We start from the raw sequence: 130,386 nt of genomic DNA, 5'->3' as shown, positions 1-130,386 counted from the left end.
CTGTGTACCAGGTTATTGTCAGATAACATTGATTAGAGCCGTGTTTTGCAGCAGCAAATTAGCTGCCGGGCTAAATCACTGTGTCTGCAGCTACTGACAATGGTCCACTCATTTCAATGCGGTTTTCTCAGGTGCACTATTTACCCCATTGAAATTAATGGGCACAATGAAATGAACATAAAAAAACTCAGTCTATGGAGGTTTCTCATTTCTAGCCAAAGCAGAAAACTTGCCCAGTTGGACACCATGTGGGGTCGGATGTATTCCAATTGATCCGGCACTTTTTTCCCTTTACGGGGGCGGGGGGGGGGGGGTGCCTCAGCAGCATCAATGAGCCCTCCCCACCCCCTCTCCTCAGACAATAGAGCATTGAAAGTAGTTAGTTTTGTGGTTAATTTGTTATCACATTGAAAATGCTCAGTATTGACATTTACTACTACTGCAGTGGGAGTTGTCAATATTATGCAATTGCACAGTGTGAATTGCTACTGATGTGATATATATTAATATCTATATTAAATTATTTGGAGCGGCTACGAGATTTATAGCTGGCGAATATATCTTTTCTAACTGGCTGAAATTCTCTAGAAATTGCAGCGTCACAGATCAGAGTGTTGGGCCAATGGATTCCTATTTTCAAGGTGATTTTTAGCGAGTTGGATAGATTTAAAAACAGTGAAAAAAATAAAATAAATAGAATGAGTACTATGTCCTCCTCACCACCATAGTCACCAAAAATGTGTTAAGTAGCACAGTGGTATCTTGTTCTGGTGTGTTGGTGGATCTGTGAGGTACGAGGAATATTATAAATAAGGGGCTTACCTTTTAGATCTATTATACCTGGGTATCTTTGTTTCTCTGTGGTGTGTGTGACTTCAGTGGTGAGTTCCGGGGGTTGGTGGGACTGATGATTGTTCCATCCAGTTCTCCTTGTAGTCTGCACCCGTTATCCCGGGCTGTAAAGAGGGTTAATAGAATTGGGATAGGAGAGAAGGGGATATAAAAAAGCTAACCAAGAGTTTAATGGATCAGGGTGTAAGGGTGGAGAACAGTGTGGGTGGAAGAGGGGAAGGAATAGAGAGGGAATGGATAGGATGAAGTCAGGATAGGTAGGGGGATAGAATGTGACACAGAAGTGAAAAAGGAGGAGGGGCATTTATAGTAAAGGTTCGCGTTGCAGTGTAGAAGGGGGGTATATGGTAGTAGAAAAGTGGCCACCAGGAACGGTTAACTATGGTGTCCCTGCTTTCACCAAAACCACTTATTAATGTTTCGCACTTAAATCATATACAGATGTAGCATGAGCCTCACTTGGCTTCGTAAACTCACGAAGAATCGCGAAGAATAAGATCGATTAAATGTATTTAATCTGAAAAATGTTTCCAAGGCTTAAGTACAAATAAGTTGATAACAAGACATACAAAATAAGTTTCACAAATAATCTTCAGAAATAAAATAGGAAATAAAACCAGAGTCACTAACTTACTAGTTTAAGACTTGGGGCTAGATTTACTAAGCTGTGGGTTTGAAAAAGTGGGGATGTTGCCTATAGCAACCAATCAGATTCTAGCTGTCATTTGGTAGAAGGTTCTAAATAAATGAAACCTAGAATCTGATTGGTTGCTATAGGCAACATCCTCACTTTTTCAAACCCGCAGCTTAGTAAATCTAGCCCTTGGTGTGAGAGTACACTTTGGAAAAGATGGCACACTCCAACCTAGGCAGGTCTCCCCATAGAAAGAACAATATTACTGGGTAGGCTGCTGATTTTTAACCTTCTCACACTGCTCCCACCCCCACCTTTGGAAATTAGCTCTCCAAAGGTCAGGGCAGACTGGTTTCCATAATGACACAAGGCTTTTGAAATGAGTTATCTATTTCCTGAAAAATAGGTCTGGTATCTCAAAGGACAGGATTCCTCACCTCTGTAAAGCCTCAGAGATGTTTATCTGTCCCAGGGCCTGGTTACTTTCAAAAGACTCTTGACACTTGCACAGGTCAATATCATGTCATTCAGCAAAGCACACCTTGAAATTATCTTACAAGGTTACATACAAAATACACACGGGCATACATGAATATTCAGGGGAAAAGTAACAATCAGTGATTAGTTGCAATACATAATCGCCACACTTATGTATATGTTGACACAGTTATTTAAAGACTGTTCGCTTTAGAGTGTCGGACTGTCTTTTATTTTCATATACACTGTGGTATGAGCTGTCCTGGCAGCAATGAAAGGCTTGTATTCACTTGTACACATATTTCATTAGTCTAAAAGAGCGCACCTTAGTTTCACCGATTTCTATAATTTATAGAATAGGTCAGTGGACAATGACAAACAAGACCAGAAAATAGCAGATGGCCACCTTGGTGAATTCTGCATATATACAGCCATAGTTATTAACTTTAGAATGTGGAAAAATATGTCAGAGGTTCTAAACTGTGCTAGAAAAATAACAGCTATAATCTGGTTGCTATGGGTTACAATACAGATATTCAAACTGTACCTTATTCTTAAATAAGGCTCAAGGTGTGGAAAACAATTGGTGACAAATCACTATCTGTATAATCTCTTCTACGCACTGTGGAAGGTGCTAGGTTCTTATATAATAGACAAATGCTATTTTATATAGAGCTCCAGAAATAAATATCTGTATAATGGCGAGTTGTGATGTCATTGCTTATAATCATTGAGTTCAGATTTCACCATCTGAGAAAATTTGAACAAGGAATTATGCATCCCCCTCTGTAAATGATGGCGGCTGTTTGAAGTCACCATGAGACAAGTATTAAAGCACTGGACTTGTTGCTTCATGTTTCGTGGTCCCACAACTACTTGGTGACTTCTAATACGCATCTGATTTGCAGTAAGAGATAAATTAGCTCAGATCTAATGGCAACATGTTGCTTTGTCTCTTTCCAGATGACAGGAACATATGAGCTGTCTCTCCTCCTCTTCCTTCTTCTGGGATCCAGCTACGGCTTGCAAGAAAGCATGGAGGAACTGGATCCTTGGGAGAGAAACCGCTTATGGAAGCTATTGACGGACGGGAATGAAGACATTGCCGGGTCTCTTCTACATCTCGGAAGCCCAAGAGATAGGAAGTCCACGGACCCAGCGTCGTTGTTTAGCGTGGCCAAAGAGCTGCAGGGTTTTGGGAAAGAGAGGGCCGGCTTCAGATTCAGGTTCGGGAGAAGAGAAGAAGAGAACGAGGTGAAAGACTTTGAACCACAAATAGATAAGCGCGGGGCCACTGCCCTCGGATCACTGGCTGAAGAGCTGAACGGATACAACAGAAAGAAAGGCGGCTTCAGCTTCCGATTCGGAAGGCGATAGACTGAAGGGAATGCACCGGTGGTGTTAAGTGGAAATATCTTTAATCATCTTATATCCCCTGTTCCCCCGAGTACCTAGTATAATATTCACAGGCTCGGCTTCCTCTGAGCTGGTGAAAGTGCTATATAAATATATGCTTGATTCTGTAGCAGAAGCCTAAAACATAAAGGCAAACATTGGCAGAATCTATTATCAAACAAGTCAATGACATTTCCTGCTGTAGGAAAGAATAACAAATCAATTTAATCTAAGACTCTTACAAACTCAGTGCTCTTTTTTTTTCTTCCCTGACCGGGTACTGAAAATTATTGAAAGTTTAAAGGGCTGAGAATCACTTTTTTTCTTTATACCCTTTGTGAAAAGGATACGAATGGTAGTCGAGCCACTGAAATATCGATCATTATTAAAAATCTCATTGGGAAAATCTGTTCCGCAGTCTGTAGAAATGTTATTTCATTACATACAGCGCTTCACCTCCTAAACTGCACTTAGAGCTATTGCGCACCTAGGAGAAGAGATCAACAATGTGTCATCAATGGAATCCGAATTTATTCGATACATAAACAGAAAACAAAATTGTTTTCATATGGTGTACATATAAATATATAGTAGTGTCTGTTACAACAAAGCAAAAAAAAAATGTGTCAAGTTAATTTTTTCCTGAGATGTTTGGATTTGGTATTGATGTGTGAGAAAATCCCCCTTGTATGTCTTTCAACTAGTTAGCCAAGAAATGTGCTCTAATTAGTAAAAACTGGGCTCATTAAAGCAGCAATACCATGAAAATAATTAGGTGTGCTTTTCAACATAAATCACTGGCAGGCTATACAATGTTGGTATTTACCATTTTCCCTTGCTTTTTCCCCCCTTCATTCTGCTATTAATGATTTCTCCTTCTGGACTGCCATGGCAACCACAGACACATGACCAGAGAGGCTCAAAAACACCCCTCTGAGCTCTGCCTGCACAGTGACATCCTCCTCATTCCGCCATCACGACATGCTGAGAGCCTGTGACTGTGTAGCAGAATGACTCTATGTCAGACATTTTTGTTTGCCAACCAGAGAGCTTTTGAAAAGGAGATAATGATTTGTAGGAGGATAGCAAATAATATTTACAGATTGTCAGACGCATCCATTAAAAGCTACTTCACTTGCTATTTAAAAGTAAAAAAATCTTATGTCGAATTACTGCTTCATGACTTAGACTAGCAAATAATTTGAATATTGACAAAATTTGAGCCTTCGCTGTTGTATATTACACAATTCTGTTTCTATTACTGTAAACTTTGAACATCCCATTGTTCCAATTGGCTCCATATCTATCTTGCTCTACAAATGAACGAGGTGATTGGCTACATGTTGATCTTACCCTACAAACATGTTACTTATATGATGAACAAGCAGTTGTTACTAGACTTGCAAGAATGCTTTGATTTTGATGAACATTGTGGCTGTTTTAGACGTAACTGGACCACAAATTGCAGCATTCGTGGGCAGCAAGCAGTTGTCGATCTCGATCAAGACTTGATCTGGAAAATTCGGTCTGTTATCTCACCGTAGGTGTGGTCATATGACTAAGTGTCAGAGCACTGTATGGCTGAATCTATCCAATTTGCCCAAATTGGAAGCCGATCCACCTGCTTGGGACATGTGGCCAGATCTGATCACCTCTCTACGAGCACCTTACCCCACAGATGGTGCCGAGAAATGTCAATACAACCTAAAAAGCATTGTTCTTTTAAGGGTTTGAAAGCAATTGCGTGACTATTGGAGAACTGGTGGCTTTAGGGCTATATAACAAGCTGCAGCAGCCCATACAATTACTGTGGTCCGTGGTTTCACAGGAGAAAGAAGCCAGTTGTATTTTTCTCATAAAACTGCAAACAATATAAATATACATTTTTTTTTAATGTAATTGCATGCTAATGTAAAGTTTCAGCAGTGCACAGCACTGCTATACAGAATGACTTTTGCCACGTGCAGTTCGCTATATAGAATTTTCTGCCCTAACGGCATGCAAATTTAGCTGTTTGGCTGTAATTTAATACATTAATTTCTCGGCATGCAGCGCCAAAGTAATAATTTTGCGGTACCCTTCTAATTCTACCTCTTACATTGATTTGTCCATAACAATCTCACTGAAAAAAAAAAGAAAAGAAATAAATTCAAGTTGGCAGGTCTGATGTCAGGACGCGAGGCCTTTCACGTGGATAACAGAATGACTTCTACATTAGAAAGCCAATTGTCAGCCACTTTCTCTCCTGAAGACCTTAACGACACTGCAGCAGAAACCACAAGCGTTAATTAGAGGAGGTTAACTGCATTCATATGTGAATTGATAAGTACAGCCCAGCTTGCTCTGTGAATATGACAGAAGTGCATTAGAGGTAGGAGGATGTGGAGTGCGGTGAGGACTCTGAATAAGCCCGTATCGCGGGAGTCAGAGGTTATAGACGGCAGCTTCCTTTGTAGTGCACAAAGGCTTCTGCGGTTTACAGACAAATTCACCTGAGCATAATGCGCTTGATACTGTTACCATTATAACTTGCTATTGAATTGTGTCATTCAAACAAATAAGAACCCACAGAGATAATATTTTTTTTTCCCCTGTTCTCTTACCATGTAACACCAGCTGGAGATACTGCTAAATTATATTATAGACGCTTCATGTTGCGGTGGAAATGTTGATACCAATAAAAAAGGTTAGAAAATTAAATGAATTGTGCTCCATTTAAAGGCAAATGAGCTTTACATAATATACACATACATAACCTATACACTGATCAGCTACTACACCGATAGGTGAATTGTATAACATTATCTCGCTACAATGGCACCTGTCAATGGGTGAGATATATCAGGCAGCAAGTGATTAGTCAGTTCTTGAAGTTGATGTGTTGGAAGCAGGAAAAATAGGCAAGCGTGAGGATCTGAGCTACATTGACAAGAGCCAAATTGTGATGACTGGGTCAGAGCGTCTCCAAAACAGCAGGTCTTGTGGGGTGTTCCAGCGCTCAGTACCTACAGGATAAATATGCAGGAACTGAAAAAGAAGGATACTAGTCTCAGAGCAATTATCTGATCATTAAATTGTTTACATAAATTAGCTATGCAAATTGTGCCACTAAGTTCTAGTCCACTATAAAAGTTTCCTTCTGTTGTTCTCAGATATCAATTTTCTGTGTTTTGATTTTTCTATTAATAATGAAGCGAACAACTTATTTTAAATATTAAGGATAAACGGCATGTAGGTAGATGTGGCTCAACATAAACAGTGTAAGATACCTGTCTGGAGTTTTCTTGGCATTCCAGGTTGGTTACGGCCTTGCGCGTGCCGTGCCTGGGATCACCGACACCTGTAATAGGTTTATCTTCCTGACCCACATGCTATTGTCTTATTGGATTACCACTGCCGTCCTTCGTTACATTTCTGATCATGGATTCTTACTGCCTGCCCTGACCTTAGTGCCCTGCCCTGACCTTACTGCCTGCCCTGACCTTAGTGCCCTGCCCTGACCTTACTGCCTGTTTTTACATGGACTCTTTTGTCCACGTTTATGATTCTCCCTATCAGACCTCTCACTCTCTTTTGTTGTTCGCATTTTGCATGTTTGTTAGTCTCAGTTATATTGGTCAACAGGTATAATTATGTGTATACGACGTGACAACAATCGAGTACCGTTGAACATACTGAGCTCTATGGGAAGGCTTAAAAGATTTACTAAACTGCCGGTTTGAAAGAAAGGAGATGTTGCCTATAGCAACCAGATTCTAGCTGTCATTTTGGAGAATGTACTAAATAAATGACAACTAGAATCCGATTGGTTGCTACAGGCAACATCTCCACTTTTTCAAACCCACAGTTTAGTAAATATACCCCCAAGACAGCAACTAGCCTGGCCAAAGTGGCCGAACTACCGGCCTTACTAATAACCGCTACATGAAAATATAATTTCATGAGGCTAGGTCTGGAGCACCGAAATGTCAGAATATCCCATTCTTGTATCTGTTTGTTAAATGCCAACTGTACAATAAAACAAACCTGTCCTATGTCTGAAGACAATGTTAAAGGCCATGTCGGCAGTGTTTTATTACCCACTCACGTCATGTGTAACAAAGCCATTTGTAAACTCCACTGAATGGTCTCGTTTGGAGGGCAGTAAGACACTGCAGCGCACCTTGGGGAAGTGTTCAAAGTTCAAGAACTGTACCGACAAGGTCCTAAAATTCTCCTTATACTCTCTGCTGCACCAATGATGCAATATATTAAACACAACATAGTGTTCATGCTGTGAAAGCAGAAATAATAGTACATGTATAAATTAGTAAAAGCATAGTGGAAGTAAGTAATTTGTAACATTTTGTTTTATCTGTGGCCAAAATCAGGATAGTAAAATACATTTTTTAGCAATTTGCCAACTGGGGAATTAATTCCGAGTTAAGACTGTTGCTTTGTGTCTGCGTCCAAGTATGATTGATAGATTGATGATATTTTTAGTACCTAAAATTGGCAGAATATCATAATGATCATACAATGCAAACCCTCAATGTTTGGGAGCATGTTCCCTTTAAAACCTGACCAATCAGAGGCTAGTATACATATGCATTTGTGCAGTGCACAACAGCAAGATAACTACTTAATACCACTTTGAAGACTGCTATGCTGCCGATGCTAATGTACCAGTCTGGGAACTGAATCTATGGCATATTCTTACACAGCAGTGAATTACAAACCTCCATCACACAGAGCTGGGGACACGATGAGCAATGGAAGGGGAGTGAGCCTGTCACATTACTGCCCTGGTGGGAGATTACACAGTTATCTCTCTATTTTGACACCTGTCTTGCATTAACCGTTCTATCCCCAGAAGTAATAAAAGCCATAGGCCGAGAATACACTGCTAGTTCTTCCGTGGCCTTACAGGGTTAACTTTTGTTGCTGATCCGTCCATCAGCTCATCCCCTGGAGAGTGCCAATGATCTGCTAAAGACTTAAAAATGCTGCACCCGTGACTAGACCTGACAAGTGCTGACCGCATCTAGAATGAAAGAGTTAATGTAATTATACTAAATGTCAATCTTCTCTCTCTCTCTCTCCTTAGAGCCCCCCTCGCTCCCCGCTACAGCCACAGACTCATCCCCACAACATGGGAAAGTATAGATTTTGCAGGCTGATTAAGCTGTGTGAGAATGTGTTTTGTGCAAGTGCCTCATTTCAAATACCCTCACACCTACCTCCCAAAGTCAACGGACGAGGAATCAATAGTACACACAGATAAAAGTTATCCACTTTCTATTGCTCGGATGTTTGTATTTGCTAGTTTATCGGTGTATCTGCAAACAAGTAAAATGTCGATTCTTCAGCAGCAGCAGCATTTCTATACTGTGTTTTGTGATGCATTTTCCAGCATATGACAAGATTTATAATATGTCTTATTTAAGAGAATTGAACCTGGATTAGAGAGATTGCTGGGTAAAGCTGTACAAGCAAATCCATTTGTCCTTGGTCTGGTCATTTTGCATAAATCTCATGTGCAAAATGACATTTTGATCAGCAACGTCCCCTACAGATTGATCTTGTGGTTGGAAGATGACCATGCACACACACAGATAGCGGTTACCTGCTGTCATCTTCATCATCATCATTTATTTATATATAGCGCCAACATATTCTGTAGCGCTTTACAATTGGGAACAAACACAGTAAACTAATAAACAAACTGGGTAAAACAGACAAAGACATTTACCATCATGCCCAAAAGTCCCGTCCATTGTTTTTGTTCAGAATATTATCAGATATCGTGGATGGTTTTGGCTCTCGTATAATCATCATTTATTTTAATTGCCATTACTGTGTGGACTGGCCCAGAAAGGAACATAGAGAGCTGGATAAATGATCTCACCCAATGGTTTGGGGAAGAAAAAAATGAATTCGAGAATACCAGATAGTTTGTGAATGCCTTTGTTTCATTATTATGCAAAACCTTCTTGGGGAGATTAGACTTCATCCTAAAAACTGCTTTCCTGATAAATATTTTCAAATGAAATACATCACTATAAGTCAGTATAATCCTCTTGAGATTTGAACACCACCTGAGGACTACACAGAGTGGAGGAAACCATTCTGTGGCAGAACCTATATCATTCTTCCCAGTGACCAATCGAAAGGTTGGGACATATTAGGCCACACCCCCTATAACCACCTGGAATTACCCATCAAACCACCACTTCACTTAGGCACATCCCTGTAAGGGACTGTCCCTTGAATTTTGGGACATTTGGTGGTATGCCATACTCATTATAATCCTAACAACACTAAGTCACTAGGACCCACCCGCTCATGAATATTAATCAAGCCTTGCAAATATTTATCTATACTTGTCAACTTTTTACTGCTACCCTCTGGGAGGTCCCATGCATCCCACAAAATGGCTACCTTCACTTCGTAGACAATAGGAGCTCTTATTTTTACTAACAAGTACCTTAGACTGAGTGTAGTCTGTTTCTAATTAGCCAGAATGTATAATGTGTGAGTAAATAGATGGAGGATTTGGTACCACCGTACATGGAATCTTGCAGGACATGTATATTTCTTACTGAAACGATCTGTGATTGAATTCCTCCGCGTCCTGCGGTTTCACACACTTTCGAACTATCCAAAGTCAGGACCAACTACAACAGCAGCACACTCACAACGTCCTCTAAATGAAACACAAAGACCCGACACAAGTACATAAATGAGTTGTATTTTGACAAAATTGTAAAACCGACACAGAGGTGACATTACAAGAACGTAAAAGTTATGTACAGGAAGTGACATCTTTTGACACGCTAGTGACACGTGTAAGCCGAGTGGTGGACACACCCACAGATACATATATATATATATATATATATATATATATATATATATATATATATATATATATGCGCCGTACCTTGTTGCCCTCTCTTGCCGAAGGGACAGGTCACTCACTTCACATATGGTACTTAGTGCTGCATGAAGCTCACCACACTCACAAGTGTGTACTGCAGCAACGCAGGGGACTACAACGCTGGCAATCAAGAGGTTAAAAAAGAATGTGCCCTCCAAATGTTTGAAGAAAGCAACCCACCTGCTGGTATTACAAACATGCCTTTAGGTCAAAGCAGCCCGGGCCGATGTTTCTGCACAGTTGCGGGATCCGGAAAACATCTAATTATTCCTCAACAGTCAGTACAGAGCCGCCTGAGTATAACGGGGCTGTTTTCGCAAACAAGGGAAATAAAAATTAATAACTTTTCTGTATAAGCATCTATCTTTATAAATAAATATGAATCTTCTTATTGCAAAACACAGATTCCATTTAATGAACCGCATTACCCACTTGATAATGAAAAAAGGAAAGTTAACGCCTTCACTGCCAGTTACGAAGAAAACTTTGCTTTTCTGGAAATTTTATTTGCTGACAAAAATATACACGAATGTCTCTTGATGGTATTCCCTTGTTGTCTAGGCCAAAGGTACTCTCATCGCTGGCAGTAACATGTTGCCTGTCAACAAATAATTCAGGATGTACACTGGAGTGTGATTGCGCATACATCGTACAAAGACAAATGCTAGTAAAAACAAGTGAAGAGCATCACAATAGGTATATTTGTCAAATAATTAATTTAAAATGACATATAGAAAAGTTTACGTGCTTCAACCGATTATTAATAGTGTACGATTGCATTATTCGATGCTCACATTTTGGTTATATTGCAAGATGGATTAGGCAGGCAGCTACACACTGCTGAATGACCGTAAAGTGCAAAGACCATTGCAAATTCAGGATTGCTGGCAATCAAATCACTGAGTAGTGGTAATGCTAGTTTGAGGAAAACTTAAGAAATGGACTGGGATAAACCTTCCCACACCAGGTAAATGTACAAAGTGCCTATTATCAGATGTAACTCTCAGTGGAAAGGTCTCCGTTCCAGGAATGAGGCCATTTCTCAATCCATAAGGCACCAACCTAAAGTATAGACCAGGCCTGGCCCAACCTGTGGCTCTCCAGGTGTTGTGAAACTACAAGCCCCAGCATGCTTTGCCAGAAGATAGCCAGCCGACAGATGTCAGGGAATGCTGGGGCTTGTAGTTTTACAATACCTGGATAGCCACAGGTTGGGCAGACCTGGTATAAGGTAGTCACTGAAAAGGCACCGGTTAAAAACACTGGCAAACGTGGATGGCAATACACTCCCAAATAGAGGGTCTCTTCTTTTTAATAAGGGTTCAGTGATCAGTCCGGCAGATACGCCCCTCTGACACTGAAAGGTGATAAAACAATGGTGCCTGACCTGTGACCTCTCACTGCCATAGACTGTAGCTCAGCGGCCAATCTCAGCCACCACTGCATTAGAGGCACTTTCACCTCTTCAGTGCCAGGGAGAATCCTTTTAACGAAGGCATCTGTGTGTGTACATTTTATTTGGACTATTTTCCTATTTACATATATGTATAAAACTTTATATCCTTGTAAAGGAAAAAAAAATAAAATAAAAAACAGCAAACTGTAAATTTATACAGAAATATTGAAAATTACTGTAAACGTCTAAAGGAAGGGGTGGGAAGCGCTCAGTCGGCATTAGCGTAAGACAATATATAATACAAAATTTACTTAGCGAGACAAAAAGAAGAGTGTTGAGGTGGGAGGCACGGCTGGGCTCGGAGAATAAATGTGAGGTGCTGGGTAACAAGACTTCAGCCCGCGCTCTCTGCTTTCCCTGTGCCCAGGACTCTGATCACCAACACATATTTAGCTCATAAAAGGTTCTAGCTGCGATTCTACAGAATTGGCAAAGTATCGCTCACTTTCATACCAACAATTAGACCCCGCGCCTTTTTGCTTTTTGGTTTTAAAAGAACAACACAGAAGAAAAAAAAGAAAAGGGAATTGCACTTAAAATTGTGAAACAAATGAATAATACAGTCTTCATCTAGTAGTTTGTTCCGGACTGAATGTTAAACACATGGAGAAGACGCTCACTGTATAGATCATGTGCTACGATATACCAGCACGTGGGGGAACTCACTGAAGACACAGTTTAGGGTTTACCTGCGTACTGAAACATGTGACGGAATGCTACAATTATTCTCCTTTATGTGCTAAGTGTCATGTGATTTTATGCCGTTTGTTTTTGGAATGTTTTGGGGGCAGGTGCTCTCCTTAAAAGGTGGCTCTTAAAAATGTGTGCAGGGGAGCTCCCTCATTACCTGGGCTTTTATATAGGATGAGGCGTTAGCGATCGGGAATTAGCAGTGTTAGACAATGGCATTGCTTTTGCTTACAATACTGCTTGTATCAACGTCCTGTATGGGTCCCAGCATTGTAAAGCACTCTGCCAATAAAGGGTTTAAGATACCAGTAGACCGTTAAAGGTCCGTGTCACATATAACTGCAGTCTATGAAAAGAGGGGGGAGTGCGATCGTAAGGAAAGATGTGCACGTATGACCACCGTTAATGCCAAGTGGCACGTTGTGGGTCAAAATACCACCAATCCAGACTTCATATCCAAAGCACTACTCTCAGGCACCAGTATTAGAAACAACCGTGATGACCCTGCTTCCCCCCCCCCCCATCTCAAAAGGAGAGTAAGGGTTGAGGCCCGTGCAATACTGCCCTGATGTCCTCCACTCTAAATTTGGACTTAAAACCCTGAGTCTCAGATGCTACCTCTGCACTACATCACTGATCTCTTTCACAGAGGACAGCAGCTTGCTAAAGTCCTGAGGTGTGGCAGGTCCTCCACCCGTGGAGGCAGCAGTGGGGCAGATTTGTAGATCCCGGAGGCTGTTCTCCAGCTTGCTCATTGCCTCTCTGAAAGCGAATTTGTTCCTCATTTGTTGAATGGAGTCCACATAACTGGTACAAAAGGCATGCAGGTTTTTGGCAGCCTCGAGCACCGCGCTGTGGCTGGCCATTTGTTCAGAATTGCGGCTGATGGCAGCCCGTAGACATTCTGTGCTCTCCAGTACTGTGTCCTTCGTGACGGCTCCACTGAGGAACTTCTCTGGGGGTTGGCGGGTTTTGCGCAGGGAAACTCTTGTGGAGAGAAGGGGAATGAAAGCTGTGGACGATGAGGAAGAAGGGGCCGATTGCTGTGGCTTATCTACGCCTCCTCCGACCACCGTCTGAGTCCCGGTCCGCTTTTCTGTGGATTGGGGCTTGGTGTTAGACAGCATTTTCTTGGCACTGTCCATCACAGCCGGGTTTGTTCTCGAGTGGTCCTCGCTCTGGTTTGTTGACTTGTGCTTTGACTCATTTGTGCTAGAATCATGGTTTGAGCTTTGGGAGGAAAGTTTTGTCGATTTTCCCGAGGTGCTGGTGGAAGACGTAGAGGTTGGGGTGGAAAGTGGCAGAGGTGGGCTCAGTTTGACCTTTAATGCTTTCAATTTGTCCTTGGTGGCTGTTTCTGATGGTTTGAGTCTCCTGAGACGAAGGTCTGCTTCGGCTTTTCCAGGACCTGAAGTTTGCTTGGCAGAGAAAGAGTCAGAGTTACTTCTGGTGTTCCCCATCTCCTCTTTTTGTAAGGGAGAGGATGAAGAAAGGCCTCCTGGTTTCCTGTGTGGCAACTTGGGTGTCAAACTGGGTGAACTGGATGCTGGACTGGGATCCGTGTCCTTAAACACTTCATCTGTTGGCTCCTCGCTTTTCTTAGGTAGACGGGGAGGTGGTGTGACAGCCCCTCTGGAACCGGAGGAGTCTGGTTTGCCTTCATTGCCCCGCTTACGAGGCAGAGCTGGTATTTCTGCCTTTTGCCCACTTCCAGAACTAGACATGTCCAACATATACCTGGTGGACGGCATTTCCCTGGGAAGGGTGACCGACTTCCAATCCATGTCCTTGGACCCGTGAGGCATGCATGAAGCAGAAGAGGACCTCTGGAAACGTTTACCTGTGTTGCCGTTACCGACGTCTTCCCCCTGAGGTGCTTGCCGGCCTACATGTGCGCTGGACTTCTTCCAGTGCGGGGATAGAAATCCAGTACTTCCTTGGACTGAGCCGTTGGTCATGGCAGCTCCATTATTTGGGAATTTTATGGAATCCATATCACCCCCATCGTTAGCATCTCTATTCTCTCCTTCCAAGAACCTTTGTTCGTCACGAAAAGAGCTGCTACGTTTGGGTGGTGTAGGGGCAACCTTCTTCTTCCTCTTGATCAGAGTGCTGAATAGATTGGCTTTTTTACTGTTGGGCAGCAGGCGTTCCTCCTCTGGAAATCCACCATCTGCTGATCCCACCTTCTCTTTGCGAGGTAGGAGAGGAGACACGGCTGGTTCAAGTTCCAAAACATCTACAAAAAGAGAGAAGACCGATTAAATGCACCGAAGAGAGAATTATATGTGGTTTATTAAAAATGTGGCAGAAAAGTTGGGTTAGTGTAGCTACTGTGATGTGCACCAAGACTTATATCCATACTAGGTTTAAAAGAAAAGTCCGGTGTTGTGGGCTGTTTTTTTTTAAGGGAATAAAAGTACAAAATAGACCCCAAAAGGTCTTATTTATAAATATAGCCGCTATACTACAAGTAATAATTAACAAGGTGCTGTCGACCACAGTCGTAGGCTGGCAAGCTCTGGCAGGGGAAGACTTATCAACCACACACGTAAACGTTTCAAAACGTGTCTGCGCCCAGTGTCCTCATCACTTCATCAGGCCAATGGCAGCAGTTTGAACATAGCCGTGCAAAAAAACAAACAAAAAACTATTCATGCTCAGTTCAAACCCAATAACACCAGATTTATGACTGGTTGGCGGGAGCTGAGTTTAGACCGCATAAGAGCTCCCAGTCTTCTCCCCCCATGCAGTGTCTGCAGAAATTATACATATGCTGGGAGTAAGCTAGAGCGTGTACTTAGCTAATAATTAGATGCAGAATAGACCTGGATGGGTGCATATGACAGCTGATGTAAGCCTGGCGTATATATGCTAATGGGGGTAAATATGTTATTTTACTTTTACAGCTTCTTAGAGTCCATTTAGTACAGTTAACCCTATAGAAGAAAAAGAAGTCCGAAAGAGTTGACTTTAGAACCATCTGAATACACTTATATAATGCTATATAGATTACACTACCTAGGTCACCCGCTCCTCTGCTATGCAAAGCGTCCGCGTTATCGTCTTTATTCTCAGCCACTCTTCGCGTCGTCCTGGTTTTGGTTGGAAGCTGAGGGGCTTGCAAGGGATTGCTCATGAAGACCTTAAGGCCTTTCTTCCCCAGTTCTTTCTCCACCTCTGAAACACAGAATATTACAAAGTTACAATTACAATGTTTATACTGGTATCAGCTGTCAATATTCTGTGGCCACACAATTTTGGACGGGTGGCTAAATCCAATTGACCTAATTTGTGATACATTATTTTATTTTTTTAGCCCATTTTTGGAATACAGCCCTAAATAGGACATGATCCATAGCAATGAATTTTTTTAAAGCCGTCTGTGCATGGTGTGAATTGGTCAACCAAATTTGGTCAACAACGCACCGTGGCCAAGTGATCACAAATTATTATTGCGCATGATCTTGTGGCTGTCAACAGGCCTGATTTCTGGATCTTAAAGAAGACAGGACTTAATCATTTAGGAGTGGAACCTCACGGATCTAGGGCATGGTCTTCATGAGGCGTAGTAGAATACCCAGCCTCCCAAGTCAGAAATGTTGGGAGGTCGCAAAATATACGTGTTCAGCTAGGGTCACTACCAAATGGGCTATATCTGTAGGTGGTGAAATCTGACACATCAGGGCTGAGCGACTGGATCCCAGCAAGGCTGGCGGATGACCTCGCACGCAAAAGGTCGCTAGCTATCATCTCCTCACTGTGCCCGAAAATGATCTGAGAAATACTGATTGGATCTTTCTTGGGTAATGCCGATATTGTTGTGAGAACACCAGGATCTAATGTCCAATCAGGCCATACGTATATGTCAGATGGCACAGGCTGTTGAGGACCACACACACTTTTCTGTAGCGGCTATCATCTGAATCTGGGGTTTGTGTCAGACACACATAAACAACAACTTCTGGCCAATTGTATCTATAAATGACTAAACTGTCCGTCTGAAATGTTGCATGTGTTGACAACTGAACTTACTATCATTAAACTTATCTGAGATGTATTATTCTTACTAATTAGCGAAGATAACGTAAATAACTCTGGAGGGATCATCTGAGTGCCAGAGAAAGCTAATGACAGAACAATACACACCAATATAGATCAATAAAGAGGCCGGGGAACAAACAAAATAAATGCTGTTTGCACTAATTTAGTAAACGAATGCCCCCGATGAAACAGTAACCATTGAGAAACTCTTAGTAACGACCATACTGCAACTTATGTTTTTGGTTTATTCAATAATATGAAGATAAATCCACCTTTGGGGTATAAACGTTCTCCTAGGCAGCCAGCTTGGTGAGGTTCAGGCAATGCAGCAGCTCCACACTCCTATGTGTGTTCAATACGCTCTTACCGCTACCGTTGATGAACAATGATCCTGGACAACTAACAAAGGAATTAAATAGATTCTTACCGTCAGAGATACTCGACTCCTGGAACATTGTTTCAAAGGCTTGATGGATTTCAGCAAATGATGGTCTGTCTGGAGGGTTCCACTTCCAACCTAAGATAAAAACAGACACATAAAAGGGATTTGTAGTATTAAACCAATGAGCTTTACCTTACAATCCCTTGATATGTCCAATGACATAACCCATCTGACTCCTAGTTATCCCATGTAATAACCCCCCACCTCGTCACCCCCTACAATGATTCCAGTCATGTGATCCCCCCTCTTCTATTACAGTCAGTGTAGTGCAGTAACCCATCCATCTCCTGTGGTTGGTCCATAACACCTGAGCACTAAATCTGCAGCCCCCTCCCCCAGTCACCTGTATAGCAGACATAGGCTTGAGTCAGTCTGTCCATAGCTCAAAACAGAGTTCAATGAGACACTCCCATAGAGCTGTATTGTGGAGTTATGAACAGTGTGTAATGCAGCCATTTGTCCTGCGGTGACTGTGCAGCATTACACACAGTATGACGTCCGGCTTAAGGTAACAGTATTTGGACAACTCCCTTAATTCAGTGTAGTAGGCTTTATCCCACTATCTTCCTTTGTATCCTTGAGTTTGCAGGATGATGCAATTCTTCCCATTTCACTACAGTTAGCAGAGCCACAATCCCTTCTTTCTTCCCAGCAGTTTACCCAGTGCTATAACTCTTCCTTTTATCTTCAATCTGTTCAGTATAATAAGCAGATCATGTTTCCTACAGTGCCGCAAGCCCCTATGTTCTACAGTCGGCCCAGAGCCGCAAGGCTCCCTCTTCTACAGTCAGCCAATAGCCGCAAGCCTCTCTCTTCTACGGTCGCCCCAGAGCCGCAAGCCTCTCTCTTCTACGGTCGCCCCAGAGCCGCAAGCCTCTCTCTTCTACAGTCGCCCCAGAGCCGCAAGCCCCTATATTCTACAGTCGGCCCAGAGCCGCAAGCCTCCCTCTTCTAGTCGGCCCAGTGCCGCAAGCCTCCCTCTTCTACAGTCAGCCAAGAGCCTCAAGCCTCTCTCTTCTACAGTCGCCCCAGAGCCGCAAGCCTCCCTCTTCTACAGTCGGCCCAGAGCCGCAAGCCTCTCTCTTCCACAGTCGTCCCAGAGCCGCAAGCCTCCCTCGTAGCCTATAGTTGATACAGAGCTGCAGATAACTGTGCTGCAAACTCCCATGTCTATTATAATTATTCCAATGCTGAAATACCCCAATGATCCCGTTATTTCCATGCACAATGAAACGTACACGCTCTCATGAGTTCATAAACTTTTTCTGGGCAGCCTTCAGGACGCTCCATGCGATAATCCTTTTCTAGCAGCTCGTACACCTGTGACAGATCGATGCCCGGGTACGGGGACAACCCATAGGTGGCAATTTCCCATAGTAAAACACCAAAGGCTGCGGAGCAAAAAATGTGATCAGTAAAGGAACCCAACAATCACAGGGAACGCCATAAAAATGGGAGTACAATAGGGGAGACAAGCCAAAAGCAAAACATGAGTATTTCAAAACATGTATGTGTAAAACTCAGTATGTGCCCTACATGCAATTTCAATATTGATTTAATTTTAAACCATTACATTACAGAGAGTTACAAAACATTCTATTTGTCTGATGAGTCTTGTGTAGGACAAGGTGACATCTAAGAACAATGCAACTGAATGTTTGGTGGATGAAAGAAATAAAAAACTAAAATAAACAGCTGGACAAGAGATGGTTCCCATAACTGTGCCCTAATTATTGTGTTATACAGCTCAGGATGGAACACTGACAGAGAATGATGTCATGTAAGTGGGAGTGGCCTATTGGACAGGCCGATATGACGGATGTATTCCTAGTCTTTCATTTAACCCCCTCCCCCCCATAATATTGTTTACTTACCCCAAACATCTGATTTGATGGAGAACTTGTTATAAGCCAGGCTTTCCGGGGCCGTCCACTTGATAGGAAATTTGGCCCCGGCATGGGCAGTGTATGTGTCCCCCGTCATCAACCGGCTGAGACCAAAATCGGCCACTTTCACAAAGTGGTTTTCCCCAACGAGGCAGTTTCTGGCTGCAAGGTCCCTAAGTATAATAAAAAGAGGGATCACAGACTGTATAGCACATCTTCATTATGCACTAAAACACCAAAAATATACACAATAACACAGTAATACAAAAGATAAAAAATGTATTCATCATTTGAAATTGATAAATGGCAGCACGGTGGCTCAGTGGTTACCACTTCTGCCTCACAGCACTGGGGTCATGAGTTTGATTCCTGACCATGGCCTTATCTGTGAGGAGTTTATATGTTCACCCCGTGTTTGCGTGGGTATCCTCTGGGTGATCCGGTTTCCCCCCACTCTCCAAAAACATACTGGTAGGTTAATTGGCTGCTATCAAATTGACCTAAGTCTCTCTCTCTTTGTGTTAGGGAGTTAGACTGTAAGCTCCATGGGTCAGGGACTGATGTGAGTGAGTTCTCTGTACAGCGCTGCGGAAATTAGTGGCGCTATATAAATGGCTGATGAAGATAAATGGATATTTTATGCTGCATTATATGAGCTGTACAATATCTGCTTTTACAAACTGGGAGCAGCTATGATGACCCGCAACAAAGTCAGAAGAAGCGCACAGATTTGCATGCCAAGATGGCGGTGCCTGGGGTGTGCATAATTTTGCATTTTTCAATGGGAGCAGATCTGTGGATCGGAAATGCCCTTTGCAGAGTGCAGGCTAAACGCACGAACGAGCCTTGTTGTGAGATCTGGTTTTGTGGGAGGTTTATTATACAAGTTGGATATTCGCAGAAATATGGCAGTGGTCTGTGCACAACTGCAAAATGCTGCAATGAGAAAACAAGGCTGTTTGTGCTATTAGCCATTCTCCTGAACAGCAAAAGCCCTTTTCTATAGCCTATCAAAAATGTTTGCTGGTTTAGTTCTGCTTCAATTATATTTTATATGCAAATCGTGTAACGTTTAATACTCGAGGACCTCTGACTGATCAGATTCTGGAGAGCTCCTTAATTAAGCCACAATTAACTTTGTCCTCTAAATCACATAGCAGAAGCTTTAGTGTATCTCATGAACACCTGTCCAGGCAGAGACACGGGAATATACCTGAGAACCAATGAAGAGTCAGAAGTTTTAATCCACCAATTGCTGATTTCTGAATTATACACAACTGATTGACACTCAGAACTAGATGCCACAGCCTGAATGTTTGCTATATACATAATAACTGTTCCGCTAGTGTGATTCCATGTAATAATATCTTTCCCGTTACATACCCATTACAGAATCTTCGTTTCTATGGCATTAGATGCATAATGATGGCTTAAATTTGCAGTTCTGAGGAACGCATACAAGAAGGAGACGCAGCCTTTTGGGGCTCCTGCTGGAATTAGTATTGGGGCCAGTGTCTCTCATTACATTGCTAGGAGCTGCAATCTCAATGTCCGGAATGTGCAAGGGCGGCAGCTAATTGCCGGCCAGTTAAAGGTCACAAGCTGGAGTGTTTCATGTGTGAGGAAGATACAATCGCTCCAGACAATAGAGAATTAAAAACTGCAACCAAGCAAGGAGGAAGAAATACAAGGAAGCCTCTCAAATAGTGTATTTGTACAGAAATCACGTGTACGGTCACAAAGTCTTTTATGGCTTGGGAACAAAGGGAAGAAAAACCACACCATGAACTTAGTCACCCTGTTGTGGCTTAAAAAATATAATTATATAGTACACTGCAGTAGGCAAGCAATGCATTTAAAGTGCAGGTACTGCAACCCCCAAAGAATGATAAGATGGGAGCTTCGCCAATTGCCAGACCCCAAACATTGCAAGAAGAGAGCTTAGCCAATTGCCAGACCCCAAACATTGCAAGAAGGGAGCTTCGCCAATTGTCAGACCCTGAACATTGCAAGAAGGGAGCTTCGCCAATTGTCAGACCCTGAACATTGCAAGAAGAGAGCTTAGCCAATTGCCAGACCCCAAACATTGCAAGAAGGGAGCTTCGCCAATTGTCAGACCCTGAACATTGCAAGAAGAGAGCTTCGCCAATTGTCAGACCCTGAACATTGCAAGAAGAGAGCTTCGCCAATTGCAAGACCCCAAACATTGCAAGAAGAGAGCTTAGCCAATTGCCAGACCCCAAACATTGCAAGAAGAGAGCTTAGCCAATTGCCAGACCCCAAACATTGCAAGAAGAGAGCTTCACCAATTGTCAGACCCTGAACATTGCAAGGAGAGAGCTTCGCCAATTGTCAGACCCTTAACATTGCAAGAAGAGAGCTTCGCCAATTGTCAGACCCTGAACATTGCAAGAAGAGAGCTTAGCCAATTGCAAGACCCCAAACATTGCAAGAAGAGAGCTTAGCCAATTGCCAGACCCCAAACATTGCAAGAAGAGAGCTTCGCCAATTGTCAGACCCTGAACATTGCAAGGAGAGAGCTTCGCCAATTGTCAGACCCTGAACATTGCAAGAAGAGAGCTTAGCCAATTGCCAGACCCCAAACATTGCAAGAAGAGAGCTTCGCCAATTGTCAGACCCTGAACATTGCAAGAAGAGAGCTTAGCCAATTGCCAGACCCCAAACATTGCAAGAAGGGAGCTTCGCCAATTGTCAGACCCTGAACATTGCAAGAAGAGAGCTTCGCCAATTGTCAGACCCTGAACATTGCAAGAAGAGAGCTTAGCCAATTGCCAGACCCCAAACATTGCAAGAAGGGAGCTTCGCCAATTGTCAGACCCTGAACATTGCAAGAAGGGAGCTTCGCCAATTGTCAGACCCTGAACATTGCAAGAAGAGAGCTTAGCCAATTGCCAGACCCCAAACATTGCAAGAAGGGAGCTTCGCCAATTGTCAGACCCTGAACATTGCAAGAAGAGAGCTTCGCCAATTGTCAGACCCTGAACATTGCAAGAAGAGAGCTTAGCCAATTGCCAGACCCCAAACATTGCAAGAAGGGAGCTTCGCCAATTGTCAGACCCTGAACATTGCAAGAAGGGAGCTTCGCCAATTGTCAGACCCTGAACATTGCAAGAAGAGAGCTTAGCCAATTGTCAGACCCTTAACATTGCAAGAAGAGAGCTTAGCCAATTGCCAGACCCCAAACATTGCAAGAAGGGAGCTTCGCCAATTGTCAGACCCTGAACATTGCAAGAAGAGAGCTTAGCCAATTGTCAGACCCTGAACATTGCAAGAAGAGAGCTTCGCCAATTGTCAGACCCTGAACATTGCAAGAAGAGAGCTTAGCCAATTGTCAGACCCTGAACATTGCAAGAAGAGAGCTTCGCCAATTGTCAGACCCTGAACATTGCAAGAAGAGAGCTTCGCCAATTGCCAGACCCCAAACATTGCAAGAAGAGAGCTTAGCCAATTGCCAGACCCCAAACATTGCAAGAAGAGAGCTTCGCCAATTGTCAGACCCTGAACATTGCAAGAAGAGAGCTTAGCCAATTGCCAGACCCCAAACATTGCAAGAAGGGAGCTTCGCCAATTGTCAGACCCTGAACATTGCAAGAAGAGAGCTTAGCCAATTGTCAGACCCTGAACATTGCAAGAAGAGAGCTTCGCCAATTGTCAGACCCTGAACATTGCAAGAAGAGAGCTTCGCCAATTGCCAGACCCCAAACATTGCAAGAAGAGAGCTTAGCCAATTGCCAGACCCCAAACATTGCAAGAAGAGAGCTTCGCCAATTGTCAGACCCTGAACATTGCAAGAAGAGAGCTTAGCCAATTGCCAGACCCCAAACATTGCAAGAAGGGAGCTTCGCCAATTGTCAGACCCTGAACATTGCAAGAAGAGAGCTTCGCCAATTGTCAGACCCTGAACATTGCAAGAAGAGAGCTTCGCCAATTGCAAGACCCCAAACATTGCAAGAAGAGAGCTTAGCCAATTGCCAGACCCCAAACATTGCAAGAAGAGAGCTTAGCCAATTGCCAGACCCCAAACATTGCAAGAAGAGAGCTTCACCAATTGTCAGACCCTGAACATTGCAAGGAGAGAGCTTCGCCAATTGTCAGACCCTTAACATTGCAAGAAGAGAGCTTCGCCAATTGTCAGACCCTGAACATTGCAAGAAGAGAGCTTAGCCAATTGCAAGACCCCAAACATTGCAAGAAGAGAGCTTAGCCAATTGCCAGACCCCAAACATTGCAAGAAGAGAGCTTCGCCAATTGTCAGACCCTGAACATTGCAAGGAGAGAGCTTCGCCAATTGTCAGACCCTGAACATTGCAAGAAGAGAGCTTAGCCAATTGCCAGACCCCAAACATTGCAAGAAGAGAGCTTCGCCAATTGTCAGACCCTGAACATTGCAAGAAGAGAGCTTAGCCAATTGCCAGACCCCAAACATTGCAAGAAGGGAGCTTCGCCAATTGTCAGACCCTGAACATTGCAAGAAGAGAGCTTCGCCAATTGTCAGACCCTGAACATTGCAAGAAGAGAGCTTAGCCAATTGCCAGACCCCAAACATTGCAAGAAGGGAGCTTCGCCAATTGTCAGACCCTGAACATTGCAAGAAGGGAGCTTCGCCAATTGTCAGACCCTGAACATTGCAAGAAGAGAGCTTAGCCAATTGCCAGACCCCAAACATTGCAAGAAGGGAGCTTCGCCAATTGTCAGACCCTGAACATTGCAAGAAGAGAGCTTCGCCAATTGTCAGACCCTGAACATTGCAAGAAGAGAGCTTAGCCAATTGCCAGACCCCAAACATTGCAAGAAGGGAGCTTCGCCAATTGTCAGACCCTGAACATTGCAAGAAGGGAGCTTCGCCAATTGTCAGACCCTGAACATTGCAAGAAGAGAGCTTAGCCAATTGTCAGACCCTTAACATTGCAAGAAGAGAGCTTAGCCAATTGCCAGACCCCAAACATTGCAAGAAGGGAGCTTCGCCAATTGTCAGACCCTGAACATTGCAAGAAGAGAGCTTAGCCAATTGTCAGACCCTGAACATTGCAAGAAGAGAGCTTAGCCAATTGTCAGACCCTTAACATTGCAAGAAGAGAGCTTAGCCAATTGTCAGACCCTGAACATTGCAAGAAGAGAGCTTAGCCAATTGCCAGACCCCAAACATTGCAAGAAGGGAGCTTCGCCAATTGTCAGACCCTGAACATTGCAAGAAGAGAGCTTAGCCAATTGTCAGACCCTGAACATTGCAAGAAGAGAGCTTCGCCAATTGTCAGACCCTGAACATTGCAAGAAGAGAGCTTAGCCAATTGTCAGACCCTGAACATTGCAAGAAGGGAGCTTCGCCAATTGTCAGACCCTGAACATTGCAAGAAGGGAGCTTCGCCAATTGCCAGACCCCAAACATTGCAAGAAGGGAGCTTCGCCAATTGTCAGACCCTGAACATTGCAAGAAGAGAGCTTCGCCAATTGTCAGACCCTGAACATTGCAAGAAGAGAGCTTCGCCAATTGTCAGACCCTGAACATTGCAAGAAGAGAGCTTAGCCAATTGCCAGACCCCCAAACATTGCAAGAAGAGAGCTTCGCCAATTGCCAGACCCCAAACATTGCAAGAAGAGAGCTTAGACAATTGCCAGACCCCAAACATTGCAAGCAGAGAGCTTCGCCAATTGCCAGACCCCAAACATTGCAAGAGAGCTTAGACAATTGCCAGACCCCAAACATTGCAAGAAGAGAGCTTCGCCAATTGTCAGACCCTGAACATTGCAAGAAGAGAGCTTCGCCAATTGTCAGACCCTGAACATTGCAAGAAGAGAGCTTCGCCAATTGTCAGACCCTGAACATTGCAAGAAGAGAGCTTCGCCAATTGTCAGACCCATAAAAATTGCAAGAAGAGAGCTTTGCCAATTGCCACACCCCAAACATTGCAAGGAGAGCGTCGCCAATTGCCAGACCCCAAACATTGCAAGGAGAGAGCTTCGGCAATTGCCAATTCCCCAAAAACTGCAAAAAGAGAGCTTCGCAATTGCCAGACCCCAAAATAATTGCAAAAACGGGGGTCTTCAGAAGAGTACCCACAAACTATGTTAGATTACTCATCAGACTGCTCACATGTCTACCACCCTAGTCATAAGAAAGGCCAACCCCCCCCCCCCAAAAAAAACCCAAAAAACTAATGAAAAATAAAAACATTACATTGTGGTAATACTTCTACTTTAAGGGTTCTCTAAACCCTTAACGGTCTGTAAATAACATATCCTTGCCACCCATCAACCCCTCGTCATAAGACCAACTGGGGTATCAGCTGGTCGGCTCCTTCACCCACATGACCTACCAGCTGAAGATGGGCTCCCTGTTTCAATGGAATGACAATGCTAGCTATGCAGGGCTTACTAAAACCCTGCACAAAATGAGGGAGAGGAGGTCAGATTAGACATATTGTTACTGCTCCTTTAACCTGTTTTGCCCTCAACAGCGCCCTATTCCCCAGCATTCATGGGGTTAATAACATGCCCCTGCTACGCAAGGCACCTACTGATAGCAAGTACCGCACAAGTACAATGTGGAATTTCACGGCAGCTCTGACATTTAATAAACTCCCAATTTCACAGAGAACAGACAAGAAATGCCATCATGACACGTGTCTGCGCCTCGCTCCTGGCTTTCTCTTAAAATGAAAAGGTCTCTCTGTAAGAACAAGCCTGCTGTGTGTCAGCGATCAGCTATGCCAGGTCTAACTTTTGTTCCACACTAATCAACATGGCAAATGGTTTCAGCACTTAAGCCTATGTACAGCAGTATTAATACAGTTTGGGGGGAACGCACACAGTGACAGTGTAATTACACCTTCTGAAAGACAAATTCTTATTTTCCCTGTTAGTTCCTGACTTTAAACGTAATCCTAATGGACCTGGCTGGGTCCTGCTAAACAGCCACTAGCACACATTATTACTGTTTACTTTCCTGCTGTATTTCAGTAATTCAAATAATGCATTTACTATACCAGGGTCTTCATCTAAAGCAGCTAAAAGCTATTTTAAACATTATGTTTAATTTTGTTCATGCTGCATTTTTAGGTCGTTGTCTATTTATAACAGGTAGAGCAAACAGGGGCTTGTTTAAAGACTTCCATCCAGATGAGAAGGACTATGGCGCATATTTACTAAACTGCGGGTTTGGAAAAAGTGGAGATGTTGCCGGTAGCAACCAATCAGATTCTAGCTGTCATTTATTGAGTACATTGTACAAAATGACAGCTAGAATTTGATTGGTTGCTATAGGCAACATCTCCACTTTTTCAATCCTGCAGCTTGATAAATTTACCCCTGTGGGTTTTTATCATAACTTGGGGAATGTCGGTGATGAAAACAAAATTGCTATAATGCAGATTCTATAACTGTCTTAGTGCTGCTCAGGAAGTAAAAGCAAAAGGTGCAATGAGAGAATATGATTTAACGGACATTTCTGTCCATCATGTTATTACACGTGATCATCATATGATCTCTAATGACCTTATTTTACACACTATTCACAACATTCTCACATATCCTTCCAGAGGACATCTGAGGGCTTCTAAGTGGACAATCATCGAAGCTATAAAAGTACAACAGCACTGTGGCACAGTGGTTAGCATTGTCATCTCACAGTGCTGGCGTCATGAGTTTGATCCTGAGCGTCTGTGTGGAGTTGTATTTTATTTCCGTGTTTGTGTGGGTTAATCCGGGTACACACTGTGCACTGTGTGTGTGTCTGGGGAATTTAGATTGTAAGCTCCAACGGTGCAGAGGCCAACTACATATCCTATGTACATTGCTGCGTAATAGGATTGGTGCTATATACACAATAATAAATGATTGTGTCTTGATCACAATGTCATGTTGCAGAACCCAAAGCTTTCCTGAGAGAGATAGAGAGACTTATCAGTGATTATACAGGCGAATAAAAAAAAAGTGTTGCGTATAACACCTATCAGATGGAGCACATCACCAGCATCCTGACGGGCTCTACCGTATCCTTCTACAAAGTCTGGTCCCCATGAGCCTCATACCATAATCAACCTCTACTGCGATTCCAAACCAATTTAATACCTGTGAATGGCTCTCCAGCCCAGAATACAAATGGATCCCTGCTATATCTCGTATCACGTGAATCTCTACCTTCACTCTTAGGGGTATATTTACTAAACTGTGGTTTTGACAAAGTGGAGATGTTGCCTACAGCAACCAATCAGATTCTAGCTGTCATTTTGTAGAAGGTAATAAATAAATGATAACTAGAATCTGATTGGTTGCTATAGGCAACATCTCCACTTTGTCAAACCCGCAGTTTAGTAAATCTAGCCCTTAATATCCTTTTTTCCCTCCAACTATACATCTATACTGCTGGATCTCTGTTGAATTTCTATATTTTATTGGTAAACAATGTTGTTAATAAACAGTATTACAAAAAAAAAAAAAGTGTTATGTAATAAATGCGAAGAACACGTTGTCTGGGGAACCTACCGGTGGATAAAGTTCTTCTTCTCCAGGTACTCCATGGCGGATGAGATCTGAGTGGCCATATGGAGCAGCACCACTGCCGTCACCTCCTGCCGATTGCAGTCCCGCAGGTAATCCAGTAGGTTGCCGTACGTCATGAACTCTGTGATGATGTAAAACGGGGGCTCTCGCGTGCACACTCCTGAAAAACGAGACAGGGTCAATACACCAAATTGAGTTATTCAGTCCAAAGTACACTATTATGGAGAGGAGATATAACCTCTTATACAGATGTTGCCAGCCAGGCGCTAAACCCAATATGGATCGAGTGAGATACACCAAGGGGTAGATGTATCAAACCTTCCAAGAAAAGTGGTGGTGTTGCCCATAGCAACCAATCATATTCTAGCTATACTGTATCTAGTGCATTCTAGAATGTTATAGTTTGAATCTGATTGGTTGCTATGGACAATACCTCCACTTTTCACTCTTAGAAGTTTTACCCCCAGATGTTTTGCTTGGAGCTTATCAAGCAATCATTCATCCCAGCTCCATCTCTTGCCTTTGGTAAAACACACCTAAAAGACGCGGGATCTCAAGTCAATAAGTTTATATAAGCCTATGTTGCCTACCACAGCTTTCAAGTGGGATGTGAAGGGGTCCAGCTTCATAAAATGTATCTCTAGCTTTCCAAACAAATAGCCTTACATCCAAAATACAAAGTGAATTGTATATGCAGGTTTGGGGCGCTCCCACCTTACTAATATATGGGAGTCAGATGAATTTAAAAGGACATTATTTATAAGAGATCTCCGTGAAGGGCCAGGTACATGCTGTGCACACATTTATGAAATAGTTTCTATCCCAAAATGAATTGGAATAATCGGATACACAGGAGAAGTTCATTGCACAGAGGGTTTCAGATCTGTGCAATCTCCAGCTTCGCCCTCATGTATGTTTTATGTTCAGTATACTGTTGGGATTATACCTCCACTGTTTTAAGGAACCTTACACTGAAACATTACGAAAAAAATCCAAACATTTGTACCAGGATAAAACAGTAAAGGTAATATTTATGAAACGTTATGCACAATAGGACGGCCATTTGTAATCCCCGGCCCTATGCCCAGGATCCCAGCGGTGTGTGAGAAGGTCACCATCATTGGCATTGTCACGGATACTTCCCCAGGGACTGCCAGCAGGAGCCTGAAAGTAATCTCAGGGCACTGATGATTGTCAATGATGCTGATTGGTCAGCTGCTATGGCTTGTCCAATCAACTCCATGGACAGCCACCCAATGCCTGAAGCCCAGGAGAAGCGTCAGCTGTAATTCTGCCAGGGATGGATATCTCCAAACAGCGTGACTTGGACCCCATGGCTGTACGAGCTGGGGAGGAGGTTACAGGAAACAATATATATATATATATATATATATTTAAGTCGAGTTCCAGTTTAATATGATTATACTGTAGGCAAGGAAGTGGTACAGCACAGAAGCAATTTACAGAACCTTTACAGAAAATGAATTGAAGATCAGCCCCGTACAAAGGCAGGGACTACTTCCTTCAATTTACCTACCCAGTAATTGGACCAGGTTGGGGTGTTTAACCTCTTTCATCACAGCAGCTTCTTTTAAAAACTCTTCCACTTCCATTGTGTCCTCCTAGAAAGATGGGAGAGAGTGAGGGGGGCTCATGTCTGCGGCTCTAATAAAACATCACAGTCCAGGCAAAAACGCAGAACACGGACAAAAGCAGTAGAGTCTCCCTTCCAGACTAGATCCCCCCGACAGCGTTTAATCATTTACAGTGATCAAATGTAACCAGATATAGTGTCTGAACGCATAACGGGAATCGCTAGAGAGAAAACTCCCGCCGCCCACGTTTTATATACGAGCCATTCCTAGTACAACGGGTTCCAATAGAAACAAACATCAGGGACGTAATCAGTGCAGTAATTTTTTAAGTTTCTAAACGCTCTAAATAGCCTCAGCGCCCAAGGTTATCCACTAGGTGGCAATATCTTACAAGACTGCTTTGTGCTATAAATTAATGGGCTACTAGGAAAGATTTTTGCCTCCCAAGAGGTCACTGAATAACTTTTGTGGTATACCAAATTACTGGAGACATGTTAATATGCCGTGTGTGATTTACGGCAGTAGGATTCCTCACTAATTGCCTGAACCAGCACAAATACATTCTTACTAAAAACAAACATACAAACAAACATGATCACAATAAACAAAGGCCAGATGGATCTCTATGGATTCCTCAGCTAATTCCTCTCTGTCGTAGTCTGAACACCCCTTCATGGCCAACGTCTCTGCCGCTAGCTCAATGCTAGGGTACTATTGATAGAAACAATTGATAAGTAACTCACCTTTAACGTCTTCACTGCCACAGTCAAGTTATACTTCTTCCACACGCCCTCGTACACTTCTCCGTACTGACCGCCGCCCAGCTTATGCTTCATGGTGATATCCGTCCTCTCCATTTCCCACTTGTCGTAGTTGGGGGACACTCCATAGATAGTGGGCTTGTTGCGCTTGGGGGCTGGGTAGTGTAGTGTGGTGATCAGTCCGTCGGACACGGTTGAGTGGTGGTGGACTAGCTCTGCCAGTGTATTGAAGCGGCTGTCTGAGGACACGTAGAGCTGAACGCCAGAGACAAGAGATTAAAAAAGGTACAATTGGGAGTCTTTTCTTCTTTAACAACACAATAGAACCCTAAAGAATAAGCTTCCTGGAGAGTATTTAAACAGACTTAAGCTAGGTACACACTACACTGTTTTCGTCCAATAATCGGCTCAACCAGCCGACATACGACCACTCGTTCAAAAGTTGGGTCAGTGTGTGCAGTGACACGATGGTGGAAAGTCTGCCCAAATGGACGATTGTCGCCTCATTTGGTTGGTCGTACCGTTTAATATTTTCGTTCCAATCTCGTTTCCGTTGTGTAGTGTGTATAAACTTCCGACCGATCCACAACAGTGAGTACGAAATTACAGTCATTGCTCACGACAACATGTCTGTAAAAAGTCGCTAAAGGGACGTCCGCTCTTCCCTTTATCGTCCTAAACAAGGCTAGTGTGTATGCAGTCCATGGACCGAGCGATCGGAACATCAATCGCATGTAAAATCGTTCGGCATAAAAATATGGTTAAAATTTCTTTAGTGTGTACCCAGCTTAACAAAAGCAAAATCAGATTGTTATTCTAACAAGAAGGATCTAAAGGACTCCATTCAAACCTTCATGGGAGAGCTATTCTTTATACAAGTAAATAAGAGACAAGCTGTAAACTGGGGCACTATTGTATTTTGTGTGGCACCGACACTGATCGCCTATAAATGGGTTCGGCAGGGACTGCAATTAGCCTGTGTCTTCTGACACCCGGATCTAAGTAATTTGGCCGACTTTAGTGGCTCAACACCTCCAGCCAAAGCAGCAGCATTAGTCTACGTGTGGCCGGCTTGACGCTAGTCACATAAGTGCAGATTTTAATTGCGCAGTTTGGTTAATCAAGACTTAATGCATGTTCATTGTTAGCTATGTGGCTCTACCCGAAGGAGTGAAATTCAATACAGTAAGATCGCAGTTGGTCTGTCAGGGGGAGCGAGAGGCCTGAATATCTAGCTTACTACATCATTTTCTATTTCAGTAATGATACCTGTGAGCTACAACAAAATGATTTCCCCTACTGTGCGTAATAAGGATTTTTAGAAGTTACTGTGGAGTTTACAACATAAGATGCAGAAGGTCACAAAGTAAAGACCTGTTACCGTTTACAGCTTTGTGCCTTTATATGGTTACACTGTTCCGTCCCTTGTGACATGAATATAATTTACGCTAGAGGGTGCGTTGTTCCCCTATACAATCTACACAGACATGGCAGGTTATCCAAGTATAACAACACTATAGCATAAGGAGCTGCTAAGAACATACGCACGCAACTGAAGGTATTACAAGACAAGGTCGAAACCATTGTCTTCCTGCACTGCAAGTTTCCTGTCTTTAATGTTACTGCTGTACACTGCAGAGGGGAGAATGGTTGATAGCCGAGGACACAATCTTGGGAGTGAGGAGAGTATATGGTAACACACAGTACAATGCCAAACATCCAAATTTGTACATAAACATTTGTGAATGTTACAAAATGCGAAGGTTTAAGATCTAGGTTTAGTGATTTATTAATATTTATGTTTAGTGACTCGTTAATGCAGGTTATTGTTACAGACTGCTGTAAACTGGTTTACCATCAGACTAGACTAAATCACCTATATTGTCTTCCACCTTCAAATTAATTTAATTTATTGGCTTGTGTTCACCAGCCTGCAACTTTTACTAAATCCTTCACGCCTTGTGGACATCCTATAAAGTGCACAATGGAGGTGGGCATTTTGAGGGATCAACCAACATTAGAATGTAAGCTCTCCTGTCTTCTTGTACGCTCTCACCTCAGCCACCAGCGTCTTCTTGTATCACCCGGCTTGTTCTGAACTACACTTTGTGTTTATTCCATGCCTCGCTCATTATAAAATATGTGGTGCCTCATAGATAAACGTAATGATAATATTCAGCCTATCAATGGACAAGTTAACAGTTACATCACTGAGGCATGAAGCGTCTCGTGCCTCTGAGGTATCACCAAGAACTAGTGAAGTGATAGGCTGTATACTCATGAATACTGCTTTAGCCAACAAACTCGCTGCCCTCACTAGGTGTAGGTTTTCAGTACACTTTATATCCGTTTCGAAACTCCGGCTTCTCTGAAGATCCTGTCAATGACTATTGTCTAAAGTATCCGACCCTCAGTTATATTTACACATCCATTGCTCTGAAACATTTTCAGAAAAGTACCAGATGAAATAACCAAGATCTATGACAAACAACTGCTCCTAATTTATGCTACAAGGGAATGCTAACTAAATACTACTAAAAGATCAGTGAGTCATAAATCATTTAGCTGCCACCACCCATAATTCTTCAAGAATTTCAGACAATTTAGCGGTTTCAGGATGAACCGACTTTTAAACAATGCCAGTAATCCGTCAGCCAATACAACAGCCTCTGGGGAGCCAATTTGTACGGTGAAACTGGTGGACAAACCTTTACAAAACCCAGCAACGGTGACTCCTGCCTATCCCAGCTGACTCACGCCAAGGAAGGCCAGCCAGTAGAAGAGCCTGCTGGTGGGGGTGATAACTGGGACACATTGTGAAGTCTTTGCCTGTTGATGCATTTTACACTCTCCGTTATGAATGGAATTGGATAGATAGATATGTTGTTGTTTTTTTTAAATGTTACAGAAAATAAAAATCCTGGCTGCTTGTACACAACATTCTTCTGCAGAAAAGGGTGGAGGTCATATTTAAACAATGCAATTACCTGTCTGCATTTAGAAAAAGCTATCTGGAAACAGGAATAAACAAGAGTTACAGAGGTTCCTCTGGGAAAAGTGCTTCCTCCTATGTGTCGCTGTTTCATTCCTCCTAATGTGCCGCTTCCCTGGCAATTATCGGGGAGTGATGTCAGCCCGTTATTTGTTTATTTACGACAGATTGCAAAACGTTTTATGAGCGAGTGGGAGGTCTCCGTAAGTGGGATCTGATGCGTGCTGGATTAATTGCATCAGTTGCCAGAGGGGTTGCAGGCGGCTGCAAACAGCAGAGACTAAACCGCACCTCCGCCAGGCCGCATCCAATAATTCTGTATTCAAAATCTAGCAATGGCAGCCGCAACTAGCTTTATAAATCCACCAGGCTGAGTTTCCTCTAGTCGTTGCCAAGTCTTGCTCCAAATACCTGCATACTGTACGGATTTAACCTCTCCAGTGCCAGAGGTGGTTAACAAAGCTAGACCCGCGGATAAGGGACTGTAGCCTTATAAAGAGAATGCAAAATACCAGACGGCAAGCCAAATATTCTCCTACAATTATATCTTATTACCTCCATCAGCAGCTCCTAGAGCCAGGCTGATCGTGTTACAAGCTCTGTGGAACTCATTGTCCCTGAGAAGCCTGAACATGGTTCCCCAGAGCTGGTAACTTATGCACAGAATTCCAGGCATGTGGCCGGAGATCTCACAATGAATAAGAAGTATGAATGGTGTTCCAGGCACGCTGTCCTCGGGCTAACCCCCTCCTCTGGAGCCTCTGTTCCTCCAATTGTACAATCCTTGCCTTATACACAATGACTTTCCACAGTCGAAAAGCAGTCAAAGAGAATATACACTCACATTATTCCTACAAGGATAAATAGTCCCAGTTAAAGAGCCCACCACATAAAGTGATCAGGAACTTCTAACAATATAACAGAAAGTGACGAGAAACATCTAACGATATAACACAAAGTGACGAGAAACATCTAACGATATAACACAAAGTGATCAGAAACGTCTACCGATACAACACAAAGTGATCAGAAACCTCTACCGATACAACACAAAGTGATCAGAAACCTCTACCGATACAACACAAAGTGATCAGAAACCTCTACCGATACAACACAAAGTGATCAGAATCAACTACCGATATAACACAAAGTGATCAGAAACCTCTAACGATACAACACAAAGTGATCAGAAACGTCTACCGATACAACACAAAGTGATCAGAATCATCTACCGATATAACCTAAAGTGATCAGAAACCTCTACCGATATAACACAAAGTGATCAGAAACCTCTACCGATATAACACAAAGTGATCAGAAACCTCTACCGATATAACACAAAGTGATCAGAAACCTCTACCGATATAACACAAAGTGATCAGAAACCTCTACCGATATAACACAAAGTGACAAGGAACATCTAACAATATCATCTATTATTTATATAGCGCCACTAATTCCACAGCGCTGCACAGAGAACTCACTCACATCAGTCCCTTTAATAGGAGCCAATTAACCTAAAAGTATGTTTTTGGAGTTTAGGAGGAAACCGGAGCACCCGCAAACACCACACAGATAAGGCCATGGTCGGGAATCAAACTCATGACCTCAGTGCTGTGAGACAGAAGTGCTAACCACTGAGCCACTGTGCTGCCTACAATATAACAAAAAAGTGACCAGGAACTTCTACCACCAGCACAAAGTGACCAGAAACTTAAAACAACAACAAAAAGTGATCAGAAACATCTGACGATATAACACAAAGTGACCAAGAACTTCTACAACCACAAAGGGATCAGAAACATCTACCGATACAACACAAAGTGATCAGAAACTTAAAACACCCTTGAAGTACATTAGGTGTTCGGTGCTTTACATCTAAATAGGCTGCCCACTTTTGAACACTAGGCTCTTGGTTTTACCTGCCCCCAAATTCATGTAGTTACGTGTACATTTTCCAATAAACAAGACAGATTTCCATTTACCCCCAGAACTGTTGCACACAAGCTAGGAAATAAGAGCACAGAGTTATAAGACAGACGAACGCTCTATGGCTCCTTACCTTTCCATCAGAAGCAGTATTGATGCGGTAGTGGTAAACCCTGCCCTCATATCTTAGTGATATGGACCTCTGACCCGGGCTGCTCTCGCTCTCCCTCACCAGGAAGCTGCCATTGATCCCGCTGCTCAGCAAGTATTCCGCTGCATTGCGAGACACTGGTCCATGGTACCAGGAATGCTTCTCGGGGCTGTTGACCGGGGTGATGTAATTACTGGGCACCCAGCCTTGGCCATTCTTGGTCTGGGCCTCACACCATTCTCCATTATGATTGTATCCCAACACTCGGAGCTTCTCGCCTTTCAAAAGAGAGACATGGTTTGTGTAGCAGACATATTCAATAAATTAATTTAATGCACACTGTTGACTGGGGGGTTACGGCATCACAGTGAATCAAGCAAAACCGACTTTAAGGGACGTCAGATAAAACAGTAAAGTGCACATTTATAAATAAACAGGATAATAGCTGCCATCAACACTGCTAATGATTGAGGTGCTATCGCAGCTCATTCACAGCCTTTGTTAAAGCAGAATGGCTACTAAGAGCCACCCTGTTGTGAGCGGAGGACAACCTTGGCTCAGAAACTGGAAGTAAACCCAATGTTGAATACTCTAAAATCAGGCTTGAACAACCAGGTGTTGTGAAACTACAAGCCCCAGCATGCTTTGCCAGTCCCACCTGGGACTTGTAGTTTTAAGCCACAGATTGTCCAAGACCTGCTTTAAGCTCCCTGGCCCGGTTTTCCGTTATGAGAACTTCTTGCACATTAATGAAAAGTCTGACGCCACAGTTTTGTTAGTGTCTGGGGAATTCACCGCTGTTTACACAACTCCATACAAAATATTAGTACAGATACATATGTAATATATAGATATTTCATTATGCTTAATCTGGTTACTAGTAAGTAGGTAGAATCTCTGGTATTTCCTGACTCCAGAAAAATATTTGAAATAAAATCAGATTTTTCAATAACAGGAAGTTTATTGAAACAGGGATAAGGCCTAGTACAGCAAGATCAGGAACAGGACTTACCTTTAGTGATGCTGAGGGTATTGTCCCCACTCGCCACAAAGTCGTACAGTGCAACAAACAGGTTGGGGTCATTTTCACTTGGTCCAGACAGGAGGTTTTCCTTGGAATTCCAACGAGCAGCTTCGCTCAGACCTTGGGGCTCAAAATCTGAAACGATTGGTTTTTGCAAGGCTTCTGGTGAGCAAGTCCATGGAAGAGAAAGGGGGAGAAAACAGAGGGGAAAATGTGTTCAACTTCAATATAAAAGAATATCACACAAATGCATCTTACTTTACGTTTCCAACATACAGACTCAAAGAAAAAACAAATACATGTCTCAATTGATCCAATCCTAGATGTGCCACTAGGTCATGGCACACAGGAGAAAATAAAATGCCACTAATGATGTATTTTAAAGGTGTGTTCAACTAGAGCAGGCCTAGCCAACCTCCGGCTCTACAGGTGTTGCAAGGTATGCTGGCAATTGTAGTTTCAGAACAGCTGGAGAGCCACAGGTTGGCCAGGCCTGAAATAGATAAACTCCATGCTTGTATGAAGGTGTAAGTGAAAGCAAGGAGAGAAGCAGGGTCATAACCTGATGGGGGGGCGGGGCTGAGGAAAACAGGAATCCACAGACTGAGTGTTAGGTAGCGGAAGGAGCAGATTCTCCCAACAGCGGACACAGAAGACTTTTGCCAAACTAATGCAGGAAGATTGTGATTAAGCTCCTCTAAAATAAGTTTATATACCCAACTTACTGAACAGGCAGGGGTAACTGAGGCAACAGGATTCCATAACGCAATATTTCCAATGGCAGAAATGTAGAAAGGCAAATTTAAAACATGCCAATTGTCTTGCCACAAAATGATAAATTAGTGAACTCTAACTGGTTAGTAAACTTAATTATTGAAACATTAAATTGTGCACCACACTAAATAAAATGTCTTATTACTAGTAATATCTTACAGTAGGAGAAGTGATACTTATTATAGTTCAGGAGTTTTAACAGTGTTTCATAGATTGTGTATTTTAGTATTGAGCAATACCAAATCCCCTAAATCCAATCCTCAATAATAAAATATTAAATGAACGAGGTTGTCTACATTCGAGCAGTGCACGCTTTAAGCTGCAATAAGTTCTATAAAGATCCCTCTAAAGCCTCTATCGCACAAGCAGTTTTCTTCTTTTTTTTTTTTTAATATTGTATTTATTCTTCACTTCTGTATAAACACATACGTAAAAGGTTGTCTAATGTAATGCAGCAACAAATCTTCATCCCAAAGCACACAGCCATTTGGTAGCAGGGTTTATACACCACTATATTCCCTTTACTGAGGTCTTAAAAGCTCAGAGCTGTACTTTATAACCATTGCAGCAAAATGCCCATCTGACATGATGCTGCCATTATGTTGCTATATTAAAAAAAAACAAAAAAGAAAGAAAAAAAAAACTTTAAAAGGAAATGACGGTGACTTAATCTTACTTAATGTACGTTTTTAGATGATTACTATGCAATTGCTTCATGCCTCAACCCTGATTAACACAGCTGTACAGAAACATTAATATAATTTATAGGAGAGAACAATATGTACCCGACGCTTATTACAGTAAATGTTCTAATGACATTAGCCAGGTTGCATTACAGAGGGCACATTAATGTCCAGCGTGCTCACACAAGCGATCTGTGGGCTGCTTGGATGAGTGATAACCATCGCTCAGACGTTCATCACGTTGTGAAGGGGCTTGGGTCCCTGCTGTTACGGCTGTGAAACGGTCCTTAGCCCCGGCTTCACCCGCTACCTCTCCAAAGCTGTTGTTGCTCTTGATTTGAGTGTATGAAATTCTATTATGTGCAAAAAAAAATGATCTGTGTACACCTCCCCAGCCCCAAGGAGCTGCTATACGGATTTAGTGCGCCCAGCTAGATGGAGATAATATGCATTACTGTAAGCCTCACGGCGTTCAAACAGATGCCAATTTTCCACGAAATCAGGGGACATGTGGGGGCGACGGGCGATGGGTTCACAGGCCAGGATGTGGCTGGAGAACTCACCCACTCACAGCTGATTCAACAGGAAGAGAGGAAATCCAGCATTACCCCCCCTCCTCTCATGCAACCAACACTGATTTGATATTCAAGGTAGCTATGTAATTTATGCCACTAACAATGGGAATGGATAAACAACTAAGCAGGTTTAATAAACAAAGACCAACAATAGAAAAAGGTAAAAGCACAAGAGAGCAGCCCAGGCTCAAGGGAGGTACGGGACAAGGGACCATTAGCTCTCTGGATACGGTCGTCTCCCACTGAGCGGTTAGGAAATAAATGGTACCTTTGTGAAACCACACACACAATCAGGATTTTGTATACGTCAATCAGGCATGTAATAATCCGACCTGCTGCGGAGAGGCAGAGCTATTGTTAAGTGTGCAAAACCTGCCTGGCTTTAACAAAGCAAATTTCTAAAGTGGAATGTCCACGGGATTAGCAGGTCAAGTTCCTCATTAGCATAACCCACACGTGGCGGCTGACACTGCTTACATGACCCGCTGGAGAGCCTAATGGCACAGTGAAAGGAATTCCGAGCGGCTGTAATAAATAAATATAGGCCTGGAAGTACACAGCCCTCTTCAAGGTGAAGAACACTTGTCGCCCTCACAAAAGGATCCAGTGACGCCATCAATATTCATGGCAATGTAGGGCAGGAGAGGACAGGCTTATTCAGAAGACAGGGGCAAAAGTTAAAGGGCAGCAATCTTGTACCAAAAATTGCTAAAACAGGTACCAACATTTTTTTTGTTTTTAGCGATATGATAATGGGTTAACATACCATCACACCTAACAATGTAAAACCAAATATTATGCATCATCTCCACACATGGCAATCCTGTGCCCCCACTGTCACTCACTGCCAGCCTGTGACCCCGTCACCCCACGATCCCTATAGTTCCAAGGTACAGCGTTATGACACGTGCTGTGGTCAGTAGCCCGCTAGGATGGTGCTGCGCCATAGAACTATAATCCCTGGGAACCTCTTCTAATTGTTACTGGTACTTGTACTAAAGTGGGCTAAAGTTCACACCCAGCTTTAAATGTGGATGGAAGAAGGTGGGGGTGACATGATCTGGTTGCCTTGCTGAATTTGTAAGTCACCATGTCGACCAGGATTTGTCCAGTGCCCATCGATTCACTAGGTACTGGGTGACATCACTGAAGTACTCTGTAGTTGGAACCAATAGTGGCCATAACGCATCCTAGGAACCACTAGAAACCGGTGAGGCCATACTGGTATTAACATGCTGCCGCACTTAAGCTTAGCTGAAATTATCTACAACACACACACTAGGGTCCATTTTTGTCACCAGCCAATTAACCTACCAGTATGTATTTGGACTGTGGAAAGAGATGGGTGCACCCAGAGGAGACCCATGAAAACATGGGGAGAACATACAAACTGAACACAGGGCCCTGGTCGGAATCAAACCACGATCCCAGAGCTGCGAGACAGCAATGCTAACCACTGTGCTAATCTGTTGGCCAAAACAGTAGCACTTGTGGTTCCACAAAGCCATCAGACTGACAATTTTTTTTCCAATTTGCCCACAGAAGCATCAGAAACGTCTAATAACCGGATTACAGCATTTGTGGCCAGTTGTGGCTCAAAACCCCCCCCCCCCCCCCCCTACCTTGTTTCATTAATGTACCCAGAAGGCCTGCATGCAACAATCAATACCAAAAGGCAAATGACAAGGCAATTTGCATGCCGTTGTCTGCCAGCCCAAGGCACAGATATGTTGTGTGTATGCATTGATGCTGTGAAACAATCCCTTTGTGTATCTAACAAATGCTTTGCCCTGTAAAGAAGGTTCTAAGGTACACACAATCTGTGCCACATCATGACAATAAGAATGGTTAATCTCCTGCTAATGACGGCTCTGTGCTTTTATAATACGCAGTTTTTGCTTTGTGGCTTCCAAGGGGCCTGTAGTGTCCATTTCTGAAGAAGACCCTTGGGAGCAAATGTGTTTATACAAATAAAATCCCCTTCAACCTGCAGCCGGGTGAGCTGAAATAAAACGTTTTGGAAAGGATCACACTCCTATCCACACTACACAAATTAAATCTATCATGACGCTTTACTGGCCAACATTGAAGCGGTTGCTAAACTACATCCAGAGGAACAAATGCCTCCACATTTCCAAGTAAGGTAATAGATGAATGTCAAAATCTAGAACACGCTGTTATATAACTAAAAACGTTGAACAACAACTAATAAAAACATAAATATTTAAAACATCTGGGAATACTTTCACAAGCAAAAGTTATAAAACAAAACAAAAGAAGGAGTTTGCAGAAGTAAAACCAACTGAACTATCCAAAGACACAGAAGGACGGTCTAGGTATGAGTTTTATTTTCCAGTAAACTGCCTGTGGGATTATAAACCGTTGGGTTACGTCAAATCTTTTCTATTACACAACAAATCATTCCTTTTATTTTATAAAGCAATCAGGCAGGATAAATAATTTGTTACTTTTTAGCAGGGCTGTGCGATAGGGGCGCCCGCCCAGAGAGCAACACTGAAGGGGGGCGCTGTTTATGAACATTTTCGGTTGATTTGGTTCAAATTGGGAGCTAGGGGGAGCAGCATTTTTGTTTCTTGCCCCAGGCGCTAACATTTTAAATTACGTCTCAGATTTTTAGTATATAATGTATTTGCAGTCAATTACGTACAGAAAACTACTTATAGATTGTAAGCTTGAAAGCATGGCCCTCTTATCCTTGGCTGTTTGGTAAATACTGAGTCCTGTGTTCCCAGCTGTAAAGTGCTGGGGAGTATGGCGGCGTTTTATAAATAAATACCCATTAATAATAATATGTTGGAGATCTGTCCTTTGCGATTATCTACATTTAGGTAACCTGATTGAAATCAGTTAAAGTGCTCTCTTGATGCAGAGCAGTTTTGAAACACTTTGTGCACCAAGTTAACTGTACTTCACTTAAAACACAGAAAGAAAAAAAATTAAAAATGAGAAAAACTTTTGCCATGGGCCAAAACCGAGATCTGAATGCTTGTACAATGCTTGAACTACTGAAGAGGGTATCTTGTGGTTAACATGTCTGATGACTGTGCGGTTACCTGCCCGCATTCTGTGGTTACCTGATCGCTTTATTTTGACATAACCTGAGCGGTAAATTTGAATGACATCACCTTTATACCAGTTCCTATAGTTGCGGTACTATTGCTGTCATTCCGGAGGGGTTAAGCAAAAGGGCGTGTTTTGCTAAAAGTGTTGCAAAAAAAAAAAAACATTTGGGCAAATGCGTTATAATAAATTTCTGGGCAGAAACTTTTAAGGAGTACGTTCCCAAAGACTTTGCCATGTAAGGTGAGGTCAGCAAAGGACGCGGGATGTATTTACACAGTGTTAGGAAGACACAGTCACACAGGGATTCCAGCCATAGTAAAAACAAATAACTTCCTACCCACCAGTTCACAATCTGCACCGACCCCCACACCCTTCAAGCGCTGCCTGTACATTTGTCACCTATATTCCACAAAAATCTGAAGCCACTTATTTTATGCATGTAAAAAACAAGGAAATAACACAAATAAAATGGATAAATCTCTGCTTAATAATAAACGTGCAAGAGCGTGCTGCCTACTTGGCGGTGAAGGGGTTAAAGTTAAGATACTTTTGCCAACTCTCTAATGACCCCTCCTGTAGCATCACTTCTGTTCTCTTATTATTGTTTTACTTGTGGTCACAGGAAAGGGGGGGCAAGCTGCATTCGCCTAATCTGTGCTGAGGCCTAGTAAAAGGGGATTACAGATTTTGAGTACTCCAGCTGGCAGGACCTAGCGGCCAGGCCTCCCCCCTCCTCCACCACTAACACCCCCCCTTCCCCCCTTTATCTCACCTTCGAGATAGCAGCTGGAGGATGAAGACAGTCCTTTCTTGGATTTGCAACCCACCAATTTTAAACAGATTTCCAACATTTTCATCTGTTGCATACAGGACTTGTTTGGTCTTTTTTTCCTCCTGGATCGGTCGATGAATTCCCCTCCCTCCAACATACGAAAAGTGCAGTGCGGGACAGGCCGCGGGGCCTTATGTCAAATTGAAATCTTCTTGCCCCAAAAGGCTCTGCCTACTCCCAGTTTCTTTGACGCAGAAGAACTCCAACTCCAAGGAGACTCCGAACTTCATCGATCCAAGCAGGACTCCGTCAGGAAAGGAGAGGCTCAGATCCCTAGGAAGAAGGGGGAGGGTTCACATGGATCCTTTGGGGTCAATTCTCCCCCCCCTCCCCCCCCTCCCATTTTGACAATAGAAAATGATAGCTTGGAGAAAGACAATAAGTTCTGTGCTCTTTTACCTAAGTTCCTGCTGAACGATTAGGTTCCTTCTCTCAGTCCATTAGGCAGCCTGTGTTAGGCAGTGAGAGCTGCTTACGTTAGACTGCCAACAAAGGGCCCCCTTCATCCTCTGGCTGCCTCTAGTGATGACAGAGGTCTGGTAACGCCTACCCGTGCACAAAGCACTGTTAACCCTTTGCCTGACAGCTGTGCAGCTATGTGCCCTGGTTCTGCCCTTAACCTTTACAAGTTCAAGAGAGGGGGGGAAAAAAAAAGTGATGGCAAATTTGCAACATGCTGCAACACAATGACAAGTTTAAACTAAGTAATTCCTTGTACACTTAATAGTCACACAAACTTCTGAAGAGAACTGCAGCGCTTCGGAATGCTCCTAGATTTAGTCATAGGCCTCCCTAGTTTTTATATCCCTAAATAGGCTGTGAGCTGTGCAAGCACACTTCTCACTAGCAGTCGTGGAACTACAAGTCACAGCACGCCATCCTAGCCTCAACTTTATCCCAATCTAATTAGGCTGGAGGCCGACAGAGCATTCTGGGACTTGTAGTTCCACATCCACTGGAAGCTCATAAATCCCTGTGTTCTGTTATAGATTTGCAGTTGTTCAGTCTTTACTGACACTGAGTCTATGCCAGTGATGGCTAACCTGTGACACTCCAGGTGCTTGTGAAACTACAAGTCCCAGCATGCTCTGCCAGCTATCAGCTAGTTATCTACTGGCAAAGCATGCTGGGGCTTGTAGTTTCACAACATCTGGAGTGTCACAGGTTAGCCAACACTGGTCTATGCTGTGGATTACTGGTGTAACTCTACCCCATTGCTGAACTTAGGTGGTAAATCTACTGGGTCACAGATCTAAAAAGTCAATGTGGGAGGGGCGACAGTAACAACAAGAACAGTATTATAAAGCCATTATAGGATACAGAGAACGTATTTATCTATTAGAGTGCTCCCCTCTACCACCGCACCTGTTTATCACCAGGTGTAGTCTCTTAACAAAAGTACATTAGAAATGTATGAATTCCATTATATGTGACCCTCTTTATAATGTTACTCTCACTGGCAGCATAATACGTAGAACTGGACTATTTTATTTTTTTTAAACAGCAATTACTCAGAATCAGGCAGTATCTTCCATTTGAAGGTCCTGTAGGTAGAACAAATCCCCTTACTGCAGCAAAGCACTATAATTACAACCATATAACTTTTTAAATACTATTCAAATATAACTTTTCCTATTCCCCAATTTAATACATTGCAAAACTCATTTAATTTAATATTTAACTCAAGCTGCAAAGTTCTTCACAATCATTACTCCCTAAAAATATTATGATCCAGGCTGCAATATCTGCACATATGATGCCCGATAATAATTTGGATCGTTATCGGCCCTTTAGATACGCTCAGAAGATTACCACCATCGGATTACCACCCTCATTAACAGGCACCACAGTGTTCTGGAAGTAATCTGCACGGTGTGATCTCAACTGTGCCTGGCCTGTGCTTGTCTAGTGTAACAATCTTTCTGTCCTTTCACCCCTGGTATATGGTTACAGTGGCAGGAAAAGGAGATTCATAAAATATATCTGTAAATAGTAAATTACCTAACAATGCAGTGTGCTCTATAGAAGTGTTGCCTATGCAAAAAATAAATATTATGGGCAGCACGGTGGCTCAGTGGTTAGCACTTCTGCCTCACAGCACTGGGGTCATGAGTTCAATTCCCGACCATGGCTTTATCTGTGTGGAGTTTGTATGTTCTCCCCGTATTTGTGTGGGTTTCCTCTGGGTGCTCCGGTTTCCTCCCACACTCCCAAAAACATACTGGTAGGTTAATTGGCTGCTAACAAACTGAACCTAGTCTGTGCGTGTGTGTGTGTGTGTATGACAGGGGATTTAGACTGTAAGCTCCAATGGGGCAGGGACTGATGTGAGCGAGTTCTCTGTACAGCGCTGCGGAATCAGTGGTGCTATATAAATAAATGGTGATGATGAATATTATTTTTCAATGGATTTATTCAAATTTAATTTTTTAAAAATATGGTTACACAATTATCTTTTATACAAGGTAAGGTTGAAAAACAAAATCATCTCCAGGTGACTATCGAAACAATTCAGGTGAGCAGTTAGTTCATGGTCGAGGGGGGAAAGCCTGTACCAGTTTTTGGGAAGACCCTGTAGGCATCACAGAACACCCTGAATACTGAATATTCAAATATGTGCTCTCTATCTTTTATGACGAAGGGTGAACATGGGTGTAATCCACAATTTATGCATACATTACACACATTATAATTAATATATATATATATATATATATATATATATATATATATATATATATATATATATATATATAGCATGGTTGCCCAATTATACCATTATGTTATAGCCGATTCCCTCTGTAACACCACCATGTAATTGGCACCGTTATTCATGTGTTCTTTTGCAGCAGTTTTAGGTAATCTACAGTGAATTTCCCATTTCTATTTTTTATCGACACTTTCTTACTTTTCCCTTTATTACTGCACGACTGCTGCGGAATTTCAATGTATATTAAGTGCAAAAAAAAGGGGGAATTAAGCAGTAATTTTTGGGTGGTAAAAATGTGCATTAGGGCTTGCGAAAATTCATGTGGAGCGCTAATGAAATGGCTTCTTCTGCTGCATATAACAACACGGAGATACAGCAATATTGCAGAGCAGCCAAGGAGACTACAGAGGAAGAGAGAAAGAGACGACAGATCACTACTCTCTGTTAATGGGCAATCCGTATCTAATTTTAGAATGGATGCCAGTGTGTGTGACACTAAACAATTAAAGCTATAAATTACCTTCCTTGGTTCTTTGAAACTATAGAGTTACATCAATATTATACTGTAAAACACACAGTGAGAATTATGTATATTGTAAGGTGGACATAAAATCTGCTGCAGACTTCCATGCTTACCTCAGCTGTTGCAAACAACAAGGCAACACCTATATTTTTAAATCAAGATATATACAATCAATTTTGCCTATGAACATTAATTCACCATTTAAGGCGAAACATGTTTGCATATTAAACATGACAATGTTCTTTGATGTTGTTAGAACAGATATAGGTGACAAGCCTGGGAGTGCAGTATGACGGATCTAAGCGGTCAGCTTACAGCAGTATTGGGCAACCACATAGGTAGCCCTCTAGCCTTAAAAATAGCCATACAATACCCTTAATCTAAATAAGTTAAAACAATGCATTTAATCAAAGAAAGAGACACCTATCTGTAATTACATACCAGCAGGAATTTTCAACAAGTGGCACAAGCTATAACAAATTAGACAATAAAGCAGAAAGGAGCTGGGGGCCGCCAGTGACGGCTCAGGGGCCCGCATGCAACCCTAGGGCGCTCTCTTACGGGCTGGCTCTCTCTATACCCAACAGCTCTTGTTGGACAGTGTATGGGAAACTGGCCTGGAAGAAGGCATGCCACGTACACAGCGTGCTGCATTAAATGCTGTCATGGATAGATGGGGAACGGGAACCTTGTTGTGTTTAATGTTTGCTAATGACATAGTTCACAATGCACTAGTAAAGCAGCAGAGAGAACCTAGTGACAAAGCCTCTTTTACCAAGTGTCATGGACGTCACAGAGTGGCCATATAATCCTTCAATAGTAATTCTTGCTGTGCTACCGCTTTGTGGAGTGGTCCAATAGTTATAAGTACGCAGCCAATCCGTTCACTAACACATATTGGATGGATAAGCCACGAATATTGGACCAGCCCCCAAAATGTCTGCCTCCACAGACAGGTGCTATATATAGGCAATAAGTTAAATAATCACTACACTATAACTGAGACTTTCAGATACAATCCCTCCACTACAGACAACTGAAGCTCCTCCCCTCTCCCACATCTCTAGAGCAGAGCGCTGGGGTGGATCACAAACCTGGGGTAAAACCACACCCCTTTCAGGAACCAATCAGGTTAGCCTCTACTCTCCAAGGTTTCAAGTGTGCCCATAAGTCTCAATCCTTTATTCAAGCCCACCAGCCTTCCCCGCCACTCCTCCAATCGATACCACCTTATTTGTGTCTTCCCCTTTCCTTTAGGATGCAGGCTCTCATGAGTAAGGCCCTCTTCCCTTGTGTTGTCCTTCTACTATTACTACGCCTAAAATTATTTAATAATGAATATATTCAAGCTTTCTAAGGGACACTTATTTCATCCCAAGCCAACCCGCTCTGCACTTCCTGCTAAGAGAGGAAGCGAACAGCAGAGACACTTTCCACTCCAAGTAGAATTTAATTTTGGAGCCCAGTGTGCACAACCTGGCATTCTAGAAATCTGAGGCTTCAAACGCTATGCAGTGTCCACACAGCAGGGAGGTCATTCCACTCCCTGTTGTGATACAGACCACATCGAGGTATATATATTTATAGGAAGAAACCCAGAGATTGCAAGAGACTGACAGAGAGAATAGACACAGAGATGAGAAGAGACAGAGACACAGGGGAGAGACAGACAGAGACACAGGGGAGAGACAGACAGAGACACAGGGGAGAGACAGACAGAGACACAGGGGAGAGACAGACAGAGACACAGGGGAGAGACAGACAGAGACACAGGGGAGAGACAGACAGAGACACAGGGGAGAGACAGACAGAGACACAGGGGAGAGACAGACAGAGACACAGGGGAGAGACAGACAGAGACACAGGGGAGAGACAGACAGAGACACAGAGGTGAGACAGACAGAGACACAGAGGTGAGACAGACAGAGACACAGAGGTGAGACAGACAGAGACACAGAGGTGAGACAGACACAGAGGAGAGACAAGAAGAGACAGAGAGAAAGAGACAGAGAAGTGATGGAGACAAAGAGAGACAGAGACACAGAGAGAGTGGATGAATTAATGAATATACCGATCCGCTTTGAAGGACGGACGTTGAGGTGAATTTGATTATCCCACAGATCCCGCACATATCCGTAAATGCAATTCCTTCAAATAAACAACCTGTTTATTGAACTCCTCTTTAACAGTGGCCATTGAAACAGCGATATAAGCACCTTTTTTTTATGGTAACAGCAATTTACGCTAAACTTTTAACCTCATTTCCACTCTCGCTCGCCGATGGCCAAACCACATAATCCATGATTACCCCATAAAAAATGTGAGATAAGAAATATAAAAAAAAAATATGAGGTTTTTTAAATAACACACATAATCTGCCCTGGTTTAAATACACAGTTAAGTGAGCAAAATATATGTATTTCCACAACAGCCTCATACTGTGTATAAGTGTGGAGGAAAGAACAGCAGGGTACACAGGGTGGAACATGACAAGACGTCAAGGCTCCGCAGACACATTTATATTTGTCGTGGGGTCATTTTATTAGCACTCAGTTTTATGGGTTCTCCAAGCAACCTCCTGTAAAAGTCATACTGTCTGAGCTGAAGTTATAATTGGACACTTAAGGTTTGGAGCTACAGGCACTTGATGGAATACAGCCCCTTAAAATACTGTATGTGGCTCTAGGCATTTTAAGGACAGCACCCCTCCAAGTAGACATCACTTGTCTCATCTACTTAAGGTGAAATTCACCACTTTTCCCCTACAGGAATACAATTAAACGCTGCATCCCTATACGAACGGGTTACACACATGGATGGTATAAAAAAATATATAATTAATAGTAAAAATCCTCTGTTACGGATATCATGTAATTAAATGCTGACTTTGGATGTTCTCCTTATTCTCTTGTTGCTCAATATGTGCTGTCTAATAATATATAACAACAACAACAACATTTTAAGAAAACAAATGTCCCTTGTTCCAAACCTTAAATGTAAAAGAAATTAAGCTATTCCAAGTTGTAAGATAAACAATGGTACAAGATTTAGTTAGTACACGTTACTGCCCAAAGTAAGTTTTAGAACATCGGAGTAAAAAAATAAATAAAACTTAGAACATTAAATTTTCTTCAATTGCACTACCAGATTTATCCATTGACTATAGATTGTTGTTTAAAAGGAAAAAAAATCAACAGAAATTAGAAAGGAAACCCCAGTCTCATTACATATATCCCTGACTTCCAAGCCACACTCACAGCAATTTCCATCCAATCTGGTCTAAAAGAACCGAATTGGCCACTTAAATATCAATATGTATGTAATCAGCATTGCACGCAGTATAGTTATATAAAGTATGATGTACATAGTAAAAATAAAAAAATAAATTAAAAAATTTCCCCCCATGAACCCAGCATTAACTTCAGATGTATATTTATGAAGGCTAGTAATAGTTTTTATATAAGACATTATAAAGGTAACATGCCTTACAGTAGAGGTACCCGCAGGACAGTGCTGCATCTCAGGACGGGACTGGGGGAGGTCCGCCTCCTCCAGGGTAACCAGTGCCACTACAGCACCCCATTCACAGTGCACCAAGGCTCTATGCAATGTATACATAAATTGGTAACTCAGAACCTGGTGACAAATTCTCTTTAATCACATGATGGACTACAATGGAATAGGCAGTGTTAGAGTTCTGTCCTGCACTTGGCATAAGAACCACAAATGTTACAACAGTATTTCTCTATAGTGATCTTTGAACACTATATTGGGGACTGCCAAACGTCACCATCTGATGAACGTAACGCAGCACAGTGGGGTGTAACGCCACCTGCAGGTATGAGCCCATCAGAAAGCATCCTTCTGTAACCACTGGCTTCTACTACGTTCTGTTTACTGCCAGAACGCCCTGTATTACTTACTAGCTATTAACAAGTAGATGAAATGTCCCTGAATGGTTTTTGCTCAAGGTACAGTCAACTCAATTTTTTGCATTAATTACATTCCCCGATCTGCAAACGTTTTTTTCTGCTGACAGAGATCAGAGGCAAATTCAATATATGCCTATAGTTTCCAAGCCAGGAGACAGAAAGTTAATAAATTGCAAATCATATTATTAATACAGTGAGCTTTTTACTGAACCGGAGATGATGACAGCTGTTGTGTAATAAATGGCAGAATATAATCTGCACACATTATGAGATTTTGGTACTTTATCTCATCTATTAGGAATGGTTATCAGGACTCCCTAACACCCTGCTCATTATCTCGAAAATATAGTAAGTATAAGTATATCTAAAATTTCTAAGGCTAGGTACACACTGAAGAATTTTTCGACCAACGTGTTATCTCAAACAGTTGTACCTACAACTGAAGGTCTGATCAGTCTGACGATTCATCCGTACGCACACACGATTTACCTTCAGATCTGTGCTCTTCATCTGGTCCTTCATCTGGTCCTCAGAGAATGACAGCACAATATTCATTCATTCATTATTGTCACACTGATTAAAACCGCCTTGTTATAGCTATCCATGTCCTAACGAATGTCATTAGCTTCGGTGACTGTCTCAGAACGAATAAATTATTCCAGCTACAGCACTCTCTACATTTATTCACTCTGACATTCATCACTAGCATTGGCTGAAAAGACCACAACTCTGTACACTCTATGAAGATTGTGAGCATGAGTGTATACACACTACATGATCGTTAGGTGATTGGTCTGAAAATATTAAACAGTACGACCAACCAAATGAAACAACGATCGGCACTTTGGGACGACTTTAGATCATCTTGTCACTATACACGCTCACATGATATCTGAGCAAACTGTCGGATGTCAGCTGATTAGAGGTGTATCGTGCAATCATTGAGCCAGTGTGTACCTAGCCTAAAGCTGGGTACACACTACACGGTTTTCGTCCATTTAACGGCTCAATCAGCCGACATACGACCGCTCGTTCAAAAGTCGGGTCAGTGTGTGTAGTGACACGATGGTGGAAAGTCTGCCCAAATGGGCGATTGTCGCCTCATTTGGTTGGTCGTACCGTTTAATATTTTCGTTCCAATCTCGTTTCCGCTGTGTAGTGTGTATAAACTTCTGACCGATCCACAACAGTGAGTACGAAATTACAGTCATTGCTCACGACAACATGGCTGTAAAAAGTCGCTAAAGGGACGTCCGCTCTTCCCTTTATCGTCCTAAACAAGGCTAGTGTGTATGCAGTCCATGGACCGAGCGATCGGACCATCGGTCTCATGTAAAATCGTTCGGCATAAAAAGTTGGTTGAAATTTCTGTAGTGTGTACCCAGCTTAACTTTGCCAGTTAGGCTAGGTACACACTGGCCCGATGATTGTCTTTTTAGAAAGTCCATTTCATTGTTCGCAATTATAAAGATTACAAAAGAAACATATCTGCTCTCTTTACATTTAATAGCTATTTTAATGGCTGTGTCTCTTCCAAATCAGCCTAATGAAAAAAGGAGACACGATGCATAATATGGGCTGAAGCACATCGCATTCTGTGTTACAGTTACCAGCTGGTAAGGAGACTTGGTACATCTGACCTTTTGGTCAAAAAGTTTTTAGATCAGTGGCAGTAATTGAAATAAAATTACAGATTCATTCTGAACCACGAGAGACATTGCTAAAAGGTTATCTTAGCCTCCGAGTTGGAGAGATAATTGAACATTACCTGGAAATCATTTTTTTAAAGGGCACCCATAATCTACAATACAGCGCTGGTGGCCAGTTTGTGGGAGGAACGGATATGTATGAGAATGCAGCCTGTCAATTCGGTAGGAGCTGGTCATAGCATGGAGGCATGAGGCACTGTGTGCCTCATTGTACAGTTATGTTGCTAGTTACAGTATAAGATCCTCACCCATCCCTGAACTTCTTAATGATTTCTGTAGTGTAGGGATTATTGTCTGCTGATCACTGTAATGGGGGGTGTACACTGTTTACATCTCACGAACCACAAGCGTCCAGGCAAGTGACTCCTACATTACCAGGCGCTCCCATTAGGCAAGGTTAGGCAGTTGCCTAGGGCGCCGGGCTATGGTGGGCGCAACACAGAATTAAAATGCATTTACTATTGTACTTTAAAGCTGTGCGGCGACCGCTGAGCATACCTTCCACGGCCACCGCACAGCTTCAGATACATCCACGGGGAGGGGCTATGGATCACCACCGCCGCCCTCCCCTCCAACAGCTGATGGGGCGCTCCGTCTCCTCCCCTGCACTCACTGACTGTCGGGCGTGACATCATCATGGCCCGACAGTGTCAGTGAGGGACGGGACCCGGCCGAGAGGAGCAGCTTTATGGAGCCAAGTTTAAGGTAAGGAAAGACGCTGGGGGGGGGGGGGGATTTTGAAATTGTGCCTAGGGCGCCGAGGACCCTAGCACCGGCCCTGTGCATTGCTATTATGTAGGGGTTTTGAAAACCATTTTGCACGTGTGGGTTACACGTCGTACCTCTATATCCCCCCCCCCTCCTTCGTGCTAGTAACTCAACAACCTTAAACCCCTCATTCCATTTACTCCACAACTTATCCTCTCCCCCACACACCTGACCACCTCGCAGTAAAAAAAAATAAAAAATCTATGTCCACCTGGTTTCAATAAAGTAGACATATCACAATATTTAGGCTGCCAGAAAACACTACGGCAGCCAAGAGATGACATACGGACAGCTTAGCTTGAATTATAGGTGATAAATGTAAAGGCTTGCTGGAGTCCTGAAACGCACTGCACATTGGCAGCAGATTCGGTGAGACAATGCATATGTAGGACAGCAGAAATATTTTCATAGGAGCTGGAGTGTTTTCACAATGAGGTAGACCGAGGCAACAGGATTTGGCGGAAGGGCAGCAAATATCAATCAATACTTGGACAGGATCTGCTGCCATTGCAGAATTACCTGCATCTCTCTTGGTGCTGGAATGAATTATGGAATGTGTATGGAGAAGAAGGTGAGCATGGCATTTTTTTATTATTATTATTGGGGGTGCGTGCAATTTAGTAGCCCGGTGCTAAAGCATAAAATGTGCACATGGGGGAACGGTTCCTTGAGCCTTCCTCAAGGGATGAGGCGTACCTCTATTCCCCAGTACACACAGCCAGAAGGCCTCTTAGGCAGCAAACGTCTACAAGCCCACTATGGCCATAAAATGAGGGTGGTTCCCCTTTTCCCTGAGGTCAGCTGAGATTAGGGACAACCAACTTCAGTCACTCCTTCCCAAAACAGGGAGCCTCCAACAGGCTCAGGTAGATAGGGGCCACACCTACCTTCCCCTACATTTTAGGAAAGAGTGGTTCGTAATGGTCCAACCCTCCACCGCATTATAACCGGTGATGAGGGTTAGTGTTAAAGGCACTTTTAGCTATTACTCACTATTTAGCACTGTCTGGCTCACTGAAACAATGAGAAGAGTTAAGGCGATTTTAAGCTGCATTTCCTAGAGACAATACACATATAAACCACACAGATTCAGGTTTAATGGCTTTTTGGTTAAGCAATATAAATGCCATTACTCAGGAGTTAATCAGAACGGCTTACTTGATTTGGTGGTGTCTAAACATCTGTAAAACCTCAAACACTATTTAAGGTATAAAGGAGGCTAACTCCCAGCTTCAGTCCTGAAACTCTTTCCTGTGGATTACCCTAAAATACCTTTGCATATTTCACATTTGCCAAGGATGCCTGGCTCGGGTGAAAACATTTAGATTAAGCCAACAGGCACGCTGCCTAAAGAGGACCAGACACAGGTACACGTGAGAGCATATAACTCGCTACCAAACTCCAGGCTGACCTACAGTGATTTCATTCTACCTTGACGGGGGAAAAAGAGGCCGTCTTTGAAATTAAAATATATATATTGTTTAGAACTCTATGTTGATCACCAAACAATTAGTTCATTAAACGATTTAGTCAAGAAAAATGTGAAATTATTTACTGAATGAAATACGCAGAGTTTGGTTTCATCACGGGATAAAATCTGAGAAAACTAACTTCATCATCATCATCATCATCAGTTATTTATATAGCGCCACTAATTCCACAGCGCTGTACAGAGAACTCACTCACATCAGTCCCTGCCTCACTGGAGCTTAGTTTAAATTCCCTAACATACACACACAGACAAAGAGAAAGACTAGGGTCAATTTTGATAGCAGCCAATTAACCTACTAGTATGTTTTTGGAGTGTGGGAGGAAACCGGAGCACCCGGAGGGAACCCGCGCAAACACGGGGAGAACATACAAACTCCTCACAGATAAGGCCATGGTCAGGAACGCACTCATGACCCCAGTCTTGTGAGGCAGAAGTGCTAACCACTAGGCCTCTGTGCTGCCAACTTGTTTTCTATGTTTCATAAAACACTCCTAAGAACAGAATGTTACTCTTTGGACTAAACTGTATTGGAAACCTAAAGCAAACCTTTTGTTTATTCACAGTGGAAACAGCCAATCTGACAGCACTGTGGCTCAGTGGTTAGCACTGCTGCCTCACAGCTCTATGGTCATGGGTTCAATTCCCACCAGGGCACCATCAGTGTGTAGTTTGTATGTTCTCCCGGGATTGTCGTCTATTTCCTCCGGGTGTTCCAGTTTCCCCCCACAGACACAGACAAGATGAACCCTAGGTCTGTGCATGTTTGGTAGGGAATTTAGATTGTAAGCTCCAATGGGGCAGTGACTGATCTGAATGATTCAATATTCTCTGAAAACATCACTGAGACATGAGGCACTTAGTGCCTCATTGATGCCAAATGTTCCTAGAAAATGTATATATTGAACGCTGGCTCAGAATTCAAAAAAGGCTGCTTCCACTTGGTAAAGGGAACAGTGACAATCTGCCAAAACTACTTTTAGCTACACTTGGAGCTATACCTAAAAAGCTGGTCCAAGGAGACGTTCCTATATATTACAGCCAGCATTCTTCCTGCTACTCTGAACACAATGCAGTCACTGGAGCTGCTCCCAATTAAGTTGCTGCAAGAATTTTTATATGAATTCCTACAATAACGTCATTGGGAACGAGGCCAGCTATGAGATCGCTGCTTGCAGACTCCATCCTATAGAAAAGCCAGCGGCACGGAATGGCCAACATGTCTGCTGTTTTCAGCGTCCACAGAAAAATACCTTGTGACGGGAAACCCGTTTATGGGAAACGCAGATTTATATAAAATCCAAGAACAAATAAAGAGGCCTTCCTATTAATATGTGTCAGCCTAGTCTAATCATCATCATCAGCTATTTATATAGCTCCACTAATTCTGCAGCGCTGTACAGAGAACTCACTCACATCAGTCCCTGTCACATTCGAGCTTACAGTCTAAATTCCCTAACGTACACAAAGACAAAAAGACAGACTAGGGTCAGTTTGACTGCAGCCAATTAACCTACTAGCATGTTTTTGGAGTGTGGGAGGAAACCGGAGCATCTGGAGGAGACCCACGCAAACACGGGGAGAACATACAAACTCCACATAGATGAGGCAGAAGTGCTAACCACTAAGCCACCGTGCTGCCCTGTATTTATCTATGTAGTGAAAACACGCAAAGGGATGGGAACATAGTACTTTATACACTACAGATATAGAATGCTTGAAAGAAACCTTTGCACCACTTCCCCCTTTGTTACTTTGTTATTAGAGGGGAGGAGGTAGGAGTTCTGAAATGTGATGTAAGTAAGAACATGTAGCACTGCACATCGCTGCCAAATGAAAAATCTTCATTTACATTACTCACTTAAGCTGGGTACACACCTATGCAATCTTACTTCTGATGCAATTTCTGTAACAATTTCACCAACAATTCAAAGTCCCGATGAGCAAGTGATTCATGTGTACACACCTACATGATTTACCTTCAGATCTGTGATTTCATCTCTCATAACCATTGTGGCTGGATCGCTTATCAATAACTTATTGTATAAAATTACTTCAATTAGTGGTGCAGTGCACCTATGTATATAATTTCACATGTACTGATTTCTGATGCAGTAGGCATATATTGGAGGAAAAGAAAGGGAAAGGGAAAGGGAAAAGAAATCCCATGCTAATTAAGTCTTTTCATTTGTGAGTGACCAAGACATCTTTTTAGCCTGAATACACAGCAAGGAGTCGTTGCCTTTTTTCTGTGTGTTCTGTCATGTTTAAAAAGATAGGGGACTATTTGCAGAATGAAACAGCAAGTGATTTGGGAAATGACAGATTGATGTAAATTTTTATAAGTTTAAAGCCAAGTTTAGAGAACCTATTACATCCTGATGCTAAATATTGAATACAATATCTCAGACTTTGTGATGCCTGATAGGATGAGGGGGCTGGGTTAACCCGTGCCAACATGTGTGTCAGAAACAGTATATAAAGAGCTCTGTTTGACCATGTAATGGAACTTACCATCTGAACTTCTGGAAGATCACTAGTACCTTTAACTAATGTGTAAATGTCCTTGCAAAGATCCCTGAGCAATAAAACATCACTGCTTGAAGATTCTGCCCATTGCCTGCACTTTCCTGTGTCCCACAGATAAGAGCTTACACTCTAATCCGTGCCCCTCCTGTGTTGAACCCAACACTCTGTCAGTTACCCAGCAGTCCTGATCCATAGTAAGCGGGCAGGAGGTACCGGCCAACCTATAGCAAAGAGGCACTGCAGCAGCTATACCGGATACCCAGAAGTAAGCAGTTCTAGGTGCCATGAATGAGCCTAGTGGTGGAAGCGAGATTCTCCAACAACTACTGGGCAGTCAGCGAGGGTCTGGCGGCAAGGCGACACCAGTAGGCGTGATCAGTAACATTCCGTTACTGACAGTTTAGAAAACCAAATCAACAGATGCGGTGTGTCTTGGTACGATAAAACATGAACATGGTAGCGTACACTCTCTTGGGATGTCTGAACAAACAGTTGTGAATCATGGTATCTGCATGGTAATTGCAAATATGTGTACCCAAGTTTAGAAGCGAAACATGCAATTAGGTGTAATAAAAATAAATTGATAAATATTGGAGACATGCATTATCAACTGACGAATATCTGTGACCTCTTGATTCCTGGTATGTGCTGCTGTTGGATTCAGGCTAGTCTGGTCCCTGCCATTATATATCTCCATGTCTGTTGTTCAATGTCCCATTGTGTGTCTCCTCTTACCTGCACTATAATCTCCTGTGCATCCCCGTGACTCACAATGTATCCCTGGTCTCTGCTTTATATTATGACCCCTTATCTCGCTGCTCTGCCCTCTGATCATGACTTCATAAATATATTTATCAGGGATTCTGAGCTCTACGCAGAACTTAGACATAAAATATTTATTCAGTGACGAGTGATGTATAAGGTCAGGGAGTTGTTGAGCAGTAAAGAGTTAGTGCTAGCACACATATGAATTCCTTGACACATATATTTCTGTTTGCCATCTGTGTAGTTGGCTTTGTTAATGTCATCAATCCCACCATAAAAAAATAAATATGTAGCAATCTTTGCACTAAAATAAATACATGGGTGTAACGCTCCATTGAAGGACCACAATTTTTTTCCCAGGGGGGTTGGGAATGCACCCACATCTGTTGGAGTAACTTTTGCCCCCATCCAGCTACTGTAATAGGCTGATGGAGGTCTCCATGATGCAATTTGTCGCAAATCGCATCATATGGCCCCTCCGAACTTGCACTAGAGGTGAGGAAAGGGGGGAGAGAGTATGAAGTAGACATCACTGTTGCGTTCCATGAATGTTTAGGACCAAAAAAATAAATAAAAACAACCTCTGAGAACCATGTAATTTATTTCCAAGAAATCCCACAACTTAATATTTATCTGGTCACATTGCTGCTGTATCACCAAGCAAAAGGGGAGGGTCCTTGCGACCTGTGATGTCAGGTTTAAAGCTCCGCCCTCTGTCCTTCTGTGTAACCAATAAGAAGCAGCCAGAGCCAGTACATTGATTTCATTTGGGGGTTGGGGGGTGGTCCATGCAGGGAGTGCAGATCTGCCTTGCTGGGAGACACAAGACGCACCTCCCCAATTATGGCTCCTCTCCTTCTCTGCTAGTGGCTGGGGGCCCACTAACATAGGGGCTGACCAGGGATTTCCCCTTTAGCTCGGTCTGGCACTGATAAGTACCCTAAGACTTCCCCACACTGGGGTGCACATCAGTCAGGCATATCCTACAGTCCCAAGAACTAAACAAAAGTTTGCATTGGGCCCAGATATCGTGCCTGGCTGCTGGCTTTAAATATCAAACGTGCGCCATTTTCCACTGGTCACCACCGACATCCGATTGATCCTTATACATATGTGAATTGAAATTAACAATATCATTTTTCGATCCACACACATGTACAAACCTAATAATGTTTCCAAAGGACACATTTGAGTTTCTGCAAATCAGATAAACAGTAAAATTAAAAATAAGTGAATTAAAATAAAAATATAATAATTTACTTTGGCATCCCTGAAAACGTATGTTGTATAGTATATAAAGACCTCAAGCAACGGTTAAAGTCTGACATGTCGTTTAACTATCTGTTAACGGAAACGAGAGCATGAAACACTAATTTAACCAATGTGAACAAGACTGCATTTAACAGAGGTGGTGTTCTAACCGCGGCTGGCAGTGCAAGCGTTAAGTACTAGTCCTATTCGGTCTTGCTCCATCCCAGTCTCCGCAGAATACACAGTTCAGGCGAGGGGAACCTTGTAGTCCTGTTTGGGATGAGGCTACTTCCCTTATTCATTCTTCTGGTATTTGCTGCATTGGGACAGAGTAAAAATGAAGTCATCCTTACTGAATGGGGAGGGGGAGAGATGAGGGGATGCTGATGGTGCTCTGGAATGTGTTATTCATTCCAGGTCCCCAGGATATGACACGATCACCGAGGGACAAAGGCTGCCAGATCCACCTTGCACTTATGGAGTCTGTAAACAAAGTTTGAGACAATTAACCCTTTGGAAGCCGCACGGAACCAACGCCGCGCCAGTCAACGCCTACTAGATGCTGGAGGTGTTGCCGCAAATTACAACAGTGATTTCTTTAAAATCTTACTTACTGGGCAGCCATCTGTTGATGTCTCTCTCAACTGGTTCTCTTTATCGGACAGCTTCGTTTTAGGAGTCTAATCATACAAGACCATAATTCATCCCGCCCGTCCTTCATCTACAAGCAGCAGGATTCCACCAAAGTAACGGTTCCGGAACGTTAATCTTCCCAAAGACAGATGAAGAGTCACTTAGAAATGTGCTCCTTAATAAAATAATATTCTCTCTCAATCCCCACCCCGTTGTCTTTTCTGCCGTCTGCTTCCACCTTGCAGAGGAGCAAAGGTCTAGCCTGCGCTGCGAAAATCTCCGACAGTAAAAGGATTACGGGTAATATGGTATAATTGAAAAGGAGCAGAAGACTGACTGATGGGAGGGGGGGGGGGAATCATTATAAAAGCAAAAAATGGTGAGGATACAATGCTGCCAGGACAAAAAGGTAGATTATTTTTTTTTCCTTTTTGAATGACACAAACAGGATACAATAATCCTGTTATTTGTCTAGATTGTTGGCTGCGGGACACCCATAGAAATATATTGAGCTACAAACTGTGTAATTACCAAGAAATCTGTGAATTGTGGCACCCAGAGAGGAGAACTGTTATCAGCTGCACTTGGAAAGAAGAAGTGAGGTGGGAGGTAATTCATCCTTCCAGTGCACACTTGTAACAGTGACAGAGGAAGAAAAGGTAGGATGGCTCAATTCATGCGTATCTGGTGACAAAATAAAAGCCCTGACAATATCTCTACTGTCAAACAGAATAAAGACATAAAATAACAAAAAGGAATGAAGTAGTGTAGTATAGCATCTTCATTGTAGCCCTGACAAACCCATCCATTAACGTGACAGCTATTTTCATCCCTCACCTGCTTATACCAGGAGAAATTACCAGCCATGCTTACCCAATGCAAACGGTGTCAGTACATACAAATAAACATTATGCTCTTCAGCTTCAGAATACTCATGTGCATGTTTCTCAGTGCCGATGGGCAAAGTATAGGGTTAAGCCATTGGTTGCGGGTTCCTTGTTCATTCCGATCGTTGAGTAACGAGGATCAAATTAGAAAAATGTCGGCATTCAGGTGTTGGTCTAGTCCACTGGATCACAACGTAAGTGGTCTTGTGGAACTGTGCTTATCATTTCTGTTTTGGTTGATCGTTTACAGTGCAAATGGTCAGAGCAGCACGGCGGCTCAGTGGTTAGCACTTCTGCCTCACAGCGCTGGGGTCATGAATTCAATTCCCAACCATGGCCTTATCTGTGTGGAGTTTGGATGTCCTTCCCGTGTTTGTGTGGGTTTCCCCCAGGTGCTCCGGTTTCCTCCCACACTCCAAAAACATACTGGTAGGTTAATTGGCTGCTAAAAAATTGACCCTAGTCTGTCTCTGTCTGTGTGTGTGTGTTAGGGAATTTAGACTGTAAGCTCCAATGGGGCAGGGACTGATGTGAGTGAGTTCTCTGTACAGCGCTGCGGAATCAGTGGCGCTATATAAATAAATGGTGGTGACGATGATTTGATAGAAAGCTACCAAATCAGCCCACCAAATCTGTACGCTTGAGGCAAACTGCTAAAACTATGCCAATGCTTAAACTGAAAATAAAGGCATTGCACTTAAAGAATTAAAGTCACTAATTGACATTACTATATAATCAAAGGCTGAGTACTACAAGGCTGAATAATATGCATGAAATAGCTTTTTATACTAATGTAAATACATGCAGCAGATTTCTCTAACGGAGCAAACAGTGAGTGGCTGACAGCTTGGCAGGCTTTCTTTGCAGACCTGAGTAGATTGGTTGATTCATAGACAGGGGCAGGGCCTTTGATGTCACAGCGGCTTAAATGATTGCAGTCTTGGCTTTCTGACCTGCTTCACATCCCATTAAGACACTTTACTTATTAATAGAGCTGCAGAGGAATGTTAATGCTGAACAACGTATTTAACCTTCATGGTTCATGTCTGATAACATCAATTTTGGGGTTAAATGGTTCATTAACTGCTGAGCGCTCACCATTCACAGCAATGGACCCTGTGCTGATGTAGCTATAGTGTCTGTGCTGTGAATATGTTGCTAGCTAAGCTTGTCTATTTGGTAACGGTGCCTTACCAAGTGTGGACCACTAGGCAGAAATGGTCTTTTCCTCTATTCCTCCATTCAACCGGTGTTCTAGAGATGGTCAGGTTTACCATCACATAGGAAGAAATTTTATATATATATATATATATATATATATATATATATATATATATATATATATATATATATATATCTATCATCACCATTTATTTATATAGCGCCTCTAATTCCGCAGCGCTGTACAGAGAACTCATTCACATCAGTCCCTGCCCCATTGGAGCTTACAGTCTAAATTTCACGCAGACGCAGGTACACAGACAGACAGAGTGAGAGACTAGGGTCAATTTGATAGCAGCCAATTAACCTACCAGTATGTTTTTGGAGTGTGGGAGGAAACCGGAGCACCCGGAGGAAACCCACGCAAACACGGGGAGAACATACAAACTCCACACAGATAAGGCCATGGTTGGGAATTGAACTCATGACCCCAGTGCTGTGAGGCAGAAGTGCTAATCACTTAGCCAACCCTTTTACTATGGCTCTGTTTAAGCGGACAATCATTTTGTGGGACTAAACAAATATCTATAAATGTAGCCTATTAAATAAGGACCAGTGATGACCCTTAAGCTCTGCGTTATTACTGAATAGGCTGCAGCCTTAGGAATGCTGGTTCTAACACAAAAAGACTGCCAGCTGTGTGTCTGACAGCTCTACGGGAACCTGCTTATAGTCCACTTGTCTATACACTTTAGAATATAAAAAAGCAATTGCAGTAACTATCCATGATAAGCATGGGATTACATGAAACCAAAGACACAGTGACTGTGCCATACAGAGCAGTATTATAGAAAAGACATCTTTGCTTCCAATTCAACCAAGATGGAATAAAAAAGGTTGTATAAGAAGATGCAGAGCACCCCAAAGCCTGCAATGCTGTATAAAGGATAGTGGGGCAGCTAGCACAGAGGGTATTAATGTCGCAACAGCTGTGACCAGGGGGACATGTTTTTAAGTTTATTACAAAGCATGGAGTTAATACGCACCCCTACAGACCGCCTGTATCCTGGTGAAAGAAGTTACCTACAATATAAGGGCGTCCTTCTCATTTCATTACTCTCCAATTATAGGCCATGACATCTCCTTAACCACACAGAAATGAAGAGGATTTGTATGGGTAAAGTGGATTAATGGCAGAAGTCCATAAGCTACTCTGCCGATAGCACAACGTACAAATTATACAGCCACTACAGCGAACGTGGCTGGTAATCCACTTGTGAAGGCGAGGGGTGAAGTGTCTGTAATTGAGGGAACGCCCTGCATAGAAAATAGACCCTGAAGGACACCGCAGAACAGAACAGCAAGCACGCTTTTCAGTGAAACGGACCATTAATAATCACACTGCTTTAAAAGCACAATGCAGAGTGTAATTGACTGTAGTATTGTGGATGCTGCCTGGACACTTGCTGAATCGAATTTTTAATCGCCATTTATTTCTGTATTGAGCTTTTTCAGCGCTGATCGGACATGTTTAAAGTAAGTGATATGTGCAGCTGTGTAAAGCAGGTTTCTATCTAGAAGAAGGCTGATGTGAACAAAGCATTTCTGTATGAAATTGTGCATTAGTTGAGGAAAATGAGGAACTGTGTTGAGTTTTTCACTTTACCCCCCATAGCCGCAAAAAGCAGATTACTCCGTGTACATTTCTCCCAGCATCCTGATTTGGGTAAATTTAAAGGACCCTAATCCCCCCTGTATGTGTCTAATGTAAACATTAGGGACTGGAAATATTATAGGCCTTTATTTCTAAAATGGTACTAGTTAAGAGTGCAGTGCTCTCCATTCAGTAGAGGTGCTATTAACAGTCTTCTCTTCCCCATAATCCCTTTAGCTGTGACTTGGACATATCTGGAAAGGACCAAAAGTAAAAAGCAAGCAATAAGGAGGCAGATACAACCCCCTGAGATTGCTCACATCCTCCGCAAAGGTACAGTCTCCGTACAACATGAAGAGCTGCCGCTTACCGGAAACGCAATTAGTCAGGATGTGGCCACATTTCCTCCACTAAAACACCCTCAGTGTCGCGTACATCAGTGGCAGTTCCGTATGCCCCCTGTTCACCTCTTACTCTGCTATGCACAGCGGTAGTGAGCAGGACATACTCCCCAGCCTTACGACCCCCATAACAAACCTGTCCCAAGTGGCACAAAGTCCTCAAATCCGAACCATCCCACTAAAATTCACAGATGTGAGTGTCCTGTGCTAGTCACAAAGAAAACGTTTGAGGGTACAGCTCAGTAAAGGGATATTCACAAGTCCATAACTGTGGTGTAACTGGAATCCTAATGTGCTGTGTGTGATATGTGAGCAAAGCAAGGGTAATAGGGAGCACTCCTCATCATGAACATACATCTTATGTCTTACCCATACTTGCCAACTCTCCCTGAATGTCAGGGAGACTCCCTGAAATAGGGGTGATCTCCCTCACTCCCTAAAGAGTCTGGCATTCTCCCTGATGCTGAGCCAGTACAAGATGTGGTTGGCTTCACCATCTGTGGCATGATGACACAGTTCAGAAATTGTGTCCTATGTCCATGTATTGATGCCTATGGAGGTGGCCATTTTCATGGAGACCAAGATTTAATCAAAGACTGACAGGTAAGACAACATGACTTCAGTAATGGAGACAGAAATGTAAAAGACGCTTCAGTCTGTAGAGATTCATTCGCTGCTTTTCTTTAACGCATAGTTGCCTACTCTCCCGGAATGTCTGGGAGACTCCCGCATTTCTGGGAGACCTCCCGGGAGAGCAGGGCAACCTCCCGGTTCGCGCCCCCGCAATAGATAAGTGGCGGGGGACAGGGCTTAATGACGCAAATATTGCTTCATCTTAGCCCCAAAATGATGCCATTTCTCAAGCCCCACCCCCGCACGTCCACCTCCCCCGGGATTTCCCTGAAGCCAATGAGGAAAAATTTGCAAGTATGTTCTTACCCTGATGGTAATAGCCCAATAGCTGCTTAATTTAGATCATAAACCTTTCAATTGCATTTTTTTTAAAAAGGTGTTATAGAAGGATTTATAGGACCACTAAACATAATATATAAATTAGTTTATATTAAAAAAAGAGTTGATTGTAATTATCCCAAATAAATGTGTGTTGTAAACATTTTGCCAGTTTATCTGAACAGAAAATATTTGAGAATCTTTTAGATCAAGTTGTAGTGGTGGAGGGAGGCATTTTCCTACGCACATCAAGCTTCCTGTCAGTAACCTCATTAAATGACCCCTGCAGTCTGCCACTCCTTGGCCTGAAATAGCAGAAGACAAAAAGGCTTGTACGATGTGAATCATCTCAGGACAACATGTGTTTTAGGTTTACTGGTTCTTTAAGCACATTGTTTGTTTGCTGAATTATTAAGTGAAAATTTAAGATGTAATACTTAGATCCCAGCTATTAAATTCCCATCCACAGGAACAGGGGCTCAGATTCTAATAATGAACTCAAATTCGTTGAACTGAATCTTTATGTTCATGCCACCGCCTGGTTATTAAATTTGCTGTAGGAAGGTAATGCAGGAAAAGATTTCCACAAGGTTTAATTTCGTCCAATCAGACAGGTATTGCCAACCTGTGCAAATTTTAGGAGGCCCGTGTGTGGTGAGCGTCTCTTAAACCCACAGACCTAAAATGAATGCGGAAGCACGGTGGCACAGTGCTTAGCATTGCTGTATCTCACCCCTGTCTGTATTTCCTCCGCAAACTCCGGTTTTCTCCCACAATCCAAAACCGTACCGGTAGGTTAATTGGAGCAATTAGTTGTCTTCTGGCAGGTCTGACTCAAAGGGGCATATTCAATTCAATTGTTGGCGTTACTGCCAAAAGTAACGTGCCCCGCGCACTATTACCGTCATTACGGTAATAGTGCGCGTAAATACCGTTACTACGGTACATTTCTCGCTGGATTTCAGCTCGCGGCTCAGGGAGCTGCAAACTGAAATCTGGCTTAACGGTAATAGTTTTAACGCTAGAGGGCATATTCAATTATTGAATATGGAAAATATCAGTATGCCCAAAGGAAAATATCAGTATGAAATTAACTTTGGCCTTTAGTGTTCCTTTAAACATCTTGCCAACGCTGCGTCCAAATGTAGCGTTCGATTGCACATGATCAAATATTTTCTTACATTAAATATTCTGCCCATGTGAAAATTACATTTTTTACTTCCTATCTTTTGTAAGGAAATCTAGCAATACCATTACGAATGGCTAAATGGCTAAATAAATATCTTTTACGTCTGGGAATGCAGAATGACTAATTGAGACACAGCTATTGTAAAACATTTAACTGCTGCTAGCTAATTCCAGCACGGTTTATAACTTTAATTTGTACAATGTCCTTTGCGCATGAGCGATAAGATCGGCGATGAAGGTTAAACGTTGAATCTTTTGCATGGTTTTATTGAACACCTTAGATTGGCTTTTGATCCTTTTATTGGACAGGGGGGTGGTTGATTGTTTGCAAAATTCTCTCAGCAAAATATTAGATGGAAACAGGGCTTATGGAAAAAAAAAAAAAAGCAGTTTATAATGGAGTTCACAGGATACAAATCCATACGCATTTGCAGCACATTAAGTTTAACAGCCTGTTAACCACTGAAAGAAAGACACAAAAGAGGAATAAACTGCTCTTTTAGTAATGACCGTACATTATAACCAACATTATTAAGACTCCAGATAAAAACTGACAGCGGAATTAAAATTAATATCTCCGTTTTTCAGTACCACCAACATCCCCACTGACTCAATGCTTTATCGATCGGTCACTGATACCTATCCTAACACGTAACAATGTAACGATGGTGCTCCTATGAGGACTATTCATGGCTTTCGTAAGTCAATAAAAAAAAAAAAAAAAAAAAAAGGTATCCAAAAATTGCTGAGTTATTTGTTTCCCTCCTTCTACTCTCTATTAAGAAGTGTCTTAAATTAAAGATATTACATTTAACATGTAAAATGTAATATTCTTTATTAATTGGATCTACAGCATCGCCTATAATCACTGCACATCCTCAAAAACTATAAATATTCTATTATTATTCTTCTTCTTCTTTATTTGGTGTCAAGGTTTTCGCAGCTCCGTACAAATTGCAAAAAATGATACAAACAGTGGACCATACAGGGTACAACAGTACAGAGGTTGAGACAGAAGGGAAGAGGGCCCTGGTCACAAGAGCTTACATACTAAAGGGAGGACATTCGGACATCAGGCAAAAGAGGAGTCAGTGGAGGGGATGAAGCAGAAAGGGAGCACAAACAGGGAAGTGGGAGGTGGGGAGAACAAGGAAGAAGGTTAGGTGGATGGCTGAAAGACTTTAAGGAACAGATGGGTTTTGAGAGTCTGTTTGAAGGTGCTCAGGTTTGGGGACATACGGATGGTGTGGGATGTCCAAGGGAGGGTGACAGCACGGGAGCAATCTTGAATTCTAGCGTGGGATGAGGTGATCAGTGGTGAGGAGAGGCGACGGTCACTGGCCGAACGCAAGGAACGAGTAGGAGTGTGAATGGAGAGGACACTAAAGATATAAGGGGCAGTGGAATGGGAGAGGGCATTGTAGGTGACGGTGAGGAGTTTAAATAGGATTTTGCAGGGGAAAGGGAGCCAGTGTAAGACAAGGCAGAGAGGGGAGAGAGGAGGAGAAGCGTGAAAGAAAGATAAGTCTCGCAGCCACATTGGGCATAAAGCGAAGGGGGCGAGTTAGGAGTGGGAGAGGCCAGTGAGGAGAAGGTTGCAGTAATCGAGCATGGAAATGATGTGTGTGTGGATAATGGTTTTAGCTGCATTCTGAGAAAGGAAGGGCCGGATGCCGGCAATATTCTGTAGTTAGAAGGTACAGGATTGGACAACAGATTAAATGTGGTGGGCAAAAGAGAGGGAGGAGTAGAGGGGGACACCCGGGCAGCGGACTTGGGAAACAGGAGAGATAATGGTGTTATTAACGGTGATGGAGAGATCAATGTGGGGTGAATATTTAGAAGGAGGGAAAACAATGAGTTCAGTTGCAACAATGTTAATTTGGACAAAAAGGCGAAGACATCCATAAGGAGATGGCAGAGAGGCGGTCAGAAACACGAGAGGGAGGGGGGCAGAGGAAGAGATGTAGAGATGAATGTGGTCGGCATAGAGGTGGTACTGGAGACCAAAGGAAGAGATCAGATCGCACAGGGAGGTAGTGTAGAGTGAGATAAGAGGGCCGAGCAGAGCCCCGAGGAACACCAACGTGGAGAGCGGAGAGGGGTGAGGATGAATCAGGAGTCGACACAGGGAAGGAGCGGGTGGCAAAGTATGAGGTGAACCAAGTCAGGACAGTGCCAGAGAGGCTGAGAGAAAGAAGGGTCTGCAGAAGGAGGGGGTGGTCCACGGTGTCAAAGGCCGCAGAGAGGTACTATAAATATAACTACTGATAATTCTGGCATGGTGTCTAGCAGCTAAAAAACAAAGTAACCAGATGGCAAATTGAGGGAGACAATAAGAGCAATCAGAAGGTGCTGGTTTGTTTGGAGAACTTGGACCAGAGAAAGGGGAGAAAACAATCCATCCTATAAAAACAGACTTTTATCAGGTGGAACTTGCAGATACATTGCTGGTTCTGCCTTTATGTGATCCTACTTCTCCAAGTTATAAAGTGACAGTGGATCATTGAGGAATGTGGAAAAACCTGCTACACTATCAGACGTCATATGCAGACATTCTGTACTAATACAATCCCCCGTGTGTGCTACTCAGGTGGCATTGTCATCGGAAGCCAACAAAGAAGAGGGTGCCTGCAACACTGTCTGAGCTGTGAGTTATTCCAGCAGGAAAGTGGAATGGAGAACTCGCTGAGTGAGCACATGCAGGCTGCGGAAATGTGCTTTTGCAAGCAGCTGGACCCACAGTGTTTGACTAGTCTGTAACCTGTCAAAATTGTGATCAAGCAACAACGATACTGCAGATAACCAGATTTCTTGTTTAGAAGGATTCACTGTGTATGGAGAAAGATATTTATAATTGGCAATATCTTGTTACGGAACAAGTGTAGGCAATCGGTGGCTATGCAGTTGTGAACTACAAAGTTCCAGGACGCCCAACGAGCCTCTGGATGGCAAGCATGCTGGGAGAAAGAAACTTTGATCAGCGGCTGCCAGGGCATTCTGGGACACGGATCCACAACAACTGCTTAGACACAGGTTGATTAACGTTGCTCGAGAACATGAATGTGCCAAGCACAGTGTAATAAAACACAACTGTAGTGCCAAGTTACTGTCAACTAGAAAATAAGTATGTAACATATTTCTTTATACCTTCATCAGTTTAAAATGTCTGTGTATATGGAAGCCTTTTGCCAATAAAATGCTGGTTCTGCCAAGGGTACCGAGTTAGGGTACACACTACAGGGCTTTCAGACAATCACACAAAAAAACGACCGTTCGGCCCAATATCACGTTAGTGTGTGCGCTGAAACAATAAACGATTATCGCTCCAAAGCACTTTGTATCGTTTTATTTGTCTTTTAAACCGGACTAAAAATCTCGTTCAACGATGTCGTCCCAATTCTGCAGTGTGTATGCACTCAGCACCAGCAGTGTTCATAGATCTCTATGGAGTGTGCAGAGTCAGGATCTTTTCAGCCGATGGTTATAACAGATGAAGAGCACAGATCTGACGGTAAATCTTGTAAAACGTGTACAGTGTGTACACAGGAATCGGCTGCTGATCGGGACTTTTTCTTTTTGAGTCGTTGGTAAAAATCGTTAGTTATCGCATCGGGAGAAATTTTCTGTAGTGTGTACCCAGCCTAATCATCATGAATTGCGGTTACGCATTTGAAATTGGGGGCAATTCCACCAAATTTACTCCCAATAAACCAATGATCTAGAATCAATGTTTAACATTTTCGTTAACCTCATTATCAATCTCACCACATGTTATTGTCTATTGCCATGAGCTATTTTAGGCTCCGAAGGAGCTATGGAAAGGAAATTTTGTGTGCGCCTAAATCGAAATATCATCTCACACATTTTTTTATACTGAGCATGTTTACATGTGTATTTCTAAGTGCTATTAGAATATCTTCAACTTAGAACAGACAGAATTCTATTATTTAGAAACATTTGGGCAGCACGGTGGCTTAGTGGTTAGCACTTCTGCCTCACAGCACTGGGGTCATGAGTTCGAATCCCGACCATGGCCTTATCTATGAGGAATTTTATGTTCTCCCCATGTTTGCGTGGGTTTCCTCCAGGTGGTACAGTTTCCTCCCACACTCCAAAAACAACGACATACAACATTTGGAATCAGAAAATCAGGACAAAATAAGCCCCGTCCATTCTGTTCAAATGAGCATATTCAGTTAAAACCACCACCTGCCTTTTGCGGATAGCGAATAGAGATGTCTCACCAAAATCAGGACAATTGGGAGGTAAGCAACTGTCCAACCAAATACAATCGCACACCGATTCCCTGTGTTCTGCAACGCGGTTAATTGCACAGACTTCGTTAATGTTGTTACTCATATAGCAATGATGTTCTATTTATTTAAGGAAGTCCAGGTGAGAGTTAACTGCCTGCATTATAGGCTGCTACAATATTTCAGAGCAGGGAAGATCAGGCTCAGGAGATCAAATTACAGCTGCAGAAGGGGGTGTGTGGTGTGTGGGGGGGGGGGGGGGGGTCAAGCAAAGAAAAAGAAAAGAAAGTTAAATTAAAAAGGGAAAGAAAGTAGAAGAAAAACAACTATTTGGAACATCCGCATTACATTAAACTCAGTGGGGATTAAAGGAGATCAAAGAGGTATTTACAATGAGCAGGCCTGCCAAGACCTTACAGGGTATAAGAGAGCGGGTGGGAGGGGGAAGGGTGAGGTAGGACAACCTTTCCTCCGCAATGAGAATGCAACACGAAAAAATATATTTGTGGATGAAGAGAGCTTTTAGCAAATATTCTATAGCGCATATCTTTAATCATTCCACCGGCACAGTTACAGCACTCAGCTATCTGAATTGTTGATTAGAAATGGACCCACGTGAAAATCTACAGACTTAAGCTGCTCAGTTAGACAGCTTTAACATGACACCACCAGTAATATAAGTATCTTTCGCAGCTGCCTAAGTCCCCTGCAGCTTACAGAGAAACACAACCCCCCTATTACTTGGTATTGTGTAAATCCATCTACAAAACCAAACCATTATCCCAGGTCAGTATAGTGTCTTCCAGTTAACCCCAAGGGATACAAAGCTCACATTCACGATTGATTGGAAGCGTGACACGTGTGCTAATTGCAATGGCTATATTGTGGCACTGATTTAGCCATTGGTTGCAAGCAAGGTGCCATCATGGAAACCTCAACTTGCCTGGTATGTTCCCAAAACTTCCTGCGAGTTGCTTTCAGTTATCGAGGGAGTAGAACTAGGTCATACCCCACCCATTTCAGTAAGATTGAGTTACAAAAAAGACATGTTGGCTGAGTTTGGATGTGTGTTGGGTCAAGTTGTATGTGGAGAAATGTGAGGGCACCCTAAGAGAGGACAGAAGCGGGTGATGCTTGCTTGACGGCCGTAGAGTATTAGGTCCCAGAATATCCCATACATGCTTGATTGTATTAACATGTGGTGACTGAGGCCATGATACATGGATAACGTCAGCGCTACACTCATCAAACCATTGGGCACCCACATGTGCTCTGCGGATGGGAGCATTGTAATCTGAAATACATTCCATCAGGAATTAAACGTTGCCACATGACATGACATCATGGCACCATTAAGCAGCAATGAGCATTCACCCGGCCTTCTCCGGGAATGACAGGAAGATGCATTCCGGAACCAACAGAACCCTTCGCTGTTGGACTGGAGAGTTCTGTAGGTTGATGTCTGTGTATGTATGTTAGGGAATTTAGACTGTAAGCTCCAAAGGGGCAGGGATGGATGTGAGAGAGTTCTCTGTACAGCGCTGAGGAATCAGTGGCGCTAGATAAATAAATGGTGATGATGATGATAAACACGCACACGTATCTGCGTGCTGATGACCAGCAACACTAAAGGAGGCCGGCGCTAAACTCTGTCACGCATCACAACAGCCTAAAACTTATTTTAGGTGCGGATAACCTTTAAGTGAACGGACTGAATTAGAATGATACCGAAAGACTTGGAGATTCTGGTAAAAAAAAAAAAAACACAAAGTTGGCTCCTTGTCAGTTTGCAGAAAACAATCTTGTAGAGAAACTGCCTGACATAATTCTGTGCTGAAAGCTATGTAAAACTGTAAGCATCACACAAAACTAACGATCATAAAACTAGTAATATATGCTGTAGCCTTAAAACAATAGTATTTTTTTAAAGAAAATTTAGGGACTTAATTAAACAGAAAATACAGCCATGTGTTCAGATAGAAGTCTTTCTGTGGGAGATAACACAGGTGGTTGCACAGAGAAGATCCCCCCCCCCCCCCATATGTGGTCCATGTCAGTCCCTCCCTTCTAAACAAAACGTGTGACAAGACATTATAGTGATTCTATCTTCAGACTGTAATGGTACTGGTACATAGGCAGGAGTTTTGCACGTACGAGAAGGTCTCGTCAGAAAACACAACAAGGACGGTTGAACTTAATGGACTTTTTAAGTTCAGTTTGTAGCAGGCACTGGGGTCATGAGTTCAATACCCGACCATGGCCTTATCTGTGTGGAGTTTGTATGTTCTCCCCCTGTTTGCGTGGGTTTCCTCCGGGTGCTCCAGTTTTCTCCCACACTCCAAAAACATACTAGTAGGTGAATTGGCTGCTATCAAATTGACTTTAGTCTCTCTTTCTATCTGTGTGTGTGTGTGTGTGTGTGTGTGTGTGTGTGTGTGTTCGGGAATTTAGACTGTAAGCTCCACTGGGGCAGGGACTGATGCAAGTGCGTTCTCTGTACAGCTCTGCGGAATTAGTGGCGCTATATAAATAGCTGATGATGGTGACTCCATACCTCATGTCACAGTGACATCACTAGTTCCTAGTGAATGGACAGGCTTTGTATTCGCGCAGACCAGAATATGGCAGTCTCGGCTCTGTGTAGGCGATTGGTCCACCTTATTCCACGTGCGCACTGGCATTACCATTCTGGGTTCAAGATTTGTTTCTCAAGTTAAGCGCATGTGAAAATAAAAATCATTGTACCAAATGAGATCGCACATATTAGTGTTTCCAGGCGTTTATATTGTGTTGCTCTACAAAGTTTTTTTTTTTTTTGTTCCGTTTCAGTGCACAAAAACCACATCTCAATTCGTTAACAACGCGCTCAACGGGAGCACAATGTAAACGCAGTAAGATGTAGTCGAGTGTTACAAAACTGCTTTGAGCATAAAACTTCCTGTTTTGTCACAGGTGCAGGTTTAGAAACTGCAAAATGAATGCACTTAAAAATGAATACAAAATGCAATGCGGTTTGTGTGTTTTGACATGCTATAATCGTCAGTGTGATTTTTAGCCTTATGAGAGGAGTAATCAGCAGAAATGAATCATTCACCACTAAGACTCAGGACCCAGAAAGGAAAACTGGGCTCATTTTCATTCATAATTAACTTTGATGGGGGAAAAATGTAAAAAATTCGGTCTGTTATTAGACATAGAAACACACTTGGGTGCACTAAAATTAGAGGAGTAAAAATCTAAGTGGCAACAGAAACAGTCTATTACTCGGAACATCACGAATAATGAATGAAATGGTTAGTGTACAGTTTTATTTAATTTCACGTTGCAGCTCGGTGCAGAATATGATTCAGCCAGCAGTAATAATAATCCTTTTCATTTTTCAAGTTAATTTAAGAGGAGAGGTTGTTGCTGGTCAATGATGTAAATTATACAACCCTATCTGCACGCGCAGGCAGCGTTAATGAAGAAAATGCCCTATTTATTCTGTACGGCGGTGCATTGATAGAACGTTGATTTCGTAATTGTTTTGTGGAAATTAACACTTGCCGATACAAGAGGTTACTCTAAGCGTTTGGCAGCGAAAACAAGTGATAACTAGCTTTGTTTTCAGATAAATCCATATCATCATTTATAGAGCGCCTGCAAATTCCGTAGCGCTTTACAATTGGGAACAAAACATAGTGATAAAACAATATTGGGTAATACAGAGAGAGGAAAGAGGGCCCTGATACTAATGTCCACATGAAAGAATGTGTTCAGTTTGGGAAGTATTTTTGCCTATAACTCACTTACAGTAGTGGCGGTTAATATGATCATCAATCTCACATGCTCTCTACAGCGAAGCTTCATAGTGCTTGCATGGAGGAATGTGTTGACTTCTCCCAAGCAGCAAATTAACCTATGACTGGCTAGCGTCAATCACAACCTAACCTGTTACATAGATTGAGTGGCTGCCACATGTTCACTAAATAAGGAAGGAGCAACTACTCTGTGTAGATGGGCTGTATGCTGCAAGTGACTCTTCTGAGGGCCCAATATGGTCCCAGGGCTGATAGGAATCACTACAAACTTAGGGGCATATTCAATTAAGGCCGAACATCACGGATGCGCATTGTTTTTTTTTTTAATACGGTACAGATACAGTGCAGATTTTCCTTCGCAGCGCTATGGGGAAGGTGAAGGGAAATCTGCGATGTTGCAGTAACGCAAAGTGCATTCGGGTCCCTTCCGGAGACGCTTTGCGTTTAATTGAATATGCTCCTTAGAGCCTCTTATGAAGTATTACAGCATCAATAATTGCTTGTACTCTGCTCATTGGAAAACTGTACCAGGTTATAGAGATGTTAGGAGATGCTTGTTGTATCAACTTGTATTATAGGTATAGTTGTCGTTTTTAAATCAAGGTTATATCGAAAAAGTACTAGAAATACTTTTGTTGCTGAGTAAACACTGTGAATTCCCCTCGTCACAGATTAAAGTTTGTGCAAATGTTGTCGCTTGGTAAAGCCCAGCAAATTTCTTAATATGTCATATAAATCATCACTTACACTCCCTGCAAAGTACGGGACAGCAGCCTGTCAATGGACCAATAGACCGCTGATTCTACAAGGCATTAAGTAAACATGACGTATCTGCAATCGAATGAAGTTCACCATCCAAGGCCAGGCAACTATGTTTTGTTCAGTAGATGCAGTAAAAAAATTCACTCAGAACTGATTAAAAGTGGGCAACCCCCTTCTTAATGGTCCTGCCTGACATGAATCATCATCATCGGTTATTTATATAGCGCCACTAAATCCGCAGCGCTGTACAGAGAACTCACTCACATCAGCAGCAAATAGGAGAGACCCTCCCTTCATCACCGAGAGCTGGCTTACTACGGCTTGTGATTATTTGGAAAACAACAATACTGTAAGCTGTCCACAGTGATACATCATCGCTTTATTGACAGTGATTAAAGTCACGAGCACAAGTGTATATTACTGTACATTAATGGACAAATCCTTCATATAGTCAAAGTGCAAGTGAAATCAGAAGACTTTCACAGCTAATGTGTGTCTAATGGAAACAGATTGCTGTATTAAACACTCTCTCTAGGGGGGATAGGGGTCACAGAGTAACCCCCTTTTCTTGCTAATTGCATTGTGCATGGATGTGACTAACAACTAGATGGAATCTGATTACAACACGCTGCCAGACTATTGCACAATCACATATAGAGTGTGCCTTATAGAAAACAATTAGTTACAGAACTTCAATTTGTAGAATACAACAAATCACACACAGTTACAAAACTTGTGTAGTTTTGCCCTATAAAACTCCATCCACTACGCCTATTACCCCACTGCGACTGAGAGGAACAATGTTGGGTGCAACTGAAAAAACAACAAATCCTCGCATATCGATGCCGACTACCCCGACAAGACTTACCCCAACATGAGGACTCCGAAGGGCTCCTTCCCGACCATCAGCGATGACGACTACTCTGCAAAGCGACTTCAACCAATCACGGTCAAGTAAGAAGCCGTCTCCACTTCATGACGTCATTCACCGTGGCGACGGTATTGTCGCTGTTGTTAAGGGGGTAATGTAAGTATGCGCCCATGTACAATGTAGACGGCTTGGTAAACTATATTGAATATGGGCGCATCAGCCTCAATCCGATCCTTTCGGATGAAAATTGTTGACTGAAAACAATTGGACTCTTGAGCGACTAGAGATAGACTGCCAGCCACACTTGAAATTGCTTTATTTTAAACAGCTAGATAAAGAATTATTTGATTCTAATGTGAGCGGTCCTTCTCAGTATGCCGATTCATGTGTACACACTATACATGTTGTACACGATTTACCTTCACATCTGTGCTCTTCATCTGTCATAGCCATTGGCTGAAAAGATCGTAACTCTGCACACCCCATAGAGATCTATGGACACTGCCGGTCGCGAGTGCAGACACACTGCAGGATTGGAACAACATTGCTCCATCATTGAACGAGATTTTTAGGCCGATTTAAAAATCGAATGAAACAATACGATAATCGTTCATCGCTGGATCATGCTCACTAACGCGACATCTGCCCGAGTGGCCGTTTATCGTGTGATTGGCCCGTTAATCGGTTGACAAAACCTATACTGTGTACCCAGCCTTACTCTGCTTTCCGCATTGGGAACAAGACTGGGTAATTCATTTCACTACCGACAGTTGCAAGCAATAAATCAGAAAAATAAGATTTGTTTCAACACATATCTGGTGCAGCACAGTGCGCACTGTTCTGCCTGCAGAGCATCTCTGCTTCCTGTCAAGCCACTATAGGTTTCATACAGCTTTACAGGAGGCCGGGGCCTTAATTCCCTCTCCTATGACGTTATGAGATTTCAGATCGCTTCCACCTGCACAGAGGCGGGGGCTGGATTAAATCTGCTGTGACCTGGCTGCCCTTTATGCAAAAGCGTTCCCCCGCTCCGCGGCTCAGCAGAATCCTGGATACAGGAGACCCGTATAAATTTATCTTACAGATCAAGGACTTAGGGGAGATTCGCAACTAGACTCTTTCTCTGCCAGAGAAGCTTGTTATGGGAATATACACAACTTCCTAGCCAAGGAAATTCTCTGCTCCTACATATACATTTGATCTTTATCCTCCTTTCTCTTGTTGTTTAGTGGCAGTCTCACCAGATTGTAGAACTCAGCCTAGGTGGCTGGGTTATATTCAATGAGCTAGTGGTGGACTCGTTGGTTGATCGGTTTGTGTCTACCCTACTCCAGAACATTTTCCACTTACACAAACGTTCGTTTAAAAACAGGCTTTCCCTCACACTCCCTGGACATAGTGGGTGTTCCTTCACTAGGGCCCCTTGATACAACACTCAAAACATCAAAGGAGAGGGAAGGAATCAGACTTCCATAAAGGAGAAGCCAATACGATGAACTGGCAGTAGCACAGCACAAGTCCGGGGCAAGAGTCACTGCCCTAGGACTTTAAGATGTCATTGTGTCAACGGCACAAAGTGATGAGCTGCCCGTTGTGACCTGCAACGTCCATTGGGTCCTCCTTGGCATTTCTTCAACACTCTAACCAGGGAAAAGAAGGGTAGATCTAACAGATGGACCCACACTGTACAGATATGGCGGTGGGTGATGCATTTGTAAAAAAAAAAAAAAAAAAAAAAGGACATTTCTAAAACTGCAAAATTTCATTTAACCTTTCTAATGGCGGTAAACAGTTTAAGTGAGCTATCACAGGGAAATCTCTCCAGAAAAACAAATCAAACCTCTATTTTACTCCGCTGAAGAAAATTGTAATGTCGGGCCTCTGTTAGCATTTTAGCGAGTCTGTATCATAAGCTGCAGCTGTCATAGTTATTACCGCTGTCACTAACAGATCTCCGCAGACAGCAGCAAGCTAGGAGTATCTGAGCAAGGCACTAAATACAATCATCTGTCTAATAAACTGCATTCTGCCACCGGTTTCTAGCTCAGTCACACTGAATGGCCTTTTTTTTTTTTTCTAAACTCCAAAGTCGCACATGAAAGTAAAGCGGCAGTAGTAGTGACATTTGTTCTATCCATTCGGTCTTTGCAGACTGTCAGATGTCTCTCAAAGTGGCTGTTATTTGCTATGTATGTGGCATGACCCAAAGGGGAGCGAAGGTGGGGAAGCTCTAAAACAAACAAAAAAAGCATTAAAAAAAAAAAGACCTCCAAAACAAATCAAAAATAAAACAGAATTTGTTTTTTAAGCTGCAGCATTTTTCATACCCTCAGCTGACACGGCTTGTCACTGGCACATGATACCCACTCCCAGGTGCAGCTTACCTTTAGATCACAAGTACTGGAGAGCTGCGAGGAGAACTCGGAATGCAGGACAGCACACTAGCAGAATCCCATCATTTATATACAGCTGTCGCTATATTTCTACACACTCTCCTGATGGGAAGGTGGACGGAAAAAGAGCGATTCTTAGTTCCTTTGCAAAATGAACAAAGACATTATGGAGCAGATGTCCTGTAGTAACCGCGTTTGGGATGTTCCTGGTTAAAATCTAAACTCATTTTTGCTCATAGAGGCGCACGCAAAAATGAGCAAAGATTTCCGTATCGTAATTGCCGCTACAGAGCGCGAAATCGACTCATGCGAGGTTAATATGGGACTTGGCTCTTAATTGAATCTGCCCCTATATAGACCTCTATTCATCCAAAACATGGCAGGTTCTGTTTAACTTAATCTGCTCCTGAGGGAATGAAATAAAAGCTGGAGACACGTGGGCCATTCCTGCAGCTCGAACAGCGAACCAAGTGACAGAACCTTCACTCCATTTGGCTACACACGTGTGACACTGGTTACACACTACAGAGAATTTCTCCCGATGCAATATCCTTAACGATTTTACCAATGACTTAAAGTCCCGATAAGCATGCAGATCATATGTACTCACTATACACGATTTACCGTCAGATCTGTGCTCCTCATCTGTCATAACCATCTGCTGAAAAGATGGTGACTCTGCACACTCCATAGAGATCTATGGACACTGCCGGGCCTGAGTGCAGACACACTGCAGGATTGGAACAACATCGTCCCATCAACGACCGAGATTTTTAGTCCATTTATATAAGCAAACGATACGATGTGCTTTGGAATGATAATTGGTCCGATATTACATTAGTGTGTGCGCTCCAAGGATGAACAAACGGTCATTTATCGTGTGAATGGCCCAATAATCGGGTGACAAACCTGTAGTAAGTTCACTCCTGCCTCCAGGCATCAATGCAGCCTGCTAGAAAGGTTGAAATAAGATAGCAAACATCACCCATTAGCATTAGTCTTCTAATCACTTTTCCCACCAAGCCTGATAACGACCCTATCAATATTGAAAGAATCATTGGACACGCACGTAATTTCTGGGACCAGGCATTGAGACATTGGGCCAATTGCCCAATACTGCAGTGTGGGTGGCCAGCTTAAAGATTATTATAAAATGACACGCAGCTAATCTTCTACAAACAAAGGAGACCGCCACACAAAGTTATTCAAAATCAACAAACCGTGAAAAATGTTAACTTGAAATTTGTATAAAAATATTTAAAAAATTTTTAAAAAAAAGTTCACAATAGTGTAACTGTGAGCGGGATTGTCTCTCCATATTAGATCATTTTGTGTTTTGGATTCAGCTTTCCTTTAAAGACCCCGAAGACCTTGAATTAGGCCGCCATGTATTACACAACGAATGGGGCCCTTGTCAACTTTTGCATTTATCAGCCACGTCTGTTCAAGTTCTGACTGCGCAACTTATGCGCGCTCTGATTTAATAGCCCAAACCAATGACAGTAAGTTGATTTTCTATTCTGAGAGAGCGTTCAGTGGGTCAGGAGCTAGTGCCGTGGGACCGGGCGGTAAACAAATCAATTTATATGTAGACAGAATGGGGAGCTAATGTGAGTGCAATGGCTCCCCGAGGCGTTTAATTTACTCTGACAACAGCAATGAAATTCTTAGGGTAATAGCATTACAAAGCTAATCTATTCAGACTCTCAGAAAGACTGCAATATTTGCAAAGACAATCAAGTTAGTTGAGGGGAAATAGGTAGGAATAAGAAGGACGGGAAAGAGGTGTGTGTCTGCCATACAGCGGCTGGTAGCAGGTAAGGGAGATTTCTGCTCTTAAACACGGCCTCTGGCTGTGTAGCTCGGCAGTCTATTGCCATAGCGTAAAGACATGCTCTGATATCACGCTGTGCATACCATCATAAAACTGCAGAATACAATTTACTGTCTCTTTATTTGTTACAGATTTTCATAAGAGAAAGTTTAAGCAAAAGAAAATGCCAGGCATACGCCAATCAAAAGTCAAGTCCCTCTTATATACAATGCGGACACACACTCAGTAATTTGACCCCTAGAGTTGATGTTCATTTGGATCCTGCACCAAAAGCTTGAACACGCCCTACGCTACAATAGAACAAATTGTTTTGTCATTGAACTCAGGAAAGAATAAAGTACACAGCAGCTTCACCTTATGCTAACAAAAATTGAATTAAAAGGAGGCTCTCTACAAATAAGTCCTTATAAATATTAGACTATATTGTGACATTGGCAATCGCTGGAAAGCAGAAGTGCGCGGTCTGCAAAATGCGGCACTAATGTTATTTAAATAAATACAAATAACAAAACAATGAGCTGTCTGCAGGATAAGCAATAATTCCGCCCCTTGAAAATTGTGTGTTGACCACAAAGAGTCGGCACTTTGTGTACACTGTCGAAACTGGTCTCAAACTACAACACTTCAGAGCGGTTCACGACCAACAGGGGAACGGTTACATCTGCGATACAAATATACGGTCTTAGCCTTGTGTTACCCAACTCCAGTCCTCACGCCCTCCTAAAAGGGGGAAAGTGGAGGTGTTGCGCTCATAGGAGCCAATCAGATTCTAGCTATCACTTTCTAGAATGTACTAGATAAATCAAAGATAGAATCTGATTGGTTGCTACGGGCAACACCTCTACTTCTCCTTTATCGAAGCTTTAGTAACTATACTCCTAGGTCTTAAGGATATCTGTGCTTGAGGACAGCTGACTTAATTGGTGCTTCAGTCATTAGGATTCAAACACCTGTGCTCAAGCATGGATATCCTTTAAAATGTACTATTGGAGTGTGGGTGGATGGATGGGGAGTGGAATTGGAAACCACACATCTTAGGACTGGTAGCATCAGTATAAATAGACCTAAGGAGTGCCAGCTATCATCATCACCATTTATTTATATAGCGCCACTGATTCCGCAGCACTGTACAGAGAACTCATTCACATCAGTCCCTTCCCCATTGGAGCTTACAGTCTAAATTCCCTAACACACAGAGACAGACATAGAGAGACACTAGGGTCAATTTTTGATAGCAGCCAATTAACCTACCAGTATGTTTTTGGAGTGTGGGAGGAAACCGGAGCACCCGAAGGAAACCCACGCAGACACAGGGAGAACATACAAACTCCTCACAGATAAGGCCATGGTCGGGAATTGAACTCATGACCCCAGTGCTGTAAGGCAGAAGTGCTATATTAATACATTAATTATCGAAGACGCCCATCAAATGCAGTGAGAAACTAGCCGACATTATGGTATAAGAAACTTGCCATGTAGACAAACAAGGCAGCAGGACGTTTCATGTGTAAATGGTAAGTCTATTTTAAACTGTTTATTTGGGTAGATAAAGTACAGCACCATTATAAGAATATTATCCACAAAGAACCAGTCTTTATATTGTATTGCCATCACGTACAAGATGTGTATTGCTAGGTACACACTGTTGCATTTTACTTCAGATGAGATTTCTGTAACGATTTACCAATGACTGAAAGTCCCGATGCTCATGCCGATTCATGTGTACACACCTACACGATTTACCTTCAGATCTGTGATCTTCATCTCTCATAACCATCTACTGAAAAGATTGTGACTCTGCAGATACCACCGGCCTACGCTGCTGGTCACAAGTGAGCACACTTCCACATTTGCCTGACATCGTTCCATCACTGATCGTAATTTTTAGGTGGTTTATAAAACCCAATCAGCAGATACGATGTGTTTTGCTACAATAACACGTGATCCTGGGAGCGAACACACTCCTGCAAAATCTGACCAAACGATCGTTTATCGTGTGATCTGCACGATAATTGCATCAGTGTGTATCCAGATTAAGACATTTCATTTTAACAAAACCCAAGACAATTAAATTAAGGTAATTTGTGTACTTGAACATTACTTTACGCTAGTTCAGCAAAACATCTTATTAATCTAATTTAGAGCAAGGTTGCAGTGCCTGTTTACGGGGTAAATGAGCCGCTGGGTTTCTAGTAATTAAAGTGGACACAGAAGATGCTAATAGCAGGATCAATGCCTTGTAGCGGTCAGTGGTCCGTGTCCTTCTGGGAACTAACTGATTATCTCTACCAGACGGTAGTCTGTACCAAGTACTAACACAAAAAAAAAGCCTCTCACTTGTCTGCTGTTCAATGCCTGCTACCACCCCCCCCATTGGCCCTTGTGTAATACAGTACGGACAATTCCCAGCAATGATCTTCATTTGCAGTGAGTCAGAGATCCCGCTCAGGGCTGCAAGATCATTAGGAAGTATAGTGAAATTTGTTTCATTTTCCTATTGTCACCGCTCTGGAGCTTAGCAACGTATTAAATGATAGAGGTGGTCCAAAATGATGTCTCTCGCCATACAGAAAACGTTTACCTTTTGTGTTTGAGCCAACAAAAATGATAGTCCAGATGCAGCTGTATCCCCTAGACATCAACTCAGACATATATATTTTTTTTTTTTTCCCCAACACGGTTAAAGAATGAAAGGAAAGAATATCTTTTGCTCAAGATCTGTTTTCCCCACTTAAAATTAATTGCAAGAGAGAGGGTTCAATGAAGAAGGCCGATAGAATCTCTGACAGCCAACTCTTTCAGCCTGTGTTCCGGCAGAACAATGGCTTACAGATCTCTTTATAACGGGCACTAATATATAACTTGGAAGATCTGTACCTTTGGGAGACATTGCACATGAACTATTCTGTACTCTATCTTTATCTGGAACTATTAATTCTATTTTTATCATGGCACACACAGGAAGCGCTACTTCGGAGCTCTCCATCTCTGTGGCAGGACCTATGAAGCTTGGGACCTTTATATACCCTGTAATCACAGGGCCCAAACAGTTCCTAGTAGATTGTAAGCTCTTCTTCCTAGGACTCATTTCTTTTACAAGCTCAAAACTGGCCTCCGAAAACGACAGAAAGGTCAATGGTTCTCCGTTTCTCAGCATTCAGTGTAATTGTATTTGTATCATTTACTTAGATGTAAATGGACCTATGAGGGATACACACAGAGAAGCTGAGCAGTCTTTACTGGCCACCAGGGATCCATTCTTTCCTCACAGCAAACACCTGTTTGATCAGTCGAAACTTTTTTTTGCCATTACAAATAGAAACAACACCGTTTCAATATGAAATCACAGTGGTTTCTTTGGCTGAAACCACCTGTCAGTGGATAGAACCGCTGTAGTTTCATTGAATGAATCAAGGAGCTTACTGTCATCTCTCCACACCAGCAGGACAGACAGCTTGTCTTGGGACTCACAAATAGGGCTCACGATTTTGCCATTGGTGTAATTTGCGACTGGTCCTCTTGCTTCTCTGTCCCCATTTTAAATGGATTTGACCATTCTGGATTACAGAACCAAGACAGCCCTGGGAAAATTGGCTTCAAATAGCGTATCAGGCAGGCCGGATGGGGGGGGGGGGGGGTGCGCTAAATCAGAACTACAGCCAAGTTAAAAAACAACACCCTCTTTCAAAGGTGCTTTAATATATAAGGACATAATTAACAATCATATAGTCCTCAACAAGTCGTAAAATTTGATCAGTCTAATCTCATATGTCAAATAACCCATAAGATTTACACTAGAAACACATGACTTTGTGCCAAAGTAATAATTCTAGTGCATGGTGAATTGATGAACTTCATTCTCACGAACATTGGTTCACGCTACAAGATGGCGTCTTACACTCTAGACAAGAGCATGTTCAAAAAAAAAAAAAAAAAAGAAAAGTTAAATCCACGTTGTAAACTCCGGTTTTAAAAACTAAATTCCCTGAACAAAGTTACGATTGGCCCTTCCACAAGGTGGACCTGATGGGCAGCGTTTGAGATGACCAATTTCATGAAGGGTTGTCCCCCAGATTGGAAGAAGGGGTATAAGGGGAAGAAGCCTCGTGATTCAGATAAGAATGAGGCTTTAAAAGGAAAAGTATTTCCCCATAAACCTTGTTGGAGTTAATCAGAGACACAATCTGAGTGTGGTCTAGTAGTTCTGTAGTTTTACAACAAACATTCTTGTCACTATGAGCAGATGTTTCGCGACTTTACATAGCAGGCGTAAAAAAGGCCCACTGTTGAAGCAACCTTGTGTGTGACAATATTTCCTCCCTGATAACAGAAAAACAAACATGTATTTTTAATGCTGTGATCAGCTGAGATGAGAGTAATATACTGATCATGTTATTCTCTCAAGAGACATCAAAGTTTTGCTTTGCTGCAGCAGAGGGTTCTGGGAAAACGCCATTCACACAAGTTATATTGCTCCCTGCTATAGAAAGTACACTTCCGCAATGATGTATTTGTGTCAGATACCCACCTACAGAGCTGGTTAACAAGCAAACTTATGAGGCAAATACCTTCCAGCTTAACATAACTCAAACTATTATTTTCCACAGAATTTAAAGTCTTGCTGCAGCGAAACCATCCAACAGCCGGTTTCCTCTTCCTGCTCAATAGGAAATTCCCGCCTTTGTGGGACAGATACAGTCGCCTTTAGGACTACCAGACAATGCTGCATATTACACAAACAATAGAATTTTATAAAGCGTTTTATACGGATAAACATTGCTCTAGTGAATTTGTTATTAGCAGTAACTATAGTGTTTATTGCAAACAACAAATTTACTGAAACAATGTTTACGTATATAAAACTCTTTATAATAAATATGTCTATAGATTGTAAGCTCTTACCACCCTGCCTTATTATTGGTATTTGATCCCAATCGTAAACGCTGCAGGGTGTATTGCTGCTATATGTACAAATGTTTATTACTAATAAATAAACTCCCCAAAACAAGGTTTATGTATACAAGTCTGTCTATAAAATAGGTTATTTTTCATATAATGTGTAGTATTGTTCATTTTATATACGGTATAAGTTTTTAAAGACTGTTGCAAAATTTAAAGTGTAATTCTATATATAAGAAAGTGAGCGCTTTGATGTATTAGAGTATAAAAAGATTCCTCCCATCGGCACCAATATCCGCGGTGCCGTAAACGGACAATGAGGTTTTCAAAACACTACAAAACACACAGTGGAGTGCTGATTTGTTCTTGGTCGACCACTAATATGAGAGGAGGAACATTAAAAAAGGACCGGCAATCATCTATTGTCTGGAAAACCGCTATCCACAGTACCACCCGTCCCTCCCCAAAAAAAAAAAAAAAAAAAAGGTTAAGTAATTGCCACTGTAACCAATATGTTTGCCAAGTTCCTTCTATACTCTTTGTGAAAAGTTCAGCCAAACAATGAAATGGACAGGAAAATGGTAGAGACAGTGTATTATGTAATTTGAGGCATAGTGCTCCAAGTTACAGAAAAAAACCCTATCTCAAGACCCTATAATATACAATTCCAAGTAAGATATATGGGTTTGGAATAATTAAGGAGCCATTAATATATATCTAGGAGTTTGATATTTTAAGGAGTCTAACAACAAATGCATTAATTGAAGAGAGGTCTCAAGAAAGAGCCAGGTAGTCATTTTTTGGCACATTGTGCACTTTGCTCGTGGGATTTATTCCACCCTGGGCTAGGTACTGCACTGATATGCTGCTGCACTACATCCCCCCCTTTCCTGTAATGCCCAACAGCCAGCTATGTACCACGAGAGGTGTAAAGCAACAGCAATGGTGGCAGTGCATCATGGGATATTCCATTCAGCAAGAACCTAGGTGTCAGATTCTAGTGCTAAAGTACCTCTTACATGATGGCTGGCTATGTACCATAGGAGGTGTAACATCACCACCGCTGCAGTGTCAGAGGTGACCTACCATATCATGCCTGCCTGATAAGCATTATGGGATATTTAGCAAAGCAAGAGCCCAGATGCCTAAGTCTACAAGCTGTAGAGAAAGTACTTTGAAATATAAAGGGGAGGGGGAACGACAAGACAAAATGTGATTTTCTAATGTATTGCTTGAATGGCTGGGAGCAAATTCACCCATAAAAAAAAACAGAATTTCCCTGGCTGCACTCACTCTCTGAATGGGCTCCGTGTACGCCGGCACAAACGACAATTAATGGAACAGCACAGAAGCTTCACGTCAGACTTATTTTTCTAACAGAGGATGCACTTGCATGCTTAAAATGCTCATTTCACCTTGGGGATCGGTTAGAAGAGAGACAGAAAGAGGCTTACGTTTGTGGTTTTATTCTGTGTTTGTTTCTTGGCGCCTTCTAAATTATTTACCTGCTACCGTTAAAGCTGCATTAACCCTGTAGCGTCTACAGGCTTCATTACACGGCTGGATTGGAGAGTGACGCTGTCAGGCGCTTCCAGGCAGCTAGAAGTTTGGCAGCAGCGGGGTTACTTTCAGATCATTCCCAAAGCCCCGTTAAAGGTTTTACGCACCTGAAGTTCTCTGTAAACAAACCGAAAGCCAATGCAGAAATAACGTGGCCCGGGGGACAGGAATATTAAAGCATGTGACTGTACCAGAAAAAAAAAAAAAGGCATTCTTGTACACGCACCAGTTCATGTGCACCGGATTTTCTCCAGGTGGTACTGAAATCCACTTTGCATTTTCCAACAGTTTCCTTCAAATTCATTCTCCAATCAATGCTTGATGGATGGTACAGGCGAGTGGTAAGCAGCAGTAGATTTATTTTTTATGTTGCAGAGAAGAGAGAAAGGATTGTTGTGCAAATCATTTTGCTGGCAGATGAAACTGCACTGGATAGGCAGCGGGCTTAGACACCCATACACGACATAAGCAGACCAGCTTCTTTGAACAGTCTAGTGCAAACATTTCATGTGATGCATTACACATTATTAGTGCATCCTGTATAGCTCATTGAAGAACAAAATAAAGAAATATATTTTAGATCTATTTATATATATTAAACACATACATACACACACACACAGATAATCATCTATTTATATAGCGCCAGCAATTCTGCAGCGTGGTACAGAGAATATTTGTTACGCACAGTCCCATTGGAGCTTATAGTCTAAATCCCCCCACACACACACACACACATACAGACAGATTAGGGTTAATTTTGTCATCAGCCAATTAACCTATCACTATGTTTTGGCGTGCGAGAGGAAACAGGAGCACTCGGAGGAAACCCACGCAAACACAGGGAGAACGTACAAACTCCACACAGATAAGGACATGGTCGGGAATCAAACTCCTGACCTCTGGTAGCTGTGAGGCAGAAGTGCTAACCACTGAGCCACCGCGCGGCCCTGATGTCTCTTGCGGCTGTAGGTTGGTATCATGTTTCCAGTTAAATGAAAGTCTATTAAAGACAGACATGCTCTATACGCCAAGACTTGAAAACCCAAATGTCAGGACTCCTCACCTGAAAAACAATGGGTCCATGGGCATGACCTTCCACCATTCCTCTATATAGAAACGTTGCTCCTAACAAATAAGGGGCATACGTCATCTTAAGAGGGTCGCTAAACCTGGCTATGATGTCACAGTCAAGTGCCACACTCCCAGTCAGAGGAGCAGAGGACGCTAATCCCACGTTCCACCTGCCAGGGGAACTTCCTACATGTGGGGCCAGTGGGTGTGCTGGACAGAAAATGTGCATAGAAGAAAAAAAAAAAACTGCTTCCGCCATGATCACCCAATGATCTAAAATATATTTGTCCAACATGCTCCCTGGGCTTTAAAAATAAAGCTTGAACGATATAAAGCCTCTTTTAAACTTAAGAGTTAAATATATCAGTGAAGAACAGAATAAAACTTTCCTTTCATCTAATAGGTTCTTGTAATAGAATCCACTGCAGATTGCACAGATAATTAGCTGGCACCAGATGATGGCGAGTACAGGAGCGGGCATTCTCTGTTATCACGGACACACAACACACACAAGAAATATGCCGATGTATATGTGATGTGAAGACATCATTGGAATGTGTGCTTGGAATACAGTCAGCACTGACGGGTGGTGGGGGGGGGGGGGGGTGGCTGACCTATATCAAAGTGTATGCAAACCCGTCAGACGAGGCTTCCCCAGGGGTCTTGGGAAACTGGCAGTAGGCGAGACCCCGACACCCACAGCCCCGTGCCAGGCCTTTTGGATAAATCATTGTTTTGTTTGCTGCTGCAAATCTGCCAACTCACAAATACAAGCCTCAACGATCACATAGCGGATTACAGCGAGATTTCTAACCAGCCTGTATTTTAAACAGCATAAGCCGAGGCGGCTCTGCAGAAAACTGTTTGACGTGCAGAGTTATGGCAGACCGGGCTCCGCAACATGGCATACAGAGAAACAGGAGATTACAAATCAATAATATCAGTTAGATGAAGAAGCGTCAGATAAATTAACAAATCCACTTTGAAGTGAATCACGCAGCCATGCCTGTCTGAGCGAGAACGTCTTCCTTGGCTAGAGCATTAATAGTAATAAAAATGTATTTCACAAGATGCGTGTAATGATGCCTAAAGTGACATGTCTTGTATGTTGACAAAGTGCGGTACTTTCAGGCTGAAGCTGGGATGAAAGAGACATTAGCGCCTTATACCCACATGTGAATGCATGTGTGTGTTATTAAAAAAAAAAAAAAAAAAAACAAAACACTATTCTGAAACGCGTGGCGTTGCAGTGATGAAATAACAGCTTTGTTTTGCTGCTGGATTCCAGACTTACGGAGTTGAGCTCCCACTACTGGTCAGTTCAGCCAGAATCCATATAATGTTCTTAAGGATTTAAAAACATAAGTTGAGCTAAATAAAAAGGAGCAGTATTGAAATTTTCCCTTTTTACAATCTCGATATAAAAACGAACACACAAAAACCGTTTTGTTTTGGGGACAAACACCAATACTCAAAATGAATTTATTAACATACAAAAGCTCAACACAACCTACATTATTTTTTAAAAGTGTTGTCCACATTCAGATTAATGTCTTTATTGGCTTGTACATGACCTCCTACGACAACGTACACAGAGTTACCTTTAGGTCTTCTGTCTGTGCTTTTCAGCCATGTATTTATATGTGCCAGACTTGTTTAGGTTATTGGTCTTGAACAGAACAAAGCCGCGGGGCCTGGACACAATTGTACCCACTGCTGTATTGTATCAGATGGCAAGGAAAATAAACAACGCTGCTTGATGATATCAAGACATGACCGCAAAGCACAGAAGGACTATAAAACGTTAAAGGAGTGTACTTGGTAAAAGTTGCAGCTGACTGTAAATGAAGTGGGTCATCTGAATGTGGAAACGTAAGTGATGTCTCAGACGGCAGCTGTCATGTGAATGAACACATAATACATTAGAAGTATTTAGCGAAATTACTTATCCAGCGAGATTCCTCATTGCGGTCTATGGAAAGTGAAACATACAAACTCCCCCAGCACGCTGCTATCAGCCAGTAAAACATACTAAATAGATAAATAAATAAATACAACCCCTTCCTATTTATAAATAAATTGCAGAAGTCATTACACAACTGGCCTTTTTTATCAGCAGACAGCAGAGTGCTGGGGGATTTTGCAAGTTTATTTTAACCTCATCCCCTACCAGCAGCTATTGTTACTTATAAACTGATTGCTGATTTTGTGTATCATTGTTTGTGAGCCGAAAAGGAGCGCTGGTTCTTGTTGTGCCTTTATTATGGTACCGCCTGTTCAGTAAGCTCTCAATTTCATGGACCATGCTATGGGCAGAAGCATCAGAACGAGAGGATGGCTAATCAGATATTTGCACACCTGTGGAACCAAGACTTTAGCACATTTCTTTTATAGTGAATGGTGTTACTTATAAATTGATTGAGCGACTACAATTTTGTGTATTATTGCCTTTGGAAAAGGACCGTCAATCATTTAGATGTTTGGTAGCTTGGACAGATATCGGAGTGCATTTGACATCACAGGTTGGAGTGGTTAGCTACTGGATGGGAGACCTCAGTCTAAACAGTTCCTTACAAGGGTTTCATGCTGATGTATCTCCATAGAGCAGGGGTACCCCATATGCGGTCTAGTGAAAAAGGAATAACTCTAAAAGATATAAACAAGCAACGTTGACCACAAACCACCCAGCCAGGCCCCAGCAGTCGAACCACACGCTGCTTCACCTGGACAGTGCCCCTGATAACCCGCCCACACCCTTTTTGCACATGGTAACAGCAGGATCAAATAAGAATTTGTCAAGTTTTGCTTAAAACCTGACAACTAGTTTGGGACTTCTCTTTTATGTCCGTCTCTCCAAAGCAGGGGGGGCCAGGGACCATTTAGAACATCTGTGGAAATGGAAGCCTGATGTGAAAGAAACATGTAAATAAAACTGACAGCAAGCGGGATGAGGACAGTTTTGCTTTTATGTTACCTCAAGTCACGAAACAGGCGAAAAACTTCAGGTGAAAGTTTTGCCTTAAGATGATCACAACTAGCCACAAATCCTAAACTTTTGATTGGGCCTCACAATCGAACTCCACTTAATTGACTAAGCAGCCCCCATCCACACACAAAACAATAATCTTCTGCATGTACAATTTAGTTTTCCTTCAGTGCCCTTGATTTTGTATCTGTTCATAATTTTTCTTCTCCAAAATCCTCCTCTCCTTGATTTTGATAATTGTCTCACAATACAAGCATGGTCTACAGAGGATAATGTTCTACTGACTGGGGAGGGGGCACAACACAAGGACTAGTGATCTGAAATGGACACATTGGGTGTCCATTAACCAGATGCAATGCACATGCCCCTTTGGGCACGTTGTCAATTTGTGCCGGTGTGCCCAGACTTTCACCAAAGTGCACGGGCTGGCATAGAAAGATAGCGCAGTTTGCAGAAGTGCAGCCTGCCCTGGATGTTATGAAGAGCGAGGTCAGAACAAGGGGGTTCCTTGGCATGTACAAAGCAGTTACAAGCAAAAAAATGCGATAAAGAGGTGGAGGGGTGGATTTTTAAGGTTGTTTCTTGCTGTGCTGATGGGACCACAACCATTTCTACTCAGCAAAAGGACAGCTCGGAACTGGCAGAGATTGGCACTTATTTAATTGGACGACCTTCCAGTGACACTTGTGCAGAATAGGGCATTTCTTGGTGCACGTTGCTGAAGGAGAGAGAAAAAAAAAATAGAACATTTTTATTTAATGAACGTTTGGTCGTAAAGTGGGAGGAGCATGGACTGTTGATGTAACACTTGCGCAGGGCCATTCTTCAGATTTACAATACCTAGGTGCAATTCTAGTCTGGCGTCTCCAGAGCGTACAAAAACCAGCGAATGGTGGTGTTCATTTCGAGTGCTTTGGAAATGAGGGGGAACCATGTGGCACCTTAAAATCTACTATAATAATATCATCTGTGCAGATTAATAGCATCCTGTGAGCGAATGGTCTTACTTCGCCAGCCCATCTGTAGGTGTGTGGGGGGGAACAGAGGTTTTCTCCTCATCGTTACCAACCGACTGTTAGTGAACACTCCTACCGGAGTCACACTTGCCGACTGCGAATGCCAACTGTGCAATAGTTGAAGGAGAGTTCGGCTGCCACCACTGGGGGCACTGGCACACAGAGCCACTTGCTACAGCATAGCTGGTATAGCTGCTGTAATGCCTCTGTTGTGGGCTGGCTGGTACCTCCTGACCACTTACTATGCATCAGGACAGCGGGCAGAACGCAGACACAGAGACGCTGGGTTCAACATAGGACAGCCGGGGAATGGATTAGAGTGTAAGCTTTTATCTGTTGGTTACAAGATACAGCAGGTAACAGTCGCAGGCAGAATCTTCAAGCAGTGATTGTTTATTGCTCAAGAGTCCTGACGAGGACTTTTCCAGACCAGTTTGTGCGATATATTACATGGTAAAACAGAGCTTCTTTTATACAGCGTCTGACACACGTTGCCAGGAGGTAGCCCAGCCCCCTGATCCGACCAGGCACCGAGACGTCTGATATCACATCAGATAATTTGACATCAGGATGTCACATGACTAGACGTGGAGTTAACGCAATTTAACTTACAAAATTCAATCAATTAAATTTGTAATTCCCTAAAACTTGCTGTTAGCATAATTCATGTAGTTTGTCTATGCTTTTAACAAGGCAGGATACAGGTAACTACTACCTACCTGTGCTTTCAGGCTAAAATGAGATGTTGGCTGTCGCGATCAAAAGGTCTAATGAACATGAGATTAACATGGGGTCTTTTCTTCCGACAGTTCCAAAAACACATTTCACACACGTCTATTGCATCAGGAATCGGTACATTAGAAATCAGTACATTTCAAATACACAATATCAAAAATCAGTACATTTCCAATTATATAAATTTGCGCCTGCGCCACCAATTGAAATAAATTCTACAATAAGATATTTTTGATATGATCCAGCCACACATCCCTTTGATAAAGTTGTCTTTAGGAGCAAATCAAAGCAAGAACATCATAACAAGAAAGGAAACATTCTGTGTCCCTTCAACTCAAAACAGAAACAAAGGAAGAGTTGGCGACCGGAGAGGCAATTTTAAGTCCATTGCATGCGTATGGGAGTTCACATGAGAAAATAAAATCCAGCGAGGAGAGCAGAGTTCATCTCTATACTGGTGTATGAAGCTATTGCTGTGGCAGACTTACTTTCCTCCAAAACAAGACTTCTATAAATTTCTGTGTTTTAGCAAACGCATCTGACGTGCAGTAAAAAAAAAAATCAGCAGCAGGGTACTCTGCAATAAATGTCGGAGCTGTCTTAGGGCCTGACAGGCTGCGGCTGAAAAATGAGCCACACAGCTTCCAAAACCCACGGCTGGCAACTTAATAGGAGGCGCAGAATTTATTTCAAGGCTCTGACACATGAGTCTTCTGTAGCAAAGATAACCAGCCACTTAAATCAACAAATTCTTTTTAAGTGAGGACAAGGTCAACTGCGAACTTCCAGGCAGTTTATTTTCTAGGCTTTTTTTTTTTCTCATATAGTTCTTAATATACCATTTTGTTAGTGTAAACCCCAAATCAAGCAAGACCAGCTCAGAGGATCCTCTGCTAAAGATAAATCTGTGCAGGAAAGCTGTACTCCCCTCCTAGCTTCTTGTCGGGTTGGTACATGAAACTCAGGGGCCGCTCGCGGTCTGTCAATGCCGCTACCAGGCTCTAAGACACAAACACCTCGCTTGTGGGGGCAAATTACAGTGATGTTTAGTCCCAATCAAACGAGACATACCTCTGCTTCAAGCTTGGTGTGGTTAAGATTTCAAATGCGATTGGCCAAGTGCAAAATAGACAGCAGTCCATTCATATAAAAGGTGCCGATTTTATTTTTATATTTTGCATTTCAAGGATGTTCGGTTCTACAACAAGGATGTTTTTTGCTACACATAGTTTTATGCTACTAATCTGCACAGATATTCTTATTATAGTAGAGTTGCAAGATGCCACAGTTTTCCGCACTCCCGTTTCCCAAATTCACAAAGCACTTGGAATAAACACCCCAATCGCCAGACTAGAAGTGCGCCTAGGTTTTCAGGGAGGTGGAAAAATCCAAAGGATGGCGCTGCGCAAGTGTTACATCAAAAATCCATCCTCCCATTGTAAAACCAAACGTTCATTAAATAAAAAAGTTCCTTTTTTTTTTCCTCCTTCAGCAACATGCACCAAGAAATGCCCTACTCTGCTCAAGTGTAACATTGCGTCCAATTAAACAAGTGGCGATCTCTGCCAGTTCCGAGCTGTTTTTTTGTGGGGTAGAAATAGCTGTGTGCCCTGTCAAACTTGTGGATGTGCTTTGCAATTTTGTTTATTAAAGGTACAAAAATCAGTAAAGGTAAAACAAATGGTAACAGTGCCAGAATAATCAATTAAACACTTCAAGAACCATGAACTTGTCTGTTTGAAAGAGCTACAAATCACTGAAAGGCCATGAACCCTGCAAGAGCCTTTGGCCCTGTCATCTCTATGGTTTCAGTCTGCAGGACATATGTTTGCACCTATGCTCAGTTCGGTCTTCCTCTCCATTAGATCTGGGTGGGGAGGTTTACACTATTTTCGCAGAGGACATTTCCATGAACCACTGACGAGTGTGTCCCTCTGTGACAGTCTACTTACCGCACTGAATACATTGCTTTACATTACAGTGCATCACAAAGTGATTATTCATGTAGCTTAGGCAATAAATGTATCTGTGACAACTTACACTGTATAAACTGTAGTGTGACAATAGTTTACATTTCTGGCGGGTACAAGGTCCAGATAAACGCCAGGTTCCTGTGGCAGATATATGCTAAGCACAGAAGTGCCCGTATGGCCTTACCCAAAAAGCACAAATACTGTGTCACACTCTAAATCTGGTCTTTATTTCTACTTAAGTGCTTTTCATTCAATTACACCGTCTGTCCCTTTAAATAGTGGGTTACGGTGAATAGGACGGAGCCCATCACTTTCTGTTGTTAAACATTGTTCAGACATATTCTCGCTGCGTCAGCTTTATAGGGAAATATTTTTACATTTCTAAGGCATAACAAATTAATTTTATAATTTGTTCTCCATAACAGAAACCACTTTCCTTAATTGCTGCCCCAGTTACATCACACACTTGGAACAATCTCAGTAAGATATCAGGTATTAGTAAAGGGATTCTGAATAGGTGTCTTTTATTCATGTCAGAGGTAATTATCAGGACCAGATTAATAGGTCTCCTTTGTTCATCACTAAAAAGGTGTCATGTAAACTGGATGCAATAGACCAGGTACTATTAGATCTATGTCAACGTGGATTTATAAGTAATGGCTTGCATAGAAAAGCGGATTCAGGTCTTCACAGATGTCCCCGGGCTGGCCTACCGTTCAGATCTGAACACTATTTTTATTGATCGGGGTCCATAACAGTGATGGACAACCTCGTCTTCTTCAAGGGCCACACAGAGGCAGGAGGGACGGCACACTGCACCCCCTCCTCCATCCGGTATGCAGTGTGTCCTCCCTGCATTGTGCAGACGGGGTGGGGGCTGGACAGGCCGCTTGTTGACCACCACTGGTCCAGAAACTGATCAAACTGGTGACCACCAGGCTGCCACTAACAGAAGGGCCACAGTATGGCTGCAGATATTACATTTACCATTTATAAGCATCATTTGTAGCAAAGTGGCGTCCAAAACCATGGTGTTCAGTAAAATCAAATTGCAAGAGATAATTATGATAATTTCATTTTCAAGCAACAAAATGTCAAGATAAATTCTTTACCAAAGTGAAATTCCAGCATGATCAATATATTCTGATTAATATATTCTGTGGCGGCCTATCGTGGTCTTTGGCCCCTGAAACGGAACAATTATGAAAACTGGAGCACAGGCAGTTGTGCAAAGATACAAAACACCCAAAGTAACCAGCAATTTCTGCTTTGTTCTGTTTTTACAGTACCTTTTTGATTACTTGTACACCAGTTTTCATACATGCCCCCCCCCCCCCCCAATTATCATTGCAGAGCAGTATTGTAAATTCCTAATTACAACCCACTTGGTCTGAGTGCATTATGTTACAGTCACTCACCCCTATTTACAGCCACTTGTGGCCCCCCAGCCTACCTATCACCCTCAATCACTCCTCGCTCAAAGGTGGAGTTGGATTTTGTCAAAAAATGTTTCTCTGGGAAGGAAAAATGTCTCCCACATTCTCTTCAAGACCAGAATTGGAGAGAAATTGATGAATTATGCAGAAACAAAGCCTTCATCCGTCACCTTGTGCAAGTCACTGACACAGGAACACACATTGATCCCGGTTCTTAGATCCCGCTTGTTGCGGCACTGAGCGCATGTCATTCTACTCTTTAGATCTTGTCTGTTCCGTTCCATACAGCACCAAACTCCTCACAGGTAAGCCTGGAAGATGCTATTTCAAAGCAGAGCGATTTCTAACACGCTAGTTTGTATTCTTCACAAGGGACAGTCTCAAAGATTAAGTAATTCCCATTTACTCAGAAGCTTCAGATGTGGGTTAAGAGGCGCCAATGAAAATCGATAAGGCAGGCTTGGCGAGTGGGCCTTGGGGGTTTCTGTAGGGGAGGATCTAACAGGCATATTCCAAGAACCATCATACAGTGCAGCATGATGAGAAACAGTAAAAGGGAGCGAAAAAAAACAAAACAAAGTCCTAATTCCTGTTCATCCAGCCTTCCTGATCAATTAAAATCACTCCTTTACCAGCTGGCAGAGAGCGAGTGTGATAGATACACACAAGCACTCCTGGAAAGAAGACCGACACCACCAGCTGTTCACAAAGAGAATTCCACAACACGTTCCAATCCAAGCATCGTACAGTTGTAAAGATAACACGTGCACCCCTTTCATTGTCCAGGATTGTAGAAACAGAATAAAAGTCCTATACTTTAAGGTGCAAAGGCACCGAGTGCACTTTAAGAGAATGCAGCCTGTTTATTCACTAGGAACTCGTGACAACAATGCGGCAAAAGGGTTAAGCGGGCTTGATGGATGCCAGGTCTTTTCATAAGTCCTAACACAAACACACCGTAACTTGTCCAGTAACAGATTACAGCAGATCACAATAACAAAACCACAGCGGCTGTTGCTTCACAGCAAAAAGTCACTGTTGGGATTTAAAGGAAGGATGTTTCTGATCGACTCTAGGATACCGCACTCTTATCTGCTGGGCACAGACGAACCACAGTCACGAACAAGCACCATGAAAATTTAGATTCCGCTTAAACAGTAAAAGCGCTTTATTAACGCCTCCGCACGCCGACAGCCTTTCCTGGAAATGATTGCAAGCAATTCAGATAAGAACGGAATATTTGAGGGTATGTGAATTAAACACAAAAGTTAACCTTAGTCACTCTATAGCGGTGCTGCTGGCTGTATATAAAACTGTTTTCAGTTCTCCTTTTGTAACGTTTTACATCCACATATAAATAACAATGTAACATTAATCATGGAGGCCAAAAACCACTGTATATAGTAAGCCCTAACTGGGGATGACGGGCTTTATAGTCAAGGAACCAATGTCTGTAAACCTTCTCTTCTATTCCCTACTGGAGATGGCTGTGTGCGCTCATTCCTTGCTAGAAGTTGTATGGGAGATATTTAATATTGAGAAAGGTGTAGCATAATAATTCTATGGAAACTCCAGTCATCTCGGGATTTCTCTCTGGTCTCATCACCACTTATTCATCCATCCATTGTCTCAGTGCAAATATTATGCCAGGCCAGGCCAACCTGTGGCTCTCCAGGTGTTGAGAAACTGAAAGCCCCCGTAGGCTTTAACAGTAGACCAGCTAGCCGACAGCTGGCAGGGTATACCTGGATCTGTGTCTCCTTCCTAAATAGTTATCAACCATTATCTTGCAGCTGCTGGATTTCGACGATGGGTCAGGTTACTTTCGACATCTATGGGGCCTGTTAGAGAGGGTTCGAATCAAACAGAGGTCATTTTCCGACCGCCTTTAACAAAACGCCCAATAATCATCATCACCATTTATTTATGTAGCGCCACTGATTCCGCAGCGCTGACAGAGAACTCATTCACATCAGTCCCTGCCCCATTGGAGCTTACAGTCTAAATTCCCTAACATACACAGACAGACAGACAGACAGACTAGGGTCAATTTTGATAGCGGCCAATTAACCTACCAGTATGTTTTTGGAGTGTGGGAGGAAACCGGAGCACCCGGAGGAAACCCACACAAACACGGGGAGAACATACAAACTCTACACAGATAAGGCCCTGGTCAGGAATTGAACTCATGACCCCAGTGCTGTGAGGCAGAAGTGCTAACCACTAAGCCACCGTGCTGCCAAAAATGTTGACGATTTTCCTACTTCGATTAGGTTAATATTGGGTTCGTATTGGGGCCACACACCCTGTGACAACAGGCCAGTCGCTGCACATATTCAAGTGAGTGGTTAGGTTTAGATCTATAGTAGGTTCATTAGAAGATTTTAAAGGCCTAAACATAACGGCTTAGCTTCACGGAACATTGGCCGATAATTAGTCAAGATTACTTTCCATCCTCTCTAATGTAAATGAATGCTGCTCATCAATGACAAGTTTAGCTATGCCCCCGGATACTACTGAGGGGGGGTGTATCCTGGAAAGAATTTATTACTTTAATAGTGTTGTTGGGTCATTAATTCAATGACTTTCACCGTGTTGACAAATTAGTAGCAGATATCAATATATCCATCTATAGACATACATAAAATTTTGAAAAGAATTATTACTATTATATGCAACATTGACTTCTAGTCTATCCCCTCCTGATATATAGTTATCAACAGAGTTAGATAGACAAAAGAGAAATATACACCCTTCCTTATGATATGAGAAATGTATAATGTTTTAAATAAATGGCTTCTCTTCACTTTGCTCCCAGAATTCATAGCAGCTATCAATTTTCCAGTGGCGCAAGTAATATCCTAGAGGCTCATTAAGCAAAGAGTGCAGTTATTTTCTATAGACCGTGAAAGTCATTGGCACACGCCGATGTGTTCCACTGGGCAGGCATACAGGGGGGGGGGGAAATAAACAAAATCTTAACATGCCTTTCAAAGCCTTGTCACGCACCTACGGGTCGGTTACTAGATTTACATATATTTTTAATTGTTCTTGATTAAAGTTTAAACCTGCTTTAAATGTTTAAAGCTCTGCTCCCAGCATTTCCTTTCTGCGAATCTGCTCCATTGTGTGTCCATGAATAATTAAACCGCTTAAATGCTTCCCAGATACTGCGCTCGGTCTACTTGCACTCGTTGGCCTCACCTCGCCCTGCGGGGAATCTGCTCCCGGTAACAGCGACACGCGATCCGCTTTAATTATGGTGCTTCTGTGAGTTCTATGATTTCACATTTAAACAAAAAAAAAAACCTTGAGAAAAATGCAATTATTCCAAAACCGTTAGAGGCGCATATTAGAGGATTTTGGTTCACCTGACCTGACACCTCTCTTTTATACTTCTTAGTACACAAACTTCACAGGCCAAAAAAGAGCCACTTATCGGGTGCTCGTAATAGCCATTAAGCTATAATCACTTGTTAAGCAGAATTGTTTCCTTATCTCCAGAAAAAGTAAAAAAAATAATAATAATATAATAAAAGAGAGAGCTTTGAGAAGGCTGAAGTGGAATTTGGATACTTAATATCTACTTTGCGTTTGATCATTAAACACTTCGGTAGAGATATGACATAAATGTGTTAATCTCATACTCCTAAAAGGTCTTTTTTTTTTTTTAAAACAGACCTGCGCTTTTCTTTTTTTGGCACATGCTGTCAGCTCTTCACTGTGCTTGTAAAATTGGGACTGATGGGGCAATAAATCCCTTCCATGCTAGGAAGCCAAGTACCGCAGCACAAGTTATATCTGTCCCAAACACCTGACTGCAAGGTAAGAGAAGCTGCTGCAAAGCCTCTGGTGTGTAAACCATACACAACTTTGTACTTTCATATTATGGGTAGAGATGACATATTAGTCACAAATGAACACATTATTATAATGACGCAAAGTAGCTTTAATAAAATGCCCAGCACACAGAGATTACATAGACTACACTATACAGAGAAGACCCTATCCCCTTCCCTCTTATCTATTGTAGTCACCATTACTTAGCTAATTCGTTCCAAGTAATATTTATTATCCCTAAAGCTGGGTACACACTACAGAATTTTCCACCAACTGTTTATGCCGAGCGATTTTACATCCGATCGATGGTGCGATCGCTCGGTCCATGGACTGCATACACACTAGCCTTGTTTTAGACGATAAAGGGAAGAACGGACGTCCCGTTAGCGACTTTTACAGCCATGTTGTTGTGAGCAATGATTGTAATTTCGTACTCACTGTCGTGGATCGGTCGGAAACTTATACACACTACACAACCGAAAGGAGATTGGAACGAAAATATTCAACGGTACGACCAACCAAATGAGGCGACAATAGTCCATTTGGGCAGACTTTCGACCATCGTGTCACTACACACACTGACCCGAACGAGCGGTCATATGTTGGCTGGTTGAGCCGATTATTGGACAAAAACCCAGTAGTGTGTACCCAGCTTATCTTACATCTTAATTGTTGGGGCATCCACAAAAGTTGCTTTATATTATATTATCCAGAGAAGGAAAGCAGTTTCAGCAGCTATCAATTGGAGATCAACAAAAATAAAATGATATCATTTAACAGGAACAACGTGAAATGTTCCAAAGATACCAAAATACAATTCATCATGAAGGTCATTTCTGGTTATAAACTGAGTGACCTCAACAATAAACAGGAAGGGATCACCTTCCGCGATGTTAACAAATGTAACATTACATATCTCTGGTAAAGCATTAACCTAAGGAACATCACATATCTGCCAAACACAGAGTATAAAAAAAACTGAAAACCACTAAAATCTAAAAACAGAACAAAAAATCCACAGAAGTTCCGTGTATACTGTCCGAGAATACGTTATACATAGGCCATTTGCCTATTCTATGAGTCACATGACTATTGACAGCCAAATAGGGGAGTCAAATGGGGACTTCATGAAAACAAACCAAACCCTAATCCTGTGCATCTATATTACTGACTGTCCAGCACTGCAGTTTTGTGGCATCTGACAAATAGATGATGATGGTGATGTTAGTGTGCATTGTAATATGCATCTTCATGGAATATTTATAAATACAGATTTCCCATTGAAGAATGCACTGAAACAACCACTTAGCTTTAACTTAGAAGGAAATATGAAGCCCGTAAAAAGAAAAAAAAACTAAAAACTGTCAAAAGGAGAAACTAGGATTGCCAATGTGGACATTAGCCGTAAATTGCTGCATTAGGGAACTCGAAACTATCTCCAACACAGATTAACATGTGGTAATGTAGTGACCAGGGGGTAAATGTATCAAGCCAAGAGTTTTCTGGCGGGTTTGAAAAGTGGAGATGTTGCCTATAGCAACCAATCAGATTCTTGCTGTCTTTTTATAGAATGTACTAAATAAATGATAGCTAGAATCTGATTGGCTTTTCAAACCCGCCGGAAAACTCTCAGCTTGATACATTTATCCCCGGCGTCCATTGCGATTGCCTGAAAATGTGGGGTATGTCCGCTGTCAGACTTCTCTAACTAGGTCTCTTGCTCAGTGCCACGTCTGGGCAATCGATTTGCCCTTGTATGGGCAGCTGCTTAATTTGGGGTTAATCACAATCCCTCTCATTGTTGGCAGGTTTGTGCTAATTATCTTTGAATATCATTGAACAAACCTATACCCCCATTATGAAGGGATATGAACACTTCAGCAACCAGCTTATACATTTTCACTTTTTCTTAAACACTATTTGTTTTTCACTTGAATGTTGTTGCAAGGTGACATTAAAGGGAGAAAACAGTCTGACATTTATTTTGATTTCAGGCTTTACATCACAAACACCTGCCATCTCAACAAGGGTGTGTAGACTTTTTATATCCACTGCTTCTCACGGGGATAAGTGATGACTATTTTTAGCCGTTTTCTAGCTCTGGTCACTGTGAGGTTGAATGCAGACGACAGCAGAAGCCAAAAGGCACCTGTGTGTACAAAAGCCAGACACACTCTTGCCGTAATAATACTGTCAGAGAAGTCTGGCCAATCAGAACACCCTACGAGATTTAATACGTGCCTGAGGTGGTCCATGCTAGACTTCAAGACACAAGATGAAAGAGAATAGAACATTAGCCATAAAAATAATTGTCACAGACTGGTTTGTAATACAGGGCATTTAAATGCTCATCACCGCTCTTTTAAGCGTTCCTGCCCCAATTAGTGGAAGTGAAAAGAATTGGGACATAGTATTTCCACCTAGAGAGCATTAAATGAGCCTGTCACTGTTCTGTACAGGTGGCTCCATAGCACTATATAAAACTTTCAGAAAAAGTCCAGGTTTGGATTCATGTTCCTTATGGGAAATAAAGCAGAGACCAGTGTCTTCATGAATCACAGAAGCCTTTCGAGTGAGGCATCATTACTGCTTTATGAGTCAAAGGCTGCCTTGGCTCTTCCTGCACAGGAGTGAAGGGATGTTTAAGGACATATATGTATATTACAATAGGTGTAAGCACAAGTCTTTATTCCCTTTTATGGATATTACATTTTCAGTAGTAAGTTCCCACTAAAACTGACGGCACTGGTGAACCACAGGCTGTGACCTATCAATATCTTGCACACTAGCAACAGATGGGGCTAGGAGTGTTTAGAACCTAATGCAATGTGAAATTCTGAATGCAGAAGGGACACTGTCTGAAAGGGAGGGCAGTGGGGGGATTAAAAGGTCTATTGTGGGCTGCCATTGCTGCAAGATCTAAAAAAACTTGGCTGTGACAGACATATAACCTGCGGCTTTAATGAGAATATAACCAAGGCTCCAGCGTCCCAAGAGGTAATACTGTCACTGTAGTTCAGGGGACAATAAATCATCAGACACTTGTTAGAAATGAACTCTGTAGAAAAGTTACTTCTAAATCTTGTCCCGCTCGTTTATGACACCGCAGCTCTCCGTCAGCCCAGAGCAGGTATTCTCAGCCCTCAGAGTACCAACTGGAGACCACACTGGGCAGCTCAAGATTAGGGGTTCTTTCTATCAACTGGACGCTCAGGGAAAATCAGGGACATTTATCCGAACTTTTCTATAGATAACTGTAGAAAATGTAGTCTTGCCCAAAGCAACTAGATGTCTGTTTTCATCTTCTGTGATCTCACATATAATTACAGATGCTGTCCAGCAGGGATCCCCAGACTCCCTACTGCAGTGAACAAAGGCGGTGGACTCAATGGAGAGACCACCACCAATGTAATAGTGCAAGGTAGGGAATAGTAACTAAGTTCTTTAGAGGTGCTGTGACAAAAAAAATTCTGTTATGTGTTTAGTTCGACACTTGGAAAATATAGAAGAATCAAACTTAACTATCTAGAGGAAGTAGAAGTCATAACAAGGTACCCGCAGGCGACCCTGTGGATCATTAACGCCTACACTTAAAGGTTTTGTGTCCACTACAAGGGGAACTATTCCCAAAATATATTTTAAGATAAACAAAAAAAAAAAAACCTGCTTAGAACCTGCTGGGGTCAGTGTTGCTATTACTGTCTATAGAGACAATTAGCTGCTGACCATATCCAGCAGTGATTATTTTCCCCTACCTTTAAGCAGGGAGTGCCATGAGATGTGACCTTCAAAATCATGGCTCCCACTCAGGCATATGTATCTACAGCCATTGTCTTGGTTCTTCATTACACACTGATCGCCAAGTCTAGACTCTCTTGCACACTTAAACCATCTTCCATCCACCAAAGACCTGTTTTTCCCAATTTCTATTCCTCTTCTTACAGATCCAGCCCTATCATGATACTTTTTTTTCTACAGCCATAACCTAAACTTAGCTCTCGCTTCTCACCGTGGTCAAGACTAAGGTGAGGTCAAATGATGACCTTTACTTTCTCAGATAAATAGTCCGTTATTCACATAACTTTAGTAGCACAATCCTTGGGTAATATAAAAATCATGTCCACCCAAGACATGTGTGCATTTTATTTTCACTTAGGCCTCAATGCTGATCGGCTTGGCCCTATAAAGCGCTAATGGTCTAGTCAAGCGACGTCTGCGACCTTAGCAAACAGCGATCATCGTCCACTTGCAATTTTCCCAATTAATAAAATGACCGGTCAGAAGATAGCAGCCGATTCGTTCTACAGCGGTCAAAACGGCTGCACATACGGCAGCTTCAGCATATAACTTTCAGAAACTAAAAGAGGAGAATGCTAGACATAACTGGTGTCGGTGAGGGAACAAGGAACAAAATGTTTGGTAGCACAGCACGTTGTCACGCAATACAAATAAATCCGTCCTGGGAGTCTGCCTTCCAGCTGACTTCATCTAGATTATAAATTTCCATTTAGAATAAAGTTCTTATTTGTCATAATGAAGCTACGTGAGTGGCGGAACACATACAGGGACACTAAATAATGCATGTGCACGTTAAGCTGTAAAAGCCTCGACTCCCAGGTGATTCGCTGCCATCACCCCGATGGACACTGTTGGCTTTGTTCCCATCCACCGCTCGCAAATTGGCTAAAATAAACTGCAAACCTCGGAGAAGCTAATGTAATGTACGTCTTGTGGACAGTTTCGGCTGTCTAATGCACAAACTGACACAAAAGCACTTCAGGTGGCAACAGATAACAGCCTGTATGACCACAACACACTTTCGTGCTGCCTCCTTCACAATCTCAACTGAGATGCCAAAACCACTATGTATTATGTCATGTTACCAATGTCCCAACCACCAGCAAAATTCAATAGTGCACCGTAACATAGCCAAAATAATGCAAGAGATTGATATTACTGTCTCTCTGAGTGTACCTGTTCCTTACTCACAGTGGAGCCAGCCTCTATTGACACCACTAGTTCCTAGTGAACGGATAGGCTGGATATCGGATCAGCATCCTCCTTGTGCAGGCCAACGCTTTACATTTTCAAAGATAGGTCGGATGTACTCGGAACAAACTTATTGCTGTCGATCTGGGAGCGCTAAGTCTCCATGGTGATCCCTCTTCGGCACTGTTTGGCGAGTCTTCTCGAAGTAGATTCCATGAAAAGCGAGAATACAATTATGGTTTAAATGTAAACAAAAATAAAAAGGCGAATAAAAGAATAGATATAAGTGGATGTCTCATGTTGACAGGGTCTTTGGCTCCCTCGGTGGCCAGTCCCAAGGTGTCTGCAGGAGTCTAACTTTAATGTAATCCATCCTGCCGTTCCATATGCTCTTACCCTATAGTCCGAGGTATCGCCTTTGCAGCACCATCCACTTGCACTGCTTAGGCCCGATGACTGCAACAACTACACTTTCCTCTGTGACAAGCCCTTTTACATACAGTTGTGTGTGTGTCTCCATCTACCTATTTAGACTGTAAGCTCTTCAGGACAGGGACTTTTTCGCACTGCTGTAACTGCTGTTACTGGCAATGTGACACCTATGCTGTAGAGCAATGTCTATATTGTAGGACACCATGTAAATAAACATTATACATAGATAATAACATAGGTGGGCACAGCTAGAAGCCTAGAGGTCTCAACACTCAGTGGAACTTTGTCCCTAATGGTTCATGTATCTAAAAGGAAAAGGAAAATGGTGGAACCTCTGCTAAGATATTACTATTCCAAAGCGTTTGACTAAAACTCAAGTGTCCAGGATTAGCTCCTCAAAACAGATTGTAGACAAACTCTGTATAGTTACAGAATACATGTTGCTTTAAGATATTGTTCATTAAAAAGGGCTATCCACCCTCAGACAACTTTATACCTTCCAGCAACAGGGCAAATGATTTTTTTTTTTTTTATTTTTTTTTTATCTGCCCTTGGATTTGACACAGGGTTACTCTATAAATACATTGGTATCCATTCCCACAATTAGTGCAGATTTGTGCACATCCCGCTAGCAACAGGGAAATAAACTCTTGATAATATAAAGCAGGCCTGGCCACGTTGTGTCTCTCCAGGTGTTGTGAAACTACAAGTCCCAGCATTCCTTGCCAGCTATCAGATGCATATCTACTGGCAAAGCATGCTGGGGCTTGTAGTTTCACAACACCTGGAGAGCTGCAGGCCTGGTATAAAGTCTTTGAAGAGAATGACAGGAAGAAGCCAGAAAAAATGAGCAATGCGCTTCGTAAAAGCTACAGTAAGGCAAAACAAGACAGCAAAAACTAAGTTGTATGAAGGTGCAGGAATCCCTTAAAAAAATCTGAGCCAGCCCTGGGATCAAGTGTTGAAAAAAAAAATGCATCATGAAGCAAGGAAAGGGTTAATATAAGCATCATCATAACGAATGGTGGAAGTATGTCAAACTGGGTACTAATTTACATTTCTATGTCACATAATTATGTGTAGTCACAACCTATATAGTCGAAGACGATGGGGGCAAGAAAAAAAAATATTAAAAAACATTAAGTGGTTTTTGCTTTTTAATTTAGAGTAAAAATCCAAAATTAGCAAGTGAAACTAATTGTCAAACAAATCAGTGAAATGCTCCGGCAAGGTGTTGGAGACTGGCGGAAACATACAAATGGACTATTAAAGTATTCTACAGCGTCTTGGCAAAGACTTCACAATGTTTAACAGTGACAATAACAAGCAGTTTTGAGAGACTCCGTCAGCAGATTTCCAGCGCGGTTACTTGTCCAACAGATGTTATTCTTGGTACATTTTCGCTGCAATACCACCTAGAGGCAGCACAATGCTTCACTCAATTCCTTATTTGCTAAAATCATGATTGCAGGATGCTGCTGTAACATTAAGATGAAGAACTGAATGCACCAAGTTATAAAGTCTTATAAAGCAAACTGCATTAAAGCACAATTGGAAACCACTCTGTATATGGGAAAAAAAGGATTTACCCCGCTTGTTACAGAGAAAATCCATTGTTTTATTAAGATGTAGGAGTCACGCAGCACTGAGAAATCTATCATGAACACTATAGCCAAACAAAACGCCCTAAATATGAGACCCTTTCTATAGGTCTTACGCGCTGTGCTATTATGCAAATCAGCTACTGGTGCGGGCTATCTTGTGGGCTAGGTGACCTCATGCTGCGTGTAACTTGGGACATTTTCAGCTGAATTATGACAGAGTTACTTTCTGATCTACAGTGCAAACTTTGGACAGGAAATTCAGTTAAACCAGGTAATAGATTAGGTAGTGAGGACATTTAGTTAACGTTGTAAGTGTGGCAATGTGTCAATCTAAAGCTGGCTGCACACTACAGAAAACTACTGCAGATTCGATTTCTGTGACGATTTTACCAACGCCTGAAAGTCCCGATGATGCAGATTCATGTGTACACGCCTACACCTTTTACCTTCAGATCTGTGCTCTTTATCAGTCATAAACATGATCGTGACTCTGCACACTCTACAGATATCTTCTTACGCTGCTGGCTGTGAGTGCGTACACACTTTCACATTCGCCAGACATCGTTCCATCGTTGATTGTGATTTTTAGTCAGTTTATAAAACCAAACGATACGAAGTGCTCTGATACAATAAGACATGATCGTGGGAGCGTACACACTAATGCGATATCTGAACAAATGGTCAGCTATCGTGTGACCGGCATGATAATTGGATGAACAAGCTGTAATGTGTACCCAGCTTAAATCAGCATTGTAGAACTAAAACAAGAAAAAAAACTGCCTCTAGGTGGTATTGCTGTGAAAAGGTACCAAATGAAGCCCCTGACCTCAATGCTGACCCTCAAAAAGGGTTTCACCGAGTGTGAAAACTACACTCAGTGTTTGTGGACAAATTCAATTCAGAAAATATCCGCGCAAGGTGCCTCCGGAACGGCGCAAGACACCCTGTGCCAATGTTTTCTGACAGAAGTAACACCGATTTATACTCGCGCCTGAGTTGATTTTTATCATAGTAGCGGTAATAAAACACGGCCAATTGAATCTGCCCCTTGGACTTCGTTCAATGGATGAAGAGAAGATTTTATAATAAAATGTTGGTGCATTTATTTTGCCATTATTTAAAGGTGTAAGTGTCCATTACGTAGGGAACCCAGGAGAACAAAGTTGCCACTACTATTGTCCCACTCTCATATTGTTCAAACGCAGGGCTGGTATTCTCTTCCTTCTGCAATAGAGGTACCAGCCCTGTATTGATCAGCCTGGGAGCTAGGACCCCACTTCTATGCTTTCATTGTTGTAGTGTGAATCAAGCACAATTGGGTAGAGGTGGTCTCTAAATCACACTTAGGCTGGGTACACATTACAGTGTTTTCAGCCGATCATTGGCTCAATAACACCATAAACGACTGTTCGGCCCAATATCACATTAATGTGTATGCTGCAAGGATGAACAATCATCATTCCAAAGCTCATCGTATCATTTCATTGATTTTAAACTGGAGTAAAAATCTCGTTCAATGATGGAACGATGTTCCAATCCTGCAGTGTGTCTGCACTCAGGACCGGCAGCGTCCATAGATCTCTCTGGTGTGCAGAGTCACCATCTTTTCAGCCGATGGTTATGACAGATGAAGAGAACAGATCTAAAAGTAAATTGTGTATAATGTGTACACATGAATCGCCATGCTGATCGGCCAATGTATGTGATTTGTGTATGTGTGTGTGTAAGAGTGTAAGCGCTACTGGAGCAGAGACTAATCATCCTCTCTTTGTAAAGCTTTGCTTACAATGTTGTATATAAATAAAGGATAATAATACTAATATTTATAGAAAAACAGCCAACAACAAGGTGTCTGCAAAAACATACAATACATTCATGTATCTGTTGAGACACATTTTAATGGAGTGGATGAAAGAATCTCTCCCCTTTAGTGGACACTTCAATAATAAAATAAACCCCCACAAATACCCCACTCCAGTACCTGATTAAGCTGTACCATATTAGCTGGCAAAGCACACAGGCGGACATGGAGGAGATGTCTAGCGGCACCTTATGCTTAATTGAATCTGCCCCTAAATGCAGAGTTCTCCTTTAATTTAAAACTCACATTTTATATGGATTTTTTAAGAATATAGGAAAAAATATTTTTTTTCTATATATACAGTTTGCAAAAATGAAATGGACTGCAGCATGGCACTGGTTTATATCTGGAACGCACTGTTCTATCTTACCACAACTACCCATTTCCACTATATCTTGGTTTTGTAAGAAAGAGAATTTTCTCACTTTATTTGACACAAAAAAAAAAAAATAACATTCCACAGCGTCAAGTCAATGTCTGAAGGGTTGCGGATATGGGTCACAAATTCAAATAGCAAAATACAGCAGGACTGCAAACTTGCAGAGAGATCATTTGTCATGTCCCGTGTGCGTGTGAATTCTGCAATGTCAATACAACATTTCTGTTACATAGACTGCAAGACAATCAATCTGACCAATGAAGGCTTCAAACGGTTTGTAATGCAAAAAATACAAGACATTATTAATGGCTTGCCAACGGTTAATGCAGTAGGTAGTCCTGTGTGTCTTGGCAAGAAGAACCCGCTAAACATCAGTTTGTGGAGCCCCCTTCAACCTCTTTACTATAACTCACTGTGCCGGTTCCCTGCCATACCTGCTGTAGTCAATAACGTGCAGTCAAGCAAGCTGGGCAGGAGGGATCAGCGGAGGCGGTATGCTTTTACAAACTTCCCAAATTTGCTAGCATCCAAAGATTTAAATACCCCAGTGAGTCTTTCCCGTGCACCATCGAGATAGTTACCATTCAATCTGCCCTCAGGATTTTGGTTTGAGCTGTATTTGGGAGACAAGCTAGCATGGGATTTGAGAGGGAGGCTTTGGGTCTCAGATAATGGGCGGACATGCTGGAATCGATGGTGCACCGGGACTGACACAGCCGGTTCTGACTGTGGAGGCCACGAAGACAGGATATACGGAGGGCAAAAGTGGGGTCAAAGGGGGGGGGGGGGGGGCGCGTGGGACCAAGTGATAGAGACAGAAACCTCTTAATGGGCTACAAACACCACACGTGTTTTTTTCGTCATTACTATAACTGAGATGAGGAGGAAATGTTTTAATTTTGTCAGGCGTCCAATACATTTTTAAATAGGGATCTACATTTTGGCTGCTAAAACATGAATCTAGAGCCATGCTTGTTATACCCAGATCATGCTCATCAGAACTTTATTACATATACTGCATAGTCCCACAAACCAGATGCATCTAGATAAGGGATGTATCAGTGACATAAGACTCGGCAAGGTTTGGCAGTGTGTAAACATGGATGCGTTTGTGATAGCAGAATGACCATTAGGAAGTGTGTCATTTCCATACACAATACAAGCAGCCCTGTTTGACAAGAAGAAGGTGAGCACATCAGATTATTTTCTATTAACTCCTTCAGACAACCAATCATTTGGATCAATATGTTGTTACAAAGTATCAAATGAGCCAACATTCCGCTACAATAGGTGCAGGATACCGTGACATGTCCTACACAACAAACGGATGGATGTACGACCCAATTAGGACTCTCAAAGCAGAGACCAGGAACTTGCGGCTCTCCAGCCAATGGCTGACAGGGCATTGTGGGACTTGTAGTTCTGAGGCAAGGAGAACGTGAAAGCTGTTACTGTGTCAGAATGGCCATCTTAAAAATGATTAAATTGAAACCACTGCATCCCTGTCAGCTATTTCTCATGAGAGCTCTTTAGAGCTATTAAGTTTAAAATCTATAGGACCTGCATTGTCAGGTGCTTCTACCACTCAGCCGATCGGAGTCAGTAATAATTTAGATGCACACAGGGAGCCCCTGGGATGGACACACTATAACACTAACACAAGTAAGAGCAATTTGTCCCGCTACAGTTTAAGTGATGCTGTGACCAGAAAGCAACATCTTCTATTACAGCAGCACGGGCCCTGCATTATGCTAATGATTTACTGTAAACATGTCTGTTTTACATTGTACTTTGTCATCAAATAAGGATCCCGCTCTACGTGAGATCAGAGTATCCCTAAAAGCTGACCACACATAATACGATTCTACCGCTAAACCCGAGGAAGACACAAGAGTTTCCAAACCAGACCGGGCTCATAATGGTCACTTCTGGCAACACTATGTGTTGGAAGAGGACCACAAACAGGCCAACCATATTGATCACCGAAATCAACAGCATCACAATCTAACATGACACCCACATGGGGGGCACAGACGCACATCAAGAGCCAATTACCCAACAATGACTGTGTGCATAGTCAGAATAATACCAGTATTAGTGAATGTAAAGGGAATGGACAGAACCACCAGATCATTTCTAGTTTAAAATAATGGTCCTTACCACCTAGGAGATGTTCACCTACACAAAACTTGTACTCATTGGTTTTTACACTGCTTCCTGCAAGTTTTACCATTGTATGCAACCCAATAGCTGATGGTGGTTAGACAGATTTGCAATGAAACAACGGAGAATACTTAGAACATATCATTCTGAACACACAACAGTGAAGAGCGGGAACCACACAGATCACTTAAATAAATGGGAAACAAATGTATTGGTTAACGGTCTTCCCTCCACACATACATACCCCCGTCTACTGATATTTATTTTTGGTGCGTCGTCACAAGATATAAATGCATAGATGTAAACGAGATTTGTTCTTAGCCAAAATCACAGCATGTGTAGATCCAAATCATGATGCCAGATAATAACCGGGGGCCTGATTCATTAAGGATCTTAACTTGAGAAACTTCTTATTTCAGTCTCCTGGACAAAACCATGTTACAATGCAAGGGATGCAAATTAGTATTCTGTTTTGCACATAAGTTAAATACTGACTGTATTTTCATGTAGCGCACAAATATCAACTTTATATGTCAGTGTACAAATAAGCTATCAAGTATTTGTGTGCTACATGAAAAAACAGTCAGTATTTAACTTATGTACAAAACAGAATACTAATTTGTACCCCTTGCATTGTAACATGGTTTTGTCCAGGAGACTAAAATAAGAAGTTTCTCAAGTTAAGATCCTTAATGAATCAGGCCCCGGGTCACAATCAATCGGATCTTGTGCAGGTTCCTCTTTCTCCTGCCCGAACGAACCACAGCCAGATGGAAATAATTTGGAGGTGGCTATGTGTGTTTCCTTTGATTTTGCTTAACTTGAATATGCTCTGGTCTTGAAAACCACCTACCTATGATCCAGACCACTTACTAATGAACATATAAGGCACGCAAGGCCACGCCCCAACCAAGATGACTCAGCTGATCAGCTGCTCAGACAAGTGGCTAAAAGTAAGGAAATCAGTAGGTTTTATATTCTTTTGGGAGTTTGGTCTACACTGGCTCAGCAGGACTATTTGAAAAATGACAAAACTAGGTCTTCTGACAGTACTGACTGGCAGAACATTGCCAACAGTAAAAGTGCATGCTCTAACATGAGCAAATGGACTTGTAGATGTGTGAAATAGACCTGTCAGCTGAAGACAATTCCTACTTATAAGGCTGATGATGAAGAATAGAGATTTAGCCCAGTGTGGTGTCAAGTTAAAGTCCACGTTTCCCCCTCTTCAGCAGCAGAAGGGAGTGTTTCTGTCTTAGGTCACTGGCTCTCTCTCTCTCAGCGGGCACCTAAAGTGCTATAACCATCTGTCCAAAAGAGGTTTAACTTGCAGGAGAGAGCATTAAGAGGACAAGGCGGCAGCATAACCTCTCATTAAAGCAGCGAGAGGAAATAGTGCTGTTCATCTACTGCACAGCACAAAAGGTTTGTGCTGCCCCCTCCCCAGCTGGAGTGTGTTCGGATGACAATGCAATGCCGGGACAGTAACGACTTCTTGCGGCAACTTTGCATGAGGTGTACAGAGAAGGGCGATCCGGCAGTGAGGCAGCTATAACTGTACTGATAACGGGAATACCTCTGCTTACAGAACTATACAATTCAGATGTACAGAAAAAATAAATAGAACAATCTGGCTATAGAATGTTGAACACACAAACACTGAGCCTGGGGCTCCATAAGAATTATCAGCCACGTGCAATCTACACGGTGGGAAAACAGTACACGTATGTCACCCACGTTTCATTATCCGTTTTATCCATGTGGAGGCCCATTCACCATACATTTATAATTACACAGCACAGTAATAACACTTTTGTAAATGGTTAGATGGTTTACAAAAGGGACAAAACATTGAAGTAAAATAAATATCAGACAAGCAAATTAAGATAATACTATTGCTGAAGAAAGGCTCATTGTCATCACTCAGAGGTGCATCCATATTTATTACCATCTGTTTTGTTTGAAAAATAAGTATTTACTATATGAAATCATTAAAACTACAAAAACTTCATTAAGACGGGAGAAACAACTCCCCATCTCACAAAAATTATAAAGCATGATATTGTACGCAGCAGGTGCAATAAAGAAAGCACCTATCAGAGTTGGCAGAGCGTTCGCAAGCAGCCAATCACATGCGGTACTTATTGCTGATGACAGTCATCATCATAAGCCATTTCCACCTGTCCTTGACCACCCATAAATAATACAGCTTGGACAGGCATACACGCTTTTCATATAGGCACACTATATACACACAAACACATAAGTAACATACGTGTCTAAAAACATTACTCAATAAATATATGGTTTGCATGGATCACCCAACCATAAAAAGAGTAGTGCAGATTTTGATTTTACCACCTTGGCATTGTGCAGACAATATTTCTCAGCTTAGGGTGTTGGGGGGGGGAAACTACGGGTCTGGGGACCAATGTAACAATTCGAAATCCTTCCAATCTTAAGGTAGAATGCCCCTAGAGGCCACAATATCATGACTAATCAATGTAGTTTTAACACAAGGCAGTCCCGGCATGTGCTGGGTAGTCATGATGGAGATTGTAGTTCAACAGCACTTCTGTAAACTGCCTAGGGGGTATATTTACTGAACTGCGGTTTTAAGAAATTGAAGATGTTGCCTATAGCAACCAATCAGATTCTAGTGGTCATTTATTTAGTACATTCTACAAAATGACAGCTAGAATCTGATTGGTTGCTATAGGCAACATCTCCACTTTATTTAACCTACAGTTTAGTAAATATACCCTCTGATTTATTTATTTTTTACCCCCTGAGAGTTAATATCCACACTAATATTTTAGCGATTTCCTAAACTATGCACAAACCCTGCGAACAGGAGGTTACGCAATCCATTGAATCGGTTACCTCCAGGAGCCCTAAGAGAGGAGCCATCAGGGTATTTTATATCAGGATTTAGAAGAACACACTGTACACACATTATATATATATATATATATATATATATATATATATATATATATATATATATATATATATATATATATTGGTGAGCAGATTCTCCCTGTAAAGAAAGCAGGGAATGCGATTAAGCTGAAGATTTCACATCACAGACACAGCAGTCTGCCGACTCGGATATGAACATTTGTGATCAGCAGCTCTGTACTCCACTTATGGAATTTACATATAAATAGCGTCTATTTCATTTATGCCATATGTTTGATGTATGCAGGTCAGGAGGTAAGAACTAAACAGGGTATAAAGTAGAAACAACTCACCTTGCATTAACATATTAAAGGGCCAGTAAACCAAAACTACACAATGATAAAATATGAAAAAGGTATTTTGCAGCCGTCACAAATAAGCATCCAAGTGACCAAACGTATCCAGCCCATACTTGCCATCTCTCCCGGAATATCCGGGAGAGTCCCGAAATCTGGGTCAGTCTCCCGGACTCCTGGGAGGACAATTCTCCCGATTCCCGACGGCTGTGGAAAAGTAAATGGAGGGGGTGGGGCTTATTGGTGTAATGAAAGCGTCATTATTGCCCCGCCCCCTAATTTTATTGGCCGAATAGGGGTGGTGACAGCTTTGGGGGCGGGGATAACTGCACAATTCTTCAACCCCCACCCCCACATGCTCCCCGGACCTCCCAGGACACAAGCTGCCAATGTTGGCAACTATGATCCAGACATACACTCACCCCAATTATTTTACCAACATTCCAGAAAGCATTGGGTGCCTACATTAACATCCAAGCCTCCCACTTCCTTTTCAGTAAGTATACCTTGTAACCCATATACCTAAGTAGTCCAGCATAGTTGGAAGATAATAGAGACACTGTTTCAAAGGAAAAAGCTACCCACACACACAGGGAAATTTGGTTGTTCAATCTACACAGATCTGGTGTAAAGCAAACGTAGAGAATCACATTGTGCTGATAAGTACTTGTGACAAGTACTTATCAGCACATCCAGGTTAGAACTCAACCAAGAATTTATTCTGAGTACAACACCGAGTGTTGCCAGGCAACTTGGATGAAGCAGATCGGCCCATCTGTGGGCAACAGTCAATTAATGTATATTATTCTACTGGATAATACAGAGCCTTTATTATATTTATATCAAATAGTGCACAGCCAAAATTCTAAAACTAGTGATCAACTCCTTATTTTGCTCCTAATCCCTGTATCTCACTTAAACGTGGCTTTAATACTACTCAATGTGTTTTATACTGAGCATTAAATCTTATTTTTAAAGTGTATTACATTACTGGAACTTACAGCGTCTTCACTGGTCCTAGCGGATAACTCCAAGCATGGTGGCTTACGATTCTGCATGGTAATTCGGGCACTGGTGCATTGTGTTCACACATCGGCCCTCTGCTGCCCACATGCGGTTAGAGCTCCCGTGTGTGGCTGTAATCGTGCGTACATCCTGGTGTCCCCCTCAGGAGCGGTCACTGACAACCTGCAATCACCCGGAACCAAGCCTACATCCCCAGACGCAGCTTCCCATCACAGAACACTGTGAGGAGAGAAGTCAGCTCCTCTCAGCAGCCTAGGGGACATAATCACTGGGATATCATGCTCTAATGACACACAGAGAGACTCTCCCGTAATGCACCACAGCAATCTTACAGCACATTCATTTATACATAGGATTTTATTATTACAGAATACATAGTCCATAATATTCTGACCTTCATACTTAGACCAAATCTGTAAAACGTATCCATATTTGTAACCTCTATACATAGTAGATGATGTTGGGATACGCTAGCTGTACACAGTATAATTCAATTAAAAATGAATATTTATAGCAATATGCTACCAAAAGCCAGCCCTAGACTAACTAACCAGGCACTTGGGAAGCCTATGAGGATAAAACCAATGCATAACAACCAAAATATTGACACTGCATTTGCTCATGCAGGTATGAAATACATCTGGTTATTGATGGGTTAAAGTGAAATGTGTAGAGAACGGAGATGCTTTGCACAGAATGACTCATGCTTTGCTGAAGATGTATAGAGAAGTAGGGTAAAAATAAACCCAACTGCTAGACAGCATATCAGGGAAAACAACCAACAAATAAAATTAAAAAAAAAATACTTGTTTAGGCATGTGTACACAAGGCAAGAGAGTGCCGCCTTTCCTGCTTGTATACTGGCGTCTACTGGCACCTCAATCACGGTTATGAGAAAATAAAAAAAATGATCTATAAAAACCGAGAGCATATTCACTAATATGCTATAGAGGCGCTTACATTCTATAACCAGATATTAGCTTTCATAAGTCTAACCCAGTGGATCCCAAACTTTTTCAGTTCAAGGCACCCTTAGGGTCTCCATAATTTTTTCAAGGCACCCCTAAGCCAAAATAACTACCAAGTAGTCCCCCGTCTAGCTTACCCATTGGCCCTGGCCGAGGCACCCCTGTGAGATCGCCGAGACACCCCAGGGAACCTAGGCTCACAGTTTGGGAACCACTGGTCTAACCAGTCCAACTTCCAAATGGAAAAGGGACTCCATCGCTCAGCCAAGCAGTAGGATTGCCTGCATGTGCCAAGTTTTATACGGCGCATGTGTGTTATATGCATCATGCGGGTCAATAAAGATTACGGGAGGGCTTGATGGAGAGGTGCTAAGTCAATCATCTGACTGCTCCAGGAAGATACACCATTTTCAGCATGACATAAGCGATAGTCACAGAGGAAAGACCTGGCTAAAAACATTTGAGTGCTAGCTCATACGTCCAAAAAGAGAACGATTCTCTGCACTCACCAAAAACACTATTAACGTTGTTACTCTGTCTGCTGTGTGTTACACATGGTGTGGCAGTGAGTGTGTTACTGATTGGCAGGCCTGACAGATCAGGGATAGGTTAAGAAATATTCATGCATTCACACAAATGAAATTGATGAACTGATGTAAGAAACTAAAAACACACAACATCAACAAAAACAACACAAAAGCTATTGTCCATGAATGTCAGTACAAAGTGTGAGCAAACAGTGAAATACTACAACTCTGGACTACACATCACTGCAGGGTTTAAAAGGTACCTTTCTAAAGTCATTATACAATGCAGGGGAGAAGCCAGGAGACAAGGAGTATCTGAAAGGAGATTAAGGAAAAGTAAAAACAATATTATGACAGTAGAGATTCTCTTTTTCAAAAGGAGCAATAAAAGACAGTACTGGAACAACAAACAATCACACACCTAGGTTATCCAAGCACAGGAGTCGCTGATTGCGCAACCTGTGGCTTTCCAGCTCCTGATGAACTACATATACCAGTATCGGAACACACACAATCACCAGAGGAAGCATTGGATATGTTTCAGGTTAAACAGCAGACATAAAAAAAATTTAAAGTTTACACTGGAACAAAACAGTTGATTTGCAGTAGGTTATTATATCATATGCCGGCATTTTTGGTAATATAGCAATAACAAACTGTCGAAGTCAGCAAATTGGATAAAGTCATTTCAATTAATATCTAGCAAACTTGGTTGTCTTTATCTGAAAATTATGCCTAGAGCACGCTACGGCGTGGGGAAGCGTATCCAGCCGCAACACGTGGCAAATAACAAGTTTACACATTTACACATTTGAAATTAGTACAAATTAATTGTAGTTGCAACACAGTTATTTATGTCGAAATGTAACAGTATTTATGTGTAATATTATAAGTTATATACATGTTAGTGAAATCAAAGGTTCAGGTTGCAGGAAATATGTCATGTTTAGTATCATTTTAATCCCCTATTCATCCGCAGTTGTCAGGTTCATTCACCAAAGGGATCGCACATTGCATACTCTAGTTAGCGATGTTAGGGAATAAATGTTTAAAATGTTACTGCCTGTATAATGTAAATAGACTAGTTTAAACTGGATTCTTGGCGGGAAAATCGGAGTACATCCCCTGGAGAGCTGACCCCCACCTTTGGATATTTTGGTTTGAACTTTTGAACTGGCCTATGACTTGCAGTACACTAGACCTTCCTGAAGCCTGGACCAATAGAAGCAAGCCACACCATCTGCATTGTTTTACTGTATTCAATGACTGCATATAAGCAGGGGTTCTGGACCTAGTGGACAGTCTACTTGACCACAGCCTTCAAACCTGAATGACGGCACACTGGATCCAGGGCGCCTGCGATAAGTAACGGCTGTACTTATTTTATTCTGACTTGTTATTCTGCTACTTCTGGCTATTAAATCACATTGTACTTTGGAACCACATATCGGCAATCGTTATTGGATAGCAACTAGACGTGCATAACAAAACATTCCCATTATGTATAGATAAGTGAGAGGCAGCGCTAGTGATAAAATGAGATGATTGGGTAAAGCAGGAAAAGCACAAGTAAACTATGCACACAAATGAATGAGGTCGGACTGTGCATTGGGGAAATGAAGTATTACTGTGCATCAGGCAGCTCATCACAAATTAACAATTATATACAATTAATGGTCATCATAACAAAGCAAACAATCTCTTCCTAGCATTAATACGGCCTATGTACTATGCGTAACCCCTCCTCTTTTCCCACAGGAACGTCCTGCTTTTTCTCCTCTCTCCTGGATTCCGCCCATATGCTCCGATGTTCCCTGTCCCAGTGGTCAGGGCAGAAGACTGAGCCAGCCAACGCCAGTCCAGGAAGCAAATGGGATTCCTTGTGGGATGGGAAGTCTTGGGAATGAATCATTAATAACATCATTAACAAAGTCACTTCATGCGGGTTTGGATCCATTGGTATACATTTATACACTGACACTGAAAGGCTATAAGCTGTGTTTAAAGAGGTTCTGCTGCAGCAGCAATGGTATGTAAATACCCCCCTCTCCACTGTGTGAGGCCAAATCATTACCAAACTTAATTTCTTTGGAAACATTTACAGGTATTATACTGCCAGGTCTTTGGCTAACCTGGAACTGGTAAATGCCTACTATGTCTTTTGTGATCTACTTCCCAACAATTGAACCTGTGTAATTCAGCCCGACACGTATATCCACATTACTCACATACTAATCATTCAGCAACTGGCGTAAAACAGACTGCATAGTGTGAAAGTACCATAAAATCTCCCAGATAAGACCAGACTACTGTACAAGGCTCAGGAATATGGCCGATGGACCTACCCACACCAACTTCTGACTCATAAAACTGGGAGGGGGGGTTAGCTTGACGCACTAAACCTAACATTTTATTTTTGTACAATTTAATCACAGAAAACTACCCTATATTTAGCAGCATAAAAAAACATTGTTGATGCTCTAAAGCATTTTTAGAAGACGGATTGGAGAGTCTATAATAAAATAAAGGCAATAGTTTTAGCCACGTCTAAACAAAATGTATAATTTGATGTTTGATCTACAATAATAGTTGGTAGAGTCAATTTATATGTCAGCACGTAAATGCTCAGGCGTGACAGACATGCAATTACACAATCTAATTAACTCTTCCAGAGACAGACAGCAAATCCATAGTACATTGACTCTTCTGGGTCATATTGTCAATAGACACTCTATGGTCCATTCACCCTCTTGCCGTCCTTGTTTACATCAATCTCTCTTCCTTTGTAAGAATGGGTAAAAATCCAATATCCTTTGTACAAGACAAAAACATAATAAAACTGAGTCATTGCAAAAGAATATGTTTTGAGTGATTAATGGATATTTTGTGCAAAGAAATAAAAATTTCTGTTTTCGCAGCCAACAAAATTACACAGGATGATAAAATGCCAGTGAAGTCGATACAGGTATTTTGGAGTGTCATGTTCCTTCAGCTTCGAAAAAGACACATTTGAAGTACAAATAGTTGAAAACTGCCCAAACCAGAAACAGTGGGGGGAAAAACCAACAACTTTATTTATGCAACTTCTGTCTCTCTCCCCCTTCTCCAACACACCGAGGGAACTCACTTCAGGGAATGTAATACAGCGCAGGAAAATAGCACTGCTCCTTAAATATTTTATAAATCACATTAGCTTAGATTTTGTAGAGTAGAGAGAAAATAATTAAAATCAGTGAGAAGGGCCTTAAAATGTAATCATGAGTAACATCAACATTTAAAAGAAAATTAAATCTTTAGCTGGGGAAAAAAAATACTGCACATTCGGCGATACAATTTTTTAGTCTGCTAAAACGCATCCAACTTCAACGGATTGTCTGCCGAATACTGGAGTAACGCTTTCTCCGAGGGAGGTAAGCAACAGTTTTAATCACAGTTTCCCTTTAAACCAGGGATGGCAGAGTGGTGCAGGCCCTGAGCCTTCACCTGTGGCCCCAACTCCTTCCTGCTTTACTGTCCCATTGGTTTTTTTTTTTATTAGCTTGTAACTAGAGATGCTCATTGACCCCCTGAACTGGTTTTGGATCTGGATCTGGATCAGGATCAGCTTTGTGTTCTGGCAAAACCACCCTCACGTGTTTCGGTTTTGGATTTTTAGGAAAAATCCTAAAATATGCTAAAATCACATATTTTTGCTCTTTTTTTGTTCCTACATTATTAACCTCAATAACACTAATTTCAAATCATCTGCAGTCAATTTTGACCACCTCACAGATCACAATATTATTTTCATACACTTTCAGACACATACTGCAGCGACCTGGCTGGATGGTCAGCGACATAAGCAATGATACAAACACACGGCAGTTCCTAGCACATCTAGGACACATTGGCACACAGCAGATGCAGAAACGAAAAATGGTGCAAGATGGAATTGTCCTTTGGCCCGCCCTCCCTCATGTTGGATCTTAAAAAGAAATCCAAAAATTGCGAGATTTGACGTTTTGCCTCGTTTTCAATTCCGAGGGCGCGCAAAAGTACCGAGCTGAGCTCTGATCCCCTAAGTTCGGGTGTGTTCGGTTCTCGAGGAACCGAGCCTGAGCATCTCTACTTGTAACACTTATTTAAAGTGAATGTTGATACGTTATTACAGATAGGTGTATCTGTCTGTGGCTAAGGATAGGTACACACTGGCCATTTATCGGGCCAATCCCCCTATAAAAGACCCCTTGGCCACATATTGCGTTACTGTGTATACGTACACGATGAATGGCAGTCATTCCAAAGTGCCAATTGTCGTTTCATTTGGTTGGTCGTACTGTTTAACACTCTCGTTCCAATCACCTTCTGATCATGCAGTGTGTATGCACTCAGGAGCTCCATAGAGTTTACAGAGTCGTGACCTTTTCAGCCGATGCCGGCAATAAACATGTCCTGGTGACTAAATGTAGAGAGCGCTGTAGATAGAATAATTTGTTTGTTCGTTCTGAGACTGAATATTTAGTTTCAGAGTCACAGAAGCTAACGAAATTCGTTACGACACGTTCATAGCTATAAGCAAGGTGGATATTCAGTGTCACAGGAATGAACGAATGAGTATTGTGCTGTCATTCTCTAACCGACCAGAGGACCAGATGAAGAGCACAATCGTGTGTAGTGTGTATGCATGAAACTCCCGACCGATCGTAGGTACAATCATTGTAGATAACAAATTGGTCGGAAAATTCTCCAGTGTGTACATAGCTAAAAACATAATGCTTTCATTTAGGACCGATATTAAGGGTAATGTGTGGCCCTTTGGAAGGTTTGGGGGCGTCATTAGGGTCCCTGAAGTGTATCCGTTTGCCTATCACAGCTTAGAAATAAATAAAAATTATGATATGTTTGTTTCTCATCAAAAAGGGACATGGGAGAAGAAAAAAAACAAACATATAGAAAAAAAATATATAAAAATAGCCACTTATTTGCAGCAATTTGTTGGTTGAACAAAATATTCTGCGCTTTCTTGTCTCAGATACATGACTAACTCGCTCCTAGCGATCTGATCATATGAATGTTTACTGAGCCCACAAACACGTCTGCCTCATGGATGTACGCCACGGGTAGACTTTAAAGGGCTAACCAACCATCCTGTGAGGAAATACTACTCAGCTGAAGAGGTTAACAAACCGCCTCTCTGTTTCAAGATCTTGTTGACAAATGTCACAACATGAAAGGGGCCGACAGCTCCATATAACACACTAATAGCTGGTTTAAGTATAGCCTCTTTAGAAAGCCAGTGACATTTATTAGACTGAAACACAACAGTAGCTGGGAGTGTCGGCCTGAGAAGAGGATGCTGTACACTTCCCATCCTGCCAACGAGAACAGGATTATTTGAAAGAACCCCCCCTGGCTAGTGCCTAAGACCCTGCTAATGTGGAGATACTGTTAGATCACAGCGGCACACATGGAGGACATTAGCTCAGTATCAAATACACTTATTCAGACAGAAATGTTCCAACCGATGGCGCTCTAGAAAAGCACCATCTGCCGCGTTCTGTGCTTTAGCCTGGCGAGATCTTTTAATAAGATGTTCCAAACAACGGCTGGATGCTATGAACTAATGTGCATTACACTGGAAATACAAAAAAAGAGAAGACATTACCAAAAATAAACTACACAAAATTCACAGGCCTGAATCAGCATTTACAAAGCAATGCCAGAGAGAACGCAGGTTCTTGAATAGAAAATAATAATGCAACATCATACAGTTCAAGGCAGACAATGCTACAGAAGTAACCATTAATAAAGCAACTTTGAAGGATATATGCTTCAAAACATAAAAACAAAAGAGGTGGCACAACACATTAAAGCAGCAACACTACATAGTTTTTTTCCCTTTAAATAGCAAGTTAAGGACCGCTTAAGCATGTCTCCAACTGATTTTTCTTAACTGTCCTGCTACAAATCATTATCTCCTTTTCAAAATCTCTCTGGAGGTTGCAAAACATGGATGTCAGCCACAAAGACACAGGCTCACAGCTCTCTATATATCATGTCAAGGCAGAGGGGTGGAGGGCAGACCCAACAGATAGAACTCAGAGGGGGTTTTCCAAAGCCTCTCCTCTCACATCATGTGTCATGTGACTGTGGTTGCTAAGGTAGTCCATGACACTGTGCAGAATAAATTATTAATAGCAGCCTGAAGAAACAAACCAGGGGAAATGGTAGATTCCAACATTCTTCTTATAGCCTGCCTGAACACAAAATGCCACATCTGTACTGTACCTCTACTTGGCCACGCATTCAGGGCTCCAATAGTGTATTACTCCATAGCAATACCCACACTTTTGTGCGAGATCAGTTGAAATCTGGACAAATGTCAATGGTTCTCAGACATTTCAGGGGATATTCACAGTCTGCAATTGTAAACCATTATGATAGTTAAATATTTAGAGCAGAGGTGTCCAAGTTCAGTCCTCAAACACTACCAACAGTTCATTTTTCCAGGATTTCTTTAATCATGCACAGGTGCATTAATCTATTTGGCTGGGTCAGTAATGATCCCACCTATTTCTACAGACAGAGATCCTGAAAACATGAACTGTTGACAGCCCTTGAGGACTGAACTTGGACACTTCTGCTTTAGAGTAAGAATTGCACTCATTGAAAATATCTTGCGCTTATATAACCAATAAGAACATGGGTAACAACATATGTTAAGTTATGCCATGTTTTAAAAAGTTTTTGGTTGGGAATGTTACAAGCTTTTCACCATTGAAATCAACATATTTTAGGCTTAGTGGCCCCCAGTCCCCCAGTAAGTGGCTCATTCCTTTCAATGTGGTTGGTCACAGAAATGTCTATTTGAGCAAACTATGAGGGGGCAAAAAATTGCAATGGTGGTTAAGAAGCGGATGCATATTAAATTATTACAGAATACAGAACAAACCATAAAAGAAGTCTGTCTTTTTAACGGATTGCAACTTGACAAGAGAAAATACTCCAGCTTAATGCGCAAAAATTAAGTCACCATTTCTACTTTAGTTTATGGCTTAATCAGGCACACATCATATTAGAGAAACTATAGGGGGAAAATGTATATATTTATAATCTTAATGAGCAAATTCATAAATATTAAAAACAAATGCAGATTTCCACAGTTCAGCATTTCTGTTAAAAGAGGAGCACACATGTAAAGTGCAAATCTATTCAGATATGTCCTTTATCTTTGGCCTGACAGCTCTGTGACAAAACTAACAATAAAAAGTGCCTCACTTCTATGACAGTAACTTCATTACTAGGCAATGATCTATAAAGGAAAAACATAGGACACAACCCTTCGTGAAAAAATCCAAGTTGATTTAAGGAATGTGGGTATACAGCAGGTCGAAGGCTTTCAAGCCCTGCTGGTCTGAGGGAACCTCTAAGTCAAGCCTGGCCAACTACAAGTCCCAGCATGCTTTGCCAGCAGACAGACAGCAGATGGCTGGCAGGGCATGCTGGGCCTTGTAGTTTCGCCATACCTGTAGAGCCCAAATGTTGGCCAGACCTGCTCTAAGAAGTTACTGAATACAGGGTTTCCCAAACTCAGTCCTCATGGCCCATTAACAGTGCAGGTTTTCCATATCTCCTTGCTGGAGCACAGGTGTAATCATTACTGACTGACACATTGTAACAAAACTACAGGTGGTCCTAATTATTTCACACGTGACCTGAAGAATCTGCACTGTTAGGGGGCAATGAGGACTGGGTTCGGGAAACACTGGCTTAGAACATCCACATAAACAGCATAAGGGACAGACATTTATTTTAATATAAACTATACTACACCTTAAACACCACTTCCCATGTGAATTGCTCCAAAACTCAAATTATATAATCATATATGCAAAAAAGCATTACAGTAGATAGCAAGCATGTATAATATTAACAAAACGGAAATGGTAGTGTTTCTCAACCTCGTCTTGTATTACACGTCACAGCATTTATCTTTATTAATCTACGCTTTTTTTTTCGCTCTTCCTTTTTGACTCCACATGTTGACGGCAAGAACACACTTAACCTTTTGACAAGGAAGGCTATCCACAATCATATTATACATGGCTGATGTATTACACTTATCACTTTGTCATGCCGTCCCCACATAGCAGATCGAATCGTGCTCTGACAGATGACAGCAGACACAATAAAGCAATAATGTAGGTTTTAATTGAATTTGCAGCGGTCGGTTTTGAGCAAGGCAATGGATTTGGTTCTCATTTTGAATGGCCAGGACCGCTAGCCTTCACAAAGCACAACTTAATTATACAGGTTAAGAAAAAACATGAATCAACGTTTCATATACAATAAATAGTCTTATTGTAGACAGGCAGCATATATGACTAAATGGTCAAAACAAATATCAAAAGAGACCAGCTACACCACGACAAGCAGCAAAAATATAATTATGAAACGTTCAAATTGATTTTTTATCCCAACAAAACTTGAAACTTGGGAGTTGATGGTGTATAACTACAATTTCGTTTGTCTTCATGAAACTACAGTAACAGGGCCATTCTTTTTAAACTGCTAGAATGACAGCTGAATCTGTCTTCCAACAGCTGCAGAGAATGCCGCTGGCAATAGAAACATAATGAAAATGAGTGGAAAGACATGAAGAAAGAAAAAAAAAAAGTAAAACAAATAGCTAGCACGATATACAGGTAAGACTTAAAATACTACTGAATACAACCGCAAGGTATAAATGTACAAAAATTATGTTGAAATGGGCCAACTTTAGAATGTGTATGGCCCGCAGTGTAATAAAACTACCAAATAAAATCAAGTTTAATGGGACAGGGTCAAAAATCTGACCAGCTGACGACGTGTTTCAGTAAATCTATGGCATAATTAGCCAACCAAAATAAGGAAGTTCTTGCAGTCTTTTTAGGTGTTCCAGCAGACATGTGGCAGACCCGACTACTATAAGTGTGTTCAAATCTGCCTTCCAACCGGCTACCTGGCTATTAAGCTAAACTACCAGCAATGACGTTGTGTGATTTGTTTTAGACACCACAGAGCTAATCAGAGATGTACCTAATTGCATTTCTATCACATGACTAATACTTTACTTCACTTATGAAGATTTGCTTTTTCAGTATACTATATAGATTAAATCATTTCTTACAATTACTTATGCCTGTTAAATCTATATTGTACAATATTTTTATTTTATTCCTTTTATACGCTGTGAAACTGAGTTTTATAACATTAAAATATTAACAAACCAGAATAACAAGCAACTATTTCAAAACAAGTTTCCTATAAACAACTAGATTCATGTTATTCTATGTTGACACTTGGGATTTCTTCTGCAAAGGAAACTCCTGTTAGCAGGAAGGTGGCAAAATTCTTGTGTGACATCCATAGGAATCTTTTCTCATGCTATGCAAAGAAAACTTATCACAATAAAAACAGTTCTGACAGATTTAGTTCCTGTAAATTACAGGGCAGCATCCAATGACCCACTAAGCAAGTACAAGGCTATTCAGTTGAAAAGGCAAGTTTCATATCAATAAAGCTTACAAGCATTACAATATATTGATTTAAAAAGTAACCCTGGCAGCAAATCATTACACTGTGCCGGCAACATGTCCTAACGTCAGGATCTACACATTTCCTTACCGTGCTCCACAAAAACATTACAATGAGGACCACCATGCCTGGTGGAATCTTTCTTCCCGACTCCTTTGATAAAGGGTAAGGCAGGCAGACTCGGCCTCCTCTGGTCCCCGAGCACTTTTCCAGGCTGCTGACCCATAGGATGAGCCGACAGTTTGCAAAAAAATCAGTGAGTAATACTGTTACTTTCAGCTTGTCACACTGTATCTTCTTCCATTCACAGCATCCAATGATCAACAATGCGGTTTAAGCTCAAGTGAGGCAAGACAGTGAAAAAAAAAATATATATATATATATATAGTCGTATATGGGGAACTTATTGTTCTGTACAGTATATAAAAACTTTGGAAGCCGGATGTGGTTTGTGTGAAATGCATAGACTACCTCATGATAATGTGGAAGACAGGGTGGTTAGGAAATGTTCAGAAGATTATAACCCTTTGTGCTGGAGACAGATAAATTCACATAAATCAAAGTATATTAGAAGAAGGCGTACAATGATTAGAGGCTGCTTTCAGTGTCAGTCATTGCATAGATTCCACTCTGTAAATATCAGATTTCAAGTAGTAGGAGGAGGGGGGCTCATGTCATGGTCACTAGTGGCATCAGGAGGGGGGGTTATAGGCAGGGGGAGCCCTGAGGACACTGGCTGGGCTTGTGGTACCGGTGTTAAGAGAGGAGACTCCCCGCTGTCACTTCCTTGGTCATCCCCGAGGCTGGGGGGGGGGGTCTCACCAGTCCATTGTGGACCGTCCTGTAGGTTGGGGACTTGGGTGACTGGGTCCCTCGGCGACCTCCCCCTCCGACCGTCCGTGTACAGGGGGTCCCCTCAGAAAGAAGGACAGGGACGACCACCCGGAGTGTCAGCGGCCGGGAGATACAGCCCTGTCCGCCACCATCTTGGGCCCTGGCCGCTGCTCCTGCTGCCCTGGGAGACGCCGTGACGTACGTGACGTCACTTCCGGACACAGGTTGGCGTTTGGACATAGGTAACTTCTTGCGCCTGCGCAGTGCGCGCTCAGCCACAGAGAATGGTCAGCTTGGACATGACAATGGTAGAATGATTCAAACTAATTATAATAACACATGTATTGTCTATATATGCCTACAGTAGAGTAGAAAGTTTGGGGGTTTTTTTATAGAAAAAAATAAGTGTTTGTTACCATACCTGTATGAGGATATCAAGGGAAAACAGTCTTGAATCAAAGCCTCAACACTTTTTACAAGTTTCCAGGGATACTTTGCTGCACCAAAGCATGTCATGTAGGATATCTGGCTCAGAGGACATTGGAGCATGACAGTCTGCACCATAAACTTTCTCAATCTGATTGAAATAAATTTTGTGCTTTTTAAATATCTCTACAATTATGTCATCCGTCTTTAATTTGCAGACCCAGATTTTAAAGATTGTACATAGTGTTATGTATTGTCCAACCGCAACACAACTTTTCTATTTTCTGCATTTTAAATAGGAACATAGAATTTGACGGTAGTTAAGAACCACTTGGCCCATCTAGTCTGCCGATTTTTTTTAACCTATGGTAACCTCAAAGCCTATTAGATCATCATCATTATTTATTTATGTAGCGCCACTAATTCCGCAGTGCTGTACAGAGAACTCACTCATATCAGTCCCTGCCCCATTGGGGCTTACAGTCTAAATTCCCTAACAAACACGCAGACAGACAGACGGACTAGGGACAATTTGTTAACAGCTAATTAACCTACCAGTATGTTTTTGGATCCTAAGTTCTTTGTGAGAATTCCCCTATACTTGCAAACATTTAGTTTTTGTCCTCTGGGAGGGGGCGGGTCATGGCAAATCACATCATTTTGGCCCCGTCCCCGCAACAACAATAGCGATATTTTTCCGCAGGGGCGGGGCCAAAATGACGAGGCTCCCATCTTGCCTACTTCACTAGGAAGTGGACAGTATATGGGAGAATTGCCTGTTCTTCTGGGAGACCTACCCGGAATTCGGGAATCGCGGGCAAATATGAAATACCCTTTTGTTTATCTCAAGCATGTTTAAATTGCTCTATTGTATTAGCCTCTACCACCTCTGATGGGAGGCTATTCCACTTATCCACTACCCTTTCTGTGAAATTTTCTCTGAACCTACTTCCCTCCAGTCTCAGTACATGTCCTCGTGTTCTAATACTTCTCTTTCTTTGAAGAATGTTTCCTTCCTGTACCTTGTTAAAACCCTTGATATATTTGAAAGTTTCTATCATGTCCCCCCTTTCCCTTCTGTGCCCCATACTATACATATTAAAATCTTTTAAGTCTTTCCAGGTTTTGAGCTGTAGACCATGCACCGTGTAAGTAGACCTTCTTTGTACAGTCTCTAATGTATATATATCCTTCTGGAGATATGGCCTCCAGAACTGAACACAGCATTCTAGATGACGCCGTACCAAGGCGCTTAACATCTATTCCTAGTCTCTAGACATTCATATTTATTGATAAAGAAGTATTTCATGTTCCAAAAAAGGACTTATTCTTGATGTGATGGGGCTATAGTGCCCTCTGTAACAGAATTAGGAACAGGGTGCACTAGTTCAGCAGCCAAGTGTCCTTGGAAAGCAATTTAAAACATAGGTAACTAAACTTCTTGTCAATACATATTAATGTATAAAGCTGAAATGGACAGATGGTAATGGGCAGTTGGCCATTGTTGAAAAACAGGGACATTTCTGGGGACAAATCATCTACCAGAACACTTGGGGGTATATTTACTAAACTGCGGGTTTGAAAAAGTGGAGATGTTGCCTATTGCAACCAATCAGATTCTAGCTGTCATTTTGTAGAATGTACTAGATAAATGAGAACTAGAATCTGATTGGTTGCTATAGGCAACATCTCCACTTTTTTAAACCTGCAGTTTAGTAAATCTAGCCCTTGGTGTGGCCATGACGCGACAAGGCGCCATATTACGTTAGTGTTTAGAACACTGTGGGGATGGCTGTGCCCCCCAAACCCCAGGATCTACTGCCGTACACACCAGAGACATGTGCCAGCCTCTAGAACAGAGCTGGCATATTTTGTGCAATAGTTGATGTTTTTCTTCTCACCAACTTTATTTCCACATTGGTGGCTCTCCAGTTTCTTGATGCAAAGCCTAACAAGGATATTTGCTACCCATACAATACCCACAGCAACCAGCCAAAGCTAAATACGGATAGGCTGGTCGAAATACTGCATATTTGCACAGTATCAGCAAATTACGCGCAGCGTGCAGTCAGCTACCTCTTTGTATCGAGTATCAAGTAACAGGAACTGGAAGTTGAAATGTATTTTTGTCAAATGCCAGTAAGAGGACTTTAAAAGGAAGGAAAATGACTGCTTCCCTTTTCTTATGTAACAGTTCTCAGTTTACAAGTGATCTGTCTGTCCTAGGTCTCAAATGATTCACACACAGACCAATGTTGTTACTCTTTTCAAAATACAGCAAAATAATACTGTCCTTTGTGACCACCTAAACTCAGTCCTCAAGAGCGTCCAACAGGTCATGTTTTCAGTATTTCTATAATTATGCAGAGTTGAGTTGATATATTTTCCTGGATCAGTAATTATCCCACTTGTTTCTATAGAACAAAATCCTGAAAACATGACCTGTTGGCAGCTTTTGAGGATAAGGTTTGAGCACCTATGACATCATACTTGCCGACTTCTGGCAAGGGCTGTCTGGGAGAGGGGCGTGGCTAGAGGGCGGGGCACAGCAAAATGTGCCATTTTGGCCCCGCCCCCTGTGACAAATATGCCGTTTTGTAGTGGGGGGGGGGGCCAAAATGAAGCGATTCACTGCGAATCGCGTCATTTTAGCCCCGAAATTGCGGGATGCGGGAGACTTGCCAGCTCTCCCGGGAGTCTGTGAGACCGACCCGAATTTCGGGAGTCTCCAGGACATTCCGGGAGAGTTGGCAAGTATGTGACATATATGGACGGCCTCATCGGACAGACCAGGGCCATTCAGTGCTCAGGCCAAACACTCAGATCAGATTGTGAACATAGGATTGCACACCCTGGCAGACAGTTGTTATCTGCTGACCGGATTTATGAGTGCACCAGAAATCGAGCCCATATATTTTGATTGACATATGCCAGGGCACCATGCTCCTTCAAGGGCAACATAGCAGCACAGTGGTTAGCACTGCTGCCTCTCAGCGCTGGAGACATGGGTTTGATTCCAACCAGGGTATCATCTGTGTGGAGTTTGCATGTTCTCCTTGTGGTTACGTGAGCGTCCTTATGGCTCACATACTGGTAGGTTAACTGGCTTCTGCAAACAATTAACCCTAGTCTATGCTCGTGTGATAAAGAACTTTCAGTGTAATATGTAGTAAGCATTATATAAAGAAGGATAATAATACATAAAAGCTAAATCTTAACAAAACTTTCACAGTATTTCCATTGTGTCTTCAAACTGGATATTAATTTGATTTTAATTTAAATAGCGCATATCATTTATTTTATTTTTTTGCAGCACTGTATGTAAAATTGTTCAGGCAGTTTCCATACCCAATCAAACTCTAAAACTAGTTTTTAGTGCTGGGGATATAGAGATAGTGACTTGGCTAAGATCACATGAGAAACTGGAGGTCTTCAGCTAATCTGGCACGGTTAGATGGGCAGCATTAAGCTACTATTACTCCTACCATTATTGTTGCTGCTTCCTGAAACCAGAAGTCACCCACATTTATCCATATTTACCATAGAAACAAACAAACTAGGATACTGTGAAAATTATATTTAATGTTAATTTTGTTTCCTGGGAGGACTTAATGGCAGCCCTAACGAGTGGGTTAACTCCTTGAACGGCTGAGCAGAGGCAGGAAAATGAAAGCACGTCCAGAGTTTTTCGAACGCCTCCTTTTTCCAAGCTGTCCCTGAAAAATATAAACAGCCAACATATGTGGGCAATATTGGGGCTGCCATGGAGCCCTTTGAGGAGACAAAATCAATGCTAAATATAATTTGCATATTTCCTCCTCGGACTCCATGTCCCCAAGCAATATCAAAATAGGATAGACTTAAATCGTAAACCAACACCAAAGATGCGAAGTAGAATCTTATTATTCCGCTGTCTGGAGGATCTTTCTCCCAAACTGTGCAGCCCTAGATGAATTCACCTACAAGTGAAGATGTGAAGTGCTGATTGGCAGATCAACTGGTCCCTAGTGCAGGAGGTCTGATCAGACCAGTAGAGGACAAGGTTGCTCTAAATCAGTGTTTCTCAACTCCAGTCCTCAGGACCCCTAACAGTGCAGGCTTTCCAGGTGACCAGTGAAATAATTATACCACCTGTGGATCTGTTAGAATGTGACAGTCAGTAATGAATACACCTCTGCTTAAGCAAGGAGATATGGAAAACATGCACTGTTAGGGGTCCTGAGGACTGGAGTTGAGAAACACTGATCTAAATGCATCAAGTGTACTTGAGGCATGCCACATCTCTCAACTCCTGGAAAACTTTTATACAATATTCACTCTCCTTGATACATCTGACAGATGCTGAGATAATCTGCTACCGTGCTATACTTGCCAGCCACATAAAGTGCTGAAAAGGACATTAAGTCATTCTCTTCCCATATCCTATTTGTTGATAACCCCGCCACCAGAGCTTTGCTCCCGGTTCCTCCTTGACGATCTATAAATGCCAACACTGTGGCATTGAAAAAGATCTCGGCATGTCTGTGACATGGGCGAGGTTGAATGTGTAGGATAGATAACCAAACTGCTCTTATTTCCAAACTGTTTTGCATGTAGCTTCTTTTCATCCTGTCGCCATGTGCCCAGTAACACTTGTGTGTGTTTGTAAATGTGCGCCCCAACCT

At 42.2% G+C, this 130,386-nt stretch overlaps 2 protein-coding genes across 8 annotated transcripts in view; one reads left to right on the top strand and one right to left on the bottom strand.

Moving 5' to 3' along the window:
• QRFP (pyroglutamylated RFamide peptide) overlaps positions 1 to 3,768 on the top strand; it is a 20,572-nt gene extending 16,804 nt beyond the window's left edge. The window contains exon 2 of the mRNA XM_075185235.1: positions 2,927 to 3,768. Coding sequence (XP_075041336.1) covers positions 2,927 to 3,340 — 414 coding nt within the window. The 3' untranslated portion in view covers positions 3,341 to 3,768. The remainder of the gene's footprint in view (positions 1 to 2,926) is intronic.
• A 6,304-nt stretch (positions 3,769 to 10,072) lies between these two features.
• On the bottom strand, positions 10,073 to 125,486 carry ABL1 (ABL proto-oncogene 1, non-receptor tyrosine kinase). Of its 7 annotated transcripts, XM_075185229.1 has the most exons (13): positions 113,388 to 113,664; positions 42,115 to 42,335; positions 41,656 to 41,988; positions 35,756 to 35,929; positions 34,726 to 35,021; positions 29,654 to 29,926; positions 28,853 to 28,937; positions 27,298 to 27,475; positions 18,784 to 18,968; positions 18,148 to 18,300; positions 16,895 to 16,984; positions 15,445 to 15,603; positions 10,073 to 14,662 (listed from the first exon to the last, which is right to left on the bottom strand). In XM_075185229.1, the coding sequence occupies exons 3-13, from the start codon at positions 41,810 to 41,812 to the stop codon at positions 13,038 to 13,040; spliced, it is 3,375 nt and encodes a 1,124-aa protein (XP_075041330.1). In that variant the 5' UTR covers positions 41,813 to 41,988; positions 42,115 to 42,335; positions 113,388 to 113,664; the 3' UTR covers positions 10,073 to 13,037. The 7 variants fall into 7 exon arrangements, with proteins under 7 accessions (XP_075041330.1, XP_075041329.1, XP_075041331.1 ...); XM_075185228.1 differs by lacking the exon at positions 113,388 to 113,664 and adding an exon at positions 124,553 to 124,623 and having other exon boundaries at positions 41,656 to 42,335; XM_075185230.1 differs by lacking the exons at positions 42,115 to 42,335; positions 113,388 to 113,664 and adding an exon at positions 124,553 to 124,571.
• Positions 125,487 to 130,386: the final 4,900 nt, after the last annotated feature.

Source organism: Mixophyes fleayi, chromosome 9 (assembly GCF_038048845.1).
Source record: "Mixophyes fleayi isolate aMixFle1 chromosome 9, aMixFle1.hap1, whole genome shotgun sequence".
NCBI classification, from domain to species: domain Eukaryota; kingdom Metazoa; phylum Chordata; class Amphibia; order Anura; family Limnodynastidae; genus Mixophyes; species Mixophyes fleayi.
Note: the sequence above shows the minus strand (reverse complement) of the source record. Positions and strands in the feature narration are given on the sequence as shown.

Bases quoted from the DNA above. Each gene is read 5' to 3' on its own strand.
- ABL1 (XM_075185228.1), bottom strand. From the start codon at position 41,812: ATGTTGGAGGGAGGGGAATTCATCGACCGATCCAGGAGGAAAAAAAGA. The intron at 35,930-41,655 runs GTGAGATAAAGG...CTTGCTCACCAG, and splicing joins CTCCAGCTGCTATCTCGAAG to AAGCCTTGCAAAAACCAATC. The intron at 18,301-18,783 runs GTAAGTAAACAA...TTTGCTCCGCAG, and splicing joins CATCAAATCAGATGTTTGGG to CCTTTGGTGTTTTACTATGG.